The sequence below is a fragment of the Phyllobates terribilis genome, unplaced genomic scaffold (genome assembly GCF_046119375.1).
Source record: "Phyllobates terribilis strain yellow unplaced genomic scaffold, ASM4611937v1 Scaffold_7__3_contigs__length_470593459, whole genome shotgun sequence".
Lineage (NCBI taxonomy): Eukaryota > Metazoa > Chordata > Amphibia > Anura > Dendrobatidae > Phyllobates > Phyllobates terribilis.
The window spans coordinates 192,870,768-193,014,946 of record NW_027362767.1 but is presented as its reverse complement, the minus strand read 5'-3'; the positions used below and the strand labels follow the sequence as shown (position 1 = coordinate 193,014,946).

Here is a 144,179-nt window from a genome sequence, read left to right as displayed (position 1 = left end):
CTGCAATGCCCCCGGAACGTTCCAGAGATTGATGGAGTGCTGCCTGGGACACTGCAACTTCGAGACTGTACTGCTATACTTGGATGACGTGATAGTATACTCCAAAACGTATGAGGACCATTTGAAGCACCTGGCAGAGGTATTTGAGTCGCTGTCCTGGTATGGGATGAAGCTGAAGCCCTCCAAGTGCCACCTGCTCAAGCGAAAGGTACAGTACCTGGGGCACATCGTCAGTCCAGAAGGAGTAGCACCGGACCCGGAGAAGGTCACTGCCATCCAGAAGTGGCCGGAGCCGAAGAGCCTCAAGGAGGTAAGTCAGTTCCTGTGACTAGTCGGGTATTACCAGAGGTTTGTGAAGGACTATACCAAGAAATCGGCACCTTTGCAAGATCTCATGGTAGGACAGTCCAGGAGAGGCAGAAACCCCCCGTTCCAGTGGGGTAAGGAGCAAGCTGAATCCTTTGAGGTGATGAAGGAGATCCTGACCGGCGAAGACATCCTAGCCTACCCTGACTACAGCCAACCGTTCCTGCTGTACACTGATGCCAGCAACGAGAGATTAGGAGCTGTGTTAAGTAAGAAGCAGAATGGCCGAGAGAAGGTGATCGCCTATGCAAGCAGGAAGCTCCGCCCGACCGAGAGGAACCCAGAGAACTATAGCAGCTTCAAGTTGGAGTTCCTGGCCTGGTCTGGGCCATCACCGAGCGGTTCAAGCACTACCTAGCCTCCAGTAAGTTCACTGCCTACACTGATAATAACCCCTTGACTCATCTGGAAACAGCCAAGTTTGGAGCCATGGAACAACGATGGATGGCTCGGCTGTCAAACTACCAGTTCACCATTAAGTGCCGGGCAGGCCGCAAGAATGTCAACGCCGATGCCCTGTCCAGGATGCCTCACCAGTCGGACACTGAAGAAGAAGTGGATGACTTGGAGGAGATTGAGCTACCTGCCTTCCACCGCAATGGAATGGTCCACGAGCAACGAGCCTCCAGGAGGTATCGTGGTAAGACACTAAACCCTCTACCTCACCACAGCTGGAAGGAGACCCAGGACAGTGACCCGGTTGTCAGCTGTATCAAGGAGCTGATAACCCAGGAAGGTTCCTCCCTGGAGAAGGACACATCTCCACAAGCCAAGCAGCTGTGGAATGAGAGATGCCGGCTGTTCATCTATAGAGAGAAGCTGTGCCGAAAGTACGTTAACCCCAGGACTCATGAGATGGTATGGCAGATCGTAGTGCCCAGGACGGACATCCAGATGGTGTTGGAGGCCTACCATGATCAAGCAGGACACTTTGGCTGGAAGAAGCTAGAAACCCTGCTGAAAGGTCGGTTTTATTGGGTTGGAATGCACAGTTCCATAGAGAGATGGTGCCGGGATTGTGGACCCTGCAGCCTCAGAAGAAAAGACTACAGCAGCCAGAAGGCACCCCTGCAACCCATCAAGACAACTTGACCCTTGGAGATCGTGGCCCTGGATCATGTCAAGCTGTCACGCAGCAGGTCAGGATATTCCTTTGCCCTGACCATGGGGAATTACTACTCCCGGTTCCTGGTGGTCGCCCCCATCAAGGATCTGATGAAAGAAACTGCGGCAAAGATGTTTCAGGCATACCTCTGCAGGCCCCATGGATACCCGGAGCAGGTGCTGACAGATCAAGGCACTGCCTTCGAAGCCGAATTGTTCAAGGAGTTTTGCCATCTGTACGGGTGTAAGAAGATCCGGACTACACCGTGCCACCCCCAAACCAATGGGTTATGTTAAAAGATGAATAACATCGTCATCAACCTGTTGAAGACCTTACCGCTAGAAGAAAGAAACCAGTGGCCAGACAAGCTACCTGACCTGGTAGATCTGTACAACCACATACCAGGGAGTTCCACCAATTTTACTCCAGCATATCTCATGCGAGAAAGACCTGGAAAGTTGCCCATGGACCTGGAGCTTGGTGTAGTAGAACCCGAAGCAGATATGTCCACTGAAGACTGGGACACGACTCGACAGGAACAGTACAGGAGAGTACAAGCCTGTGTCGAAGACAGTCTGAATAGGGTGAAAGATAAGCAGGAAGCACAGTACAACAAGAGTGCACCAGCTGAACACTTTCACCTGGAGAAGTTGTGCAAAAGAGAAAAAGAAGAAACAACAAACTTGATGACCAGTGGGAGAGGGAACCCTACACTGTGTTAAATTCAAGATTTGATAACAGGAAGACCTGTTTAATTACCAAGGGCCGAGGAAGAATGACTGCAACGGTATCTAGAGACCATCTGAAGTTGTGTCCAGGACCGCTAAAGCCCCAGGAAGAAGTGCCTCCCATCGTATCGGAGGAGCCTAAAGAAGCAGTAATACATACTGAATTAAGAGATTTCCCGGCAGATTGGCCCCAACTAGGAGGAGCAGTGATAATACCTGTGCTACACTTCTACCAACAGCCAGAAGACCCTCCACAGTAAGTAGAACCTGTAGGTGCCCCAGAAGAGCCTGCTCAGGAAGAATCCCTGGAAGAAGGATCCCAGGTTGGAGCAGAGCAAGAAGGCCCAGCCAATGGTACACTTGCCAGTCCCGTAGGGAGGTCAAGTCAGTCTTGCATTCCTTCCCCACTTAGAACTGACAGAATGGGAGGTAGTACAAACACCAGTACCACATGCATCCCAGTCCTACGTAGGTCAACACATAGCACGCAAGGTCAGACCCCTGTCAGATACAGAGAGTAGAAAGAGAAACTCTGATAGTATAAATAGTTGCCCATTGGGGTGTGATTGTTCTTCGGTAATTTTCATGTATGTATTGATGTATTTTTGCCTTACAATGGACAATTAAGGTGACATGGACACTTTTCTTGTTGCATTTGGTTACCCGTAAGGGTATATATAAAGGACTCGGTGGCTGAGGACTGTGAGCAGCCCAAAAACTGTCATGTACATAGTTGCACTCCCTGGAGTGCCCCTTTTAGGTAACCACTGAACAAAAACCTGTCTGGCGTGGCGGAAGACGTGGTTCAACTCCGGATCACCTATGCCCTGCAGCCACGCCCAGGGCCTACGTGGAGGGTTTACGGACAGGTCCCTCAAACTCCCTTGTACTTTGCAGTGAAATGGACACCCTGTTAAGGGACTCACTGACAATTGCAAAAAAACTCTAACTATTTTACATATATTTAGTATTTATTACATTTTTGTGACCTGTAACGTTCAAGCAAAGTGCCTCCCATAAAGAGAAGAAAAGTTGTTATTGTTAACCTGTTTTTGAAAAATGCTTCAGTCCAGGAGTATTGAGCTTTACTAACTGGGAATGTGGCGCTCCCTGCTATGCACTGGTGCCACAGAACCTAGAAGGGTGCATGGATGGACTTCTCCACAAGAGGCCCTCACACATTCACACACCTCCACCCTACCACCTCAGGCCAGCAGAGGGAGCTCTGATAGGGATACATAAAGGGAGGGTGGAGGCAGGCAGCTCAGTTGAGTTGGAGATTAGTGTTCAGAGACAGAGAGGAACACAGCTCTGAGTGAGCAGAGAGCGTGCTGACGCTCAGAGAGAACTGAAGAGGCAGCGAGATGGCTGCTTTGCTTAGGTGAGCCAAGGCCTACAACACGTGTGAAAGCCTAGTGAGGGCCTTGAGTGGGCCGAAGGCAAGAGGAAAAGGAAGAAGTAGTCAGGGGGCAGAGGAGCATACCAGGCTCACCCCGATATATATACCGGACCCCGGGTCTGCGCCTACAGGAACTCCTTATACCCAGTAGGAACCACCGGAACCCCTGGAGGACTACAAGTCCCAGGTTCACCAAACGCTGAATACAGTATCAGGGCTAAGAGTCTCGGAGGTCCCAGCGTCCAGGGAGAGTGATCTCCAAAGAGAAGGCCCTACCACCAGGTCAGCAGGTGCTAAGAGAGACAGTAACCAAGCTAGGCCTAGCTCCAGGCAGGTCAGAAGCTTAGAGAAGAAAGCAACGGATCAGGAGGCCCTATACCCTCTCACTGGGGAGATCCAAAAGTGCGCCCTTCGCCTGGAGTACCCTGGACCGTGCCTGCAACATCACCAGTAAAGGTACTGAAGCTTACCCCCGTGTGAGTGTCCGTCTTTCCTCCGGGACCGTCCTGCCATCTCTCCCCTGAACCACCATCCATTACACCCCCACGCTGCCCTGGAGCTAGCTCTACCTGTGGAGAGCCACACCATCCCTGCTGCCGTAACATCAGCTCCAGAGGACTGCTCCGCAGTGGCGGCACCCCTTAGCCGCATTCCACAGGTGGCGTCACGAACTGTCCAAATCCCCCATATCTATCCCCCCTTTTCACTGACCGCCCTGGGTCACGGACCGGGCCAGCCACCGTGATATCTCCCAGCAACCAGAGGCCCGGCTGCCGAGTACCCCACGGCCCAGGGGGCGCATCAGATATCCAATAATTATAAGGCACAGAGGAATCACGAAGGACGTTGGTATGGTCGTCAAGGTACTCCCTCACCATCTTCTGAAGCTTTGCACTCTTGTGAAAGTACCCCGCGCCTCAGGGCCTGTGCGATGGGAGGGGCTGATAAAATTCTCCCAGAACTTTGACAGTGTTCCCCAGCCTCTGCTGGATTGAAGTTGTGTCTCTCTCGAATGTAGTTTATTTTTTGTCCAACGAACTGTGACCTCTGCCGCCAGTGTTTTCAGATGGGAATTTTTTTAATAGTTCCGCAACAAGGTTCTAATGGTACTGCCCCATTTTTGTAGACCTGTCCACCTCAAGAATAAGAGATATAAAGTTCTCCTTGTAGCGTGGGTCTAGAAGTGTCACCAACCAGTAATGATTGTCACCCAAAATTTTGAGAACACGAGGGTCATGGGAAAGGCAGCGTAACATAAACTCAGCCTTGCATGCCAGACTGCTAATAGGCAAGACTTCCATGTCCTCACCAAGAGGATGACTGACCATGCTCTCCTCCTCTCTGTCTTCAGGCCATCCACGCTGAATAGACGGTATGACAGTTGTGCAGATAGCACTGTCTATAGCACAGGAAACTAGCTCCAGTTCTTCCTCCTCCTCTTCCTCATTGTGACCCAATCCACGTTGGGATGAGATGAGGCTGGGCTGTTTGTAATCACCCTGTATGGCTCCTTGCTCCATCTCATCGTATTCCACCTGCAATGCATCCTCTTTGATTGTGAGCAGAGAGAGTTTCAGAAGACAAAGAAGAGGGATGGTGACGCTAATTATGGCATCATCACCGCTCATCATCTTGATGGAGTCCTCAAAGTTTTGGAGGATGGTACATATGTCTGACATCCATGTCCACTCCTGAGGTCTTATGTGTGGAGCCTGAACTGAATACCGACGGCCTTGTTGATGCTGGTACTCAACAACTGCCCTCTTCTGCTCATAAATCCTTCCCAACCTCTGCAGTGTAGAGTTCCAATGCGCGGGGACATCACACATCAGTCTGTGAACCGGAAACTGCAAATGCTGCTGAAATATGGCAAGGGCGGCGGAAGCTGTAGGAGACTTTCTAAAATGGGCACACAGGCGGCGTACTTTAACAAGCAGATCCAGCTGCTCCCGGTAGGATTTGAGAAACTGCTGAACCACGAGGTTAAGCACATGGGATAGAAGAGAAAGGGAGAAAAAGCGCACTATGTGAAGGACCTGATAAGTAGATGTGACGGAAACAGCCAAAAGGCCACTCACCTATTGGAGTTGTGCACCCCTGCACAACTCCGGTGTTAGTGTGAGGATGGAAGGAGCAGGCACATTTCACCGCAAGGTACAGGTAGCTTGGCACACCACGTGCCGTGTGCTGCAGACCGCGGCTCGTGCTCACCGCTTCCAGGTTCCAAAATTGCAGGCCACGTGTCCGCCCACAGATCACGTGACTCAGGATCAGATGTGCATCACCACAGGTCCTGAAAGTTAGGAGAGTGCAGCCCCCAACCGCAGGTCCTGAGTTGAGCAGCCATAGGGGAATTTTATAGTGGGGGATTTAAGAATGATTAACTAGAAGCTGCTCCTGCCGCTAACCCCCAAAGGGCAACTGAAAGTGGTCCAAATTAAATTAAAAAAAGCGGTCTATAGGGCGCTAAAAGAATGAACACTAGAGGTGAAAAAATTTTTAGGGCTAAAAAATAAATTTAATGAGCCCTTTCCACAACATGTTTCGATAGTGAACTATCTTCCTCAGGTGGTACAAGGGTATGAGCACAAACATAAAATATATATAGACAAAGATTCACAGTGATTGGTTGATACTAATTAGCTAACCTGGATCCAAACAAAGGAAACCCTTCATGTGCTGGTGCGAAGTGTGCACATTGGTTTCTCATAAGCCACCTTCACATGAATACAAAGTATCAAAAACACATTGGATAAGGTATAGAATATGGCAATACATGTTGGTAAAGAGTTAGACGAAAATACATCTGTAGTGCCTACATCAATTTCATAAAAATCACCTACACATAAATACAAAAAATCAAAACATATTAAGTGAGATATAGAATGAAATAATACATGTTAAAAAACAGTTCTTCAAAACTGCATCATAAAAAAAAAACACATTTAAAACATAGCAATAATAAGCACATGGGATAGGCAAATAGGCATTGTACGTGTGTGAGCTCGCCTCGCCTCAGAGCCGCCACCAGGTTCCGGCCATTGTCACACACAACCATGCTTGGCTGTAGGTTCAGCAGTGTGAGCCACAGATCTGCCTGCTCTTTCAGAGCTGCCCACAACTCTTCAGCATTGTGCGGTTTTTCACCTAAGCATATTAGCTTCAGCACAGCCTGTTGCCGCTTGGCCGAGGCAGTGCTGCAGTGCTTACAGTTTGTGACTGATGTGGTCATTTTAGAGATGGAGGCTGAAGAGGAGGAGGCTGAGGAGGATGAGGTGCAGGAGCTGTAGACTGTGGGGCAACCCAGATTTACCTCGGGCCTGCAATCCTTGGCATCAGGAGGATGTGTTCCGTCCCAAGGTCCGACTGGGTCCCGGCATCCACTATGTTAACCCAGTGTGCCATCAGCAATCAAGGTGTACTGTTCCTGCCCACAAGCACTTGTCCATGTGTCCGTGGTTTGGTGGACATTTCCGGTAACTGCATTGTTGAGGGCACGGCTAATGTTTTGGGACACGTGCTTGTGTAATTCAGGGATGGCACACCAGGAGAAATAGTGATGGCTGGGGACCGAGTACCGAGGGACGGCCGCCGCCATCAGGTTGTGGAATGCTTCCGTCTCCAGGAGTCTTAAAGGCAACATTCTGAGCGCAAGCTGTCGTGAAATGTGGGAATTTAGTAGTGTGGCCTGTGGGGCATTGGCTACGTATTTCCACTTGTGTTCCAAGGACTGGGGTATGGACAACTGAATGCTGCACTGGGACAAGGACGTGGACGTGCTTACTGATGCTGCTACTGTAGAGTGTGCAACGACAGGTGCAGGGCAGGAGGCATCTTCGCATACACCATGATCAGGGGATTGGCTTGCTTGCACAACAGCGGAAAAAGCAGTGGTGCCACCCGCAGACACTGTTTCTGGACCCTGGGGTTTGGCCCACAAAGTTGGGTGCTTTGCTGCCATGTGCCTGATCATGCTGGTGATGGTCAGGCTGGTCGTTTTGCCACCCCTGCTGATGCTGGCCTGGCAGGTGGTGCAAATGGCCTTTTTGGGGTTATCGGCAGAGTCTTTAAAATACAACCAGACTCGGGAAGACCTAACAGTTGTACTGGTAACTTCCTTCGTGTTAGTGGTACAAGGAACAGTTGCCTGCCTTGTGTCTGCTGCCATCACACTGCTTCTTCCTGCCTATTGGGGTGCTCTGCCTCCCTCCCCCTGTGTGCTGCTGTCCTCACTCTGCATGTCCTCCTGCCAGGTTGGGTCAGTTACTATATTATCTCTTCCACTTCCGCACCCTGGTACTCCTGACTTTCTGGCAATTGTGTCTCTTCATCGTCCACCACTTGTGACACTTTCCCATCGTCATGTAACCGTGGCTGCTCAAATATTTGGGCATCGCTACATACGATCTCCTCTTGCTCCGCTTCAAGTGGACCGGGTGAGAGGCCAGAATCTATAAATGGAAAAGTGAACAGCTCCTCGGAGTGTCCAAGTGTGGGATCAGTTGTCTCCGGGCACTCGACATGGTGGGAGGATCAGGGTGAGGAATATGCAATCCAGACTCACGGCTACTGAGACTTGACCATGTGGAAGACAGGGTGGTGGTTGTGGTGACAAAGTGACTGGAAGCATTATCCATTATCCAACCAACAACCTTTTGACACTGCTCTGGGTTCAATAGTGGTGTGCTGTGGTCCCCTAGGAATTGGGACAGGAAGGTCGGGCGAGAAGATGTTGGTGTTTGTTGTGGCACAATTTCAGTTTGCCCACGGCCTCGGCCTCTGCATGCACGATCACCATCACGTCCAGTTCCCCGTCCCTTGCCACGCGTCTTGCCCATTTTAAATGGAGGGCAATATCTTCCACGCTCACTACAAATGACTGGATTTGGAGCGAAGTTATATGTGATCCATGTGACGGAGAAAACTGAGTTTTAAATAGCTGGATTTCTAGCGCTGTAATATGGAAAGGACCTGGCTGTATTCTGCAGTGCCAGCAAGCAAATGGCGCAGAAAAATGGTGTTCTCTGGATTGCTTTTTAAGCAAATAATGAGGATTAAGATAAAAAAAAAAATTACTCCTGGCCCCTGAGATCTGGGGCTATGTCTAGAAATGTCTAACAGCGGCAGCAGCAGACAGAATTGGAATGGAGCCTCTTATGCTATATGCACTGCATTCTGCTATATACACTGCCTGCCTGCCTATATACACTGCCTAGCACTGATATCTCTGCAGATGGATTAGTCCTCAGAAGGACTGTTTGCTGAGATGGATATGTGTAATATACTTCTGTTCTACCTACACTAACTAGAAACAAGCAAATCTCTCCCTGACGCAGCAGCCCCACTCTCTACACTGTGTGATTCCGGAGTTACTGTGACGAGCATGGCGGTGCCAGGTCTGATATAGACCAGCCAATCACTGTAATGCCACAACCAACATGGCTACAGCATTACAGTGCATGGCTGGCAATCCTTGCATGTTCATTGCCTCTGTAAAGAGTGCCAAACATGCAGGACGGGACCCGAGCTCCCGTCCGAGCATCTCGCAAGTACTCGGCGAGCTCCGAGCATCTCGAGTACTGAGATGCTTGGGCGAGTACCGAGTACTTGCAAGTATGCTCACTCATCACTATGTGAGACACAGGAGCGGTGGCAGATTTGTGGCTGTGGACCCAGGAACGGTGTGTAAAGAACAGTTTGTATTTTTTAATTCAAATTGCGCTCAGGGCTTTTCTGAAAATTAAAACCCTTTAAAGTAATTGTAATATGTGAGTGACTCTTTCAGTACTGCATAGAGAATCTACAATTAAATTGATAATAGTTTTGTGGCTCTTTCTCTCTGGCAGAGTGGTAAATTAAACTGTCTAAAGCCTTCGACCACTTTTCAATAAAAACTGCTCATAACACCTATTACACATATTCTGGCTCAATGTTATGTGAACAGGAGAGCAAGATGCATTATATAGATCTGAGTGACTGCATCAGATGAACAGACCGACTGTGACAAGGTGTATCATTCTTTAATGTCAAAATAGGTCACAAAGAGTATCTGTTCTGGTTCTTCATTGAACGGACATAAAAATAAAAGTATATCAAAATAGACTACAGAAATTAAATGTAAGATTTAATTTGTTACCTAAAATTTTATTCTGGGTTACTTTATCCACTTAATGACCGCCGATACGCCTTTTCACTGCGGCTATTAAGGAGCCTTAATCCTCAGCTTCGCTTTTTCACGGAGCTGAAGATTAACTGTATAGTGTCCCCCCAGTGGGTAAAAACCTGTGGCTGACAATTAAACATGACAGCTGACACCCTGTGGCATTGGCCCCAACCGGTTTTGGAATCAATTGGGGCTGATTAACCTTCTAAATGTTGCAGCAGCTGCTGTAAGTGGTTTAAAAGGTGTTAATACTCCTTTAACATTATCAGCCCCCCTGTAATCATCATCGCAGGTGCCAGGAGTTACCATCGCACCCCGAGGTCATCTGAAGAAACCAGGGTACAGTGGACTGTTAGGCCCTGCTATAAGTAGATTCTACAGGTTCGCTAACATCTGAATATAAAATCAGCGAGTGCAATGTGAAAAAAAATTGCATTACACTCGCAACAATGTTATTCTGCAAGTTTTTCCACACCTGGAATTGGGGTGAATAAAAAATTGTAGCATGCTGCGTATGGCCGTGTAAAACGGTCGAGACTCACTACTGCAAGTCAATGGATGCGAAAAGAAATCGCATGGCATACAGATCATGCGTGTGCCATGTGATTTTTACACACCCATCTCATAGGAAACCCGACACTTCATCAGCCGAGTACAGTAAATTGAAAGCGTCAACCGTTGGAATAGAATAGATAGAATAGATATATAGATAGAATAGATAGAATGATGTCATTGAGATATATAATTAGCGCAGTGCGTGTCTAGCTTAATGTACATGTGGTACGGGTCCGGATGGTGGAACCACTGTGCCGTGGGAGGTGCCCACCTGGACCGACCCTGGCTACACGGCAGCTTAGTCAACTCCGTGAACCAAGGAGGGACCGGGAGGGTGGACCAGGTGCCACTCTGGGACTGTCCTCGTGCGAGAGCAGGCGACTCCCATGGAGCTGACTGCCGAAGCTGACAGGCATGGCAGTGGACTGGCAACGCAGGAAGACAGACAGGCAGTAACAGCTGGTAGTCCAGCAGGCGGGCACGGCTGGTAGTTAGACTGTCGGGCACAGCTGGTAGACAGGCTGGTGGGCAGCATGGGGACCTAAGAACTGGAGAGGCAGTTTAATGCAAGCAAACAACACCATTGCGCAGGCACCTCCATTTTGGAGAAGGTGCCTTAAATATCAGCTGTCCTCTGGCCATTGGCCAGGGACATATTAGGATGGCGCATGGCCCCTTTAAGAAGTAGGGAGTGTACGTCCATGCCCTAAACACAGTGCCTGTGGATCTACGCGTGATGCAATGCCGTCGTAGTGTTCTCCCAAATCATCGAAAAGTCTCTGATGAAGGACTCCGCAGCACGATTGTCAACAGAAGCAGAAACAGAAAACGGAATATTGGGATGCTGACCGTACACCACAAAGAATGGGGATTTGGCTGAGGATTCACTCACATGGTTATTGTAGGAAAATTCGGCCCAAGGTAGGAGCTCCACCCAGTCGCTATGATGAGCGTTGATGAAATGCCAAAGGAAACTAGTGAGGATCTGATTGATATGCTCAACTTGACCATTGGACTGAGGAAGATAGGCCAAAGAGAAGTCCAAAGCGACATTCAGCAGCTTACATGTGGCTCTCCAGAAGCATGAAGTAAACTAAACCCCTCTATCCGAGACAATATGGAGAGGTAGGCAGTGGAGACGGAAGATGTGAAGGATGAAGTCTTTGGCTAGAACTGGCGCATAAGGAAGACTAGGCAAGAAAATGAAGTGAGCCATCTTGGAGAAGCAGTCAGCGACCACGCAAATGACAGTACAACCGGCCCATACAGGAATATCCGTGTTGAAATCCATCGCGATATGTTGCCACGGAGCAGAAGGCACGGGAAGAGGAAGAAGTCGACCAGTCGGAAGTTGTCTAGGCATCTTGTTACGGGCGCAGGAAGAGCAAGCAGAGACAAAATCCGCAACGTCCTTGCGCAGAGTCGGCCACCAATAATTATAATAATAATAATACAATATAATAATAGGAGGGTGAGAACTGCTCCAGCCCCAGAGGAAGAAGCGTCAACCTCCAGGAAGAACTGCTTGTTACAGTCAGAACGATGAAGCACTGGGGCAGAGAAGAAGGCTTGTTTCAAGGATACAAAGGCGTTTTCCGCCTCGGGAGTCCATTCCTTGGGGTTAACCCCTTTGCAGGTCAGAGCAGCGATGCGAGCTGTCCGGGAAAAGAAAAGAGGAATGAACAGGCGGTAATAATTAGCGAACCCCAGAAACCGCTGAGTAGCCTTCAGCCCCTCCGATCAGGGCCACTTAAGAATGGCAGACACCTTTTCGGGATCCATCTTAAGCCCGGTCTCAGAGATTATGTACCCCAGGAAGGGAAGAGAAGTCTGTTCAAAGGCGCATTTCTCAAATTTGGCATACAGATGATTCTTCCTGAGCCTCTGCAGCACCTGTCGAACGTCTCTTCGATGCGAAGGCAGATTAGAAGAGAACACCAGGATGTCGTCCAGATACACTGCCATGCACGAGTACAGAAGATCTCGGAAGATATCATTCACCAGTTCTTCGAAGACTGCCGGTGCGTTGCAGAGTCCGAAGGGCATCACACGGTACTCGTAGTGGCCATCCCGGGTGTTGAATGCTGTATTCCACTCGTCACCCTGGCCAATCCGGATAAGATTGTATGCACCACGGAGATCGAGCTTAGTAAAGACCTTGGCGCCCTTGAGAGGTGGATTTATGGATAAATCCCCTAGTAAGATTCTCTTCGATGTACTCGGACATGGCTCGGGTGTCGACCACTTACAGGGGGTAAATTCGACCTCGGGAAGGTGAAGCACCAGGGATGAGGTCAATAAGACAGTCATACGGCCTATGTGGTGGTAGTGTCTCAGTCTCCTTCTTGTCAAAGACTTCAGCGTAAGACAAGTAGGGTGAGGGAAGCCGGGCAAATTAGCAGGAGTGGACGGAGGGCGAGCAGGATGGACAGGAACCAAGCAGGTCTTGTGACACTCCTGACCCCAACAAAGCACCTCTTCCGAACTCCAATTCAGAACCGGCTCATGTGTTTGAAGCCAGGGTAGACCAAGCAGTAAAGAGGCCGGACAGCACATAGAAGGAGATTTTCTCAGAGTGTAGCATTCCTACCTGAAGAACTACAGGCTCCGTGATGAGCAAGATGGATTCTGAAAGAAGCTTCCCATCCATGAAAGAGACCGCTAACGGATCCGCAAAACGTTGAAAATGTGGCGCCCCTGAGGGTTCGACCGCCACAGAAATGCTGCACTTCTCTAATGGAGTGTAGTGTTCCTCCTCTGAGGTAAGAACAGTGTGATGATCAGTACCCTATCTCCACATCCAACACCACATTTCTCCCACCAGAGGGGGCTAGAATGCACTAGGTGCTGCCCTTCTGGTCACCGGGAGACTGGGGACACAAAAGTGATAGGAACCAGTTAGTGGGTGAGGGTGGAGGACTCACATTATAGTGACACCTTAAATTTCATATTTAATACACTGCCATCTTGGCTCTTGGTTCTTGACTGCTCTCTGACAGTTTTTGGCTGTACTATGACTGGTGTCAGATCGTGATCTCCCTCCCTGAGCGTGGATCCTGTGTGGACCTGCAGAGGATGGGGACACGGCCCTCATTCCCTGGCCTTGGGACGATGCGTAGGCAGGAGATAAGGAATATCTCAGCCTGGTCGAGGACCATGACCAAGAAGGCCCGGAGCTTTAGAGTGTAGCTCCACCGCAAATGGGTCCCGGGGAGGATGCAGACGGAGCGGTGTACGCCACCTGTCCTCGCCTACATGATCTATTCAGAGGGATCCCGGCTGCAAGAGGGGACCGGCCCCCGACACCTGACCCTGCTACTCTACGTCCCGGTCAGGAAAGCCCGGTAGGCCCTGAGGATCCCACCGGGAACGGGAAGAATGGCACAGCCACCCGTACCCTTGTTCTGAGAGAAGCTCAGAGGGAGACCCGGCCTATTCACACACACATACGGACAGGAAAGAACTAGGTCCATTGTCTAGGAACACTTTGGTGCAGGGCCCTGATGAAACACTGGACTTACTCAGAGGTTTTCAGGCCCCCTCGTCTCTGGTGACCGCAGGACTCCGAAGGAGCAGGGAGTCGCCTTCCTACTGCCATCTCCATCATGAGTAAAGCCTTGGAAGTTCACCCCTATGGCCTCCAGACTTGTTATTCTGCACCACACCGTTATAAGTAGCATCAGACCTCCTGGACATATACCCCTTCCTCCCTGCTCCGCTGCCCCGAGGCCTTGCTCCGCCTGTGGGGAGTAGTAAGAACTAAGCCACCATAACACCATGCCTCGATGGACTGCAGCGGCGCTGGTGGCTCGTCACCAGGTTCCACAGTTGGCGTAGTCGGAATTAGCCACTCAACCCGGATAAGCCCACAACATCATTTTTAATGTGACGGCCCTGGGCACGGAGCGGGTCCGGGCCATGGCTGCACCCCCATCTCTACAACATCTGGACCCGTCTCCGAGTCCCCATCTCCCAGGGCGAGGGCTTTGAGGCGTCACATCACTGGCGTAGTCGGCAGGATCGCGTGCCCGCAGAAAAGAAAGGAATTACCCATTGCTACCGGGTACTGTGTGCCTTACACCTTGAACTGTTGTTTTCCACTTAAAATGGCGCCCGCCCAAGAAGAACAGGCACCATAGTGCTGTGAAAAGACGGTCTCCTAACACCTCCCATCGTGGGCCAGGCTCCCAAATGGTGGCAAAAATGTGGACCGCCCCTTCCATCAGAGACTATCCGTGGGGTAATGCCCGTCAAACTGGATGGGCTGAACGAGGGCGGGCCTGTCAGCATACCGCCCTGGAGCCGCCCCAAAGAGACGAGGGAATGGAAAGCAACAAGGTGCGGCCATTGCAGTCGGAGGTCGGCAATCTTCGGGAGCAGACATGGACGCTTCTGGAGCGCAGCCAACGGCTCCTTCTAACCCTAGCCCAGGCTCTTCACTTGGCAGGGAGCATAGTGGCACAAGGCTCACAGCGGGAGATATCGAGTTCCTCCATCAGGAAGCCCCAGGTCTTGTACGGAGACTGGATGAGGCCCAGAAGGCGGCGTCTGCTGCGCGGCGGGAGGAAATGCTGCTGCGCATCCGGACCCGCTGCCCAAGAGCTGGAGCTCAGGACGGACCGGTGACAGAGGTCGCGAGCGGCCCAGCGGTGGGTGAGTGTACTGCCCCTGCCCCGGCTGCTGAACCTACCGTGCCCATGCTGGACCTCATGACCGAGTACCTCCTGCCCGGCGCGGTCACCTGGGAGCAGGTCTTTGCTCCGGAGCTACAAGCTTCGGCTATGGGTGAAGAACTGCAGTGCCGCCCAACTCCCGTATCTGAAGTGCCTGAGGCTGCTGGGGTATCCGCTGACCCCAACCCGGACTGGTTCGCATTTCTAGAGGACCCGCAGAAACCTCTGCTGACACCGTTGCCCGCACCGACAGTTACCTGGCCAGCGGCTGAGGAGTGGGCCTGGGACAACCAGGGGGGGACCTGATGGGCTTCCCCCGGGAGACCCGGGCTGAAGCGCAGAGGAGGAGTGAACTGTGCCGCGAACAAATTCTCCAGCTCACTCGGGAGCAGCGACAGAGGGAGGTCCGCTGAAAGCACCTTGAGGTGCGGGAAAAAGCTGACAAGTCCCAGGCCCGACAGGAAGAAGCAACCCGTCCGAGTCCCCATGTGGAAGGGCAAGTCGTCTACTTCCACCATGAGGCAGGGTGGGGGTTCATAAGAAGTCCCCATCACCAGGACGACGTCTTTGTCAGCAGGCGGGACGTCGAGCCGTGGCTGAAGAAGAGACATCCTGGCCGGAACCTTTTCCCGGGTGACATAGTCACGTACACCCGCCACCAAGGGGTGCAGGGGTGGTACGCCCTGGATGTCCACAAGGTGTCTGGGAGCGATGCCCCCTGGCGCTCAGCATCAGAGGACCGGTCAGCCTCCGTCGGGAGGAACGAGCCTTTTCCCAGGAGGGACCCCGAGATCTAAGCAGCCCCGGCGGTTGTAACTAGAGATGAGCGGTGTTCGACTAGAACTGTTCGCCAATCTCAAATTCGAGCTGTTTTGGGCGGTGTTCGAGTTGTTCGACGAACCCGAACGATTTGCAAAAAATTCGGCTGTTCGAGGTTATGTTCGATAACTGTTAGTGCACCAAAAGCGTGTCCTGCATGTCTGGCGCTATTTAGAGCACCAATCATGCAGGGATTGTCTGCCACTCACTGTAATGCCACAGCTATGGTGGTTGTGGCATTACAGTGATTGCCCAAATCGATGGGAACAGTGCCAACAGTGAAACATGAAAAGCCGGCAATTCAGCAGCGGCATACACCTGTACCCGACAATTTAGAACCGAAAGAATAGAGCTTCACACATAGATTAGATAGATATAAACATGTCAGCCACATATATACGAAGTACAGTGAAAGTGCTGCTTACTGTACTTGTCATTTAGTGTAAAGGATTTATCAAAAAAAATAATAGTGTTTTCGTGCACCGTCTCTTTAAAAAAGCCGGCCTGCAATTCAGCAGCGGTACCCGACAATTTATAACAGACAGAATAGAGCTTCACACATAGATTAGATAGATAGAAACATGTCAGTCACATATATATGAAGTACAGTGATAGTGTTGGTTACTGTACTTGTCATTTAGTATTAAAATAAAGGATTTATTATTAAAAAAATTGGCGTGGGGTTCCCCTTAATTTTAGGCTCTAGCGGAGGTTAAGCAGACGGCTGGGGCAGATGTTTGAAGCCTGGGAAGGGGGTAATACCCACGGAGCTTCCCAGGCTACTAATATCAGCCCCCAGCTGAATACATAGCCTTTACTAGCTATTAAAATGGGGGACCCCCCCAAAAAAAATGACGTGGGGTCCCCCTAATTTAATAGCTAGCAAAGGCTAGGCAGACAGCTGGGGGCTGATATTAATAGCCCAGGAAGGGAGCCATGAATATTGGCCCCCTCCCAGGCTAGAAACACCAGCCGTCAGCCGCCCCAGAAATGGCGCATTCATAGGATGCGCCAATTCTGGCACTTAGCCTCGCTCTTCCACGCTGCCCTGGTGCGGTGGCAGGGGGTAATAGGGTTGGGGTTGATGTCAGCTTATAATGCCAGCTGACATCAAGCCCAGGTTAGTAATGGAGAGGCGTCTATAAGACACCCCCATTACTAACCCCATAGTCAAAGTTAAAAAAAAACACAAACACCCAGAATAAAGTCCTTTAATTGAAATAAAGACACAATCCTTTATTGTTCTAAATTAAACCATACTTACCGTCACGCCCATTCCAGCTGAAGCCAACGATCTCCTGCAATAAAAGAAAAATAATAAAGCAACCTCATCCTTACCTTTCCATGGTTCCCACGACAGCTTCAGCTCTGCTACATCGAGATGACAGGCTGGACCGCAGCAGAACGCTGCCATCCAGCCTCTCATCCCGCAGACACTGAGAAGCGCAGGCTTGCTTGCGCTGCTCAGCGTCTCTCTGTGACGACATCCAGATGAGCCGAGTTCATGTCCAATGAACTCGGCTCACCTCATGCACGTCACTGACAGCGTGGGAAAATTCTCACGCTGAAGCGGTGAGTGCAGGAGAATTCTCCCACGCTGTCAGTGACGTGCATAAGGTGAGCTCATGTCCAATGAACTCAGCTCACCTCCTGCACGTCACTGACAGCGTGGGAGAATTCTCCTGCACTCAGCGCTTCAGCGTGAGAATTCTCCCACGCTGAAGCGCTGAGTGCAGGAGAATTTTCCCACGCTGTCAGTGACGTGCATAAGGTGAGCTCATGTCCAATGAACTCAGCTCACCTCCTGCACGTCACTGACAGCGTGGGAGAATTCTCCTGCACTCAGCGCTTCAGTGTGAGAATTCTCCCACGCTGAAGCGCTGAGTGCAGGAGAATTTTCCCACGCTGTCAGTGACGTGCATGAGGTGAGCCGAGTTCATTGGACATTAACTCGGCTCATCTGGATGCCCTCACAGAGAGACACTGTGGAGCGCAAGCAAGCCTGCGCTTCTCAGTGTCTGCGGGATGACAGGCTGGATGGCAGCGTTCTGCTGCGGTCCAGCCTGTCATCTCGATGTAGCAGAGCTGAAGCTGTCATGGGAACCATGGAAAGGTAAGGATGATGTTGCTTTATTATTTTTCTTTTATTTCAGGAGATCGTTGGCTTCAGCTGGAATGGGCGTGATGGTAAGTATGGTTTAATTTAGAACAATAAAGAATTGTGTGTTTATTTCAATTAAAGGACTTTTTTCTGGGTGTTGTGTTTTTTTTAAATACTTTACTAGAAATTCATGGTGGTCATGTCTAATATTGGCGTGACCCCATGAATTTCGGGCTTAGGGCCAACTGATAATGCCAAGCTGGCCCTAACCCCTTTATTACCCAGTGAGCCACCGCATCAGGGCCCTGGATGAGTTGGGTACAGCGCCAGAAGATGGCGCTTCTATGAACGCGCCATTTTCCGGGGTGGCTGCGGACTGCAATTTGCAGCGGGGGTGGCCCAGAAAGCTTGGGCCTCCCTGCGCTGCGGATTCCAGCCCCCAGCTGCCTAGTTGTACCTGGCTGGACACAAAAACAGGGCGAAGCCCCACGTCAATTTTCTTTAAATTATTTCATGAAATAATTAAGAAAAAAAGGGCTTCCCTATATTGTTGTGTCCGGCCAGGTACAAATAGGCAGCTGGTGGTTGGGGGCAGCCTGTTCCTGCTTGCTGTACCTGGCAGGACACAAATATAGTGCGAAGCCCCACGTCAATTTTTTTTAAATTATTTCATGAATTTCAGGAGGTGAGCTCATGTCCAATGAACTCAGCTCACCTCCTGCACGTCACTGACAGCGTGGGAAAATTCTCCTGCAATCAGCGCTTCAGCGTGAGAATTTTCCCACGCTGTCAGTGACGTGCATGAGGTGAGCCGAGTTCATTGGACATGAACTCGGCTCATCTGGATGTCGTCACAGAGAGACGCTGAGCAGCGCAAGCATGCCTGCGCTTCTCAGTGTCTGCGGGATGACAGGCTGGATGGCAGCGTTCTGCTGCGGTCCAGCCTGTCATCTCGATGTAGCAGAGCTGAAGCTGTCGTGGGAACCATGGGAAGGTAAGGATGATGTTGCTTTATTATTTTTCTTTTATTGCAGGAGATCGTTGGCTTCAGCTGGAATGGGCGTGATGGTAAGTATGGTTTAATTTAGAACAATAAAGGATTGTGTCTTTATTTCAATTAAAGGACTTTATTCTGGGTGTTTGTGTTTTTTTTAACTTTGACTATGGGGTTAGTAATGGGGGTGTCTTATAGACGCCTCTCCATTACTAACCTGGGCTTGATGTCAGCTGGCATTATAAGCTGACATCAACCCCAACCCTATTACCCCCTGCCACCGCACCAGGGCAGCGTGGAAGAGCGAGGCTAAGTGCCAGAATTGGCGCATCCTATGAATGCGCCATTTCTGGGGCGGCTGACGGCTGGTGTTTCTAGCCTGGGAGGGGGCCAATATTCATGGCTCCCTTCCTGGGCTATTAATATCAGCCCCCAGCTGTCTGCCTAGCCTTTGCTAGCTATTAAATTAGGGGGACCCCACGTCATTTTTTTTGGGGGGGTCCCCCATTTTAATAGCTAGTAAAGGCTATGTATTCAGCTGGGGGCTGATATTAGTAGCCTGGGAAGCTCCGTGGGTATTACCCCCTTCCCAGGCTTCAAACATCTGCCCCAGCCGTCTGCTTAACCTCCGCTAGAGCCTAAAATTAAGGGGAACCCCACGCCAATTTTTTTAATAATAAATCCTTTATTTTAATACTAAATGACAAGTACAGTAACCAACACTATCACTGTACTTCATATATATGTGACTGACATGTTTCTATCTATCTAATCTATGTGTGATGCTCTATCTTTCTGTTCTAAATTGTCGGGTACCGCTGCTGAATTGCCGGCCGGCTTTTTTAAAGAGACAGTGCATGAAAACACTATTATTTTTTTAAATAAATCCTTTACACTAAATGACAAGTACAGTAAGCAACACTATCACTGTACTTATTATATATGTGACTGACATGTTTCTATCTATCTAATCTATGTGTGAAGCTCTATTCTTTCTGTTCTAAATTGTCGGGTACAGATGCTGAATTGCCGGCCGGCTTTTTTAAAGAGACGGTGCATGAAAACACTAATATTTTTTTTAATAAATCCTTTACACTAAATGACAAGTGCAGTAACCAACACTGTCACTGTGCTTCTTATATGTGTGACTGACATGTTTCTATCTATCTAATCTATGTGTGATGCTCTATTCCTTCTTGTCTAAATTGTCGGGTACCGGTGTATGCCGCTGCTGAATTTGCCGGCCGGCTTTTTTAAAGAGAGTGTCTTCTGAGCAGTTTGTCAGCTTTTGGACACCTTTGCAGGTGTTTTCTATGTGTTTCTATGTGTTTTTGTTTGCCTGCCATTGGTTTTAACCGTGTTCGACGGTGTTCTAAGGTGTTCGACGAACAGTTCGACGAACAGTTCCTCGAACATCCCGGTGTTCGACGAACCGAACCGAACCCGAACACTACGGGGGTGGCTCAACACTAGTTGTAACTTGTTCTAAGTTATGTTGACGTTTATGTTTTGATTTATTCCCCCGGTTTCTAGAGACATTCGTCCCTGCGGACTTGCAGCAGACAGACTCTACCTTGTAAATAGTTATGCATCTCTTTAGGTGCTCCTTATTGGTTTTATGTAAAACTGCATATATATCTGACGCGCCCCTGGGCCTGTGTCGCGCTGCGTTGCGCACGCGGGAGCTTACCCGGAGCCGGATCTCTTGAGGGTTGTAGTCTCGTGGCGGTGACCCGGTCCGTGCCCAGGGAGTCAAACTGAGCGGCAATGTAACAGCGGTAGATGTAGGACGACTACGCCACCCGTTGAATGCAGCTATGGAGCTGCCGCTGCAAGACAGTCCGCTGAGGCCGGTGGATGGATGGTGCAGCGTAGATGGTATAACCCCCAACGGGAGGGGTATGGCCTCAGGGCAGCAGATGTGGATGATGGGGGTAGCAGGAACCACTCAGAGACGGTGCGGTGTAATTCAGGGTCTTTACTGGTAACAACGATAGACCCTCCCGGAGTACTTGCTAGTGAACGGGGCCTGGTCAGTCCTTGAGCAGATGGGATCTCCCCTGGCCAGGCGGAGCTGTAGGCCTCCCAAACTGACTGTACTCTTCTGGCTACCTTGCTAGAAGCGGATATAAGTAGCCCACGTCCCTGAGTGTACCGTGTGGTGCTCACCCGTATGGCCGGTGACTCGGGGCCTTCTAATGGCTTCCGCTCCACGATGGCGGTGCTGGTCCCACGCGTGTGACCGTGCCTTCGGGTTTCTGGGCCAGAGGACCTGAAATCCCCTGCCGGTCGGCTTCTGCTGCTGGGTAAGAGTTAGTCCCCACAGCCTCGGACGCCGGGTCCGGTAAGAAAGCTTCTCAGTCAGGGCGAGCTCTGCAGCTGCCAGCCCCTGACTTGTAGTAGTATTGCTCCCACTGAGCTTCTGCTGTTTCTTCCTGTGACTGTCTCTTGTCTCTACTCTCCTTGACTGACTAACCCTGCCTCAGCCCAGGGTTTATACAGGGGAAGTTCTTCCCCTCCCAAGACTGGGCAGGAGGTGTGGCATGCACAGGATCCCTGACCAAAGGACCTCCCACCTGCTCTCAGACATAACATTACATTACTGTGGAAAACCAGACCCCTGGGGTGCCACATTCCCCCCTAGTGAAATTTAGTACTCCGGGACTAAACATATTTTTGTAACATAACAAAGTATAAACAATAACATTACAATAAGGAAACACATAAAGCTGGTCACGGCGTGTCCGTAACCGGGTGCAGTCTTTGAAGAAAGCAAGGTGTCCATTTCACCAAAACAGGGAGACGTAACCAGGTAGGGGTCTGTCCTACCCCGAGTCCTTAACAGTCTCTAGTCCATCCTGGGTTACGCTCCAACTATGTACAAGGATTCCCGGTAAATCCACCAAGGATTCCTAAAAATAACTGGAAACACAAAATTATACACAAGCAACAATACACAGATAAACATAAATAAAACAATTTATACACTTCAAATCCTCCAGCGTGCGGGTAACTGGCCTCTAGTGGCCCTAGTGGACCTACGGAGCTGACTGTCTAGCCCTGAACTACAGGGTGTAGGAGCTGTCAAGGGCAAACTGGGCAGCTGTCTACCGGCTCTTTGTCTCACTAGGGGTACGGCAGGCTCACTATAAGCAGAGGGTTGATCCTCCTGTTCTGCTTGTGTGGAGTCTTCTGCCTCCTGGACCGGCTGTTCTTCCAGCTCTACCTGTTGCTCCGTAGGTGCTTGGGATGCTGGTTGGAGGAAGGTGAGTACGGGTACCACAACTGCACCATTGACTTGAGTCCAAGACCGAGGGAAGTCCCCGAGCACAGTACTAACCATATCTTCCCTTTCCTCTACGGGTCGATGGTCTTCTTGTTCCTCTTCAGGGTTCCTCAGTTGTTCGGGACACTTCTTCAGGTGGTCCCGGGATACAATGGCTGTGGTTTCCCCTCCGTCTTTACTGATGGTACAAACCTTCGGGTTCTCGTGGCTTGAGGGCAGTACGGTGTACGGGTCCTTCTCCCACTGGTCATCCAACTTGTGGAGCCGTCTCTTCCTCTTCAAGACCTGCTCTCCGGGTACCAGGGGAACAGCGGGAGCATACTGGTTGTAAGTTTTCTCTTGTCTTTCCCTAGCCTGACAGAGACTTCGCTCCACGCTCTCCTGTACTCTCCGGTACTGCTGCTGCCTCTCTGTGTCCCAGTCTGTTTCTGGTGAAGTGTCCTCGGGTGTCAGGACTCCCATTTCCAGGTCAACAGGTAACTTACCAGGTCTTGCCCTCATTAGGTAAGCCGGGGTACAGTTGGTGGAACCTACCGGGATGTGGTTGTATAGGTCCACCAGATCGGGCAACTTCTCAGGCCACAGACTGCGTTCTTCCAGGGGCAACGTTTTTAGAAGATCCATTACCACCTGGTTCATTTTCTCACAAAGTCCATTAGTTTGCGGATGGTAGGGTGTCGTCCTTATCTTCCGGCAGCCATACAGATTGCAGAATTCCTGGAAGACCTCCGCTTCAAAGGCAGGTCCCTGGTCCGTCAGCACTTGGTCCGGGTACCCGTGTGGACGGCAAAAGTGCTGCTGGAAGGCTCTAGCTGCTGTTTGAGCCGTTAAGTCCTTGACGGGGACGACAACCAGAAACCGGGAGTAATGATCCACGATGGTTAACGCGTAGACGTAGCCACTTCTGCTTGGGGTCAGTTTTACATGATCCAAGGCTACCAGTTCCAACGGTTGCCGGGTGACGATGGACTGCAGGGGAGTCTTCTGGCTGGCACGGTCCTTCCTTCTCAGGTTGCACGGGCCACAGTCTCTGCACCACTTCTCGATGGTTCCCCTCATGCCTACCCAGTGGAACCGCTCGCGCAGCAGGAACTCCAGCTTCTTCCACCCGAAGTGTCCAGCTCCGTCGTGGTATGCCTCCATCACCATGGCTGCGTCTCTTCGTGGCACCACTACTTGCCAGAGTAATTCATGGGTCCGGGAGTTAACCATTCTGCGGCACAACTTCCCTTTGTAAAGGAACAGTCGACTCTTCTCTGCCCATAGTTGTTTGGCTTCCTCCGGAGCGTCTGGTTCAAGGCGAGCCTCCGGCCGAGTCAGCATCTCCTTCACCAGTCGGACGGCAGGGTCGCTGTCTTGCGTTTCCGCCCAGTTGTAGTGGGGTAAGGGGTTCAACATGGCAGCCTGCTTACTCCTTACCCGGTGGGAATACTGGATAGTCCCATGACGGTGGAACGCAGGGAGTTCAACTTCTTCCAGTCCCTCCGGATCTTCTCCTCCGTCCGGCAGGTTGGGCATCCTGGACAGGGCGTCCGCGTTGGTATTGGAGCGTCCTGCCCGGTATTTGATTGTGAACTCGTAGTTGGACAGACGGGCCATCCACCTCTGCTCCAGGGCACCGAGTCTTGCCGTGTCCAGGTGTGTCAACGGGTTGTTATCCGTGTACACGGTGAACCGGGAAGAAGCGAGGTAATGCTTAAAGCGCTCGGTGACTGCCCATACTACGGCCAGGAACTCTAACTTAAATGAGCTGTAATTCTCGGGGTTCCTTTCGGTGGGTCGCAGTTTTCGGCTGGCGTAGGCGATTACTCGTTCCTTCCCCTCCTGGATCTGGGACAGTACGGCTCCTAGCCCGATGTTACTGGCGTCGGTGTAGAGGATAAAGGGCTGGCTATAATCCGGGTACGCCAGGATTTCGTCCCCCGTGAGGGCCATCTTCAGCTGGCGGAAGGACTCTTCTTCCAGCTCCTCCCATTTGAAGGGCGGCTTCTGGTTCTTGGCCTTCCGAGACTGGCCTATCAGGAGGTCCTGCATAGGTGCTGCCTTTTTGGTGAAACCGGGAATAAACCTTCGGTAGTAGCCTACCAACCCGAGGAACTGCCGCACTTCTTTTACGCTGGAGGGGCTTGGCCATTCCTTAATTGCGGTGATCTTATCAGGGTCGGGAGCCACTCCGTCAGCGCTCACCACGTGTCCCAGGTACTGCACCTTTGGTTTCAGGAGGTGACACTTGGAGGGTTTCACCTTTAGGCCGTAACTTGCCAGAGCTTCGAACACTTCCGCCAGGTGTTTCAGGTGGTCCTCATACGTCTTGGAATATACGATGACATCGTCCAGGTACAACAGGACCGTCTCGAAGTTTCTGTGGCCCAGACAACACTCCATTAGTCGTTGGAAGGTTCCCGGTGCGTTGCAGAGTCCGAACGGCATGCAGGTGAACTCGCTAAGTCCCATCGGGGTGGTGAATGCGGTCTTCTCCCGGTCCGCCTCTGCTACAGGAACCTGCCAGTACCCGCTAGTGAGATCCAAGGTAGAGAAGAAGTTAGCAGATCTTAAAGCAGCCAATGACTCCTCTATCCTTGGTAAGGGGTACGCATCCTTGTGTGTGATACGATTGATTTTCCGGTAATCTACACACATCCTCATGGTGTTGTCTTTCTTTCGGACTAAGACTAGTGGAGCTGCCCAGGGGCTACAGCTATCCCTGATCACCCCAGCCTCCTTCATGTCTCTAAGCATCCCCTTGGCGTGTTGGTAGTGGGCAGGGGGTACGGGTCGATACCTCTCTTTTATAGGAGGATGGTCTCCCGTGGGGATGTGGTGTTCTACCCCCTTGACTCGCCCGAAGTCTAACGGGTGTTTACTGAACACTCTCTCGTACTCCTGAACCACCCGATAGACTCCTTGTTTCTGGTGTGCGGGAGTGGAGTCAGTACCCAGATGTAGTTGCTGACACCAGTCTTCCATGTTTTTCTTAGAGCCGTTACCTTCCTCCGGGTGAGATGGAGGCAAGGGTTCCACAGATTGTATAGAATTTTGGTTAATGGTATATAATTTGGCTAGCGTGGCATACCGGGGCAGGTACACTTCCCTCTCCCCGATATTTATTATGCGAACGGGCACCCTCCCATGGCGTACATCAACCACCCCCCGTGCTGTCAAAATGGTGGGCCTACTGTCCGAGTAAACTGGTTCTACCATTGCCTGGTAATCTCTACCTCTCAGACCAATAGCTGCCCGGCACCAAATCATCATTTCACTTTTTGGGGGCATGGCAATAGGAAAAGGGTCACACATTCTTACGCTACCAATCTCACCGCCGGAGAGTTCCACCTGTTGCCGTCGCATCAGTGCCCGGATCTCTTTCTGGAGCACCCGCTGCTCGCCGGAGCTGGCGTTCTTGGCAACCTGCTGTAAAAGGAAAATCACCTCTGCAAGACAATTTTCAATTACATTAGTTCCTAGAGTTATTTTTGGGTGACTCTCATGCTTGTCAATATCTACAATGATCAGTCCCTGTGCTGCCAGTTCGACTCTACCGATTTTGATGGTCACCTCTTTAAATCCGATCTGTGGCACGGGCTGGCCATTGCTGGCGATGATACTCAAGTCGTCGTCAGGGTAGCGGGTAATATCCGAGTCATTCCAGTACTGCTTAAAGAGCACGTACGGGATGGTGGTGACCTGTGACCCGGTGTCCAGTAGGGCACTCATGGGAATGCCATCCAGTACCACAGGCAAGACTGGACGTCCTCCCACATATCTGTCGCGCCAGTTCGATGGGCCTGGTGATCTTTTTCCTGGGGGTTGGCCCTCTACCCCAGGTTGTGCCCGTTTAAAGAACAGTACCTTGCCATATGTCCAGGTTGATTGCAGCGGCGGCAGATGGGTCGTCCGTCCTCGCTGTATCGGTCACTGGGTCTTCCTCTGGCCGTTGGGGTCCTCCTTGGTCGACGCCACGGGATGTCCTCCGGTCCGGATGCCAGCTGGATCTTCCCTGGGGTGGAAACCTGTAAAGACTGCACAGTTCGGGTTAGCGCAGCAACGCTCTTAGCTAGCTCTTGGACCTGCTGGTGTAGGTCTGGAGCCGGGTCATTGTCCAAAGCCTGCGCATCAGCTCCCACAGGCCCTGCCGACAAGGGCGCCGCCTCCTGGTGGTAAGTGCTAGCTGGGCGCCTGTGGGTCACAACGCCACCCGGTGCCGGTTCTCGGAGCACCCGGATGGCTCTGTCCTTGAACTGTGCAAAGCCCAGATGGGGATCCTGTAAGGCCATTGCCCGCAACTGGGTTCGGTGGGTATTACAATACAGTCCCTCTATAAACTGTTCGGTCAACAGCCTGTCCTCGTTTCCCACTCCATCAGGGTCGGTCTGCTTAATGACCCTCAGGGCCTCTTGTAGGTTTAGTGCATAGTCCCTTATACTCTCATGCGCTCGCTGCTTGCACCCGTAGAATCTAAGCTTAATCTCGGCTGAGGTGCGCGTATCAAAGGTGTCCTTCAGCCGGGTTAGTATCCCTGCGACAGTCTTCCTCCCAGGTGGCCAGGATTTTACTTCCCTTTTGGCTGCCCCGGTTAGTTGGGCCACCAGGATGCTCACTTTTTGCTCTTCTGTGAGGGGGTACACCTGGAAGAGGCTATCCAGCTTTTCTCTAAAGTCATGCAGGGTATGTGACTCCCCTGAGTACTGGGGTAGCCAAGCTGCTCCCGGGATATAGGGCATGGTGAAGGGCATAACTGCAGCAGCGGTAGCGCTGGCGGGGGTTGAGGCAGTGAAGCTCTCCTCCGTATCCGACATCTTCCTCCCCCCTAGTGGACCGTGGCCTACCTTGCGATGATCCTGTTCCGTAGGCCGCGGCTCCGCAGTGGATCGTCAGGGTTGAGGACCTTCCGTCGCGCTCCTGTGACGTCGGCGTCTGCTGGGCTCCTTCCAGGACCTTACGCAACGTCCGGACGTGAGGCGGGGCTTCAGTTCTCGCGCGCTTTCGGAGTCCACGCCCCTCTTCTTCCCGCGCGGCGTCCTCAAGATGGCGTCCAACGGCGGGAACACTCCACGGATGGCGGGAAGAAGGCTGAAGATGGCGCCAGATGGCGGGAATCTTCACAGATGGCGGGAAGAAGGCTGAAAATGGCGCCGGATGGCGGGAATCTTCACCGATGGCGGGAAAACTTCACGGATGGTAAGTTTTAAAAGTCTCTTTTTCAGGCACGCAGCACCCGGTGGTTGCGGGCACGAAATCCTGCCGACTACGCCAAAGTTGACGCGCCCCTGGGCCTGTGTCGCGCTGCGTTGCGCACGCGGGAGCTTACCCGGAGCCGGATCTCTTGAGGGTTGTAGTCTCGTGGCGGTGACCCGGTCCGTGCCCAGGGAGTCAAACTGAGCGGCGATGTAACAGCGGTTGATGTAGGACCACTACGCCACCCGTTGAATGCAGCTATGGAGCTGCCGCTGCAAGACAGTCCGCTGAGGCCGGTGGATGGATGGTGCAGCGTAGATGGTATAACCCCCAACGGGAGGGGTATGGCCTCAGGGCAGCAGATGTGGATGATGGGGGTAGCAGGAACCACTCAGAGACGGTGCGGTGTAATTCAGGGTCTTTACTGGTAACAACGATAGACCCTCCCGGAGTACTTGCTAGTGAACGGGGCCTGGTCAGTCCTTGAGCAGATGGGATCTCCCCTGGCCAGGCGGAGCTGTAGGCCTCCCAAACTGACTGTACTCTTCTGGCTACCTTGCTAGAAGCGGATATAAGTAGCCCACGTCCCTGAGTGTACCGTGTGGTGCTCACCCGTATGGCCGGTGACTCGGGGCCTTCTAATGGCTTCCGCTCCACGATGGCGGTGCTGGTCCCACGCGTGTGACCGTGCCTTCGGGTTTCTGGGCCAGAGGACCTGAAATCCCCTGCCGGTCGGCTTCTGCTGCTGGGTAAGAGTTAGTCCCCACAGCCTCGGACGCCGGGTCCGGTAAGAAAGCTTCTCAGTCAGGGCGAGCTCTGCAGCTGCCAGCCCCTGACTTGTAGTAGTATTGCTCCCACTGAGCTTCTGCTGTTTCTTCCTGTGACTGTCTCTTGTCTCTACTCTCCTTGACTGACTAACCCTGCCTCAGCCCAGGGTTTATACAGGGGAAGTTCTTCCCCTCCCAAGACTGGGCAGGAGGTGTGGCATGCACAGGATCCCTGACCAAAGGACCTCCCACCTGCTCTCAGACATAACATTACATTACTGTGGAAAACCAGACCCCTGGGGTGCCACATATCTCTACCTCAGACCTCAGAAGAAAAACCTGTAAGGGTGGCTCTCCTGGAGGTCCAATTCGGGATCTTCATGCCCTGTAGCCACCCCAGGGCCCACGTTGGGGGTTTGGGACAGGTCCCTCGTGCTTCTGAAGAAGATGTGCCTCCCATAAAGGGAAGATGGTTTACTGTTTGCATAAAAGAAAAACTTTCCTGGGTGTTACTCTTTTGCAGCCCGCGGACGTGCTATGTTTCACCAGGGGGAAATGTGGCACCCCTGAGGGTTCGACCGCCACAGGAATGCTGCACTTCTCTAATGGAGTGTAGTGTTCCTCCTCTGAGGTAAGAACAGTGTGATGATCAGTACCCTACCTCCACATCCAACACCACATTTCTCCCACCAGAGGGGGCTAGAATGCACTAGGTGCTGCCCTCCTGGTTACTGGGAGAATGGGGACACAAAAGTGATAGGAACCAGTTAGTGGGTGAGGGTGGAGGACTCACATTATAGTGACACCTTAAATTTCATATTTAATACACTGCCATCTTGGCTCTTGGCTCTTGACTGCTCTCTGACAGTTCTCGGCTGTACTATGACTGGTGTCAGATCGTGATCTCCCTCCCTGAGCGTGGATCCTGTGTGGACCTGCAGAGGATGGGGACATGGCCCTCATTCCCTGGCCTTGGGACGATGGGTAGGTGGGAGATAAGGAATATCTCAGCCCAGTCGAGGACCATGACCAAGAAGGCCCGGAGCTTTAGAGTGTAGCTCCACCGCAAGTGGGTCCCGGGGAAGATGCAGACGAAGCGGTGTACGCCACCTGTCCTCGCCTACCTGATCTATTCAGAGGGATCCCGGCTGCAAGAGGGGACCGCCCCCGACACCTGACCCTGCTACTCTACGTCCCGGTCAGGAAAGCCCGGTAGGCCCTGAGGATCCCACCGGGAATGGGAAGAATGGCGCTGCCACCCGTACCCTTGTTCTGAGAGAAGCTCAGAGAGAGACCCGGCCTATTCACACACATACGGACAAGAAAGGACTAGGTCCATTGTCTAGGAACACTCTGGTGCAGGGTCCTGATGAAACACTGGACTTACTCAGAGGTTTTCGGACCCCCTTGTCTCTGGTGACCGCAGGACTCCGCAGGAGCAGGGAGTCGCCTTCCTACTGCCATCTCCATCGTGAGTAAAGCCTTGGAAGTTCACCCCTATGGCCTCCGGACTCGTTATTCTGCACCACACCGTTATACGTAGCATCAGACCTCCTGGACTTATACCCCTTCCTCCCTGCTCCGCTGCCTCGAGGCCTTGCTCCACCTGTGGGGAGTAGTAAGAACTAACCCACCATAACACCATGCCTCGGTGGACTGCAGCGGCGCTGGTGGCTCATCACCAGGTGCCACAGGTGGCGTAGTCGGAATCAGCCACTCAACCTGGATAAGCCCACAACATAATTTTTAATGTGACGGCCCTGGGCACGGAGCGGGTCCGGGCCACAGCTGCACCCCCATCTCTACAACATCTGGACCCGTCTCCGAGTCCCCATCTCCCAGGGCGAGGGCTTTGAGGCGTCACAAATAGGGATTTGATACTGTTCCACAATGGCCTATTGGATGAGATTCCCAGTGGCACCGGAATCCAGGCAGTCTCGAAAAAGTGTGTCTTACCGCAGGTGTTCGATACAGACAAAGTCAGAGATGGAGAGGAAGAATTTTTGCCCAGGACAACCTCTCCAAGCGATCCTAGGCACTGGAGTTTCCCAGTCTCTCTGGACAAGAGCGGATAAGATGTTCCGGGCTTCCACAATAAAAGCATCTTCCCTAAGCCTCCTGGCGAGACTTGCCCATATTAACCTGGTCTACCTGCTTAGCTTTAGGGGTGGAAGCCGAGGTGGAGGCCTGTAGAGAGACTTGCCTTGCAAGGTTAGTGCAAGGTGCAGAGATTTTCTCTCACGAATCACTTCCTTAGAACACTCCTGGAACAGGAAGTCGATCCGAGTGGCCAAAGACACCTGGTCGTCCAAAAAGGTGGGTATGTCACGACCGGCAAGTTCATCCTTGATCCATCCAGAAAGGCCCTCCCAAAAGGTAGACACCAGGGCTTCGTTGTTCCAGGCCAGTTCAGATAGAGACCTAGTTTTCTTTCTCTCTCGAGACAATTTCCATATAAACGAAAACACCAATTCATCCGGCAAAAAGAAAGCCCTAATATGGCTCATTTGGCAAAAAAAGTTAAAAAGTTACAGCTCTCAAGATATGAAAACGCAAAAACAAATTCATTTTTGTAAAATACCGTATGGTTTTTAGTCCGTAAAAGTAGCAAATCATACAAAAAAACTACTTCCATGTAGTTTTACATGTCACTGTAAGTGACAATATGGCTTTATTCTTCAGGTCGGAGCGATTACAGTGATATCAGATTTGTATTTTTTTTATGTTTTGCTGCAGTCACACACTAAAAAACGCTTTTTTATAAAAAAAATAAAAAAAAATGTTTTTTCGTTGGCATATTATGAGTGCAGTAACTTTTTTATTTTTTGGTGAACAGAGCTCTACGAGGGTTTATGTTTGGTGCTACTAGTTCACAATTTTTTTTGTACCATTTTGGGGAATATAACATTTTTTCTCGTTTTTAGTAAGATTTTTCAGTCGCAGAATGAACAAAAACCAGCAATTCAGTTATTGTTTTTCTATACATATTTTTATGCGGTTGACCATGCGGTAAAAGTGATAAGACCAATTTATTCGTCAGCTCAGTATGATTACAGTGATACCAGATTTATATCAGGTTTTTGTGATTGGCAGCTGTCACACACTAAAAGATGTTTTTTATAGTAAAAACAGTTTTGCATCACCATATTTTGAGAGCTATAATTTTTCCATATTTCTGCTGACAAATTAATGTGACGGCTTTTTTTTTGCGGGACGAGTTAATGATTTTTATTGGTGCCATTTTTGGGCAAAAAAAACAGCAATTCAGGAATTTTTGGGGTTTTTCTTTTTATGCCGTTTCGCGTGTGGTAAAATTGATAAGGTAGCTTTATTCTTTGGGTCAGTACAATTACAGTGATACTACATATAGTTTTTTAAGTTTCGGCGCTTTTATACAATAAAACTATTTTATAGAAAAAATTATTATTTTTGCATCACTTTATTCTGAGAGCTGTAACATTTTTATTTTTCCACTGACGGAGCTGTATGGCAATTGTTTTTTGCGGGACAACATGAAGTTTTCAGCGACACCATTTTTATTTACATTCATCTTTTTAATTGCGTTTTACTCCACTTTTTGTTCGGCGGTATAATGATAAAGCATCGTTTTTGACTTGATTGCATCGCGCTGTGCTGATAGGAGCAGAGAGGGAGCTCACTCCCTCTGCGATGCCCTGTGATGTCACTATTGACAGCGGCATCACAGGGGTTATACGCCCACTATCGGTGCTAGCACCTATCATGGGCGTTGCTGTAGGGTGTCAGCTCTCACATAGAGCTGACACCCGCACTTGAGCACGACGGTGCTCAGCGTGAGCCTGTGTGATCATGGCGCCATATATATAAAGCGTATGTCGAGAAGGGGTTAAAAATTACAAAAAGGAAAATGGGCGGATGCAAAACTTTGGGCACCCTGCATCGTTAGTACCTAGAAGCGCCCCCTTTTGCAAGTATCACAGCTTGTAAAAGCTTTTTGTACCCTGACTAGAGTATTTCAATTCTTCTTTGAGGGATTTTCATCCATTCTTACATGGAAAATTCTTCCAGTTCTGTGAAATTCCTGGCTCATCTTGCATGCACTTGAGGTCTTGCCACAGATTTGTAATAATGTTCAGATCAGGAGACTGTGAGGAACATTGTAAAACCTTCAGCTTGCGTCTCTTGAGGTTGTCTACTGTGGATTTTGACGTTAGTTTAGGATCTTTATCCATTTGAACAAGCCATCGTTTTTCAACTTCAGCTTTTTTACAGATGGTGTTATGTTTCCCTCAAGAATTTGTTGAAATTTCATTGAATCCATTCTTCCCTCTACCCATGAAATGTTCCTCATGCCATTGGCTGCAACACAATTACAAAGCATGATTGATCCACCACCATGCTTAATGGTTGACGAGATATTCTTTTCCTGAAATTCTGTACCATTTTTTCTCCACACATACCATTATGGCCAAAGAGTTCTATTTTAATCTCATCAGTCCACAGGACTTGTTTCTAAAATGCATCAGGATTGTTTAGATGTTCTTTTCCATACTTCTGAAGCTGAATTATATAGTGAGGACGCAGGAGAAGTTTTCTTCTAATGACTTTTCCATGAAGGCCATATTTGTGTAGGTGTCTCTGAACAGTAAAACAATATACCACAACTACAGAGTCTGCTAAATATTTCTGAAGGTGTTTTGCAGTCAAGCGGGGGTTCTGATTTTCCTCTCTAGCATTCCTATGAGCAGCTCTCACTGAAGTTTTGCTTGGCCTTCCAGACCTTATCTTGACCTCCACTGTTCCTGGTATCTGCCGTTTCTTAATTACATTTCGAACTGAGGAAAGAACAACTTGGAAATGCTTTGCTATCTTCTTATAGCTTTATCCTGCTTTGTGGGCCTCCACCATTTTCATTGTCAGAGTGCTCGGCCGCTGCTTAGAAGAACCCATGGCTGCTGTTTTTGGCACAAGGTTAGAGGAGCTGGGAAATTTGCATCAACAGCCTTTCTTAATGATGATAGTGAGCAAGCCATAACCCTAATGGGCTAATTAAGGTCTGAAATCTTGGTCAAAGTTATCTGAGCACACAAATCTCCAAGGGTACCCAAACTTTTGCATCGGCCCACTTTCCTTTTTGCAATTTTAAAATGTAAAAAATGAAAATACATATATACTTTTTGCCTACAATACAAAGGAAATGCGTCATCTTTAACTTTAGGCCTTTTAGAGATTATTTCATCTTCAACTTGCTTAAAATTTCACAATACCGGTATTTTTGGCCAGGGGTGCCCAAACTTTTACATGCCATTATGTACCACACTGAAAATGGCATAAAAATAAAAACTTTTTCTGTACTGATGTCTATTTGTTCATTCTGCCTCCCAAAAACCAGAATAAGGCTCAGTTCATATTTATCCTGCACTCTCTGCTGAGCACTTACGTCAACGTTTGCATATAAATCCTCAAAAACATGACAAAACCTTCTACGGAACCACTCACTATAATGAGGCAGATGGAGTCACTCTGTCTGGTCTCTGTTCCAACTGTGTCCTATCATTTACGTCTTTTTAATGCCGAAGTGGAGGTGAGTGGTGAGATTAGCTCTTTTTTTTTTACTTAACTAATCAGACCTCAGAGCACAAAAAAGAGTGTTCAATTTGCAGAGAATGAATTTGTTGCAAATCGAATTTTCATGTTAAATCTGTGCGATTGGGCAACTTTGAATATCATCAGAACTTTTTATCTCTACAAATGACATATTTCTATATACTTCATGGTATTGCAAAGTATAACATATAACAGTTCTGGAATACATAGATTTATGCTAAACAGTCAACTAATATATTTTGTAGTTGAAATAGTCATGTCTGAGTAAATTCTACTTTTTTGTGCCTTATATTATTTCTGCATCAGAGATACATATCCCACAGAGGCATAATAATAATAACAGGCTTCCTGCCCTTTAATAAATGTCATTGAACAAGCAGATATTGTTTACTTCTTTTGTGTAACAAAATTTCAAGCAAAACACATTATTTTCAAAGAGCGAACTGTCAGCATTGCTTAAGAGAACAACGTCTGAAAGTCTGAGGATTGAGCCTGTAGGGAGACTTACCTGCACATCAGAAGGAATTAATGACTAAGGTGTACAGTGAGGTGGACTCAGTTGTGTAATATTTATTTCCCATAAAGAAAATAGGGGCACATTATTAAATCTGGAACTTCTAAATAGAGACTTCAGATCAATTCAATGTATAAATCTCAATTGTTGGAAGAAAAAAAAACCTGTGGCTTAGGGTCAGTGTGCACAAATGAGTAATAACATTACTTCCTAAACTCCTAATTTATCATTTATGTAAAATGCTTAAAACCTGAAATAGTTTTAGTTAACCTGAATCAATAAGTTACTTTTGATCTTTGCATTTCTCTCTCGTTAAAGTGTTTTATAATTTGTTTTAAATTAATACCAAACGTAAGTCACAATTCTAACACAAAAACCTAAGAATGGAAAAAAAAACTTATTTATATTATAAACTTATTTTACAATGCGTTATGCTTACTTATACATGTTATCCTTATCTTTAGGCTGGATTACTACCTAGTGCGTGCATCCAGATCTCATTACATGTTTTGTGTGAATCCAGCCTCTATGGTAAAAACTTTGAGGGGATTTTATTGAGATTGGTGTTTTATATGACAATACTCAACCTTTAGCCCAATGGAGTAGGGTGCACTAACTTTATCAAGACGTGCACGTTTCTTATTTGCACTTTTGGGCCGTCTGGTGAGCCAGAAATTGAAATCTGAGACAGTCATGAGCTTGTATACATTTCAGCTACAATATATCCCAGCTTCTGGAATACTTTATAGTAATCTTGAAACTTCAGAAAAGCACTAGTTTTGGAATAAAACAGCCATAGAGACTAAATTTTGTGAAAATAACATTTGTGATATTGTTGCCACTTGATGGGCTCGATGCATGTTGTTCACGCCAGTCTTGATGCGGGGGGGTATGCTGGAGTCAGACGTTCCTGATTCATAAAGGTATACGCCTCTTCATGAATCAGAAGCATCAGACCAGTAGAGTGCACATCTGTGTGCGCTTCAGAACAAGTCCTATTGGAGCAAGATTTGTGGCATAGAGAAGGGCGTGAAAGCTTTGATGTATGGGGCCCTAGGATGCTACAAAAATGGAATCTTGGCAGAGCTGGGGCGTCACGCAGCGTAGCAGGAGCATGATGCCACAGCTTACCTAATTTATGGTGCCCGTCGCTCGTCCGACGTTCCTGATTCATGAAGAGGTGTGCAAATAATGTCCCTCTATGTGGCCCCCACTCATCAATAATATCAGCCTATGTGTATCATAATACTTCCCCCTTGATGGCCCCCATCTAGAAGTAATGCCCCCACAATGCTATTTTAAAAGCAACAATTACCTGCCCCTGCCCATGCTCCGAGTGGCAATGTCTCCTTCCTCCTCTTGGCTGGCTCCCGGCACGGCACTTACTCTACAGTGCCTCACGTCGCAGGTGGCACAATGATGACACACCAGTTTCGTATGACATGCCCCCCCTGTGATGTCAGTGTGCTGTGCAGCCCAGTAATCTGAAAGACCATGTGTGGAGCAGGGACCTAGTGGCTTTCTCCTCCACAATCGTTTTCAATTGTCCTAGAATGCCGCACACAAATAATACAGGCACCAATGGGCCCATCTTCCCTATGGGCATGGTCCCGGCTGCACCCTCTGTGACCGTGATTGCTGTGCCCTTGGTAGATTCCATATGCTTTGATTCGTGACTGGACTCCGGTGAGAATGGCCAGTTCTTCAGGCTGTCTTCATTCAGAAACAAGTACAACCTGAGGATTCATTAAAAAGGTCAAGGTTAGTTTTTTGGTCCAAAGATTAATATCTCGCAACTGATTTTTGATTGGTGAAAGCAGCAAATAGTTTAAGATAAGAGAAATGAATCATTGAAACCAACAGTTAGGTGGCATGTTATATAAATATATGCTAAACAGTATAAAATAAAACATTGTACAAATAGAGTAATATACAAGCCGTCCATAATTACAAGATAATGATGAATTAAATAAAATGAAACCCTTGGCATTATTTAATGTACAATGAGTAGTGTTGAGCCACCCCCCGTAGTGTTCGAGTTCGGTTCGGTTCGTCGAACACCCGTATGTTCGCCGAACTGTTCGTCGAACACCTTCGAACACTGTTAAAACCAATGGCAGGCAAACAAAAACACATAGAAACACATAGAAAACAACTTCAAAGGTGTCCAAAACCTGACAAACTGCTCAGAAGACACAACTAACACATCGAAAAGTGACAAGTACATATAGTCATGCGAAAAGAAAAGAGGTGGAGGAGTAAAAGGAGGGGGAGACACAGATATAGGCATGTCATGCCCTTCTAAAACCAAAAAAGTGTGAAGCCGAAACGGCCAGTCCGTTCCTGCCCGTGCGACCTCCGTGTCGCCGGGTTTGTGCCAGAGCTGCGGTGGACCCTGACGGCCAGCCCCCCTCTCCCAATACTGGTGCCTGTCAGCTGGTGGGTCGAGCGAGCCCCCCTGTGGTGGAGGCAGGTCTAAGCTTTTTAATTTAAATTGTCTCTCTAATTTGAATGAATACACTTTAAATCCATTTACAAGGATCTATTGGAGGGCAAGTCTCATGCCAGCAGCCTCGTAATTCCAGCTCTAGTAGCGTCCACTAAAGCTGCTGCAGTTAAAAAGGTTTTATAAGGATCGAGCTTGGCGGTCCACCGCAAGGTGTCCTACCGACAGTCCCAGCCCCTATGCCTTGGGGTGCCTCCTGATGCTCTTCACTGAGTATCCCGGGGTCCCGAAGCATTTCCTTTGAAAATATTAAGTGTCCAAACTACAGGTAGCTTGCTTAACAGCTTGCTTAACAGCTGGGATAATCCGCTGACTAGCAGACACTGCTACTAGGCACAAAGTATTTCCTGGGCTAGATGCAGTTAAAAATTTGTAATTAGATACTCTCGTTGGATGCTGAGAAAGCATTCCATAGAGTCTCCTGGCACGCCATATATTATTCTCTTAAAAAGCTTGGGGTAGGGGTCTAGGGGACCCTTTTATAGCCAAAATCACGGCCCTGTATCGCAATACGTCACCTAGGCTGAAGATAAATGGAACTGTAGCACCCCGAGGGCTCGGTTGCTACAGAGGTATTGCACCTCACCCAGAGGTGTGATATCTCACTCTCAGGTAAGGATGGAGTGTGGATCAGGACCCCGACACCTGCATGCATTACACCACATTGCCGTGAGGCAGGGCGACCAATATTCCCCTGAGATGGGCACGACAGTCCCTGTCCCTGGCTGGAGTGGGGGGAGGGAACACCGAGGAAGGGGAACCCTGTAGTGCAGGAGCAGGGAGGAAGCAGTTCCTGGGTGCATTGAGAAGGGAGTATAAAAGGTGGGCACCATCTTAGTTCAGTGCAGAGAAGTCTGAGCAGAAGTGACAGGGAGCAGGGGCTCTGCATGAGGTCTGCTCTGGAGGCGGGTCTAGTAACAGAGGCCCAGGCATGGAAGAGGGAGAAGGAAGGAAGAGGAGCGGAGAAGGCTCCAGGAACCAGGAATGAAGGGATCCCAGGGGTGCGGACGGGCGAGTTGCCACCGCACACCCGAATCCACCTGCGTGGAGGGGTCAGGCCAAAGGGGGAGACCGGTCCACGAAACTAGTGGAGGCGGGAAATGACCCTCAGCTAGAAACCAGAGGCTGTGACATTTTTTGTGGCGTAGCCCCTCGCTACACCCGCTAGGAAGGCACCACATAGGGTCAGGGAAACTGGCGCCAAGTTTACCAAGAGGAGGCCCGAGGCAGCCGGACAGAAGCGTTGGTAAGAAAGGCCAGACAAAGGACACACAAAGGGGGTCCTGTGAAGCGCTCCAAAGTTATCTGAGAGTTGTCTGAGCCCCTCATCTGGTGAGCACAGTACGACGTGGGCAGCCGTTACCTGCAGAAGTGGTCTGGATAATAAGAACTGTGAGTAAAGGCCCTGGACTGCATCACTGACTCCGTGTCGTTACTGCTGCTGCCCTGCACCATCACCCCCATCCTCCGCGTACACTGCCCTGAGGCTATACTCCTCCCGTGGGGGAGTTATACTACGCTCTGCTGCACCCACAACACCAGCCTCAGCGGTCTGCCCTGCTGCGGCGGTTCACTCTGACCGCAATCCACGGGTGGCGTAGTCGGACATTTAAACATCAAAACCACATAAATAGTTCCGCGACTGGTTTGACCGCCCTGAGCCACGGAACCGGGTCGCCGCCACGGAGACTACAACCACCAGCATCCACCAAAAAGGGTCCGGCTACGGGTGTCCCAAGGCCCAGGGGGCGCGTCAGAACATTTTCATCACCTTTCATAATCACCAATGGGACAAGACAGGGATGTCCTCTGTCCCCTCTCTTATACATCCTAGTGACGGAGCACCTGCTCTCATCAATTCGCCATAACCCCAATATTAGGTGGATTGAGGTGGGAGGCACCGAGTACAAGTGCTCTGCATTTTCTGATGATGTCCTAGTATATATCACTCAATCACATATATCCATCCCTGCTGTTATGGCTGAAATAGATCACTTTGTTACATGGTCAAATTTTAAAATCAATGCAGCGAAGTCTGAGGCCCTCGATGTTTCCCTCCCCAAATCCATACAGGATTCCATCCAGTTCAACTTTCCCTTTGCCTGGCCCTCACAGGGTATCAAATACTTAGGAATTCCTATTCATAGAGACCTCTCCCGTCTATGTTATCTTAATTTTGGGGCCTTTATTGAACAACTCCATACAGACCACGGTTGGCAAGTTAGAACTGTAAGATTCACTACGTGAACCACTGATGTTTTGTGGAAAAGCACATGTACACTGTGTTCCAAATTATTATGCAAAAAGTGTTTAGGAGTGATAAGCGAAGAATTTGTTTGTTTGTCAGTTAAACTCATTGATGGTGATGTGTGTCAGGGCTCTTTATATCACTGTAAGCAATTGCAGACACCTGTGCTAATTAGTCTGGCAGGTGTGTCCAATGAAAGACAAGACTACTTAAGAAGGCTGTCCCACATTATTAAGCAGCCTACATTTTCTGCCAAAATGGGAAAGAAAAAGGATGTGTCGGCTGCTGAGAAGCAACAAATTGTGGAGTGTTTAGGTCAAGGCATGACTACAATCAACATTGCCAAGACATTTCATCCTGATCATCGCACAAATAAAGAAGTATGTAGCTGATTCACAGTACACACGTGTGCGTGCTGATAAGGGAAAATTGAAGACTCTTTCCTACAGGCAATTACGTCAGGTTAAAAGAGCAGCGGCAAAAAAGCCTTGTCATAGCAGCAGACAAGTTTTGGAAGCTGCTGGTGCCTCCAACGTCCCCCGAACAACAAGATGCAGAGTCCTTTAGAGGTCAGTATTTCAGAGCCAAACGCATTTGTTCTACCGATATGGCGTTTGAGGCTCAGTCTCGGGACCTGCGCCAGAGATTTCAGGAACGGGGCTACAGTGCACGTAGTATTAAGAGAGGCTACAGACGTGCCAAGGGGACCCCACGTGATCTCCTTCTGACAAATGTTGGTAGACTACACGAAAGAGATCCTCCATTAAGATTTATATCGACGTACAACAGCCACTGGCAGACTATTCGGGAGATTCTTGGAAGCATTGGTCTATCCTAAAAACGGAACCGGTGCTTAGCAGGATCTTGCCTGACAGACCATTAATGACAGCTCGAAGGGGGAAAAGTTTGAAGGACTCATTAGTCAGGAGCTATTATGTCGCCCCTACGTCCACCCCATTTGGGATAACCAAATCGCGATGGGGATGTTATCCCTGTGGATCATGCATGGCCTGTCGCAACATTGTTAGGGCTAAATCTTTCTCTGCCAATCAGGGCAGGGAATTTAAAATCACTCATCACATCTCCTGCAGTTCCACACATGTTATCTATATGGCCACCTGCCCATGCAATTTGAATTACGTGGGACTCACGTCCCGTGAATTCCGGGTTCGTGTTAGGGAACACGTTAGGGATGTGGTGGCAACAAGGGATGTGCTGGACGTATCAACACTTAAGACTGTCCCGCGGCATTTCAGACTGCGCCATAATTGCGATCCCTCCCTCCTCAAGTTCATTGGTATTGATATGGTACATTTGGGCACTAGGGGAGGCAATCATAAACACATTTTGGCGCAGCTGGAATGCCGCTGGATTGCGGTACTGGACACAGTGACCCCTGGTGGTCTTAACGAATATAATAGTTTTTCTTCATTTTTGTAGGTTCTCTTCTCCTTTGTTTTTAAATGTGGATTTTTATTTTAGTATTATTTTTTCTATTTTCTTAATTTTTCTTTGTCTCCTCTATTATCTCTCCATATCCAGGCACCATCATCTATACCTCCATATTATCTAGGATGTCTTTTGGACGCATATGGGATGGGCACTTATAGTGTTCATGAATATTCAAAGCTATAAATAATTCCTAGGAGTCGACTCATTACTATTTACTATGTACCCTGCCCCTTGATAAAACGATTCCTTTGAATGGTGGCAATTGTGCAATTATTGGACTTCTATATACTATGTATGTGTCTTGAATTTGGCAATGTATATATTGTTCTACACATTTGAACTTGCCTGTCTCCGTTTTTCTGTCTAAATATTGTAGCTACTATTGTGCTATGTATGGGTAATATTGTCCCTGTTCCATTTATAATAATGCATATTCATTTGTACCCATCATTTAATATATATCTATGGTGATATTATTGTATTCTTGTAGCACGAATGGGGTACTTATTTTATCTGCACCTCGTTTGGTGACAGTTATTATCCAACTTGCATTAGTGGGATTTTGCCCTTACTCTTGCCCCCATCCGTTATGGCCGCCGCTGAGCCGCGCATGCGCAGTGCCGTCTTCCTTTGGCCGCGTCCCGTCGGACTTCCGAACGTGGGAGTTGTGGGTAGTGACATCACCGCGGTACGTTGCTGCCCGCGCTCCCCCGGGAAACTGGCCGGACGTGACGCGGTGCGGGGGGACGATGTCACTCCGCATGCGCTGCACTCATCAGCGATGCATCCAGGAGGATATTTAAAGGTGCCCACCCTATCCACAACCACAGCCCCCCGAGGAAGCCACGCGAAATGCGCATTGGGGGCTGCAGTACGACGACGTGGTTACTTTAGTCCCCATGGGTGAGTTTCATACTTTGAACTGTTTTTCTATTTTGGACATTTTTTCTCTCACTTAAGCAGTGGCCACCTTTCCCTTGCCTTTAGATTTTGAGCTTGCACAAATGCCCTACAATGGTATACATTGTGTATATATTATTCCAACTGCTCCATGAATTACTTATCTTTTGATGGGATTATTGTACCTTGCTCCCGGGGGACCCACATATAGATTGCCGTATCTGCTGTTTGTGTATTTCCTAGTGTGTATGACCTTTTCTATTATTGTTACACATATATACCATTTTTTTAATCTTTCTACTCAATAAAAGTGTTTTTAAATATAACATTTTTTCGCTTCATATTTTGATTTGTTGGGTGTCCCACTCCATTTTCTCTAGGCTCTATCCTTTAGAGGTTTGCAGCTGTGCGTAAGCCATCCTGTCGACCTCCTCTATCCACTGCACACAAGCAGAAACGGCTCCAGTGGGCCAAACAATACATGAAGACTGACTTCAAAACTGTTTTGTTCACCGATGAGTGCCGTGCAACGCTCGATGGTCCAGATGGATGGAGTGGAGGATGGCTGGTTGATGGACACCCCACGCAAACACGGCTACAGCGCCAACAAGGAGGAGATGGAGTAATGTTTTGGGCTGGAATCATGGGGAGAGAGATTGTCAGCCCCTTTAGGATCCCTGAAGGGGTAAAGATGAACTCCATAATGTATGTGGAGTTTCTCAAACAGTACTTCCTGGCATGGTTCAAGAAGAAGAACCGTGTATTCCACAGCAAGATCATTTTCATGCATGATAATGCACCGTCTCATGCTGCACATAACACATCTGCATCTCTGGCTGATATGGGCATAAAAGGGGACAAACTTATGGTGTGACCCCCATGCTCCCCTGACCTCAACCCCATTGAGAACCTCTGGAGCATCATCAAAAGGAGTGTCTATGATGGCTGGAGGCAGTTCACATCTAAGCAACAGCTCTGGGAGGGTATTCTGTCCTCATGCAAAACAATTGAAGCAGAAACCATCCAAAACCTGACAAATTCAATGGACGAGAGAGTTCAGAAACTCCTTTCGAACAAGGGGTCCTATGTGCAAATGTAACATAACCTAGAATAAAGTTTTGAGTTGAAAACTGTTTGATTTCAGTTTCTAATAACCTGCTAATGCTTATAATTTCAAAAATGACCATTTTTTTGTTCTTTATTAAAATGAAAAGGTTGATCGAAGAGTGTGGGGGATCTAAGAGTGTGGCAACCCAGTAGTCAAGATTACTTTGAATTCTGACAATCTGAGGGTCATGTTGCAGGTAGTACAGCAAGAAGGCACTCATGTGTCTTGCGCATCTCGGAGCCCCAAAATTATTTTCCAGGCTGGATGCAGCTAAAAATTATTATTAATTTGAAAGCTGGTGGAGCTTAGTATAGATGGCCTAATAGAATCAGTACTGCACACTGCTGCAAAGCCCAAATTATTTTCCAGCCAAGATACAGATAAACATGATTAGTAATTTTAAATCTGGTGGAGCTTAGTATAGATGGCCTAATAGAATCAGTACTGCACACTGCTACAAAGCCCATATTATTTTCCAGCCAAGATACAGATAAACATGATTAGTAATTTGAAAGCTTAAAACGGTTGGTGAGGTGATTTTAACAAATCATCAAGCTTTTACTCTCCCCAGGATGACACAGGGGTAGAAAAGTCATTTCGGATCTGTAACGGGTCTGGGAGGCGGAACCTCTGAGCTACTATACAAGGGGGCGGTCCTTGTAAGGGAGCGGGTGGCAACCAGGCAGGCAGTCACAGCAGGTGACCGGGACAGTCTCTGGAAGAACGGGCAGGAGGTCACGGCAAGTGACCGGGGCAGTCTCTGGATGAAGGGTTGGTACGACCTGTGGCGGCTGATGATAGACGTGAGCTCCCAGGTGAGCAGGCGAGAGTCTCTGGATAAATGGGTGGTCACAGCATGTGACGGCGGAGCCTCCAGGAAGACCAACAGACAGGCAGCAGATGAGCGCTTCCAGGTGAGCGGGCAGAAGTCTCTGGACAGGCGGGTGGTCACAGCACGTGACGGCAGAGCCTCCAGGTAGGCTAGCAGACAGGCAGCAGATGAGCGCTCCCAGGTGAGCGGGCAGGAGTCTCTGGACAGGCAGGTGGTCACAGCACGTGACAGCGGAGCCTCCAGGTAGGCTAGCAGGCAGGTAGCAGATGTGCGCTCCCAGGTGAGCGGGCAAGCTGGTCCATAGACAGACTGACAGGAGTTGGAAGGCAGACCGTCGGACCTCAGGCAAGCAGGCAGGTAGCTGATGTGCGCTCCCAGGTGAGCGGGCAAGCTGGTCCTTAGACAGACTGACAGGAGTTGGAAGGCAGACCGTCGGACCTCAGGCTAGCAGGCAGGTAGCAAAATATCAGGCAGGCATAAGACAGCAAGCTGGCAGGAATCTGGCAGGTAACTGGCAACGGGACCTGAGGGCTGAAGCAGAGTAGTGAACACTGCTACAACATTGCTTGGGCACCTCCATTTTGGAGGAGGTGCCTTAAATATGGGAGGTCCTCCGGCAATTGGCCGGGGACTCCTTAGGACGGCGCGCGCGGTCCCTTTAAGAGAGGGGAAGCACGCGCGCGCCCTAAGCACACTGCCGGGGAAGGAGCGCGTGCCGGAAGCAGCGGGGGAAGAAGCGCTGGAGGAGGCCGCGCCAGGAGCGGGGAGGTGAGAGGGACGGCGTCTCTGCCTAGTACGGAGCAGAGACGCCGATGCTACAGTACCCCCTCCTTTAGGCCCCCTCTTTTTTGGGCCAGAAAGAAATTTTTCAGGGAGAAGCGGGGCGTTGATGTTCTCCCTGGGTTCCCAAGTTCTCTCCTCAGGACCAAACCCCTTCCAATCTACCAGAAAAAAGGTCTTTCCTCTTACCCTCTTGGAGGCCAGAATACTCTCTACCTCAAAGACGTCATCAGCGGAAACCGGAGCAGGAGGAGCACCTGGATTTTTGGAAAAAGAGTTAAAGACAACGGGTTTGAGGAGAGATACGTGGAAGGAGTTGGGGATCCGTAGGGTGGCCGGGAGTTTTAATTTGTAGGCCACAGGGTTAATTTGCCTGAGGACTTCGAAGGGACCGATGAAACGAGGACCCAACTTGAAGGAGGGTACTTTGAGCCGCACATGTTTGGATGAGAGCCAAACCTTGTCTCCCGGACGGAATTGAGGCGGATCCAGACGTCTCTTATCAGCATATCTCTTCATCCGCTCAGAGGACAGGAGAAGAGCGGACCTGGTACTCTCCCAAATAGTAGAAAATTTGCTGACAAGAGACTCCGCAGCAGGGTTGTCCACAGAAACGGAGACAGGAAGTGGAATCCGGGGATGCTGGCCACTGACTATAAAGAACGGGGATTTGGAAGAGGATTCGCTCTCATGGTTGTTGTAAGAGAACTCGGCCCATGGTAGGAGATCCACCCAGTCCGAGTGGTGAGCATCAACGAAGTGCCGGAGGTAACTGGTCAGGATCTGATTAATCCGCTCCACTTGACCATTTGACTGTGGGTGATAAGCGGAGGAGAAGTCCAGGGTAATGTCTAGCAGCTTACATGTGGCTCTCCAGAAGCGTGAGGTGAACTGAACCCCACGATCCGACACGATGTGGCGGGGCAGGCCATGGAGACGGAAGATGTGGCGGATAAAGTCTTTAGCCAGCTCGGGTGCAGACGGAAGACCAGGCAGGGCAATGAAGTGGGCCATCTTAGAAAAGCGGTCTGCGACAACCCAAATGACAGTACAACCGGCAGAAATAGGAAGATCGGTGATGAAGTCCATAGCGATGTGTTGCCAAGGAGCAGCAGGTACGGGAAGGGGCAGGAGATGGCCGGCTGGTAGATGTCTGGGAACTTTATTACGAGCACAGGAAGAGCAGGCCGCGACGAAGTCTACCACATCCTTACGCAGGGTAGGCCACCAGTAATGCCGGGTAATGATTTGGAAGGTCTTCTTTTGGCCAGCATGGCCAGCAAGTTTAGAAGAATGACCCCAGCGAAGAACCCTCTCCCGATCTGGTACAGCTACAAACGTCTTACCGGGTGGGAGATGAGTCAGATCCAAGGGGGCCACATTCATCACTTTGGAGGAGTCGATGATGTGCGTAGGCTCCTCCTCCTGATCGGAGGACAGGAAGGACCGGGACAAGGCATCAGCTTTGACGTTCTTGTCCGCCGGACGGAAATGAAGAATGAAGTCGAAACGGGCAAAAAACAACGACCACCGGACCTGGCGAGGATTGAGTCTCTGGGCATTTTGGAGATATGCCAGGTTTTTGTGATCCGTGTAGATAATTACCGGGTAGAGTGCCCCTTCAAGCAGATAGCGCCACTCCCCCAGTGCCAATTTGATGGCTAGCAATTCACGGTCTCCAATGGAGTAGTTGCGCTCAGACGAGGAGAAGATCTTGGAGAAGAAACCGCAGGTTACCATTCTCCCGGTAGAAGATTTTTGGGTGAGCACCGCTCCGGCTCCGGAGGAGGAGGCATCAACCTCCAGGAAGAATTGTTTATTACTGTCCGGACGGTGCAGGACGGGAGCAGAGGAGAAGGCTTTCTTTAGGGAAAGGAAGGCCTCCTCGGCTTCAGGCGACCATGTCCTGGGATTAGCCCCCTTACGGGTAAGTGCAGATATGGGAGCAGTCCGAGACGAGAAGTCTGGAATGAAAAGACGATAGTAATTAGCGAAGCCCAGGAATCGCTGTATCGCCTTCAAACCTTCAGGACGAGGCCATTTTAGAACGGAAGAGAGCTTCTCGGGATCCATCTGCAGGCCTGTCTGGGAGATGACATAGCCCAAGAACGGTAGGGAGGTCTGATCGAAGAGGCACTTCTCGTATTTGGCATAGAGATGGTTCTGCCGAAGCCTAAGCAGGACCTGACGAACATCCCTTCGGTGTGTGGAGAGATCCGGAGAGAAAACCAAGATATCGTCCAGGTATACCACTACGCAGGAGTACAGGAGGTCACGGAAGATGTCGTTAACTAGTTCCTGAAAGACAGCGGGAGCATTACAAAGACCGAAGGGCATCACAAGGTACTCATAGTGACCGTCCCGGGTATTGAATGCCGTCTTCCACTCGTCTCCTTGTCGGATACGGACCAGGTTATATGCTCCTCGAAGATCCAGCTTGGAGAAGATCCTGGCGCCCTTGAGACGATCAAACAATTCGGAGATGAGCGGCAGGGGGTATTTGTTTTTTACAGTGATGAGATTAAGTCCTCTGTAGTCAATACAGGGGCGTAGCGAGCCGTCTTTCTTTTTGACAAAGAAGAATCCGGCTCCAGCCGGGGAGGTAGATTTTCGGATAAATCCCCTAGCCAGATTCTCCTCGATGTACTCAGACATGGCCCGGGTCTCGGCTGCAGACAACGGGTAGATACACCCACGGGGCGGAGTGGTACCAGGTACCAGGTCGATCGGGCAGTCATATGGCCTATGGGGTGGCAACGTCTCTGCTTCCTTCTTACCGAAGACGTCCGCATAGGGCCAGTAGGGAGCCGAGAGACCAGGTAAATTAGCAGGAGTAGGCGGAGGACGAAGTGGGCGGACCGGGACCAGGCAGGTCCTATGGCAGTCTGGACCCCATCGGAGTACTTCTCCGGATCGCCAGTTCAATACGGGTTCGTGTGTCTGGAGCCAAGGTAGACCTAGCAACAGGGAGTGAGAAAGTCCGGACAGCACATGGAATGAGATCTCCTCATAGTGCAGCATTCCCACCTGCAGGATTATGGGTTCAGTGACGAACAGGATGGTCTCCGAGAGAAGTCTTCCATCCACGGAGGCGACTGACAATGGTTCAGCCAGGGACTTGGTGGGAATTCGGTATCTCTCTACCAGAGACTGGGAGATGAGGTTTCCAGCAGCTCCGGAATCCAGGTGGGCGAGTTCGAAGTGGCGGTTCTTTCCCCAAGCAATAGAGACCGGTAGAGTCAGAGACGGAGAGGGCTTACTTTTGTCTAGGACGACCTCTCCGAGCGGTCCTAGACACTGGCGTTTCCCGGCTTTTCCGGGCAGGAACGAATGAAGTGCTCCATACTGCCACAGTAGAAGCAACTCCCCTCGGCACGGCGTAAGTCCTGACGGGTTTTGACCATCTTGGTCTGGTCGACCTGCATAGGCTCAGGAGAGTGTACTTGGGGAGAGACGGAGGGAATGACGGGTTTCTGAAAAGTAGGAGCTAGACGTGGGAACCTCCTCTCACGGGTGACCTCCTTGGCACGCTCCTGGAACCGTAGGTCAATCCGGGTGGCAAGAGTTATTAGGTCATCGAGAGTGGTAGGAATGTCCCGACCGGCGAGTTCATCTTTAATACGGCCGGACAGACCCTCCCAGAAGACAGATACCAGAGCGTCGTTATCCCAGGCCAGCTCCGAGGCAAGGGTACGGAACCGTATGGCATATTGGCCCACAGTGAGACTTCCCTGACGGAGGCGTAGCAGGGATGATGCGGATGAGGTCTTCCGTCCGGGTTCGTCGAAGACTTTCAGGAAAGCCGTGAGAAAGGCAGGCAGGTCGGACACCAGGGGGTCTCCTCTCTCCCAAAGAGGATTTAGCCAGGCCAGGGCCTCCCCGGTGAGATGGGACATGATGAAGGCAATTTTGGCCCGGTCGGAGTTAAACTGATGGGACAGGAGTTCAAAGTGCAGGGTGCACTGATTAATGAAGCCCCGAGCCTGAGCGGGGTCGCCTCCAAAGCGAGGAGGTGCAGAAAGCCGGGGTCCGGGGAAGGATACCATGGAATTGGTGGGCAGCGGAGCTGCCGGATTGCGAGTCATGGCACTGGCGGAGGTTGCTGGCGGAGCAGTCAGAGTGTCCAGGCGAGAATTGACATTCCGCAGGTGACCCAGGATGGACTCCTGTTGGGACCTCTGACGGGACAGTTCATGACACAGGTCCGAGAGCGAGGGAGCTTGGGTGCCACCGGGTTCCTTGGCCCGAGCAAACTGTAACGGGTCTGGGAGGCGGAACCTCTGAGCTACTATACAAGGGGGCGGTCCTTGTAAGGGAGCGGGTGGCAACCAGGCAGGCAGTCACAGCAGGTGACCGGGACAGTCTCTGGAAGAACGGGCAGGAGGTCACGGCAAGTGACCGGGGCAGTCTCTGGATGAAGGGTTGGTACGACCTGTGGCGGCTGATGATAGACGTGAGCTCCCAGGTGAGCAGGCGAGAGTCTCTGGATAAACGGGTGGTCACAGCATGTGACGGCGGAGCCTCCAGGAAGACCAACAGACAGGCAGCAGATGAGCGCTTCCAGGTGAGCGGGCAGAAGTCTCTGGACAGGCGGGTGGTCACAGCACGTGACGGCAGAGCCTCCAGGTAGGCTAGCAGACAGGCAGCAGATGAGCTCTCCCAGGTGAGCGGGCAGGAGTCTCTGGACAGGCAGGTGGTCACAGCACGTGACGGCGGAGCCTCCAGGTAGGCTAGCAGGCAGGTAGCAGATGTGCGCTCCCAGGTGAGCGGGCAAGCTGGTCCATAGACAGACTGACAGGAGTTGGAAGGCAGACCGTCGGACCTCAGGCAAGCAAGCAGGTAGCTGATGTGCGCTCCCAGGTGAGCGGGCAAGCTGGTCCTTAGACAGACTGACAGGAGTTGGAAGGCAGACCGTCGGACCTCAGGCTAGCAGGCAGGTAGCAAAATATCAGGCAGGCATAAGACAGCAAGCTGGCAGGAATCTGGCAGGTAACTGGCAACGGGACCTGAGGGCTGAAGCAGAGTAGTGAACAGTGCTACAACATTGCTCGGGCACCTCTATTTTGGAGGAGGTGCCTTAAATATGGGAGGTCCTCCGGCAATTGGCCGGGGACTCCTTAGGACGGCGCGCGCGGTCCCTTTAAGAGAGGGGAAGCGCGCGCACGCCCTAAGCACACTGCCGGGGAAGGAGCGCGTGCCAGAAGCAGCGGGGGAAGAAGCGCTGGAGGAGGCCGCGCCAGGAGCTGGGAGGTGAGAGGGACGGCGTCTCTGCCTAGTACGGAGCAGAGACGCCGATGCTACAGGATCCATGATTTGTTCATCTTTATGAACGTGAGTCTGTCTACATTATCAGTGGAGAGCCGCGTGCGCTTATCTGTCAGCACACCACTAGCAGCGCTGAACACACGTTCAGACAGAACGCTGGCTGCAGGGCATGACAAGATCTTCAAGGCGTAAAGTGGCTAGCTCTGGCCATTTATCCAGATTGGAAGCCCAAAAAGAGCAAGGGTCCAGTGACACAGTCATGGCTTCAATGTTTACTTTGAGATACTCCTGTACCATCGTCTCTAGGCGTTGACTATGTGTCAGACTACTTGTCTCCTGTGGCCTTGCAAAGGATGGGCTAAAAAAGTGGTGAAATGATTCCGCAAAATTGCTGTTACCAGCAGATACTGTGTTTCTGTTACGGTTTGAGTGCTGAACACTCGACGGTCCCACAGTTGGCAAGTTGGAACTGTGAGATTCACTACGTGCACCACTGGTGTTTTGTGGAAAAGCACATGTAAGATTCTGCAACAGTCTCTGCTGATACTCCTGCATGCATGCATCCCTTTCTATGGCAGGAATAATTTCTGCAAATTTACTTTTGTACCGGGGATCTAACAGTGTGGCAACCCAGTAGTCAGGATTATTTCTAATTCTCACAATTCGAGGGTCATGCTGCAGGTAGTGCAGCAAGAAGGCACTCATGTGTCTTGCGCATCCAGGAGCACCAAGTCCCTGTTGTGTTGGTGGCGAGGTAACAATCCTGCTTCCTTCCTCTGTCCTCTCCCCCCAACCTCGCACAACAGAAATGTGATCAAGGTCTCCCTCATCTGATGAGTCTTCCATTATTTCGTCCTCCACTTCTTCCTGGGCTCCTGCACCTTCCTCACTAGTTTGGCTGCTACCATGCGCCCTGGTAAAACCATCTCCCCCACCCTCACATGCCTGCCGCCGTGGTGCTGCCGACCATCTGGACCTTGCAGATGTTAGCCCTTCCGCATACAACTCCTCCTCCTCTACTTCCTCCACCTCCTCTTGTGCCACCACCTGACTCCGAATTCTGTTTAACATGTGCTCTAGCATGTAAATCACCGGAATAGTCATGCTGATAATGGCATCGTCAGCACTAAACATCTTCGTCGCCATTTCAAAACTGTGCAGAAGGATGCATAGGTCCCTGATCTGAGACCACTCCTCCAGCGTGATTTGCCCCACCTCTGGATCTCGTTGGCCCAGGCTATACGTCAGAACGTACTGCACCAGGGCTTGTCGGTGCTGCCACAGTCGCTGCAACATGTGCAGAGTTAAATTCCACCGGGTAGGCACATCGCATTTTAGCCGGTGAAGTGGCAGGCCCAACGACTTCTGTAGAGATATAAGTCGCTGAGCTGCGGGATGCGAACGGCGGAAGTGAGCACACAGCGACCGTGCCCTCTGCAGAAGGCCATCTAGTCCGCGACAGTGGGCTAAAAATTGCTGGACAACCAGGTTCAACACGTGAGCCATACAAGGCACGTGTGTGACATTGCCCCGGCGAAGGGCCGCACCCAGGTTTGCAGCATTGTCGCAAACGGCCTTCCCTGGTTTCAGGTCCAGTGGAGAAAACCATTCATGAAACTGGTTCTCCAGAGCTGACCACAACTCCTCAGCTGTGTGACTCACATTTCACAGACATTTCAAAGTAAAAACCGCCTGATGACGTTGAGCCCTGCTGCCAGCATAGTAAGGAGGTGTGCCTGTCACCATAGTTACCCAGTGCCCAGTCAGCGACATGTAACGCCCATGTCCATGCCTACTCGTCCAAGTGTCTGTGGTGAAATGCACCCTGTCACACACAGAGTTTCTCAAAGAAGCGGTGATGTTGTGTGCGACATGCTGGTGGAGCGCAGGCACACCTTTCTTTGAGAAGTAGTGCCGACTGGGCATCGGGTACTGGGGCACTGCGACGGACATAAGGTCTTGAAAATCCTCTGTGTCCACCAGGTGGAAAGGAAGCATTTCTGTAGCCAAGAGCTTGCAGATGGTGAAATTCAACCTCTTAGCTTTCTCATGGCTAGGAGGAAATGGTCTTTTACTTGTCCACATCTGAGGGACCGAGGGCTGGCTGTTGTGCTTAGACGGGGTTGAGAAGGGTGTCCCCGGCAAACTGCCGATCTGTGAGGAAGATGCAGGCGGACATGTTAGGTTGCCTTGATCCAAAGGTGGTGCTATCGATGTCGGACAGCGCTGAACACCAGCTGGTGTTACCACCTCCAAAGAAAATGATGACCTGCCAATCACGCTGGCTGTTGCGGGTAAAGAGGTGGCAGGTCTGCATCCCAAAACAGGTGTGACTGCTGTCCCCCCAGTCACAGAGGATGAAGAGGCCGCGGATGCACAAGATGTGGCAGACGGTGGTTGGCCCGGCCGGCTAGGCCGCATTGTAGCACAGTGAGCTTCCCACTGCAACTTATGCTTCATGTCCATGTGCCGGTTCATGCATGAAGTACTCAAACTATGTATTTTTTGGCCTCTACTTAGCTTTTGCTGACAAATGTTACAGATAACATGAGTTGGGTCATCTTTATTTATCTGAAAAAATGCCCAGGCTATGCAAGGCTTAGCACCCATGCGACCTGAAGAGTCACCACGACTTGTGGTCAGAGGCAGAGTTGTGTTTGAGGATGCAGTTGTTGACGTGCTTCCAGTACTACGTCTCTGTCCAGGAAGGTGCAACCTGACCTCGTCGTCACTAGCATCCTCCTCCACCTCCTCTGCTGACCTCATCTCTTGGCTGACTGTGGGTTGACAGTAAGTGGGATCTCCAACCTCATCATCATCACCCTGTGTGTTATCACACCCGTCGTCCTCAGAGCCAACCTGTTCCTGCCCTGACAAAAAACTAAAGTTGTCGCTCCAATCAGGTATTTGAGTCTCATCATCGTCTTCCTCATTGTCTCCACCAACAGGAGTTACAGTTTGGGAACGAGGGTCTACATTATGGTCAGAACCTTCTGCGTCTGGTCCTGGATCCGACTCATAAAGATTCTGGGCATCAGTGCAGATCATTTCCTCGTCTGGATTCACAGAAGCTCTGGAGCCGACCTCTGATTCCCAGGCTATAGTATGAGTAAACAGCTCTGCAGACTCAACCATCTGTTCTACCCCATACTCAGACGGGCAGCTGGAGACTTGGGACCTGTGAGGAAGCAAGTGCGATTGGGGTGACACCTCTGAGGACTGGAGTATTTGTGATGTTGAAGTTGAGGTGGAGGAGAGCCCACTTAAAGGAGCACTTGATATCCGTTGAAGCACCTGCTGTTTTTGTGCCTCATCTGGAATTTGTAGCGATTGGCGTGGCCGTAAGAAAGGGATCTTATCACATTGTCCGCTAAAAGAAGTAGACATTTTAGTTTGGCTGGAAGATGGTCTTTCTTCTGCAGATGTTACTGTTGCTTTAACACCTACACCACGGACACAACCTTTTGTCAGTATAGATGGACTAATAGAACAAGTCCCACACACTGCTAGAAGCTGAAATATTTTTTCAGAGCAAGATGCAGAAAAACATTATATTGAATTTGCAACCTGATGGAGGTCAGTATAGATGGACTAATAGAACAAGTCCCACACACTGCTAGAAGCCTAAATATTTTTTCAGAGCTCGATGCAGAAAAAAATTATATTGAATTTGCAACCTGATGGAGGTCAGTATAGATGGACTAATAGACCAAGTTCCACACACTGCTACAAGCTGAAATATTTTTTCAGAGCTACATGCAGAAAAAAATTATATTGAATTTGCAACCTGATGGAGGTTAGTATAGATGGACTAATAGAACAAGTCCCCCACACTGCTAGAAGCCTAAATATTTTTTCAGAGCTCGATGCAGAAAAAAATTATATTGAATTTGCAACCTGGTGGAGGTTAGTATAGATGGACTAATATAACGATGCTATGCCCAAAAGGTTTTACTTCACTAGGTGCAGTAAAAAAATTGGTATTCTATACACAGGTGGTGTAGCTTGCAGCACAGATAGGCTACTCCACTGACTAACACACTCTGCAATAGGGCAAAAAGGATTAGCTTTGCTAGATTTAGCCAAATGCTGTGAAAAAAACTTGCACAGCACTGGCACAGACCTGCCTGGCAAAAACTGATAGGAACTGATGTAACCTAGCCCTGAAAAGGACTGCAATTACAATTAGTCTTTTCTCCCACAACCTATCAATTTAAGAGCACAGACCTGCCTGATAAAAGTCGTAGGAAATGATGTAACCTTGTCCTTAAAAGGACTGCAATCACAACTCTTCCCTACTCCCAAGCTATCTGTAGATTTGTGCGAAAATTGGCTTGAAATTAACAAAGTATAGCGCACACAGCAACAGCGGTGCCGTCTAACACGCAGCTGCAGCAGTGAAAAAATGGTGGCGACGGGAAAAATGGCTTGGTCTTATAGGGCAAGGACATGTGACATACACTGCCAATGACACATGCCCTTGCTTGTGTGAAAAAAGCACTTCGCTCCGTGTGTGCGCTGCTGATAGGCTGACAGATTGCACCTCCCCACTGTAAATGCGGGAAAGAGAAAAAAAAATGGAGATCTTCATTATTTCTGCAGAGATCCATCCCCTGCCCCTCCCCCCGCCCCGCTGTACACTCAAACTGCGTATTAACATTAATTTTCAGCATTACTGAGAAAAAATCCAGTTATGATTTTGGTGCATGAACAGTTATCGAACATAACCTCGAACAGCCGAATTTTTTTCAAATCATTCGTGTTCGCCGAACGGCTCGAACACCGCCCAAAACAGCTCGGATTTGAGATTGGCGAACAGTTCGAGTCAAACACCGCTCATCTCTAACAATGAGTGCAGAATTATTAGGCTGTGAGTATTTTCACCATATCATCATTTTTAGGCAGATTTTTCACTTCCAATGTGTAAAACTTGGAAGCTGATTGATAGTTTGGGTCCGAACATTGGAAACCGCACAAAATAGAAGAATTGGGAAGTTTTATCCCTATCAGGACACTTATCCCCATTTTAAAATGGAGCTTCAGGTGGGATGTCTGACTGCAGCCTCATTCATTCTCTTGGGGGTTTCCAAAAAAGAGCAGCGCTCACAGTCAGCGAGGGAATGAATGGGTCAATGGTTGAGTCGCACATGAGCTCCAGTCTAATGGGGAGAAAAGCTCCACATTCTACTGTGGCGCCATGCAGCGCACTGGTGCAATAGATCCCAGAGGGGTGCATGGATGGATTTCTCACCAGTGGCCTCAATACATACAGACACCTCCACCCAAGTCCACTAGATGGAGCCCTGTCAGGTATATAAATACTGGGGGGTGGAGTTCAGGAAGTCAGTCAGTGAGAAGCAGACAGTGTGACACCATGCTGCAGCTCCAGACAAGCTGAAGTCTGTGTGGCTGAAGGCCAGACTAGGCCCAAGCTTCGGGCTAGTCTGGCCAGTGAGAGCCTGGAGCAGGCTAGAAGGCAAGTGAGAGTTCCTGTCAGGCACAGACAGGGACAGAACTCAGAGAGTCTGCTCAGGGAGTCTGCATGAGAGAGTCTGCAGACTGAGGAAAAGAATGAGAAACGAATAGGGGGCAGAGGAGCATAACAGGCTCACCCTGAACCATATACCGGACACCGGGTCCGCGTCTACAGGGATCTTTATGACCAGTAGGAACAACCAGAATCCCTGGAGAACTACAAGTCCCAGGTTAACCAACCGCTGACCACAGCAACAGGGTTAGGTACCACTAAGGCTTCAGTGACCAGGAATAGTGGGAACCAGGAGAAAACCCTACCGCCAGGTCAGTAGGTACAAGAAGGAAGCAGTAAAAAAGCCAGGCCTAGCTCCAGGCAGGCCCGAAGCTTAGAGAGTAAAAGACACAGATCAGGAGGCCTTACACCCGCTCACTGGGGAAAGTCCAGAAATGTACCCTTCGCCCTGAGTGCCCTGGACCGTACCTGCATCACCACCAGTAAAGGTATTGAAGTTTGCCTTTATGTGTGTGCCTGTACTTCCTCTGTGACCGTCCTGCCATCTCTCTCCTGCTTCCACCATCTTTCTACACCTCTACACTGCCCTGAGGCCTGCTCCACCTGTGGGGAGCCATCCCATCATAGCTGCCCCTAACATCAGCCTCAGTGGACTGCCGCAGCGCTGGTAACCTCTTACCAGAATCCACAGGTGGCGTCACAAACTTTCCCAAAATCCCCATATAAAAGCATTCCCCCCTTTCACTGACCGCCCTGGGTCACGGACCGGGCCAGCCACCGTGATATCCCCTGCAAGCAGCCAGAGGCCTGGCTGCCGAGTACCCCACGGCCCTGGGGCGAGTCACTACCAATCGGTGCGGGTCCCAGCAGTCAGACCCCCACCAATCAATAACTTATCACTTATCCTGTGGAGAGGTGATTACTTGTTTTCACCGGAGAACCCCTGTAAGTGCATCTCTGTTGCTCTGGTCCAAGTATTTAATCTCTAAGGCCATGGCCCCACTATCAGTATTTGGTCAGTATTCAGTCAGTATGTTTTCTCAAGAATGGGAGCCAAAACCAGATGAGGAACAATCAGAGAAAAGGTAAAATAGAAACAAGTCACCAATTCTGCATTTATTACCCACTCCTGGTTTTGGCTCCCACTCGTGAGAAAAAATACTGACCGAAAACTGACCAAATACTGAAGTAGGGCTGTGGCCTAATGGAAATAACCTTCTCCTAATTAATATAAACGAGAACAAATGACCGCCATACACAAAACAATCCACTATACCAACACCAATAATGCCACATACAAAAGGGACAAATACCGCCACTTCATGACCAGATCACATATTACCACCACACAATAACCGAATAATACCACATAGAAGGGACAAAAACCGCTACACCATGACCAGACCAAATATTACCATAACATAGTGACCAAATACTACAATACTGATCATGAATATAAACCTTAATACTAACAACACTGTTATTACCACTAGAGATGAGCGAACATTTCAATGTTCGATTCGGAAATGTTCGCCGAATATTTAAACATTCGCTGAATTTATTCGTCGAATGTTCGGCGAACATTTCCGAACACCATAGGATTCAAAGGGGGGGACAAAAACAAATGCATATACAACACCTTAAAAGGACCTGAAAGCTGCCAAAACACATAAAATTAGGAGTAGACACCTGGAAAGTGCCATCAATTCACACAGAGTACAAGCGCTATAACTATTATTACTATTACAGCGACATTTATTCCGTGGCGCTTTACATGTAAAAAGGGGTCACTGTCGGTGACTCACTAACTGGTACAAGAGGAGAGAGGGCCCTGCCCGCGAAGGCGCATAAACAATCTAAAAGGGATGGGTGAGGATACTGTAGGTCAGGGTACAGCTAGTCGTGCAGCAGTATGCTGGAGCGAGTGTTACCGCAGATTGTACGCTTGTCAGAAGAAGTGGATCTTCAGCTTCCTTTTCAAGGTTTCCACGGTAGGCGAGAGTCTGATGTGTTGGGGTACAATGTTATCACAGTAGGGGAGGTGCACAGGAAAAATCTAAAGAGAGCCCAAATCACGGTAAGCTTCCAGGAGCTCACAACTGAGCAGCTTAATCCCTGCACCAATTAATATGAAGACAAAAGACTTTTAATGAGGGCAGGAGTGGGAGAAATCTGACTCTGCGGTCTTTTGGCTCCTCTCTGTCACGGTAAACCAATGACACTTTGCAAGCTTCAACACAATGTTCACAAGGTAGACAGCATCATTAGTTTGTCTCCTAGACAACGAGCTAACTCCTTGATTATGATAGAGGACAATATCTGCAAGTAGTCTGTATGCTCTCCCAGTGTTTGCGAGTGTTTCCCCCAGGTTCTCCGGTTACCTCCTCGGTAAAAAAGCAGCCATACAGGAGTGTTCACAGTTCAAAAAATTAGGGCCTGACACCACCATTTCCTTGGCCAACAGATTGGAGATGGCGTTAGCAACACGTTAGCAACAGCAAAAAATTGATTTTTTTTTACTCTGCATACAGCTGAATTTCACTGCCACTAAAGGACTAGATGGCTTAACATGTTTGCGACAGAAAAAAATATTTTTGGGCTCTGCCTAGCAACAGAAAAAAAATATTTTTTTTTACTTTGAAAACAACTGAAGTTCACTGCCATTAACGTAGTAGCTAATTTATAGCAGAGTGTATCACGTTTGCGACACAAAACAATCTTAGGTGGATTGTGGCTAGCAACAGAAAAAAAATATTTTTTTAACTCTGAAAACACCTGAAGTTCACCGGCACTAATGTAGTAGCTGGCTTATAGCAGAGTGTGTCACGTTTGCAACATAAAACAATCTTTAGTGGACTGTGGCTAGCAAGAGGAAAATTTTTTTTTTTTTACTGTGCATACGGCTGAATTTCACCCACCAAAAAATGACAAAGTGGGCTACTATAGCTTGCTCTATCTGTCAGGCAAAATGTATTTTTGGTCCCAGTTTTAAAAAATTAAAGCTGTCTTAAATTTCCACCCCTGTCCATTTGTAAGACATAGAACTGCATTGCTGGCCCCCACCCTAAGAATTTTTATTACCGTCGTAAACCCTCAGCGCAGAGCAGCGTCTAGTTTAAACTGGTCTCTCCCTCCAATTCTATTGCTTAGCTGGACAAATGTTTAATGTCAACTTTAATAACGCACAGGCCTGTCACAAACACAGGGACCACATTTTTGGAATGCTCACCTTTTTCCCATTATAATAGTATATCTTGCATAACTGAGAAACGACCGGGAACTGGGATAATGGATTCTGAGCTTCTGAGCGTCATAGCGATTTCATATTTGATATCAATCTTCATGAATAGTGGTGACGGTCAAGATGATGTCTCCCTCTTGGATGTGGGACCCCCCCACACCAAGATATGAAATCTGAAGGATTTTTAGGTCTTCTGCAGCTGGGTGGGCTCGCAAAGCCGAGCCCCCCTTGTGAGGTAAATAATGGGTGTCTCCCAGAGTTTTGGCTGCTTTGCTAAAAACCATATCGGCCATTTTCCAAGTCATTCTTCTCAGGGACGTCAGACGCACGCACATCACGCTGCGTGGAAGAATCACCTCTAATTCCCGGGGAGCCGTCCCCCCCACAGAATCTGAGACCATCACCTTGTGAAGCAGGTTTTGCTATTACTTATCCCTTTTATTTTAATAACTGTTTATGCATATATGTAAATTGTCTCTTTTATAATATCTTGTATATATTTTGTAAACACTGCCCCCCTTTCGGGAGTAAATCATTATTATTTACCAGTTTCGTTCTTCTTGTCCTATGTTGAGCAAACACGTTCCTCACCCGCTAATTCACGTTACCTACCAGGTACCCGATCCACCTGTTAAGCGATCGGTGGTGGCAGTATACCAGTATTTATGTGATATTGTGGTTTGAGGGTGGCTGGTCGGAGGTATATATACGTTTCTGGAAGGAACTGGTGGTATATATACGTCCTGCCACATCACGTGCCGCAATAGTCAACATAAATTAGAGCAGCTGCACCCGTGCTTATCCTCGGTCAATACTGTGTGTGACCAGCAGGATAAGGGGGCGCCAGAGAGCTGCAAGGTCTGACCCAAAAGTGGGTGTTGTTTTCGTAACAAATTGGTGGCAAGCGGTGGGATCATAGGACATTAGTGATCGGGTATGAGCAATCATTCCTCTCACTAAAAAACTTGCACGGTTCTTACCTGGACCCTGCACAAAAGTTTTGAAGATCGAACTCAGTGTTTATTAGATCTGAGACAATACTGTATGTGTAGCAGTTACCCCTACCCTTCTTCGTTTTTTCTTTTCTATTTTTATGATCATGGTCATCGTTGGGGAGCACTGGTACAGCCAGCAGAAAAAGGACACTCTTATTGGAATATGTATAACCAAAGGCATTGACCCCCTCGGCAAAACCAAAGAACAAATGGCTGCTGCAAGCCCTTCTCCAGACCTCAGCAGGGCCAGGGGTCAGCCGAGATATGGACAGTACTACTGCAGGGGTCCCACCTGTAGACGCACGCCGCGTCAGCGACCAGGGCAGCGTGGACCCCTATCTGCAGATGACTCTACAGCAACTGCCTGCCGAGGATCATGAAGGACGGCTGAAAGTAATTCAGCAGCACCAGGAGGCTGCTGAGCAGCGAGCAGAGGCTGAAGCCCAGCGAGAGGCCGAGAGAGCCCAGCGAGAGGCCGAGCGAGCCGAGCGAGAGGCCGAGAGAGCCGAGCGAGAAGCTGAGAGAGCCCAGCGAGAGGCCCAAGCTTAGAAGGCCCATGAACTGCAGATGGCCCAACTCGGGATCCCAGCTTCCACCTCACGGAACGGTGTGACCAGCAATGCGACCCTGTTTAAGCCCCATCCAGAGCATTTCCCTGTGATGGAAAAGGACGGCGACCTCGACACCTTTCTGAGGGGTTTGGAAAAGACTTGCAGACAGTACAAGCTGCCTGAGGAACAGTGGGTGCGATACTTAACTGCAGGGCTGCGAGGCAAAGCTCTGGATGTGTTTGTTGCTCTTACTCCGAGCCTCGATGGGAACTATGATGCCATTAAGCAGGCCCTAATCCAGAGGTTCCAACTGACTCCTGAGGTGTACCGTAAAAAGTTCCGGAACCTCCAACGTGGACCGCGCGACAGTTACAGCGATGTGGTGCATGGGCTCTGAACCAACTTTGAGCAGTGGATCCAAGGACTGTCAGCGACCACCTTTGAGCAGCTAAAGGACCTGATGGTGAAAGACCAGTTCCTGCATCTGTGTCCGACTGAGGTACGGCAGTTTGTGATGGATCGGGAGCCACCATATTCCAATAAAGCAGCGCAGATCGCAGACACCTACGAGGCCAACCGGAGACCAGAGGTGCGGAAGCCGGTCGTCGCCAGCTGGAAAGGGGGTAAGCCATCAACCACCATCCCTGCCCCTGCCAGTCGACCTTCCGGAGGCCTTTTTCCCGTTACCAATGCCCGCCCTGCATCTGATGCCCGCAGGTGTTGTTTCTGCAACCAGACTGGTCATCTCAGCGCCACTTGCCCAGAGAAGCAGAGGAAGAACCCCCCATCCAAGGCCCCAGGGCCTAAGGCATCAGTTCTTTTGGTGGGTGGGCCGGTTGGGAGGGCCTGTGAAAACTTGCAGTCTGTCAAGGTGGGGGACACTCTCACTGTAGGCCTCAAGGACACTGGGGCCGAATCAACCCTCATCCGACCCGAACTGGTGTCCACTGAAGAGCTTATTCCGGGAAAGACCCTGACTGTCACCGGGATTGGGTGCGTCCGATGCCCCTTGCCCATGGCCCGGGTTTTTATTGATTGGGGTGCGGGGAGTGGGGTGAAGGAAGTGGGAATATCTGCAAACCTACCTGCAAATGTTTTGTTGGGAACTGATTTGGGGAGGATGTTTGCTTATTATGCCCCTGACCCCCCTTCCAGATCTAATACGGTTGGTAAGGTTAATGCTAATAATGGGAATGTCAATGCTTTACCTGATGATGATGATGATGATGTTGTTGTATTGGAAGGTGCAGGAGAACTCAGCCATGTCACTCTGCGGGGTGATGTTGCTGAGAATCCCCTAGCAGCAGCAAAGGTCAGTGCCAAGGGTAATGGGGAGAGGCACGAGGACCATGAAGCAGGTGGTGCTGTGCCAGTGACCAGTGTCACAACAGATGGTGACCTGGCTGATAGTCGCTGTCACATACATAGCACTGTACCTGAGGTAATGGAGGATGATGGAGAAGTAGTTCTCATGGCCTCGCAGGCTAATGAGACGGTGTTATTCCCCGGGGAGACGGCCTATATAGCCGCTGTTACCCGCAGTCAGAGTGCCCAGAACGCAAGTAGCGCCCTGCCTTCTGGACCCTCCTCGGACAGAGGAATAACAGGATCAGGTATGGACCCAGAGCCGGTCCCAGAGGGTCCCAGTGAGGACGTGGCCTTAACCTCACTTCTGGCTTCCTCCAGCCAGGAGTTTCAGGCAGCTCTGCACTCAGATGCTAGCCTAGAGACGTTAAGGAGCCTCGCTGAGAAGCCCACCTCCGAGTCGAATAAGGAGAGAGTATTCTGGGACCAAGGGAGGTTGTACCAGGAGACAGTTCCCTGTACACCCCAACAGGAGTGGCTGAGGGAAAGACAGCTGGTCATCCCCTACCAATTCAGGGATGAGTTGTTGCGGATCGCCCATGAAATTCCACTCGCTGGACACTTGGGGGTCAGCAAAACCAAGGCCCGGCTGTCTCATCACTTTTATTGGCCCAAAATGAGGACAGATGTGGTGAACTACTGTCGCTCCTGTACCACATGTCAAAGAGTGGGAAAGTCAGGGCCGGCCCCCAAAGCCCCCCTGATCTCTTTGCCAGTGATAGATGAGCCTTTCCAGAGGATTGCTGTGGACATTGTGGGACCACTGGCCATACCCAGCAGCTCTGGAAAACATTTCATCCTTACCGTGGTAGACTATGCTACCCGGTATCCGGAGGCAGTAGCCCTGTCCTTAATTAGGGCGGATAAGGTGGCGGACGCCCTCTTGGCCATCTTTTCGCGAGTAGGATTTCCCAGGGAGATGCTTACCGACCAGGGGACCTAGTTCATGTCATGCTTAATGAAGGCCCTATGTAAGAAAATGCAGGTGCAGCATTTGGTATCGAGCGCGTATCACCCACAGACCAATGGTTTGTGTGAGCGATTCAACGGTACCCTCAAACAGATGTTAAAAATGCTGGTTGAAACCCAGGGTCGCGACTGGGAGCGTTACCTCCCACACCTGCTATTTGCTTACAGAGAGGTTCCACAGGCCTCGACGGGGTTCTCCCCCTTTGAGCTCTTGTATGGCAGGCGTGTCCGAGGACCCCTTGGGTTGATAAGGGAATTCTGGGAAGAAGAGCCGAGCTCCCCAGGAGTGTCCATCGTGGAGTATGTCATGCGCTTCCGTGACAAGATGCAGACCTTGACGCAGTTGGTGCATGACAACATGGTGCAAGCCCAGGCTGACCAGAAGCATTGGTACGACCAGAACGCCCAAGAACAGACCTACCAGGTGGGTCAGAAGGTGTGGGTGCTGGTCCCCGTACCAAAGGACAAGCTTCAGGCGGCCTGGGAAGGCCCGTACGTCATTCACCAACAGCTCAACCCGGTCACCTACGTGATCACACTTGACCACGAGCGGGGTAGGCGGAAGGCGTTTCACGTTAATATGATGAAGGCTCATCAAGAACGTGGAACCTGCGTCCTACGGTCTGCAACCTGCCCAAGGATGGGGAGGATGACCCCCTCTTGGACATGCTCGCCCAAGCGAAGGCCAGCGGGTCCCTAGAGGATGTAGAGATAAGCGCCTTGCTATCCGCAGACCAGAGGTCTCAACTGCGAGCAGTGCTGAAACCCTTCCAAGCAGTGTTCACCAACATGCCTGGCAGGACTGAGGCGGCGGTCCATGAAGTGGACACCGGAAATCATGCCCCACTCCGATGGACAGCCTATCGAATCTCTGACGAGGTTCAGCATGTCATGTGCCAGGAGGTCGAGGAGATGCTGAAGCTGGGGGTGATTAAGCGGTCCAAGAGCGCATGGGCCTCACCTGTAGTCCTGGTGCCAAAAAAGGACCCGACCACCCGGTTCTGTGTGGACTACAGGGGGCTCAACGCTATCACAGCCTCTGATGCACAACCAATGCCACGCATTGAGGAGCTGTTGGAGCGGTTAGCCAGTGCGGGCTATCTCTCCATTATGGATTTGAGTCGGGGATATTGGCAGATTCCCTTGAGCCCCGGGGCCCAAGAGAAGTCCGCCTTTTTGACCCCCTTCAGATTGTATGAATCCACGGTCATGCCTTTTGGCATGAAAAATGCCCCTGACACTTTCCAGCAAATGGTCAACCACCTGCTCCAGGGACTGGAGAGGTATGCAGTGGCATACCTGGATGACATTGCCATCTTCAGTCCCACCTGGGAGGATCAGCTCGAGCATCTGCAGCAGGTGCTCAGGCGCATTCACCAGGCGGGCTTGACCATCAAGCTGGGAAAGTGCCAGATGGGCATGAACGAGGTCCACTACCTGGGGCACCAGGTAGGTGGGGGTACTCTGGAGCCAGAGCCTGGAAAGGTGGACGCTATCGTGTCCTGGCCCACCCCCAGGACCAAGAAGCAGATGCAGTCCTTCTTGGGCACCGCAGGGTACTATAGACGCTTTGTACAAAACTATATTAGCCTTGCGAAGCCCTTGACAGATCTCACCAGGAGGAGCCTACCCCATTCAGTCCAGTGGACAGATGAATGCGAGGTTGCCTTCCGGGCTTTGAAGACTGCCCTGAGCAGCTCTCCTGTACTAAAGGCGGTCGACGGCACACGACCACTCTTAGTACAGACCGACGCCAGTGAATTTGGCCTCGGTGCTGTACTCAGCCAGGTCAACTCGGGGAACCAAGAACACCCCGTGTTGTACCTAAGCTGGAAGCTGCTGCCGAGGGAAGTGGCCTATTCCACAATAGAGAAGGAATGCCTGGCCATTGTATGGGCCCTCAACCGCTTACAGCCTTACTTGTACGGGCGCCCCTTCACTGTCGTGACTGACCACAACCCCCTGAGTTGGCTGCACACCATGTCAGGTGCCAACGGAAGGTTGTTACGCTGGAGCCTCACCCTCCAGCAGTACGACTTTACCGTTCAACACCACAAAGGCAGCGAGCATGGCAATGCCTATGGGTTGTCCCGGTGAGGGGAGCCTCCAGACATACGCTTGGAGGAGTACTAGAAGGTCCTACCTCCATAGTGCAGTCTAAAAGGGGGAGGTGTCAGGCAAAATGTATTTTTGGTCCCAGTTTTAAAAAATGAAAGCTGTCTTAAATTTCCACCCCTGTCCATTTGTAAGACATAGAACTGCAGTGCTGGCCCCCACCCTAAGAATTTTTATTACCATCGTAAACCCTCAGCGCAGAGCAGCGTCTAGTTTAAACTGGTCTCTCCCTCCAATTCTATTGTTTAGCTGGACAAACGTTTAATGTCAACTTTAATAACGCACAGGCCTGTCACAAACACAGGGACCACATTTTTGGAATGCTCACCTTTTCCCCATTATAATAGTATATCTTGCATAACTGAGAAACGACCGGGAACTGGGATAATGGATTCTGAGCTTCTGAGCGTCATAGCGATTTCATATTTGATATCAATCTTCATGAATAGTAGTGACGGTCAAGATGATGTCTCCCTCTTGGATGTGGGACCCCCCCACACCAAGATATGAAATCTGAAGGATTTTTAGGTCTTCTGCAGCTGGGTGGGCTCGCAAAGCCGAGCCCCCCTTGTGAGGTAAATAATGGGTGTCTCCCAGAGTTTTGGCTGCATTGCTAAAAACCATATCGGTCATTTTCCAAGTCATTCTTCTCAGGGACGTCAGACGCGCGCACACCACGCTGCGTGGAAGAATCACCTCTAATTCCCGGGGAGCTGTCCCCCCCACAGAATCTGAGACCATCACCTTGTGAAGCAGGTTTTGCTATTACTTATCCCTTTTATTTTAATAACTGTTTATGCATATATGTAAATTGTCTCTTTATAATATCTTGTATATATTTTGTAAACACTGCCCCCCTTTCGGGAGTAAATCATTATTATTTACCAGTTTCGTTCTTCTTGTCCTATGTTGAGCAAACACGTTCCTCCCCCGCTAATTCACGTTACCTACCAGGTACCCGATCCACCTGTTAAGCGATCGGTGGTGGCAGTATACCAGTATTTATGTGATATTGTGGTTTGAGGGTGGCTGGTCGGAGGTATATATACATTCCTGGAAGGAACTGGTGGTATATATACAGTACAGACCAAAAGTTTGGACACACCTTCTCATTTAAAGATTTTTCTGTATTTTCATGACTATGAAAATTGTACATTCACACTGAAGGCATCAAAACTATGAATTAACACATGTGGAATTATATACTTAACAAAAAATTATGAAACAACTGAAAATATGTCTTATATTCTAGGTTCTTCACAGTAGCCGCCTTCTGCTTTGATGACTGCTTTGTACACTCTTGGCATTCTCTTGATGAGCTTCAAGAGGTAGTCACCGGAAATGGTTTTCACTTCACAGGTGTGCCCTGTCAGGGTTAATAAGTGGGATTTCTTGCCTTATAAATGGGGTTGGGACCATCAGTTGTGTTGTGCAGAAGTCTGGTGGATACACAGCTGATAGTCCTACTGAATAGATTGTTAGAATTTGTATTATGGCAAGAAAAAAGCAGCTAAGTAAAGAAAAATGAGTGGCCATCATTACTTTAAGAAATGAAGGTCAGTCAGTCCGAAAAATTGGGAAAACTTTGAAAGTGTCCCCAAGTGCAGTTGCAAAAACCATCAAGCACTACAAAGAAACTGGCTCACATGAGGACTGCCCCAGGAAAGGAAGACCAAGAGTCACCTCTGCTTCTGAGGATAAGTTTATCCGAGTCACCAGCCTCAGAAATCGCAGGTTAACAGCAGCTCAGATTAGAGACCAGATCAATGCCACACAGAGTTCTAGCAGCAGACACATCTCTACAACAACTGTTAAGAGGAGACTTTGTGCAGCAGGCCTTCATGGTAAAATAACTGCTAGGAAACAACTGCTAAGGACAGGCAACAAGCAGAAGAGACTGGTTTGGGCTAAAGCACACAAGGAATGGACATTAGACCAGTGGAAATCAGTGCTTTGGTCTGATGAGTCCAAATTTGAGATGTTTAGTTCCAACCACTGTGTCTTTGTGCGACGTAGAAAAGGTGAACGGATGGACTCTACATGCCTGGTTCCCACCGTGAAACATGGAGGAGGAGGTGTGATGGTGTGGGGGTGCTTTGCTGTTGACACTGTTGGGAATTTATTCAAAATTGAAGGCATACTGAATCAGCATGGCTACCACAGCATCTTGCAGCGACATGCTATTCCATCCGGTTTGCGTTTAGTTGGACCATCATTTATTTTTCAACAGGACAATGACCCCAAACACACCTCCAGGCTGTGTAAGGGCTATTTGACCAAGAAGGAGAGTGTTGGGGTGCTACGCCAGATGACCTGGCCTTCACAGTCACCAGACCTGAACCCAATCGAAATGGTTTGGCATGAGCTGGACCGCAGAGTGAAGGCAAAAGGGCCAACAAGTGCTAAGCATCTCTGGGAACTCCTTCAAGATTGTTGGAAGACCATTTCTAGTGACTACTTCTTGAAGCTCATCAAGAGAATGCCAAAAGTGTGCAAAGCAGTCATCAAAGCAAAAGCTGGCTACTTTGAAGAACCTAGAATATAAGACATATTTTCAGTTGTTCCACACTTTTTTGTTAAGTATATAATTCCACACGTGTTAATTCATAGTTTTGATGCCTTCAGTGTGAATGTACAATTTTGATAGTCAAGAAAATACAGAAAAATCTTTTAATGAGAAGGTGTGTCCAAACTTTTGGTCTGTACTGTACGTCCTGTCACATCACGTGCCGCAATAGTCGACATAAATTAGAGCAGCTGCACCAGAGCTTATCCTCGGTCAATACCGTGTGTGACCAGCAGGATAAGGGGACGCCAGAGAGCTGCAAGGTCTGACCCAAAAGTGGGTGTTGTTTTCGTGACACTATCACATTAGCAAATTAAAAAAAAAGGTTTTTGTGCTCTGCACTAAGAAGCTCTTAAGAGTTTGCATACAGCTCAGTTTCAACCCCACAAAATCAAAAGGTGGGCTATAATGGCTTGCTTACTTGGTTTATCACATTAGCAAGTGAAAAAATAGATTTAAGTCATACTCGTGCATTGAGCACAATACAACCGGTGCAAAACACACTTCTATGGCATGGGCCCTGCTGATTCTGTCAGAATCTCAGTAATTACACAAGAAAAAAAAAAAAAGCTGCAGCATCAATTTCACAGGTACACAGCACAGGACTTATCTACACTGACTACCACACAAGCGCCCATCTACAGCGGGTATGGAAAATTTTTCACTCTTTGTTTCATTGCAGTCATTTGGTAAATTCTAAAAAGATCATTTTTTTTCTCATTACAGTACACTCTGCACCCCATCTTCACTGAAAAAAAACAGAAATGTAGACATTTTTGCAAATTTATTAAAAAAGAAATGTGACATTATACACAGGAGCTCTGTATATAGTGCATAGGTAATACAGTTGTCACCAGTGACATACACAGGAGATCTGTATATACTATACTAGCTATTGAACCCGTTCTACGCCCGCGTGGTGAGCATTTTTATTGGTATATGGTCTCCCATGCTAGTATGTGCTGCCCCCCTCCTGGTATTTGTGCTGCCCCCATCCTGTCCCCACCATCCTATCCTGGTATGCATGGCACCCCTCATCCCCATCCTGGTATGCATGGCACCCCTCATCCTTATCCTGGTATGCATGGCTCCCCTCACCCCCAATCCTGGTATGCATGGCACCCAATCCCTCATCCTAGTATGCATGGTACCCCTCACCCCCAATCATGGTATGCATGGCACCCCTCACCCCCAATCCTGATATGCATGGCACCCTTCACCCCCAATCCTGGTATGCATGGCACCCCTCATCCCCAATCCTGCTATGCATGGCACCCCTCATCCCCAATCCTGGTATGCATAGCACCCCTCATCCCCAATCCTGGTATGCATGGCACCCCTCATGCCCAATCCTGGTATGCATGGCACCCCTCATGCCCAATTCTGGTATGCATGGCACCCCTCATCCCCAATCCCAGTATGCATGGCACCCCTCATCCCCAATCCCAGTATGCATGGCACCCCTCATCCCCAATCCCGGTATGCATGGTACCCCTCATCCCCAATCCTGGTATGCATGGCACCCCTCATCCCAATCCTGGTAGGCATTGCTCCCTCACCCCCATCCTGCTATGCATGACACTCCTCACCCCAATCCTGGTATACATGGTACCCCTCATCTCTATCCTGGCATACATGGTATCCCTCATCCCTATACTGGTATGTATGGTACCCCTCATCCTGGTATGCATGGCACCCCTCATCCCTATACTGGTATGTATGGTACCCCTCATCCTGGTATGCATGGCACCCCTCATCCCTATTCTGGTATGTATGGTACCCCTCATCCTGGTATGCATGGCACCCCTCATCCTAATTCTGGTATGTATGGTACCCCTCATCCCAGAAACCTGGTATGCATGGCACCCAATCCCTCATCATAGCATGTATGCACCCAATCCCTCATCCTAGTATGCATGGCACCCCTCATCCTTATCCTGGTATGCATGGCAACCCTCATCCCTATCCTGGTATGTATGGTACCCCTCATCCTGGTATGCATGGCACCCCTCATCCCAATTCTGGTATGTATGGCCTCCTCAACCCAGAAACCTGGTATGCATGGCACCCAGTCCCTCATCCTAGTATGCTTGGCACCCAATCCCTCATCCTAGTATGCATGGCACCCCTCATCCCTATTCTAGTATGTATGGTACCCCTCATCCTGGTATGCATGGCACCCCTCATCCCAATTCTGGTATGTATGGCCTCCTCATCCCAGAAACCTGGTATGCATGGGACTCAATCCCTCATACTAGTATGCATGGCACCCCTCATCTTTATCCTGGTATGCATGGTACCCCTCATCCCTATTCTGGTATGCATGATACCCTTCATCATGGTAGGCATGGCACCCCATCCCTCATCCTGGTATGCATGGTACCCCGCTTTCCTATCCTGGTATGTATGGTACCTTCATCCCTATTCTGATATGCATGGCACCCCTCACCCCCTAATCCTGGTATGCATGGTCCCCCCACATGTCAAGCTTTGCCTCCTCACCCATATATCGATCCTGCCCCCCCCAGCATATATCCATCCTGCCACCACCCTCCGCATATATCCATTCTGCCACCACCCCCCGCATATATCCATTCTGCCACCCCCCACCCCCCATACAGTACAGACCAAAAGTTTGGACACAACTTCTCATTTAAAGATTTTTCTGTATTTTCTTGACTATGAAAATTGTACATTCACTCTGACGGCATCAAAACTATGAATTAACACATGTGGAATTATATACTTAACAAAAAAGTGTGAAACAACTGAAAATATGTCTTATATTCTTGGTTCTTCAAAGTAGCCACCTTTTGCTTTGATGACTGCTTTGCACACTCTTGACATTCTCTTGATGAGCTTCAAGAGGTAGTCACCGGAAATGGTCTTCCAACAATCTTGAAGGAGTTCCCAGAGATGCTTAGCACTTGTTGGCCCTTTTGCCTTCACTCTGCGGTCCAGCTCACCCCAAACCATCTCGATTGGGTTCAGGTCTGGTGACTGTGGATGCCAGGTCATCTGGCGTAGCACCCCATCACTCTCCTCCTTGGTCAAATTGCCTTACACAACCTGGAGGTGTGTTTGGGGTCATTGTCCTGTTGAAAAATAAATTATGGTCCAACTAAACGTAAACCGGATGGAATAGCATGCCGCTGCAAGATGCTGTGGTAGCCATGCTGGTTCAGTATGCCTTCAATTTTTAATAAATCCCTAACAGTGTCACCAGCAAAGCACCCCCACACCAACACACCTCCTCCTCCACGCTTCACAGTGGGAACCAGGCATGTAGAGTCCATCCGTTCACCTTTTCTGCGACGCACAAAGACACGGTGGTTGGAACCAAAGATCTCAAATTTGGACTCATCAAATCAAATCACAGATTTCCACTGGTCTAATGTCCATTCCTTGTGTTCTTTAGCCCAAACAAGTCTCTTCTGCTTGTTTCCTGTCCTTAGCAGTGGCTTCCTAGCAGCTATTTTACCATGAAGGCCTGCTGCACAAAGTCTCCTCTTAACAGTTGTTGTAGAGATGTGTCTGCTGCTAGAACTCTGTGTGGCATTGACCTGATCTCTAATCTGAGCTGCTGTTAACCTGCGATTTCTGAGGCTGGTGACTCAGATAAACTTATCCTCAGAAGCAGAGGTGACTCTTGGTCTTCCTTTCCTGGGGCGGTCCTCATGTGAGCCAGGTTCTTTGTAGCGCTTGATGGTTTTTGCAACTGCACTTGGGGACACTTTCAAAGTTTGCCCAATTTTTCGGACTGACTGACCTTCATTTCTTAAAGTAATGGTGGCCACTCGTTTTTCTTTACTTAGCTGCTTTTTTCTTGCCATAATGCAAATTCTAACAGTCTATTCAGTAGGACTATCAGCTATGTATCCACCTGTCTTCTGCACAACACAACTGATGGTCCCAACCCCATTTATGAGACAAGAAATCCCACTTATTAAACCTGACAGGACACACCTGTGAAGTGAAAACCATTTCCGGTGATTACCTCTTGAAGCTCATCAAGAGAATGCCAAGAGTGTGCAAAGCAGTCATCAAAGCAAAAGGTGGCTACTTTGAAGAACCTAGAATATAAGACATATTTTCAGTTGTTTCACACTTTTTTGTTAAGTATATAATTCCACATGTGTTAATTCATAGTTTTGATGCCTTCAGTGTGAATGTACAATTTTCATAGTCATGAAAATACAGAAAAATCTTTAAATGAGAAGGTGTGTCCAAACTTTTGGTCTGTACTGTATATACCTTCTGGCCCCATATGTCCCTTGTCCTGGCCAACATATGTCCAGTCTGGCCCCTCCATATATTTGTCCTGGCCCCATATGTCCAGTCTGGCCCGTCCATATATTCATCCTAGCCCACATATATCCAGCCTGCCCCCATATATCCATCCTGGCCCCCATGTGCCCAGCCTGCCTCCCAAATATATCCATCCTATCCCCCATGAGTCCAACCTGCCCTCCCCAATATATCCATCCTGGTCCCCATGTGTCCAACCTGCCCCCCCAATATATCCATCCTGAACCCATGTGTCCAACCTGCCCCCCCCCCCCAATATATTCATCCTGGCCTCCATGTGTCCAACCTGCCCTCCCAATATATCAATCCTGGCCCCCATGTGTCCAACTTGCCTCCCCAATATATCCATCCTGGCCCCCATATGTCCATCCTGGCCCCCATGTGTCCATGATCCAGGCCCCCCATGTGTCCATGATCCAGGCCCCCCATGTTTCCATGATCCAGGCCCTCCCATTTGTCCATGATCCAGGCCCTCCCATGTGTCCATGATCCAAGCCCCCCCAAAAAAGATTCCTCTCACCTTCCTGCACTCCCGGCGTTGTGTGGTGTCCTCCTCTGCTTAGATCTGGTGCGCTCGTAGCAGAGGCCGGTGGCTGATTTGTGTGTGCCCTTCACTGCAAGCGCATGATGATGACGTCATAAGCCAGCAACATCGGACGCTCAGCTTCAGCGGGACGTGCACCCGGGCAGTTCAGGTAATGAACGCCTTGTGCGCACGTCCCAGCATATAATCTGCTTGTGTTTTAAAAGGGCCCGTTCCCCTTAAAACCGCAGGCTTTTTTTTTCTTCTTTTTTTTGTTTTACTCCTATTCTTCCAACTCTCCTCTGCAGCAAGGGCCACCGGAGATTTCCCCGGTAACCCGTCAGGCCAGTCTGACCCCGAGTGCAAGGTGTTCAGAGACATTGTCGAGGTGAGGAGGCTGAGCCTGGCCACCACTGAGCAAGACACAGAAGTGCAAGGTGTTCAGAGACATTTCCGAGGTGAGGAGGCTGAGCCCGGCCACCACTGAACAAGACACAGAAGTACAAGGTGTTTAGTGCTCAGAGACACAGCCGAGGTGAGGAGGCTGAGCCCGACCACCACTGAGCAAGACACAGAAGTACAAGGTGTTCAGTGTTCAGAGACATGGCCAAGGTGAGGAGGCTGAGCCCGGCCACCACTGAACAAGACACAAAAGTACAAGATGTTCAGAGACATTGCTGAGGTGAGGAGGCTGAGCCCGGCCACCACTGAGAAAGACACAGAAGTACAAGGTGCTCAGTGCTCAAAGGCACGGCCGAGGTGAGGAGGCTGAGCCAACCACCACTAAGCAAGACACAGAAGTACAAGGTTTTCAGTGCTCAGAGACATGGCCAAGGTGAGGAGGCTGAGCCTGACTATCACTGAGCAAGACACAGAAGAACAAGATGTTCAGTGCTCAGAGACTCAGCCAAGGTGGGGAGGCTGAGCCCGACCACCACTGAGCAAGACACAGAAGAACAAGATGTTCAGTACTCAGAGACTCAGCCAAGGTGGGGAGGCAAAGACCGACCATCACTGAGCAAGACATAGAAGTGCAAGGTGTTCAGTGCTCAGAGACACAGCCGAGGTGAGGAGGCTGAGCCCGACCACCACTGAGCAAGATGAAGGGGAGCACAGGGCCTGTGCTGTGGGCCGGTTATGACTTCTCTTCACCCTAAACCATCACTCTTCAGATTAATCCAGTGATCTGATCACGCTGCTGACATCACTTTTCAGCGATGCACAGACAGTGAACGTCAGTACGGGAAACACTCCCATGGAGCTGAAGAAACAAAAGACTTAGTTTAATGAGAAATCTTATAAGGGGACATTGTAGGGGAGGATAAACGTGAGGACACTTGAGGTTTAAATGTGTGAGGAAATAGTATAAGGAGAGGAGTAATGGGGATGTGTTTTGAGATGGAATGAGTAGGGGAAATGTGTGAGGAGACAGTATGGGGAGCATGAGTGGAATGTGTGAGGAGACAGTATGAGGACAAATCTATGGTGGGTGTAAAGTGCGAGGAATCAATATTGAGGGAATAGTATGAGGTGGAAAGAAAGTTCAAAGAGGTATATTATAGATACTGGACAGTACAGGTGGACACCGTATGGGAGGACAGTGTGAAGAGGGGGGACCCAGTATGGAAACAAGAGAACAGTGTATAGTGTGGAATGCATGTACTGCAAAAGGGACCGTCTGGGAGTCCTATTTGTGCAGGGATCGGAGTAAGGGCAATTATTCAAGGGCACAGCATATGGCAGATATTTTTATTCAGGATCATTATAATCGCGCTGCTATTTTAAAGGCACCTTGTTGGGATGTGCTGCTGAAGACTAGAGAAGATGAAAGTCTACAAAGATGTGCTGCGGATATGAAAAGTCCTCATGGTGTCTAGAAAAGATGGAAAAAAAAGAAAAAATGACTCCAATCAGAGAAGATGTCACTTTTAAGGTGCCTGAATGTAAATGTTTAGTTGTGATATTGATTGTGTGGTTTTTAACAGGGAAAAATGTAAAGTACTACATCTGGGCAATAAAAATGAAAAAAGCATATACAGAATGGGAGGAATAGAGCTAAGCAACAGTACATGTGAAAAAGACTTAGGTATACTAATAGATCATAGACTGAACATGAGTCAACAGTGTGATGCAGCAGCAAAAAAGGCAAATACAATTCTGGGATGTATTAACAGAAGCATACAGTCTAGATCACGTGAAGTCATTATCGCACTTTACTCCTCTTTGGTCAGACCTCATCTGGAATACTGCGTCCAGTTTTGGGCACCGTATTTTAAAAAAGACATCGACAAACTGGAGCAAGTTCAGAGAAGAGCGACCAGAATGGTGACCGGTCTGCAAACCATGTCCTATGTGGAACGGTTACAGGATTTGAAAATGTTTAGCTTGCAAAAAAGAAGACTGAGAGGAGACTTAATAGCCGTCTACAAATATCTCAAGGGCTGTCACATTGTAGAAGGATCATCTTTATTCTCATTTGCACAAGGAAAGACTAGAAGCAATGGGATGAAACTGAATGGGAGGAGACACAGATTAGATATTAGAAAAAACTTTTTGACAGTTAGAGTGATCAATGAGTGGAACAGGCGGCCACGAGAGGTGGTGAGTTCCCCTTCAATGGACTTCTTCAAACAGAGGATGGACAGACATCTGTCTGAGATGATTTAGTGAATCCTGCTTTGAGCAGGGGGTTGGACCAGATGACCCAGGAGGTCCCCTCCAACTCTACCATTCTATGATTCTATGATTCATCAGTACTGTAGTTCCTGTATGGTCTGCAGTCTGATAATGCCTGGTAACAACAACTCTCAGCATCTCCTTACCATTGGTAAGGCAATACTGGGAATTGTAGGTTCATGCAATTCAATTATATATGGAGCTGACCTGACAAGGCAGTAGATTGCTGTACTAAGCTTGGTGATGTATTTATGTACTAATGATGCTTCTGGTGATGTATTTCTGAACTGATAATGATTCTAGTGATGTCTTCCTGTACTGATGATGGTTCTGGTGATGTATTCATGCACTGTTAGTGGCTACGATGATGTATACATGTACTGATAATGGTTTTAGTGATGTATTTCTGTACTGATGGTGGTCCTGGTGATGTATTTTCTGTACTGATGGTGATTATGGTGCTGTATTTCTGTACTGATGGTAGTTATAGTGATATATTAATGTACTGATTGTGGTTATGGGGATGTATTCATGTACACTCACGGTTCTGGTGATGTATTTCTGTACTGATGGTGGTTATGGTGATGTATTTCTGTACTATACTCCTGTACTGTTATTGATCTTTAGCCTATACACATGTAACAATTCATAACTTTTAAGATTATGTGAACATGGCTATGTTAATAAAGTATTGGGCCATCTAACAAGTTAAAGGTTACTACATTTGTATCTATGTTAGGAGCATTAAAGACGTTGTCCAGATTTGAGATGAAAAACTGAATCCTCACAGTGTGCTCTCTGGTGCCGACGGTGAGAGCAGAGGGTCATGTACCTGCAAGAATGAGATTTGCATACATGCGGTAATCTGCAGACTAAACTTGTGTTGCCTTTCTCAATTCACTTGTATTGAGCGAGACACACGTGTTATATGATCACTCACTCAAGGGAAATGCTGGACCCTGTACAGATTAGAGAGGTCCTAGCCACACAACTAAAACACTACCTAGGACCTAACTCCCTAAAAGGCCATTGATGGGTTTCTCGTACCTCCTGAGGAACTAGAGGAGAGGCCACAACATACTGCCAACAAGGGGATAGGAAAATGTGAAGTAAACTCAGAGTGAGAAACTAAAACACATTCCTATAAGGGAGGGAGGGAAAGCTAAGGAGAACCAAAAATAAAAGGAACAAGTATAACCTCACAGAAACCTGCCAAACTTCTGCTAGAAGAAACACAACACAAGGAGAGAAGGGAGGGAAGAGGAGCTCTGTCAATAGGGAAAGATTAAAGGAGTGCACCCCTGACACTTGCCCTGCACAACCCTAAGCTCCCTAGCATCACTAGACAGGTTCTTTCACTCCGTGCGATGACGGTCACTTTCCTATTCCTGTCTTACCCTGAGACTGACCCTGACTAGTGCGTAGAGCAGCAGGAACTTTAGTCCTACTCTAACATAAAGACACAAAGGGAAAGAGACAAGGATAAAAGAAACTGCAATCACTCAACGCACTCCCAGACTGCTAAAAGGGAAAATGGGAAGGAAAAGGTGAGGCACACCAAATAGCAGATAAGGAAAAGGAAGACATGCAAACACACTTCCAAATTACACTTCCCCCTAAAATGATTTTTTTTTATAGATTCATTTTTTTTGTGCAAATTGCAACTTACTAAAACATGCAAAACACTATAAAATTGTGATTGTCATTATACTGAGGAACACAATTATCGTTCAGTTAGACCTGACACTTGTTTCTGACTAACTTTTGGCTTCTGAATCCCAAAGTGACCCCACATTCATTTGAGTTAAAGTTTGGAATTCCCAATTGAAAGGAAATAGTGCCCAAATGGAAAAATAAATTGAAAGGAAATAAGTATATAAATTAAAAAATAAATTCTGTTATCCCCTTGTACACAGACTTTCAGAATATGTTTCACTATATATTGCAGCACACAACTTCTCCCCACACTGTCTCATGTGCAACTGAAAAGCCTAGACAAATAAGGCTTGGGTCATCCTCCACCCCACCCCACTCGCAGGTGGTTTGCTCTTGGCCAATGGGAGACTGAGAAATCCCACGCCCTGTTAAAGGGGTATTCCGCTACTTGGACAACTCCTTCTTGAACTAAATGTTTGGCCCCGATAAAATAAAAAAGTTTATACTCACCTCTCGTGCTGGCACCATTCCAGCAGTGTCAGCACTCAAATACCCGGGGCTGCCGTGTGGTTGTTGTGACATGTGACCTTCGTCACCCTATCAGCACTGATTGGACGCCAGCGTCACAACAACTGCATGGGAGCCCCTGGGAGAGCGAGCGCCAACACCGCGGGAACTACGCCAGTTCGGGAGGTGAGTATAAGCTTTTTTATTTTATTGGGGCCAAGTGTGGGGGATGACAAGGAGTTGTCCAAGTAGTGGACAATTTCTTTAAGCTTCACTACTAAAAAACACAACTTTTTTTTTACCTTTTCTGGTATTTTTTGGTGAAAAAGGTAACAATTACAGTGGAAGTAGTGAACAGAACTTGTTTTCTGATTGTTGCCTAAATCATCTGGGGGAGGATGATGTGTTAGGAATGTATGCAAAACCAACGCATTTCGACCAGAAAGTGGTAATCATGGTTGATCAAACATTAAGACACTGTGGTTGAAACACATTGTTTTTTCAGACTAAGCTGCTCTGAGCCACGGGTGAGGCGCCAGATGTTGCAGAGGGCCTAGCAGATTTTAATGTCATGGTAGCTGAAGTGGGTCGCCGGAACCCCTAAACACTTCCCTCATGTCCACAACAATTGTCAATAGCGGTAGGTGGCACTTCTGGAAATTGTATAAGACCCACCTCCTGTAGAGGTGGTTTCTGGGTGCAGGTGTTGGAGCGTCGGTAATGTTTGTGCAATTTTAAGCAGCCAGACATGTGTCAACCTGTAAATGTAATATTTTACTGAAGGAGGAAGCAGAGAAGTCTCTCTCTCACTTAAAGGCAAAGTGGTAATATTTCATAGTTTTGGTTGCACTGTATATTGAGCGTATTAAAGAAGGTGTCTTCTCCTTATGAAACAAGCAAGTTTATGGCCTCTCAGGGCAGCAGGAGCACAGTTCTTTTCATTTGCTATTGGAGGAAATATTATGTACAATCCGCAGTAATGCTGCACTGATGGAGGGACCTTCACGGGTTGGTTCCTCGTGGCAACACACTAGTGGTATGCAAGTATTCAGGGTTTTTGCCGCACTGTTCCCTATTGCAGGAGGTAGATCAGACAAAGTTCATGGCTTGGGAGAAACTATGAGCTCGTTTGGGCTAGAAGCACACAGGAAAACCAATAGGTAGGAAAGCACTTGTTCAGTCTTCTCTCTCCTGACTTAGGCTTTACTCCTTTGTGGATGCGACTATGTAGATAATGTTGTCCCCTCAGCATGGACTGGAATGGATTGAGGGAGTGTGATGCCCAGCTGCGCTTGGTATCACAGATCCTAGAAGAGTGCATTGATGGATTTCTCCACAAGAGGCCCCCATAAACATTCACACATCTCCACCTTCCACCTCAGACCAGCAGAGGGAGCCCGTTAGGGATATAAATAGGGAAGGTTGAGCTAGGCAGTTCAGTCTAGCCAGAACAGAGTTCGTGCTCACAGCCAAAGAGGGACAGAGTTCTCAGTTCGGTTCCTGCAGAAGTCTATCTGCAGAGGTAGGCCAAGCTAGACTCAAGCAGCTCAAGTAAATGAGCCCAAGGTGTGCCGACGCCTGTAAGAGTGGTGAAGAGCGGCAAGCTGCCGTTAGTGTGAGTAGCCTAGTGAGGTCCCGAGCGTGGCCGAAGGCGAGTGGAAAATGAGTAGCAGTGGGGGCAGAGGAGCTTACCCAGCTCACCCCGAAACATATACCGGACATCGGGTCCGAGCTTACCGGGATCTCTACGACCCAGTAAGGCATAACCGGAATCCCTGGAGAACTACAGGTCCCAGGTACACCAGAGAGTTGATATGTTATTGAGCCAGGAGACACATAGGCCCCGTAAGCTGGGAGCGTGGACTCCAAGATAAGGCCCTACCACAACGTCAGCCGGTGCAGGACAGAGATAAAGTTAGGCCTAGCTTCAGGCAGGTCAGAAACTTACTACGCAGAGGCAAGAAACAGGAGGCCCTACACCCGCTTATTGGAGAGGATCCTGATATGCACTCTTCACCCTACAGTCCTCCGGGATGTGCCTGAATTACCACCAGTAAAATGCACTGAAGTGACTACTGTGTCCGTCCCCGTTCTTCCTCTGACCCGGCTGGGTCTCGCCTGCCCTGCACCCCCCTCTCCGTACGCTGCCCTGAGACCTAGCTCCACCTGTGAGGAGCTATACCATCGAGCTGCCTTATCACCGGCCTCAGTGGACTGCCGCAGCGCTGGTGATTCTCACCAGACACCACAGGTGGCGTCACGAACTTTCATAAAATTAACAAACAAATCCCCTTTTTAAAAGCTGACCCCAGGGTACAGGCCCGGGAGCCGACCACCGCGACATCCCCAAAGGCCAGGCAAAGGCCCGGGTACCGAGTCACCCCCACCCCCCTTGGGCTTGTCATCTTTCCTGGCGTCACGAACAGGATTGCGTGCCCACCGCAACGACGGAGTGATATGCCTGTTGCCACCGGGTGCTGTGCGCCTTTAATTAAAAACTGTGTTTTGACTGTGGTGAAGATTGCCACCATTGTTGGGCCGCCGAGCGAGAAGAAGGGCGTAACTGCGGGAAACTGCGGGGCGTACCTGCAAAAGCGTGCGAAGCCCCGGACACCCCCACGCTTCGACGTCAAACCAGGAAGCGCCAGGTCCTGAAAGGAACGTCGCTGAACGCTTTGACGCAGGACGCAAGCGACGCAAGGTCCTGAAGACGACCGTCACCTGCGGAGCTGCGGCCTACCGGAAGAAAAGAAAATAAGGTAGGCCACGGTTCGCTAGGGGGGCGCCAGAATGTCCGAGGAACAGCACGACGCCGGAATACTGGTTAATGGCCCTGATGTTCAACCCGCGCCCGACGCCGAGCAGGCAGAGGCGGCCGCTCCACCAGCAGCGCCTGTAACTCCTGTCATCCCCATAACTCTACCATACATTCCTGGAGCAAAGTGGCTCCCCCAATACAACGGCAAACCAGATACCCTGTCTGGATTCAAATGGAAGATATGCGGTATCTTTGACATGTACTCTATGACAGTTTAGCAGAGGGCTGCTGTTGTATTAGGACAACTGACTGGTTCTGCGGAGCGGGAAGTAGAAACAATGGTCGGCCACAGACCAGGAGTCAGTGTCCGCAATCTTTAAAAAGCTACAGACTGTTTTTGAGGATCATACTGAGGTGGACCTCCAGATGAGGTGCTACAACTGTTCCCAACAGCCGGAGGACAATGTTCGGGACTATGCCTGGGGTCTACAAGGGGCCCTGCGGGCTCTGAAACAGGTTAGTCCGACCAGCATCGAAAATGAAAACAAAATGCTGAAGGAACAGTTTGTCCGGGGACTGAGGTCTCCAGAGGAGAGCAGGACTGGGCGTTGGTGGTCCTTAGATCATCCAGATGCTACCTTTGACAACCTTAAGGACATGGCTATAAAAGGACTGCAGCCCCTGGAAACAAATGCCATCCAATGTTACCAAGGTGGGGCTACCCCAGTGCCTGCTACACCCACCTTTTCCCCAGTGGCTGCTGAAGCCAAGGTTCCAGCAACGTCCCCTAGAAAGCTGGACAGTCTGCGCTCTGAAGTGCGTCGGTTGAGCAAAACCCTGACCACTGTGCTGAGTAGAGATGAGCGGTGTTCGACTAGAACTGTTCGCCAATCTCAAATTCGAGCTGTTTTGGGCGGTGTTCGAGTTGTTCGACGAACCCGAACGATTTGCAAAAAATTCGGCTGTTCGAGGTTATGTTCGATAACTGTTCGTGCACCAAAAGCGTGTCCTGCATGTCTGGCGCTATTTAGAGCACCAATCATGCAGGGATTGTCTGCCACTCACTGTAATGCCACAGCCATGGTGGTTGTGGCATTACAGTGATTGCCCAAATCGATGGGAACAGTGCCAACAGTGAAACATGAAAAGCCGGCAATTCAGCAGCGGCATACACCTGTACCCGACAATTTAGAACCGAAAGAATAGAGCATCACACATAGATTAGATAGATAGAAACATGTCAGCCACATATATACGAAGTACAGTGAAAGTGCTGCTTACTGTACTTGTCATTTAGCGTAAAGGATTTATCAAAAAAAATAATAGTGTTTTCATGCACCGTCTCTTTAAAAAAGCCGGCCGGCAATTCAGCAGCGGTACCCGACAATTTAGAATAGAAAGAATAGAGAATCACACATAGATTAGATAGATAGAAACATGTCAGTCACATATATATGAAGTACAGTGACAGTGCTGCTTACTGTACTTGTCATTTAGCGTAAAGGATTTATCAAAAAAAATAATAGTGTTTTCATGCACCGTCTCTTTAAAAAAGCCGGCCGGCAATTCAGCAGCGGTACCCGACAATTTATAACAGACAGAATAGAGCTTCACACATAGATTAGATAGATAGAAACATGTCAGTCACATATATATGAAGTACAGTGATAGTGTTGGTTACTGTACTTGTCATTTAGTATTAAAATAAAGGATTTATTATTAAAAAAATTGGCGTGGGGTTCCCCTTAATTTTAGGCTCTAGCGGAGGTTAAGCAGACGGCTGGGGCAGATGTTTGAAGCCTGGGAAGGGGGTAATACCCACGGAGCTTCCCAGGCTACTAATATCAGCAACCAGCTGAATACATAGCCTTTACTAGCTATTAAAATGGGGGACCCCCCAAAAAAAATGACGTGGGGTCCCCCCTAATTTAATAGCTAGCAAAGGCTAGGCAGACAGCTGGGGGCTGATATTAATAGCCCAGGAAGGGAGCCATGAATATTGGCCCCCTCCCAGGCTAGAAACACCAGCCGTCAGCCGCCCCAGAAATGGCGCATTCATAGGATGCGCCAATTCTGGCACTTAGCCTCGCTCTTCCACGCTGCCCTGGTGCGGTGGCAGGGGGTAATAGGGTTGGGGTTGATGTCAGCTTATAATGCCAGCTGACATCAAGCCCAGGTTAGTAATGGAGAGGCGTCTATAAGACACCCCCATTACTAACCCCATAGTCAAAGTTAAAAAAAACACAAACACCCAGAATAAAGTCCTTTAATTGAAATAAAGACACAATCCTTTATTGTTCTAAATTAAACCATACTTACCGTCACGCCCATGCCAGCTGAAGCCAACGATCTCCTGCAATAAAAGAAAAATAATAAAGCAACCTCATCCTTACCTTTCCATGGTTCCCACGACAGCTTCAGCTCTGCTACATCGAGATGACAGGCTGGACCGCAGCAGAATGCTGCCATCCAGCCTCTCATCCCGCAGACACTGAGAAGCGCAGGCTTGCTTGCGCTGCTCAGCGTCTCTCTGTGACGACATCCAGATGAGCCGAGTTCATGTCCAATGAACTCGGCTCACCTCATGCACGTCACTGACAGCGTGGGAAAATTCTCACGCTGAAGCGGTGAGTGCAGGAGAATTCTCCCACGCTGTCAGTGACGTGCATAAGGTGAGCTCATGTCCAATGAACTCAGCTCACCTCCTGCACGTCACTGACAGCGTGGGAGAATTCTCCTGCACTCAGCGCTTCAGCGTGAGAATTCTCCCACGCTGAAGCGCTGAGTGCAGGAGAATTTTCCCACGCTGTCAGTGACGTGCATAAGGTGAGCTCATGTCCAATGAACTCAGCTCACCTCCTGCACGTCACTGACAGCGTGGGAGAATTCTCCTGCACTCAGCGCTTCAGTGTGAGAATTCTCCCACGCTGAAGCGCTGAGTGCAGGAGAATTTTCCCACGCTGTCAGTGACGTGCATGAGGTGAGCCGAGTTCATTGGACATTAACTCGGCTCATCTGGATGCCCTCACAGAGAGACACTGTGGAGCGCAAGCAAGCCTGCGCTTCTCAGTGTCTGCGGGATGACAGGCTGGATGGCAGCGTTCTGCTGCGGTCCAGCCTGTCATCTCGATGTAGCAGAGCTGAAGCTGTCATGGGAACCATGGAAAGGTAAGGATGATGTTGCTTTATTATTTTTCTTTTATTTCAGGAGATCGTTGGCTTCAGCTGGAATGGGCGTGATGGTAAGTATGGTTTAATTTAGAACAATAAAGAATTGTGTGTTTATTTCAATTAAAGGACTTTTTTCTGGGTGTTGTGTTTTTTTTAAATACTTTACTAGAAATTCATGGTGGTCATGTCTAATACTGGCGTGACCCCATGAATTTCGGGCTTAGGGCCAGCTGATAATGCCAAGCTGGCCCTAACCCCTTTATTACCCAGTGAGCCACCGCATCAGGGCCCTGGATGAGTTGGGTACAGCGCCAGAAGATGGCGCTTCTATGAACGCGCCATTTTCCGGGGTGGCTGCGGACTGCAATTTGCAGCGGGGGTGGCCCAGAAAGCTTGGGCCTCCCTGCGCTGCGGATTCCAGCCCCCAGCTGCCTAGTTGTACCTGGCTGGACACAAAAACAGGGCGAAGCCCCACGTCAATTTTCTTTAAATTATTTCATGAAATAATTAAGAAAAAAAGGGCTTCCCTATATTGTTGTGTCCGGCCAGGTACAAATAGGCAGCTGGTGGTTGGGGGCAGCCCGTTCCTGCCTGCTGTACCTGGCTGGACACAAATATAGTGCGAAGCCCCACGTCAATTTTTTTTAAATTATTTCATGAATTTCCTGAAATAATTTAAAAAAATTGAAGTGGGGCTTCGCACTATATTTGTGTCCAGCCAGGTACAGCAGGCAGGAACGGGCTGCCCCCAACCACCAGCTGCCTATTTGTACCTGGCCGGACACAACAATATAGGGAAGGCCTTTTTTTCTTAATTATTTCATGAATTTCATGAAATAATTAAAAAAAAAGTACGTGGGGCTTCGCCCTATTTTTGTGTCCAGCCAGGTACAACTAGGCAGCTGGGGGCTGGAATCCGCAGCGCAGGGAGGCCCAAGCTTTCTGGGGCCCCCCCCGCTACAAATTGCAGTCCGCAGCCACCCCGGAAAATGGCGCGTTCATAGAAGCGCCATCTTCTGGCGCTGTACCCAACTCATCCAGGGCCCTGGTGCGGTGGCTCACTGGGTAATAAAGGGGTTAGGGCCAGCTTGGTATTATCAGCTGGCCCCAAGCCCAAAATTCATGGGGTCACGCCAGTATTAGACATGACCGCCATGAATTTCTAGTAAAGTATTTAAAAAAAACACAACACCCAGAATAAAGTCCTTTAATTGAAATAAAGACACAATTCTTTATTGTTCTAAATTAAACCATACTTACCATCACACCCATTCCAGCTGAAGCCAACGATCTCCTGCAATAAAAGAAAAATAATAAACCAACCTCACCCTTACCTTTCCATGGTTCCCACGACAGCTTCAGCTCTGCTACATCGAGATGACTGGCTGGACCGCAGCAGAACGCTGCCATCCAGTCTGTCATCCCGCAGACACTGAGAAGCGCAGGCATGCTTGCGCTCCTCACTGTCTCGCTGTGACGGCATCCAGATGAGCCGAGGTCATGTCCAATGAACTCGGCTCACCTCATGCACGTCACTGACAGCGTGGGAAAATTCTCACGCTGAACTACTGAGTGCAGGAGAATTCTCCCACGCTGTCAGTGATGTGCATGAGGTGAGCTCATGTCCAATGAACTCAGCTCACCTCCTGCACGTCACTGACAGCGTGGGAAAATTCTCCTGCAATCAGCGCTTCAGCGTGAGAATTTTCCCACGCTGTCAGTGACGTGCATGAGGTGAGCCGAGTTCATTGGACATGAACTCGGCTCATCTGGATGTCGTCACAGAGAGACGATGAGCAGCGCAAGCAAGCCTGCGCTTCTCAGTGTCTGCGGGATGACAGGCTGGATGGCAGCGTTCTGCTGCGGTCCAGCCTGTCATCTCGATGTAGCAGAGCTGAAGCTGTCGTGGGAACCATGGAAAGGTAAGGATGAGGTTGCTTTATTATTTTTCTTTTATTGCAGGAGATCGTTGGCTTCAGCTGGAATGGGCGTGATGGTAAGTATGGTTTAATTTAGAACAATAAAGGATTGTGTCTTTATTTCAATTAAAGGACTCTATTCTGGGTGTTTGTGTTTTTTTTAACTTTGACTATGGGGTTAGTAATGGGGGTGTCTTATAGACGCCTCTCCATTACTAACCTGGGCTTGATGTCAGCTGGCATTATAAGCTGACATCAACCCCAACCCTATTACCCCCTGCCACCGCACCAGGGCAGCGTGGAAGAGCGAGGCTAAGTGCCAGAATTGGCGCATCCTATGAATGCGCCATTTCTGGGGCGGCTGACGGCTGGTGTTTCTAGCCTGGGAGGGGGCCAATATTCATGGCTCCCTTCCTGGGCTATTAATATCAGCCCCCAGCTGTCTGCCTAGCCTTTGCTAGCTATTAAATTAGGGGGGACCCCACGTCATTTTTTTTGGGGGGTCCCCCATTTTAATAGCTAGTAAAGGCTATGTATTCAGCTGGGGGCTGATATTAGTAGCCTGGGAAGCTCCGTGGGTATTACCCCCTTCCCAGGCTTCAAACATCTGCCCCAGCCGTCTGCTTAACCTCCGCTAGAGCCTAAAATTAAGGGGAACCCCACGCCAATTTTTTTTAATAATAAATCCTTTATTTTAATACTAAATGACAAGTACAGTAAGCAACACTATCACTGTACTTCATATATATGTGACTGACATGTTTCTATCTATCTAATCTATGTGTGATGCTCTATCTTTCTGTTCTAAATTGTCGGGTACCGCTGCTGAATTGCCGGCCGGCTTTTTTAAAGAGACAGTGCATGAAAACACTATTATTTTTTTAAATAAATCCTTTACACTAAATGACAAGTACAGTAAGCAACACTATCACTGTACTTATTATATATGTGACTGACATGTTTCTATCTATCTAATCTATGTGTGATGCTCTATTCCTTCTTGTCTAAATTGTCGGGTACCGGTGTATGCCGCTGCTGAATTTGCCGGCCGGCTTTTTTAAAGAGAGTGTCTTCTGAGCAGTTTGTCAGCTTTTGGACACCTTTGCAGGTGTTTTCTATGTGTTTCTATGTGTTTTTGTTTGCCTGCCATTGGTTTTAACGGTGTTCGACGGTGTTCTAAGGTGTTCGACGAACAGTTCGACGAACAGTTCCTCGAACATCCCGGTGTTCGACAAACCGAACCGAACCCGAACACTACGGGGGTGGCTCAACACTAGTGCTGAGTGCTCTGCAGCTGTGGACGGAGCCCGAGGAAGGAGGGAAAATCCTGTTAGCTGATAACCCTGAGGATGTGCCATGGACGCGAAGGAGGAGGAGGACAACACCACCCTCTACGCGGATCAGTGACCAGCGCCGTCCACAGAAGGACCCTACCTGCTACCGCTGCCGCAAGACCGGACACACCACCCAGAATTGTCCTTTAAATGAGAAAACCCTGGGGCCGAGGGCCGACACCCAGGAGTAAACTCCCCAGGCCCATCAGACTGGTACAACAGGTTTTTCGGAGGAAGACCTTTCCTGTCCATTGTGCTGGACGGCATCCCGACGCACGCTCTGCTGGACACAGGATCTCAGGTAACCATAATGCCTGATGTCGTCTACAAGAGGTTCTGGTCTATGGATGACCTAAGCCTGCCAGCTCCAAATCTTTCTGTTTATGCCTCAAATGGATTCCCCCATAACCTAATCGGGGTTAAGAATGTGACAGTAAAAGTGGGGAGAGTAGAGCTGAAGGACCAGGGACTAATTGTGGTAGAGACTAATCCTGATGACACCAATCCGTATATGGTACTTGGCACTAACATTGTTGGTAACTGTTTGGGAGAAGTTGTGTTCTTGCCTCAACAGATAGCTGACACTGCCAGACGAGGACAGAGGAGGGCACTGCAGAAGGAGATCCGAGTCCTGATGTGCCAACAGCCAGTAAGGTTAACAGATGGTGAAATCGGTAATGTGCGGGTGTGATCCCCCCAATAAGTGAAATGCTTATCTGGTGTAGAGCCGCCATAGGTCTTAGAGGACAGAGCTACCAGGCGATAGTAGAACCCCTTTGCTCCGAGCACAGACCCACGCTCTTAACCGCCAGAGGAATGGTAGATGTACGCAATGGGAGGGTGCCCGTCCGTCTTCTCAACTGTGGGGAAGATGAGGTCAGATTGCCACGTTATGCCACTGTCGCCAAATTACATGCTGTAAATAACAACTGCATTCACAAGGCGGAGTCATTAACCTCACCAGATGAAGTGGAGGATGATGACCCTGCAACCCAGGTGGAGGATTGGTGTCAACAGCTCCAAGTTGGGACAGACACCACTCCTGCCCATCAGAAACAGGGTGTACACCGGGTGGTTCAAGAACACGCGCAGGTGTTCAGTAAACATCCACTTGACTTCGGGAGGATTAAGGGGGTTCAACATCATATCCCCACAGGCGACCATCCCCCAATCAAAGAACGTTTCAGGCCTATACCACCAGCATACTACCAGAAGGCTAAGGAAATGTTGCACGACATAAGAAAGGCGGGAGTAGTAAGGGATAGTTGTAGTCCCTAGGCAGCTCCCCTAGTGCTAGTTAGGAAAAAGGACGGGAGCATGAGAATGTGTGTAGATTACCGACAAGTAAATCGCATTACACATAAAGATGCATACCCTTTACCACGCATAGAGGAGTCCCTAGCTGCCTTAAAGTCTGCAATTTACTTTTCCACCCTTGACCTCACTAGTGGGTACTGGCAAGTAGCTGTGATTGAGGAGGATCGGGAGAAGACGGCCTTCACAACCCCGATGGGACTCTGCGAGTTCAACAGTATTCCGTTTGGACTCTGCAATGCCTCTGGAACGTTCCAGAGATTGATGGAGTGCTGCCTGGGACACCGCAACTTCGAGACTGTGTTACTATACCTGGATGACGTGATAGTGTACTCAAAAATGCACGAGGACCACTTGAAGCACCTGGCAGAGGTATTTGAGTCACTGTCCCGGTACGGGATGAAGTTGAAGCCCTCAAAGTGCCACCTGCTCAAGAGAAAGGTACAGTACCTGGGGCACATTGTCAGTCCAGACGGGGTAGCACCAGACCCGGAGAAGATCACTGCCATCCAGAAGTGGCCGGAGCCGAAGAACCTCAAAGAGGTGCGTCAGTTCCTGGGACTAGTAGGATACTACCGGAGGTTTGTAAAAGACTACACGAAGAAAGCAGCTCCTCTGCAAGACCTCCTGGTAGGGCAGTCCCCGAAAGGCAGAAATCTCCCATTCCACTGAGGTAAGGAGCAAGCCGAGTCGTTTCAGGAGATGAAGGAGATCCTGACAGGCGATGAGATCCTAGCTAACCCTGACTACAGCCAACCGTTCCTGCTGTATACAGATGCCAGCAAAGAAGGGCGCTTCACGTTGGAGTTCCTGGCCTTGGTCTGGGCCATCACTGAAAGGTTCAAGCACTATCTAGCCTCCAGTAAGTTCACTGCCTTACTGATAACAACCCCTTGACCCACCTTGAAACAGCTAAGTTGGGGGCACTGGAACAACGATGGATGGCTCAGCTGTTAAACTACTAATTTACAATCAAACACCGGGCGGGCCGGTGCCTTGTCTAGGATGCCTCACCAGTCAGACACAGAAGAAGAAGTGGATGACCTGGAAGAGATAGAGCTACCTGCCTTTCATCGGAGTGGGATGATCCACGAGCAATGAGCCTCCAGGAAGCAGCGTGGAAAGACATTAAACCCCCTGCCTCACCACAGCTGGACAGTGACCCGGATGTCAGCCGCATCAAGGAGCTGATAACCCAAGAAGGTGCCTCCCTGGAGAAGGAAGCATCTCTGCAAGCAAAGCAGCTGTGGAACGAGAGAAGCCGACTGTTTATCTATCGTGAGAAGCTGTGCCGGAGGTACGTCAATCCAAAAACCCATGAGATGGTATGGCAGATAGTGGTCCCCAAGACAGACATCCAGATGGTATTAGAAGCTTACCACGATCAGGTGGGGCACTTTGGCTGGAAAAAGCTAGAGACCCTGCTGAAGTGTCGATTCTACTGGGTAGGAATGCGCAGCTCCATTGAGAAGTGGTGCAGGGACTGTGGACCCTGTGGCCTAAGAAGAAAAGACTTCAGCAGCCAGAAGGCACCCCTGCAACCCATCAAGACGACTCGACCCCTGGATCGTGGCCCTGGACCATGTCAAGCTGTCCCCCAGCAGGTCAGGGTACTCTTATGCTCTGACCATGGTGGATCACTACTCACGTTTCCTGGTGGTCGCCCCTGTCAAAGACCTGACAGCAGAGACAGCAGCAAAGACGTTCCAAGCGTATTTCTGCAGACCCCATGGTTACCCTGAGCAAGTGCTGACAGACCAAGGCCCGGCCTTTGAGGCTGAGCTGTTCAAGGAGTTCTGCCATTTGTACGGGTGTAAAAAGATAAGAACTACACCGTACCACCCACAAACCAACGGTCTCTGCGAAAAGATGAACAACATCATCATCGACCTGCTAAAGACCATACCACTTGAGGAGAGAAACCAGTGGCCAGACCTACTACCAGACCTAGTGGATCTGTATAATCATATACCAGTGAGTTCCACCAACTGCACTCCGGCATATCTCATGCGGGCAAGGCCAGGAAAGCTGCCCATGGATCTGGAGCTTGGTGTTGTTGAGCCTGAAGCTGATATGACCACTGAGGACTGGGACACCACCAGACAAGAGCAGTACAGAAGGGTACAAGCTTGTGTCAAGGACAGCCTTACTCGGGTGAGAGAAAAGCAGGAAACAAAATACAACAAAAACGCACCTGCAGAACCTTTCATACCTGGCGAAACAGTATTAAAAGGAAAAAGACGAAACCATAAACTTGATGATCAGTGGGAAAAAGAACCCTACACTGTGTTACCGTCAAGATTTGACAATAAGAAGACATGCATAATCAGTCGAGATGGAGGAAAAACGTCTACAACAGTGTCCAGGGACCACCTAAAGTTGTGTCCAAACCTACTGAAAACCCAAGAAGAAGTGCCTCTCACCAAACTGGAAGAATCTAAAGAAGCAGTGATCCACACTGACTTAGGAGACTTCTCAGCAGATTGGCCTCAAATAGGAGGTGCAGTAATCATCCCAGTGCTCTACGAACAGCCACAGCAAGTTGAACCTGCAAGTGCTGCAGAAAAGCCAGCTCAAGTCGAATCCCCGGATGAAGGATCCCCAGTAGGAGCAGAGCAAGAAGGCCCAGCCAATGGTATGCTTGCTAGTCCAGTAGTGAGGTCAATGCAGTTATGTAGCCCCTCCACACCTAGTGCTGACTAGTGTTGAGCCACCCCCGTAGTGTTCGAGTTCGGTTCGGTTCGTCGAACACCCGTGTGTTCGCCGAACTGTTCGTCGAACTGTTCGTCGAACACCTTCGAACACCATTAAAACCAATGGCAGGCAAACAAAAACACATAGAAACACATAGAAAACACCTTCAAAAGTGTCCAAAAGCTGACAAACTGCTCAGAAGACACAACTAACACATGGAAAAGTGACAAGTACATATAGTCATGCGAAAAGAAAAGAGGTGGAGGAGTAAAAGGAGGGGGAGACACAGATATAGGCATGTCATGCCCTTCTAAAATCCAAAAAGTGAGAAGCCGACACGGCCAGTCCGTTCCTGCCTGTGCCACCTCTGTGTCGCCGGGTTTGTGCCAGAGCCGCGGTGGACCCTGATGGCCAGCCCCCCTATCCCAATACTGGTGCCTGTCCGCCGGTGGGTCGAGGCCCCCCACGGTGGGGGGGGGGGAGTAACATCTGCAGAAGAAAGACCATCTTCCAGCCAAACTAAGATGTCGACTTCTTTTCGTGGACAATGTGATACGATCCCATTCTTACGGACACGCCCATCGCTACAAATTCTAGATGAGGCACAAAAACAGCAGGTGCTTCAACGGATATCAAGTGCTCCTTCAAGTGGGCTCTCCATCACCTCAATTTCAACATCACAAATACTCCAGTCCTCAGAGGTGTCACCCCAATCGCACTTGCTTCCTCACAGCTCCCAAGTCTCCAGCTGCCCGTCTGAGTATGGGGTAACACAGATGGCTGAGTCTGCCCAGCTGTTTACTCATACTATAGCCTGGGAAACGGAGGTCTGCTCCAGAGCTTCTGTTAATCCAGATGAGGAAATGATCTGATCCGATGCCCAGAATCTTTATAAGTTGGATCCAGGACCAGATGAAGAAGGTTCTGAGCATAATGTAGACCCTTGTTCCCAAACTGTAACTCCTGTTGGTGGAGACAATGATGAAGACGATGATGAGACTCAAATACCTGATTGGAGCGACAACTTGACTTTTCGGTCAGGGCAGGAAGAGGTTGGTTCTCAGGGCGACGGGTGTGATAACACACAGGGTGATGATAACGAGGTTGGAGATCCCACTTACTGTCAACCCACAGTCAGACAGTCGATGAGGTCAGCAGAGGAGGTGGAGGAGGATGTGACTAGCCCTGGGGATGGGGATGACTCGGTACCCGAGCATTTGCCTGGCCTTGGGGATGTCGCGGTGGTCGGCTCCCTGGCCCGTACCCTGGGGTCTCTCTTTAAAAGGGTGGATAATTGTTAATTTTATAAGGGTTCATGACGCCACCTGTGGTATCTGGTGACAAGCACCAGCGCTGTAGCAGTCCACTGAGGCCGGTGATAAGGCAGCTCGATGGTATAGCTCCCCACAGGTGGAGCTAGGTCTCAGGGCAGCGTATGCAGGGGGAATGCAGGACAGGCGAGACCCAGCTGGGTCAGAGCAAGAACGGGAACGGACACGGTAGTCACTTCAGTACCTTTTACTGGTGGAAATTCAGGCACATCCCGGAGCACTGTAGGGTGATGGGTGCATATCAGGATCCTCCCCAATGAGCGGGTGTAGGGCCTCCTGTTTCTTGCCTCTGCGTAGTAAGTTTCTGACCTGCCTGGAGCTAGGCCTAACTTTGTCTCTGTCCTGCGCTGCCTGACCTTGTGGTAGGGCCTTCTCTTGGAGTTCATGCTCCCAGTATGCGGGGCCTAAGCGTCTCCTGGCTCTGTTACATATCAGCACCTTAGCGATCCTGGGACTTGTAGTTCTCCAGGGATTCCGGTTATGCCTTACTGGGTCATAGAGATACCGGTAAGCTCGGATCCTGTGTCCGGTAAATGCTTCGGGGTGAGCTGGTTAAGCTCCTCTGCCCCTTATGTACTAACTCGCCACTCGCCTTCGGCCTACTCGGGCCCTCACTAGGCTATACACACTAACGGCAGCTTGCCGCGCTTCACTGATCTTACGGCACCGGCACACCTTAAGCTCTATCTGGGCTCCCTGAATCTAGCAAGCAGGAGCCTCGTGCTCCACTGCTGAACTATTAACTGCGTTCTCTAGACTAGACTGAGCTCCACTGCAGACTGACCTCTCTTAGGCTTCTCTACTGCAGGAACTCTTCAGAGGAACTGAACTGCCTAGCTCCACCTTCCCAATTTATATCCCTAACGGGCTCCCTCTGCTGGTCTGAGGTGGAAGGTGGAGATGTGTGAATGTTTATGGGGGCCTCTTGTGGAGGATTCCATCAATGCACTCTTGTAGGATCTGTGATACCAAGCGCAGCGGGGCATCACAGATGCTATTGACGACGAGGTTAGGTTGCGCCTTCCTGAACAGAGACGGAGTACTGGAAGCACGTCAACAACTGAATCCTCAACCACAACTCTGCCTCTGACCACAAGTCGTAGTGGCTCTTCAGGTCACATGGGCTCTAAGCCTTGCATAGCCTGGGCATTTATTCAGATCGATAAGGATGACCCAACTCGTGTTATCTGTAATATTTGTCAGCAAAAGCTAAGTAGAGGCCAAAAAATACATAGTTTGAGTACTTCATGCATGTACCGTCACATGGATATGAAGCATAAGTTGCAGTGGGAAGCTCACTGTGCTACAATGCGGCCTAGCCGGCTGGGCCAACCACCGTCTACCCCATCTTGTGCATCCGCAGCCTCTTCATCCTCTGTGACTGGGGGGACAGCAGTCACACATGTTTTTGGACGCAGACCTGCCACCTCTTTACCCGCAACAGCCAGTGTGATTGGCAGGTCGTCAGTTCATTGGGAAGTGGAAACACCTGCTAGTGTTGAGCGCTCTATGACATCGAGAGCACCACCTTTGGATCAAGGCAACCTAACATGTCCGCCTGCATCTTCCTCACAGACCGGCAGTTGCCAGGGACACCCTACTCAACACCGTCTAAGCACAACAGCCAGCCCTCGGTCCCTCAGATGTGGAAAAGTAAAAGACCATTTCCTCCTAGCCATGAGAAAGCTAAGAGGTTGAATTTCACCATCTGCAAGCTGTTGGCTACAGAAATGCTGCCTTTCCACCTGGAGGACACAGAGGATTTTCAAGACCTTATGTCCGTCACAGTGCCCCAGTACCAGATGCCCAGTCGGCACTACTTCTCAAAGAAAGGTGTGCCTGCGCTCCACTAGCATGTCGCACACAACATCACCACTTCTTTGAGAAACTCTGTGTGTGACAGGGTGCACTTCACCACAGACACTTGGACGAGAAGGCATGGACAGGGGCGTTACATGTCGCTGACTGGGCACTGGGTAACTATGGTGACAGCAGGACAAGGGGCTGCTGTCCAAGTCTTACCGTCCCCACGAGATGTGTGTTAATCCTCTTTATCTCGAACTTCCTCCACTGCTTCTGCCTCCTCAACCTCCTCTCGGTCCTCCACCTGCACCCAAAGCCTGTCTGGTAATGCCACCTGCTTTCTAACTGCGCAGAAGGAATCCTGCACACCTCCTTACTATGCTGGCAGCAGGGCTCAACGCATCAGTGTTTACTTTGAAATGTCTGATGAAATGTGAGTCACACAGCTGAGGAGTTTTGGTCAGCTCTGGAGACCCAGTTTCATGAAAGGTTGTCTCCACTGGACCTGCAACCAGGGAAGGCCATGTGCGACAATGCTGCAAACCTGGGTGCGGCACTTCGCCGGGGCAATGTCACACACGTGCCTTGTATGACTCACGTGTTGAACCTGGTTGTCCAGCAATTTTTAGCCCACTATCCCGGACTAGATGGCCTTCTGCAGAGTGCACGGTCGCTGTGTGCTCACTTCCGCCGTTCGCATCCCGCAGTTCAACGACTTACATCTCTACAGAAGTCGTTGGGCCTGCTAGTTCACCGGCTGAAATTCGATGTGCCGACACGGTGGAATTCAACTCTGCACATGTTGCAGCGACTGTGGCAGCACCGACAAGCCCTGGTGCAATACGTTCTGACGTATAGCCTGGGCCAACGAGATCCAGAGGTGGGGCAAATCACGCTGGAGGAGTGGTCTCAGATCAGGGACCTATGCACCCTTCTGCACAGTCTTGAAATGGCGACGAAGATGTTTAGTGCTGACGATGCCATTATCAGCATGACTATTACGGTGATTTACATGCTGGAGCACATGTTAAACAGAATTCGGAGTCAGGTGGTGGGACAAGAGGAGGTGAAGGAAGTAGAGGAGGAGTCGTATGCGGAAGGGATAACATCTCCAAGGTCCAGACGGTTGGCAGCACCAAGGCGGCAGGCATTTGAGGGTGGGGGAGAGGGATTAACCAGGGCGCATGGTAGCAGCCAAACTGTTGAGGAAGGTGCAGGAGCCGAGGAAGAAGTGGAGGACGAACTGGCAATGGGCATGGAAGACTCATCAGATGAGGGAGACCTTGATCACATTTCTGTTGTGCGAGGTTGGAGGGAGAGGGCAGAGGAAGGAAGCATGATTCTTACCTCGCTACCAACACAACAAGGACTTGGTCCTTCTGGATGCGCAAGACACTTGAGTGCCTTCTTGCTGCACTACCTGCAACATGACCCCCGGATTGTCAGAATTCGAAGTAATCCCGACTACTGGGTTGCCACACTCTTAGATCCCCGGTACAAAAGTATATTTGCCGAAATAATTCCTGCCATAAAAAGGTATTGACGAATGCAGGAGTATCTGTTGCAGAATCTTACATGTGCTTTTCCACAAAACACCAGTGGTGCACGTAGTGAATCTCACAGTTCTAACTTGCCAACGGTGGGACTGTCGAGTCTTCATCACTCAAACAGTAACAGTAACACAGTATCTGCTGGTAACAGCAATTTTGTGGAATCGTTTCACCACTTTTTTAGACCATCCTTTGCAAGGCCACAGGAGACAAGAAGTCTGACACATAGTCAATGCCTAGAGAGGATGGTACAGGAGAATCTCCAAGTGAACATCGAAGCCATGACTGTGTCACTGGACCCTTGCTCATTTTGGTATTCCAATCTTGAAAAATCGCCGGAGCTCGCCACTCACGCCTTGGAGATCTTGTCATGCCATGCAGCCAGCGTTCTCTCTGAACGTGTGTTCAGCGCTGCTGGTGGTGTGCTGACAGATAAGCGCACGCGGCTGTCCACTGAGAATGTAGACAGACTCACGTTCATAAAGATGATCAAATCATGGATTCGCAAGGACATTTCTACCCCTGTGTCATCCTTGGGAGACTAAAAGCTTGGGGATTTGGTAAAATCACCTCACCAACCATTTTAAGCAACAGTGGGGCAATTGATGCCACTTAACCCTAGAACGCATGACCATAAAAATCTACACTTTCACATACCTGGGGCCCTTTAGGCCCGTGTGCAAATAACATGGAATAACTCAAACTCAAATGACAAACAACTATATACATGAAGAATACCTAGAGATTCAAAATTCTAACTAAAGCAATCTTGCAGAAAATAGAAAACAATTAACTGGGCGGGCCTGCAAGGCCACAGGTATGCGTTCTAGGGTTAAGCGGTGTCTGTGCCACAATTTTGGGAGTCCCCTTGCTGTGTCTTACGTGACGTTGGCATCGTCAATTCCAGGTGGGTTGGGTCGCACCCCCCCCTTTTAACTGTAAGAAACTACATACACTATGGCTTGGGGTAACACAGATGGTTGAGTCTGAAGAGCTGTTTACTCAGAGGTCTGCTCCAAATCTTCAGTGTCTGCTAGTCAGCGTAGAATTTTTAACTGCATCTAGCCTAGGCAATACTTTGGGCGTAGTAGCCCAGCTGCGAAGCAAGCTGCACCGACTGTGTATCTAATAAGAATTTTTAAATTAATCTAGCCTAGGCAGACTGTGGGGACCCCCAACCAAACCCAGATGCTCAGCCCCCCTACCGCCCCCCTTTCATGGACAACCCAATAATGTAACTCTTACAACTGGATGGGTGAGGATCGGTCACAGCTTTATTAACTCTTTATACTCATTCCATTAGAAAGGCATTTTATTTCTAAAATAATTCAGCTTGTTGCAGCATGCCCTGGGTCCCCACTCCGGCAAGTTGGCCAACAAGTGTAACTCTCCAACATGTCCTTTCTATTTCCAGGCCACGGAGGATCCAGCGTACTCTTAACGCTTGTTCCACTCCGTCCTGGAGTCCTGACAGGAATATGTCCAGTCCAATATCTATTAAGTGAACACCGTCGGGCCGTATGAGGCCTGCTTTATCTCCTTCCAGTTGTCGGTGTCGTATCACTACACCGCCTCTGTCTCTTCTAAATTTTGCCATCCGAATATTTATTACCCGCCTTGTCCATTCGATGGCCATGATGTCTCGCGCACCTTGCCATACCGCTATTGGCACAATCTCTGACCATACTATAGCTAATTTTGTGAAAAATTCTCTGAAGCGCTCAGTGTCTAGTTTCATTATTGCCATTAGTTATGCGCTCTTGTGATGACCTAGGTTGTTTCCCCCGGTCTGTATAACTAAGATGACCGGACCTCTTGCCTCTCTCCCTACCTTGATTACCTCCATTAGTACCTGTGGCCATAGCAGGCCTCTAATACCTCTCCAGTTGAAATATGTGTTATGAAACTCTAATTTCCTCCCGCCTGGGCGGACTTTCGCCCTTTTTTGTGCCCAATATATATACGAGTGGCCTATCACTCACACTGTTGGCTTAGCGTCACCTGTAAAAGAAACAAACCACGTTAGGATAACAAGTCCGGTCTTATGTATCTCGCCAAACACGTGGATCGCCATCTCCCTATCCTCTGAACTTCCGTTTCTGACAGTCCTGCTCTTGCTGCTTCCGTGGCCGCACCTATGCGGAATGAGTGTGTCCCGTAATCTTTGGGGTGGTTCCCTGCCGATGTTATGCATTTATTAAATATAGCTTGGAACAGGTATCTTGATAATGGCGTTCCATCAATGTGTGATACGAAGAAATTACTTAGTGATCTGATGGTTACATATGTTTTTACTATTGTTACCCGACTCAGTGTACCGTTTGTGGGTTGTAGAAGTACCCAAGTACCCATGCCCGCTGGAACCATTTTCGATTGGTGTATGCGTACACGTATTGCATTATTGGCTATGACTACTTCCTGGTGTAATAAGCGTCCACTGGTGGTAATTTTGGATTGAGGGACTAATTCGCTTATACATAGCGCCCCGAAGAAGGCGATCACAAATGCAGTAGACATTAGTGTTGCTTCAAATTGTGAGTGTCATGTTAATGGTGTTAGGGATAAGATGTGAGAAATCAGTTTTAGTGACACGGGACGGGACGTCTACATTCCTGACTTGGCTGACCCCTTTTCCACCCTTTTATGGATTGTCTGATGATGAATCTTTGTCACATCTCCCCAATTCAGTAGTTGTAAGTGAAATGCTACTCCGGTCAGACACCGCTGCGCTGACGCCCCTGATATACCCCTCATCATTAGCTGGTGGAGAAATTCTATGGTGACTTGTGATCTGGCTTGTTCACATTGGTCAACCCGTCTGCCTGCTACTAGTCGTGTCCACTCTTCCCATGCCTTACCGTATGCTTGCCACGTTGACGGGGCAACTGACGCTCTGATTAATGGCATCAACTATTCGCCACTAGATCCCATAGGGAGGGTGGGCAACTGTTGCCCGATGGGTGGGCGTTGTGGAAGAGCTCTGTGAAAATCTGCCAATTGAATTGTTATAAAGCGTTAGCAGCAGCTTTATACCCCTCAGCATAGTGGCTAGCGCGGACACATACATTGTGTTTTAGGCACAGGAATACTAGCCTGCGTAGTAGGCCTAGCACTGGGAGAGACGATGATGCCATCTTATTAATGCAGTGCGCTAGGCTGGTGTTTTGTGTTATGAAGCGTATATTTTTGTTAGCCAGGCGCGCGCCCCATATTTCTATTGCTACCACTATTGGGAAAAATTATTTTCAGGGCTAGATGCAGCTAAAAATTATTATTAATTTCAAAGCTGGTGGAGCTTGGTATAGATGGCCTAATACAATGAGTCCCACACACTGCTAGAAGCCCAAATATTTTTTCAGAGGTAGATGCAGATAAAAATTATTTTTAATTTGCAACCTGATGGAGGTCAGTATAGATGGACTAATAGAGAAAGTCCCACACACTGCTAGAAGGCCAAATATTTTTTCAGAGCTAGATGCAGATAAAAATTATATTCAATTTGCAACCTGATGGAGGTCAGTATAGATGGACTAATAGAGAAAGTCCCACACACTGCTAGAAGGCCAAATATTTTTTCAGAGCTAGATGCAGATAAAAATTATATTCAATTTGCAACCTGATGGAGGTCAGTATAGATGGACTAATAGAACAAGTCCCACACACAGCTAGAAGCCCAAATATTTTTTCAGAGGTACTGTAGATGCAGATAAAAATTATTTTTAATTTGCAACCTGATGGAGGTCAGTATAGATGAACTAATACAACAAGTCCCACACACAGCTAGAAGCCCAATATTTTTTCAGAGTTAGATGCAGACAAAAAATTATTTTGAATTTGCAACCTGATGGAGGTCAGTATAGATGGACTAATAGAGAAAGTCCCACACACTGCTAGAAGGCCCAATATTTTTTCAGAGGTAGATGCAAAAAAATATATATTCAGTTTGCAACCTGATGGAGGTCAGTATAGATGGACTAATACAACAAGTCCCACACACAGCTAGAAGCCCAATATTTTTTCAGAGGTAGATGCAGAAAAAAATATATTCAGTTTGCTACCTGATGGAGGTCTGTATAGATGGATTAATAGAACAAGTCCCACACACAGCTAGAAGCCCAATATTTTTTCAGAGGTAGATGCAGAAAAAAATATATTCAGTTTGCAACCTGATGGAGGTCTGTATAGATGGATTAATAGAACAAGTCCCACACACAGCTAGAAGCCCAATATTTTTTCAGAGGTAGATGCAGAAAAAAATATATTCAGTTTGCAACCTGATGGAGGTCAGTATAGATGGACTAATACAACAAGTCCCACACACAGCTAGAAGCCCAATATTTTTTCAGAGCTAGATGCAGACAAAAAATTATTTTGAATTTGCAACCTGATGGAGGTCAGTATAGATGGACTAATAGAGAAAGTCCCACACACAGCTAGAAGGCCAAATATTTTTTCAGAGGTAGATGCAGAAAAAAATATATTCAGTTTACAACCTGATGGAGGTCTGTATAGATGGATTAATAGAACAAGTCCCACACACAGCTAGAAGCCCAAATATTTTTTCAGAGGTAGATGCAGATAAAAATTATTTTTAATTTGCAACCTGATGGAGGTCAGTATGGATGGACTAATAGAGAAAGTCCCACACACTGCTAGAAGGCCAAATATTTTTTCAGAGCTAGATGCAGATAAAAAATATATTCAATTTGCAACCTGATGGAGGTCAGTATAGATGGACTAATAGAACAAGTTCCACACACAGCTAGAAGCCCAAATATTTTTTCAGAGGTACTGTAGATGCAGATAAAAATTATTTTTAATTTGCAACCTGATGGAGGTCAGTATAGATGGACTAATACAACAAGTCCCACACACAGCTAGAAGCCCAATATTTTTTCAGAGGTAGATGCAGAAAAAAATATATTCAGTTTGCAACCTGATGGAGGTCAGTATAGATGGACTAATACAACAAGTCCCACACACAGCTAGAAGCCCAATATTTTTTCAGAGCTAGATGCAGACAAAAAATTATTTTGAATTTGCAACCTGATGGAGGTCAGTATAGATGGACTAATAGAGAAAGTCCCACACACTGCTAGAAGGCCACATATTTTTTCAGAGGTAGATGCAGAAAAAAATATATTCAGTTTGCAACCTGATGGAGGTCTGTGTAGATGGATTAATAGAACATGTCCCACACACAGATAGAAGCCCAATATTTTTTCAGAGGTAGATGCAGAAAAAAATATATTCAGTTTGCAACCTGATGGAGGTCAGTATAGATGGACTAATACAACAAGTCCCACACACAGCTAGAAGCCCAATATTTTTTCAGAGGTAGATGCAGAAAAAAATATATTCAGTTTGCAACCTGATGGAGGTCTGTATAGATGGATTAATAGAACAAGTCCCACACACAGCTAGAAGCCCAATATTTTTTCAGAGCTAGATGCAAAAAAATATATATTCAGTTTGCAACCTGATGGAGGTCAGTATAGATGGACTAATACAACAAGTCCCACACACAGCTAGAAGCCCAATATTTTTTCAGAGGTAGATGCAGAAAAAAATATATTCAGTTTGCTACCTGATGGAGGTCTGTATAGATGGATTAATAGAACAAGTCCCACACACAGCTAGAAGCCCAATATTTTTTCAGAGGTAGATGCAGAAAAAAATATATTCAGTTTGCAACCTGATGGAGGTCTGTATAGATGGATTAATAGAACAAGTCCCACACACAGCTAGAAGCCCAATATTTTTTCAGAGGTAGATGCAGAAAAAAATATATTCAGTTTGCAACCTGATGGAGGTCAGTATAGATGGACTAATACAACAAGTCCCACACACAGCTAGAAGCCCAATATTTTTTCAGAGCTAGATGCAGACAAAAAATTATTTTGAATTTGCAACCTGATGGAGGTCAGTATAGATGGACTAATAGAGAAAGTCCCACACACAGCTAGAAGGCCAAATATTTTTTCAGAGGTAGATGCAGAAAAAAATATATTCAGTTTACAACCTGATGGAGGTCTGTATAGATGGATTAATAGAACAAGTCCCACACACAGCTAGAAGCCCAAATATTTTTTCAGAGGTAGATGCAGATAAAAATTATTTTTAATTTGCAACCTGATGGAGGTCAGTATGGATGGACTAATAGAGAAAGTCCCACACACTGCTAGAAGGCCAAATATTTTTTCAGAGCTAGATGCAGATAAAAAATATATTCAATTTGCAACCTGATGGAGGTCAGTATAGATGGACTAATAGAACAAGTTCCACACACAGCTAGAAGCCCAAATATTTTTTCAGAGGTACTGTAGATGCAGATAAAAATTATTTTTAATTTGCAACCTGATGGAGGTCAGTATAGATGGACTAATACAACAAGTCCCACACACAGCTAGAAGCCCAATATTTTTTCAGAGGTAGATGCAGAAAAAAATATATTCAGTTTGCAACCTGATGGAGGTCAGTATAGATGGACTAATACAACAAGTCCCACACACAGCTAGAAGCCCAATATTTTTTCAGAGCTAGATGCAGACAAAAAATTATTTTGAATTTGCAACCTGATGGAGGTCAGTATAGATGGACTAATAGAGAAAGTCCCACACACTGCTAGAAGGCCACATATTTTTTCAGAGGTAGATGCAGAAAAAAATATATTCAGTTTGCAACCTGATGGAGGTCTGTATAGATGGATTAATAGAACATGTCCCACACACAGCTAGAAGCCCAATATTTTTTCAGAGGTAGATGCAGAAAAAAATATATTCAGTTTGCAACCTGATGGAGGTCAGTATAGATGGACTAATACAACAAGTCCCACACACAGCTAGAAGCCCAATATTTTTTCAGAGGTAGATGCAGAAAAAAATATATTCAGTTTGCAACCTGATGGAGGTCTGTATAGATGGATTAATAGAACAAGTCCCACACACAGCTAGAAGCCCAAATATTTTTTCAGAGCTAGATGCAGATAAAAATTATATTCAATTTGCAACCTGATGGAGGTCAGTATAGATGGACTAATAGAACAAGTCCCACACACAGCTAGAAGCCCAAATATTTTTTCAGAGGTACTGTAGATGCAGATAAAAATGATTTTTAATTTGCAACCTGATGGAGGTCAGTATAGATGGACTAATACAACAAGTCCCACACACAGCTAGAAGCCCAATATTTTTTCAGAGGTAGATGCAGAAAAAAATATATTCAGTTTGCAACCTGATGGAGGTCTGTATAGATGGATTAATAGAACACGTCCCACACACAGCTAGAAGCCCAATATTTTTTCAGAGGTAGATGCAGAAAAAAATATATTCACTTTGCAACCTGATGGAAGTCAGTATAGATGGACTAATAGAACAAGTCCCACACACAGCTAGAAGCCCAATATTTTTTCAGAGCTAGATGCAGAAAAAAATTATATTCAGTTTGCAACCTGATGGAGGTCAGTATAGATGGACTAATAGAATGATGCTATGCCCAAAAGATTTTACTTCACTAGGTGCAGTAAAAAAATTGGTATTCTATACACAGGTGGTATATCTTGCAACACAGATAGGCTACTCCACTGACTAACACACTCTGCAATAGGCCAAAAAGGATTAGCTTTGCTAGATTCAGCCAAATGCTGTGAAAAAAACTTGCACAGCACTGGCACAGACCTGCCTGGCAAAAACTGATAGGAACTGATGTAACCTAGTCCTGAAAAGGACTCCAATTACAATTAGTCTTTACTCCCACAACCTATCTATTTAAGAGCACAGACCTGCCTGATAAAAGTCATAGGAAATGCTGTAACCTAGTCCTTAAAAGGACTGCAATCACAACTATTCCCTACTCCCAAGCTATCTGTAGATTTGTGCGAAAATTGGCTTGAAATTAACAAGGTATAGCGCACACAGCAACAGCGGTGCCGTCTAACACGCAGCTGCAGCAGTGAGAAAATAGTGGCGACGGGGAAAATGGCTTGGTCTTATAGGGCAAGGACATGTGACATACACTGCCAATGACACATGCACTTGCTTGTGTGAAAAAAATCACTTCGCTCCGTGTGTGCGCTGCTGATAGGCTGACAGATTGCACCTCCCCACTGTAAATGCGGGAAAGAGAAAAAAAAATGGTGATCTTCATTGTTCCTGCAGAGATCCATCCCCTGCCCCTCCCCCCACCCCGATGTACACTCAAACTGCGTATTAACATTAATTTTCATCATTACTGAGAAAAAATCCAGTTATGATTTTGGTGCACGAACAGTTATCGAACATAACCTCTAACAGCCGAATTTTTCTCAAATTGTTCGTGTTCGCCGAACGGCTCGAACACCGCCCAAAACAGCTCGAATTTGAGATTGGCGAACAGTTCGAGTAGAACAACGCTCATCTCTAGTGCTGACACATTGGGAAGTAGTGCACCTACTAGTACTTCACGCATACCGGTACTGCGCAGATCAGCACGTAACATTAGAGGTAAAACCCCTGTCAGGTACACTGAATAAAATAGTTAAACTTCTGACAAGTGTAGATAGTTACCCCTGGGGTAATGTGTTTTAAAAATTGAAATGTATTGTATAATTGTGTATTTTCAATGCATATGTATGCCTTCATTAATTTGTGCTTTACCTTCCTTACTAATTTCTTTGCTATATACCTAAGAACTTCGTGGCTGAGCACTGTGTGCAGCCCAAAAACTGCTTTTGTATATAATTGCACTCCCTGGAGTGCCCCTCTAGGTGACCTCAGAAGGAAAACCTGCCTGGAGCGGATCTATTGGAGGTCCAACTTGGGATCTTCATGCCCTGCAGCCACCCCAGGGCCTACGTTGAGGGTTTGGGATTGACGTGCCCCCTGGGCCTGTGCTGTGCAGGGGGATACCCGGAGCCGGATCGCTTGGGGTTGTAGTTCTCCGTGGCGGTGACCCGGTCCGCGCCCAGGGCGGTCAAACCAGTGGCGGTCTTAAGTAATAACAATGTCCGACTACGCCACCCGTGGATTGCGGTCAGTGGGGACCGCCGCTGCGCTGCCGACCGCTGAGGCTGATGTTGTTTGCGCAGCCGAGTATGGGATAACTCCCCACGGGAGAAGTATTGCCTCAGGGCAGCTAAGGTGGATGATGGGAGTGATGGTGTGAGCGTCCCAGTAGTAATGGTGCTGGTGCGGCAAGGAATCACAGAGACGTGTGGTGCAGTTCAGAGTCTTTACTGATGGTATAAAGCAGACCCTCCCGGGAGTACTGGTTAGCAGTAGGGGCCTGGTCAGTCTGTGAGCAAGCAGGATCTCCCCTGGCCAGGTGGAGTTGTAGGCCCCGACTATCTGCACTCTTTCCTGGCTACCTTGCTCTATGCGGGTAGAAGTAGCCCACGTCCCTGAGTATACCGTGTGGTGCTCACCCGTATGGCCGGTGACTTGGGGCCTTCCGTCAGCCTTTGCTTCACGATGGCGGTGCTGGTCCCTTGCTTGTGACCGTGCCTTCGGGTTTCTAAGGCCAGAGGACATGGAATCCCCTGCCGGTTGGATTCTGCTGCTGGACCTGGATGTCCCCACAGCCTCGGACTCCGTGTCCGGGTTAGTGTCTTCAGCCAAGGCGAGCTTTCTAGCTTCCAGCCTCTGGCACTCGCTCCTGCTCCTACAGAGCTCCTAGTTCTTCCTTTCCCTGTGTCTGGAACTGAACTGTCTTAATCCCGCCCCAGACCCAGTTTATAAGGGCAGATTCCTCCCCTCCCAGGTCTGGGTGGGCCGTGTTGCATGCTTAGGGCCCATGACCAGAGAAACCTCCCACTTGCTCTCAGACATAATATCTCTATTACTGTGGTAACCAGACCCCTGGGGTGCCACAGGATAGGTCCCTCAAAACCACCAAGTACTCTGCCCTGTGAGATGGACATCCTGTATGGGAACCTCACCACAAGAGACTTGAGTTCTGAGGACACTTCGTATTTGTTATTGTTATACAACGTTTAAGATTGGTGCCTCACATAAAGGGAAGATTGTTCTTGTATTGCTTATGATTCCTATTGTTATTGTTTTATAAAATGTACTTCAGCCCGGGAGTGCTGAGCTTAACTAGGGGGGAATGTGACGCCCAGCTGTGCTTGGTATCACAGATCCTGGAAGAGTGCATTGATGGATTCCTCCACAAGAGGCCCCCATAACCATTCACACATCTCCACCTTCCACCTCAGACCACCAGAGGGAGCCCGTTAGGGATAGAAAAATAGGGAAGGTGGAGCCAAGCAGTTTAGTCTAGTTTCAGTTGGCAGTCTAGCCAGAACAGAGTTCCTGCTCACAGTCAGAGAGGGACAGAGTTCTCGGTTTGTTTCCTGCAGAAGTCTGTCTGCAGAGGTAAGCCAGTCTAGACTCAGTTGTAGCTCAGAGTAGTGAGCTTTAGGTGTGCCGGCGCCATAAGATCGGTGAAGCGCGGCAAGCTGCCGTTAGTGTGTATAGCCTAGTGAGGGCCCGAGTAGGCCGAAGGCAAGTGGAAAGTTAATACATAGAGGGCAGAGGAGCTTAACTGGCTCACCCTGAAGAAGTAGATACCAGACACCGGGCCCGAAGCTTACCGGGATCTCTATGACCCAGTAAGGCACAACCGGAATCCCTGGAGAACTACAAGTCCCAGGATCGCTAAAGTGCTGATACATAACAGAGCCAGGAGACACATAGGCCCCGTAAGCCGGGAGCGTGAACTCCAACAGAAGGCCCAACCACAACGTCAGCCAGCGCAGGACAGAGACAAAGTTAGGCCTAGCTCCAGGCTGGTCAGAAACTTACTACGCAGAGGCAAGAAACAGGAGGCCCTACACCCACTCATTGGGGAGGATCCTGATATGCACCCTTCACCCTACAGTGCTCCGGGACGTGTCTGAATTTCCATCAGTAAAAGGTACTGAAGTAACTATCGTGTCTGTCCCTGTTCTTGCTCTGACCCGGTTGGGTCTCGCCTGTCCTGCATCCCCCTTCATACTCTGCCCTGAGGCCTAGCTCCACCTGTGGGGAGCTATACCATCAAGCTGCCTTATCAACGGCCTCAGTGGACTGAGCAGCGCTGGTGACTCTCACCAGAAGCCATAGGTGGCGTCACAAACTTTTCTTAAAAATTAATAAACATCCACCCTTTTAAAGAGGGACCCCAGAGTACGGGCCCGGGAGCCGACCACCGCGATATCCCTAAGGGTAAAGGCCCGGGTACCGAGTCACCCCTTCCCCCTGGGCGAGTCAATAGTGCATGCAGAGGTCGAGGCCAAGGCCGTGGGCAAGCTGAAATTGTGCCACAACAAGCACCCAGATCTTGTCACTCAACCTTCCTGTCCCAATTACTAGGTGACGGCAGAACACCACTATGGAACCCAGAGCAGTGTCAAAAGGTTGTTGTTTGGATATTTGATAATGCTTCCAGTCACTTTGCCACCACCACCACCACCACCACCACCCTGTCTTCTTCAGTATCCGTGAGTCTGGACCGAATATACCTCACCCTGATCCTCCTTCCTCCAACCATGCTGAGTGCCCAGAGACAACTGATCCCACACTTGGACACTCAGAAGACCTGTTCACTTTTCCATTTATGGATTCGGACCTCTCGCCCGGCCAGCTTCAAGCGACTCAAGAGGAGAACGGCGAATGTAGCGATGCCCAAATATTTGAGCAGCCACGGTCACACGAAGGAAACTGTGGGAAAGTGCAATTACTGTCGCAAGAGGTGGACGATGATGCAGGGGCGGAACTACCGCCCGTGCAGCCGGTTCATTGAACGGGGGCCCCTCCAGCAGGGCTGCCATCAGGGCATGACTGCCCTGACTCCAGTATGGGGCCCAGCCGGTAGGGGCCCCCTTGGGGGCCCCCCTCTTGTGCGTCTCTCTCCTCATCGGGCCCCCGGCCTCATGCTAAGAGCCGGGTCCGGGACATCTCAGCGCTGCGCTGCTGCGGCAGCGCTTTCATGATTCCCCTGACTTCCGGTCATGTAACGGCGCCGTCACATGACCGGAAGTCAGGAGAACCTGGTGTCAGCGATTTGGACGAGCGCCAGGATTCTGCAGGGATCGCATGGGGGTAAGTATAACAAGTTTTTTTTTTTTTTTAAATACAATTTACTAGGAGTGGGGGGAATGGGAGATGCACATGTGGTGGAGAGGGATGAGAGAGGTGCACATGTGGGGGAGGGGGATGAGAGAGGTGCACATGTGGGGAAGGGGGATGAGAGATGCACATGGGGGGGATGAGAGAGGGGCACATGGGGGGGATGAGAGAGGGGCACATGTGGTGGAGGGGGATGAGAGAGGTGCACATGTGGGGGAGGGGGATGAGAGAGGTGCACATGTGGGGAAGGGGGATGAGAGAGGGGCACATGGGGGGGATGAGAGAGGGTCACATGTGGTGGAGGGGGATGAGAGAGGTGCACATGTGGTGGAGGGGGATGAGAGAGGTGCACATGTGGTGGAGGGGGATGAGAGAGGTGCACATGTGGTGGAGGGGGATGAGAGAGGTGCACATGTGGGGGAGGGGAATGGGAGATGCACATGTGGTGGAGGGGGATGAGAGAGGTGCACATGTGGTGGAGGGGGATGAGAGAGGTGCACATGTGGGGGAGGGGAATGGGAGATGCACATGTGGTGGAGGGGGATGAGAGAGGTGCACATGTGGGGGAGGGGGATGAGAGAGGTGCACATGTGGGGGAGGGGGATGAGAGAGGTGCACATGTGGGGGAGGGGGATGAGAGAGGTGCACATGTGGGGAGGGGGATGAGAGATGTGCACATGTGGGGGAGGGGGATGAGAGATGTGCACATGGGGGGGATGAGAGAGTGGCACATGTGGGGGAGGGGGATGAGAGATGTGCACATGGAGGGGTGAGTGCTGCACATGGGGGGATGAGAGCTGCACATGGGGGAATTGGGAGAAAATGAGCTGCACATGGGGGAATTGGGAGTAGGGGGATAACGAGCTGCACATAATGAATGTGGGGTGGGGGACAGTAAATGATAAATGATGATGGGGTGGGGAGAGCACGGACATGATATAATGAATTGGGGCAGGGGGTGCATGTAAATAATGAATGCGGGGAGCAGGAAGTATAGAGTAGGGGGCGTTGCGGATGCAGGAGTGTAACTGGTAACAAATTGGCGGAAAGAGTAGAGGTTCTAATTAAATTATATATTAAGTGCCTATTTACAGTTAATGGGGGCACCGTGGTGGATTACAATTTATATTTGGAATGGTAGGTTGCATAATAACTAACCATATATTGATGGTGGATGCACGTCTGTATTCAGCTGTGTAATGTAGAAGTTGGGGAATGTGCTCTAGATAACTGTGTTATTTTATGCAGAGACGAGTCCTGGCTGGAAGACGTGATGGCGGTCTGTGCTGGATGAAGGAGAAAAGCGTAGCTGAAGGACTTCACCTAGAGACGTCACCAGTGAGTCAGTGTATTACATGTACACTTACACTATATACTATGTACCGGGCTCCTGTGTATAATGTCACTGGTGATCACTGTATTACCTGTACACTGACACTATATACAGAGCTCCTGTGTATAATGTCACTGGTGATCACTAGATTACCTGGACACTTACATTATACATACCATGTATAGAGCTCCCGTGTATAATGACACTTATGGTAATATTAGTAATGTGGTGGTAATATTAGTAATGTGGTGGTAATATGTGGTCTGGTCATGGTGTGGCAGTTTTTCCCCCTTCTGTGTGGTATTATTCGGTCACTATGTTGTGGTAATATGTGGTCTGGTCATGGTGTGGCGGTATTCCCTGTATGTGGTATTATTGGTCATTTTAAAAAAAAAATGTATATGACACATTCCCTTAGAGAAAACTAAATAAAAATATATCTAAAAAGAGTATAGGATATTTTAAGAAAATTTTAATAGGTTAGAGTAGGGCCCGGCCAGAAGAGTCTACCTTATCGTGGTGGCGGCTTTAAAAATCTTTTGGCCAAAACAAAAGCTGATGGCTATGTATGTGGCACCGTCACATGGCCGAACGTCAGGAGAGCCTGGTGACAGCGACGTGGACGAGCGCCAGGATTCTGCAGGGATCGCATGGGGGTAAGTATAACAAGTTTTATTTGTTTTAAATACAATTAATTAACTAGGAGTGGGGGGGATGAGAGATGCACATGGGGGGGTGAGAGATGCACATGGGGGGGTGAGAGATGCACAGGGGGGGTGAGAGATGCACATGGGGGGGTGAGAGATGCACATGGGGGGGATGAGAGATGCACATGGGGGGGATGAGAGATGCACGGGGGGGATGGGAGATGCACGGGGGGGTGAGCTGCACATGGGGGGGCGAGAGATCCACATGGGGGGGTTATGTTTACATAACTTTGTTGCCTTATGAAGCGCAGGGGGGGCCCCAAAAATTTCTTGCACAGGGGCCCACTACAGTCTGTGTCCGCCCCTGCGATGATGAGACACAATTGCCAGAAAGTCAGGAGGAGGACCAGGGTGCGGAAGTGGAAGACGAGGTGGTGGATGATATGGTAACTGACCCAACCTGGCAGGGGTACATGCAGAGCGAGGACAGCAGCACACAGGGGGAGGGAAGCATAGCACCACAACAGGCAGGAAGAAGCAGTGTGGTGACCGCAGACACAAGGCAGGAAAGCATTCACCGTAATGCCAACACGACGGAAGTTGCAAATACAACTGTTAGGTCTTCCCGAGTCTGGTTGTTTTTTAAAGACTCTGCAGATAACCCCAAAAAGGCCATTTGCACCACCTGCCAGGCCAGCATCAGCAGGGGTAGCAAAACTAGCAGCCTGACCACCACCAACATGATCAGGCACATGACAGCAAAGCACCCGTCTAAGTGGGCTGAACCCCATGGTCCAGAAACAGTGTCTGCGGGTGACACCACTGCTTCTTCCGCTGTTGTGCGTGCACGCCAATCCCCTGTCCATGGCAATGCAAAGATGCCTCTGTCGTTGCACACTCTCAACCAACACGTCCATGTCCTTGTACCAGCGCAGCGTTCAGTTGTCCCTACCCCAGTCCTGGGAACACAAGCGCAAATACTCAGCCAACGCCCCACAGTCCACACTACTAAATTCACACATTTCGCGAATGCTTGCACTTTTAGGCTCGTGGAGATTAAAGCTTTCCGCAACCTGAAGGCGGCGGCCGTCCCTTGGTCCTCGGTCCCAGCCGCCACTATTTCTCCCAGTGTTCTGTCCCCGCATTACACGAGCACGTGTCCCACAACATTAGCCGTGCCCTCAACAACGCAGTTACTGGGAAAATCCACCTAACCACGAACACATGGACAAGTGCTTGTGGGCAGGGATGGTACATCTCACTGATGACGCTGGGTTAATATAGTGGAAGCCAGGACCCAGTTGGACCTTGGGAGGGAACACGTCCTTCCGAAGCCGAGGATTGCGGGCCCTAGGTCAATCAAGGTTGCCCCCATATTCTACAGCCCCTGCACCTCCTCCTCCTCTTCAGCCTCCATCTCCAAGATGACCACATCAGTCACAAACTGGAAGCACTATTGAACTGCCTCGGCCAAGTGGCAACAGGCTGTGCTGAAGCTAATATGCTTAGGTGACAAACTGCACAATGCTGAAGAGTTGTGGACAGCTCAAAAAGAGCAGGCCGATCTGTGGCTCACACCGCTGAACCTACAGCCAGGCATGGTTGTGTGTGACAATGGCCAGAACCTGGTGACGGCTCTGAAGTGAGGTGAGCTCACACACGTTTCATGTCTGGCCCATGTGCTTAACCTCATGGTTCAGCGGTTTCTCAAAACCTAATCGAATCTGCTTGTCAAAGTACACAGCGTGTGTGCCTATTTTAGAAACTCAGCTACAGCTTCCGCAGCCCTTGCCAAACTTCAGCAGCATTTGCAGATTGCAGCTCACCGACTGGTGTGCGATGTCCTCACGCATTGGAACTCTACATTGCAGATGTTGGGAAGGATTTGTGAGCAGAAGAGGGCAGTTGTTGAGTACCAGCATCAACAAGGCTGTCGGTATTCTGGTCAGACTGCACACATAAGACCTCGGGAGTGGACATGGATGTCAGACAAATGTACCATCCTCCAAAACTTTGAGGACTCCACCAAGATGGTGAGCGGCCATGATGCCATAATTAGCATCACCATCCCGCCTCTCTGTCTTCTGAAATGCTCTCTGCTCATAATTAAAGAGGAGGTATTGCAGGCGGATCACGATGAGATGGAGCAAGGAACCATACAGGGTGAATCCACAAACCCCAGCCTCATCTCATCCCAAAGTGGATCGGGTGACAATGAGGAAGATGAGAACGAAGGAAGAACAGGAGCTAGTTTCCTGCGATATAGACGGTACTACCTGCACAACTGTCATACCGTCTGTTCAGTGTGGATGGCTTGAGGACAGAGAGGATGAGGAGGAGAGCATGATCAGTCATCCTCTTGGTGAGGACACGTAAGTCTTGCCTGTTAGCAGTCTGACACACATGACTGAGTTTATGTTACACTGCCTTTCCCGTGACCCTCACGTTGTCCAAATTTTGGGTGACAGTCATTACTGGATATTGACACTTCTAGACCCAGGCTACAAGGAGAACTTTCTGTCTCTTATTCCCGAGATGGACAGGCCTAATAAAATAGGGCAGTACAAGAAGGCCCTTGTTGCAGAATTATTAAAAATATTCCCATTTGAAAACGCTGGCGTCAGAGGTCACAGTTTGTTGGACAACCAACGAGTACAGGTGAGAGAGACACAAATCGAATCTAGCAGAGGCAGGGGAGCACTGTCAAAGTTCTGGGACAGTATTCTCCGACCCTCAAATCGCACAAGCCCTGATGAGCGGGGTACTCTCACAAGGAGGGAAAAGTTTCGGAAGATGTTGAGGTAATACCTTGCCGACCGTACCAATGTTTTCCGTGATTCCCCTGTGCCTTATAATTGTTGGGTATCCAAGCTGGACATGTGGCATTAACTGGCTCTCAATGCTTTGGAGGTCCTGGCCTGCCCTACTGCTAGCATTTTGTCAGAGCGGGTTTTTAGCGCCGCTGGTGGAATTATAACCGGTAGGCGCATTCGCCTGTCAACTGAAAAATGCTGACAGGCTGACTCTTATAAAAATGAACAAGGGCTGGATTGGGCCAGACTTCTCAACACCACCGAATCACAGAAGCATATCAAAAACTCAAATATAGTGTCTTTTTTTGGGGAGGTCTAACTCTATTCCCATGCACCTCTGTCTTCACACCCAGACATGGGTATACGCTTTCTGATTTTATCTATTTGTTCTTGTCCTCCTCCTTCTCCTCATCCTCATCCTCCTCCACCATATCTACCATATCTACCATATCTACGTGTCTTGTAAGGGGCATTGGAGTGCCTCCAAATTTTTGGCTGCCATTGCATTCACTGCATAGGCAAACAGTATGGGAGACTCACTTCCTAATAATGAGAAAAAAAAATTCAGAAGGCCCTCTTCTACATTTCTTGCAAGGGGCATCGAAGTGCCTCCAAATTTTTGGTAGCCATTGCATTCACTGCATAGGCAAACAGTATGGGAGACCCACTTCCTAACAATGGGAACATTTATTTCAGTAGGCCCTCCACTACATCTCTTGCAAAGGGCATTGGAGTGCCTCCAAATTTTTAGCAGCCATTGCATTCACTGCATAGGCAAACAGTATGTCAGACCCACTTCCTAATAATGGGAACATTTTTTTCAGGAGGCCCTCCAACTTCAACATCTTGCAAGGGGCATTGGAGTGCCTCCAATTTTTTGGCAGCCGTTGCAGTCACTATATAGGCTGACAGTATGGGAGACCCACTTCCTATTAATGGGAACATTTTTTTCAGGAGGCCCTCCTCTACGTCTCTTGCAAGGGGCATTGGAGTGCCTCCAAATTTTTGTCAGCCATTGCCATCACTGCATACGCAAGAACAGTATGGGAGACCCACTCCTTTCTAATGGGAACATGTCATTATTGTGGCCCACCTCTATGTGTCTTTAAATTGTTATTGGGGTTTTTCCTAAATTTTGGCAGCCGTTGTACTCACTGCATATCCTATAACTGGATAGCAGACCCACTCCTTTCTAATGGGAACATGTCATACTCGTTACTGAGGCCCACCTCTATGTGTCTTTAAATTGTTATTGGGTTTTTCTCAAATTTTGCCAGCCGTTGTACTCACTACATACCCTATAACTGCATAGCAGACCCGCTCCTTTCTAATAGGAACATGTCATACTCGTTACTGAGACCCACCTCTATGTGTCTTTGAATTGTTACTGGGGTTTTTCCTAAATTTTGGCAGCCCTTGTACTCACTAGATACCCTATAACTGGGTAGCAGACCTGCTCCTTTCTAATGTGAACATGTCGTTACTGTAGCCCACCTCTATGTGTCTTTAAATTATTATTGGGATTTTTCCTAATTTGTGGCAGCCGTTCTACTCACTAGATACCCTATAACTGGATAGCAGACCCACTCCTTTGTAATGAGAACATGTCGTACTCGTTACTGAGACCCACCTCTATGTGTCTTTAAATTGTTATTGGAGTTTTTCCCAAATTTTGCCAGCCATTGTACTCACTGCATACCCTATAACTGGATAGCAGACCCGCTCCTTTCTAGGAACATGTCGTTCCTGAGGCCCATATCTATGTGTCTTTAAATTGTTATTGGGGTTTTTCCCAAATTTTGGCAGCCGTTGTACTCACTGCATACCCTATAACTGGATAGCAGAACCACTCCTTTCTAGGAACATGTCGTTACTGAGGCCCACCTCTATGTGTCTTTAATTTGTTATTGGGGTTTTTCCCAAATTTTGGCAGCCGTTGTACTCACTGCATACCCTATAACTGGATAGCAGACCTGCTCCTTTCTAGGAACATGTCGTTACTGAGGCCCACCTCTATGTGTCTTTAAATTGTTATTGGGTTTTTTCTCAAATTTTGGCAGCCGTTGTATTAACTGCATACCCAATAACTTGATAGCAGACCGGCTCCTTTCTAATGGGAACATGTCGTTACTGTGGCCCACCTGTATGTGTCTTTAAATTGTTATTGGGTTTTTTCCCAAATTTTGGCAGCCATTGTACTCACTGCATACTCTATAACTTGATAGCAGACCCGCTCCTTTCTAATGGGAACATGTCGTTATTTTGGCAGCCCTTGCAGTCACAGCATGGGCATTACCACTATAGGAGACCCACTCCTTTAAAATGGAAATTTTTTTTTTACTGAGACCCTCCTCTATGTCTCTTCAAAGGGGTATTGGGGTGCGCCCTTGCAGTCACTGCATGCACAATAACAGTATAAGAGACCCACTCTTTAATAATGTGAACAACAAAGCATAGCCAGCTGTTGGCCCTTTAAGAATAGTAAGGCCTATAAAAATAGTCTTTTTAACTTTCAGAGTCCCTCCTTCATAAATGAAACAGAATGTGCCTGATCATGTCTCACACACCACATGGGAACATAAGGTAGTAAAATGTTAAAATGACATTTACCGGTAAATGTATTTTTCACAATTGAAAGCAATGTAAAAGTGCAAAAATGCATCAAAAACGCTACGTGTGAACATAGCACAGGGTATGGAGGAGCATTTTTTGGGGGGTTATATATTTTGCCTTATATACAAGCCATTACCCTGGAAAGAATGTTCCTTAACATATTTCCCAGGAAAATCCATTTTGGTTTCATTTTTGTATGTTTTATTGTGAGTCCGTAAAAGTCACGTAATACTCTGACAACATTGTTGACAGCAGTGACCTGGGAGTCAGAAATGCTTCCAGGGGTCTTCCCCATCCTGATCCCATGTCATTTGAGCACTGTTCCCATCGATTTGGGCAATTTTTAGGTCCTTTGCAGAGCACCGGAGGGGGCCACCGGAAAAATATTTGAGTTTCCCATAGACTTACACTGGGCTTGTTGCTCGGGTCAAGCACCCGAGTATTTCAATGTGCTCGGCCCAAGCAACGAGTACCCGAGCATTTTAGTGCTTGATCATCACTAATAGTAAATTTACAGATTTCTAAGACCAACGCAGTCCTAAGAAAAAAATCGGACTTGTGCATGGCCCCATAGACTAACATTGGTGCAAGTGCGATTCAATGTTTGGTCATCTGCACCTGCCATTACAGTCATCATCTGTCAGCAATGTTACAGGCTCAATTCCGGCTGGGCTCAGCATCAAAGTCATACAGCCATTCCGGTACGTCATATGTCGGTAAGGGGCTGAAAATACTATAGGTGATATATTTCCTTCAATTAATCCAAAAAGGAATAATTATAGCAATTCTGAAATTCTTTAAATTCCATGCCTTATATAACTTTTTTAAAAAAAATTTCATGTAGCATTAGCTCATTATTTCATATAAAAAAATAAATAGAAAACATCTAAGAAAAAGTCATGAAAAAGCTAGGAAAACAAACAGTAAAACTGTTTTAGGTTGGGGCCACAGGAGCGTAGATTCTTTCATGTGAGACAATCGGATCGATTAGGTTAATGATACTCCGAGTTTGATCAAAGTGTCAGCTTAGTGTGATCCAATTATCTTGGATGAGAGAATTGTAACACAGGTGAGAAGATGGAGAGCAAATTTTTCCATCTTCTCCATTGTGTGAGTCTGTGGAAATCACAATGCACTCAGATGTCCTCTGAGCGCAGTCCGATGTTTTCCACGTACCCATAGTCTTGAATGGGGGCATGATATCTGACTTGGCACCAAATAACAACATGCTGCAATTTTTTTTTCTTATGCCAAATTGGCATGAGAAAAAAAAACAATCAGCACTGCTCCACAATATAACATTGATCTGAGTGCTATCTGATAATACATCACATAGTACTCAGCCGATCTATACGCTTGTGTGAGCGAGCCTGCAGTCTTCCTCAAAATGTCATGTATGGGACCATCAATATACAGTACTTGTTTTGACTCTTTATGTGTAATTATTTACTAAACTCAGACAATGCTTTCTGTACCTGGTACCCAGAAGTCATCATACCATAGGTTGAACTTTGTGTTGCCCCAATGTTACCATTTTTCTATTAGTCACATCAGAGGCGTAGCTAGGGTTTTGGTTCGGGGGGGGGCAAAACTTCTGAGTGGGCCCCTAACCAGGTAACTCTGATTACAACTACGGTGGCGCACCCAGATAGTGGATGTAGGAGAACCTCAGCAGATGACCGCGCTGTTACTAAAAATAAGCTCTATACAAAGACCAGCACTGATACTACCGCCATATGGTGACATATGATCACAGCACGGTGACATGAGATCACAGCACGGTTATATATTGTAACTTACAGCTGATGTTCTTTCTGATTAAATTGTTCATTTTTCCCGTCTTTTCCATCTGGCCCAGACCGACACAGCAACTTCTCCATCCAGGACTCAGTCTCTGGTCTGCAGAGATCACAACAAAGACACATTTGACTCCTTACATTTCAGGCCGCGCTCACATCTGTTCCCAACCTACACAAAAGCCTCATCCTGCTGATACCCCAATACTGAGCCGCTGCTGCCGTGTCCCTATTACTGCACCAGCTGTGTGGTACTGTGCGCCCTCTAGATGGTAAAACAACCTCTAGACTATAGAAATACCGTGTGCAAGTGTCCTAGAAAACAGTGCCTACATTTTGCCCCCTAGAAAGTAGTAATGCCCTCTGTGTGCCCCTTTGACAGTCATAATAACCTGAGTTCCCGTATAACAATAACTGCCCACTTAACATTAAAAAATGTCTTGAGTCTCCCCCCATGTACAGCTCTCCTATACACAGTATGATGCTCCCTCACTGTATAGTACCCCACACAGTATACTGACCTCTTAGTAGCCTCCAAACTGATGTCTCCAACACTATATGATGGCCCCCACACTGTACAAAGACCCCACATTATCTCCCACACTGTATGATGGTCCCCACACTGTGCAAAGACCTCACATTATTTCCAACACTGTATGATGGCCCCCACACTGTACAAAGACCCCACATTATCTCCCACACTGTATGATGGTCCCCACACTGTGCAAAGACCCCACATTATTTCCAACACTGTATGATGGCCCCCACACTGTACAAAGACCCCACATTATCTCCCACACTGTATGATGGCCCCCACACTGTGCAAAGACCCCACATTATCTCCCACACTGTATGATGGTCCCCACACTGTACAAAGACCCCACATTATCTCCCACACTGTATGATGGCCCCCACACTGTGCAAAGACCCCACATTATCTCCCACACTGTATGATGGCCCCCACACTGTGCAAAGACCCCACATTATCTCCCACACTGTATGATGGCCCCCACACTGTGCAAAGACCCCACATTATCTCCCACATTGTATGATGGCGCCCACACTGTACAAAGACCCCACATTATCTCCCACACTGTATGATGGTCCCCACACTGTGCAAAGACCTCACATTATTTCCAACACTGTATGATGGCCCCCACACTGTACAAAGACCCCACATTATCTCCCACACTGTATGATGGTCCCCACACTGTGCAAAGACCCCACATTATTTCCAACACTGTATGATGGCCCCCACACTGTACAAAGACCCCACATTATCTCCCACACTGTATGATGGTCCCCACACTGTACAAAGACCCCACATTATCTCCCACACTGTATGATGGCCCCCACACTGTGCAAAGACCCCACATTATCTCCCACACTGTATGATGGCCCCCACACTGTGCAAAGACCCCACATTATCTCCCACACTGTATGATGGCCCCCACATTATACAAAGACCCTATATTATCTCCCACACTGTATGATGGCCCCCATATTATACAAAGACCCCACATTATCTCCCACATTGTACGATGGCCCCCACACTGTGAAAAGACCCCACATTATCTCCCACACTGTATGACCCTAACTGTAATCCTCACACTATATAAATAGCCTACATATAGTATAATCCCCCCATAGACAGCCTGTATCATAATCCCCCTCATAGGCAGTCTGTAGCATAATTCCCCCCATAGGCAGTCTGTAGCATAACCCCCCATAGGCAGTCTGTCGCATAATCCGCCCCCCATAGGCAGTCTGTAGTATAATCTCCTCCCTCATAGGCAGTCTGTAGCATAATCTCCCCCCCATAGGCAGTCCATAGCATAATCCCCCCCTTAGTCACTTTGTAGCATAATCCCCCCCCCATAGGTAGTCTGTAGCATAATTCGCCCCATAGGCAGTTTGTAGCATAATCCCCCCCATAGGCAGTCTGTAGCATAATCTCCCCCCTCATAGGCAGTCTGTAGCATAATCTCCCCCCATAGGCAGTCTGTAGTATAATCCCCCCCATAGGCAGTCTGTAGCATAATCTCCTCCCCCCATAGGCAGTCTGTAGTATAATCTTCCCCCCATAGGCAGTCTGTAGCATAATCTCCCCCCCATAGGCAGTCTGTAGTATAATCTCCCCCCCATAGGCAGTCTGTAGCATAATCTCCCCTCCATAGGCAGTCTGTAGTATAATCTTCCCCCCATAGGCAGTCTGTAGCATAATCTCCCCCCCCCCATAGGCAGTCTGTAGTATAATCTCCTCCCCCACATAGGCAGTCTGTAGCATAATCCCCCCCCATAGGCAGTCTGTAGCATAATCTCCCCCCCCATAGGCAGTCTGTAGTATAATCTCCTTCCCCCCATAGGCAGTCTGTAGCATAATCTCCCCCACCATAGGCAGTTTGTAGTATAATAGTATAATCTTCTCCCCCCCATAGGCAGTCTGTAGCATAATCTCCTCCCCCCATAGGCAGTCTGTAGTATAATCTCCCCCCATAGGCAGTCTGTAGCATAATCTCCCCCCCATAGGCAGTCTGTAGTATAATCTCCCCCCATAGGCAGTCTGTAGTATAATCTCCCCCCATAGGCAGTCTGTAGCATAATCTCCTCCCCATAGGCAGTCTGTAGTATAATCCCCCCCCCATAGGTAGTCTGTAGTATAATATCCCCCCCCCCATAGGCAGTCTGTAGTATAATCTCCTCCCCCACATAGGCAGTCTGCAGCATAATCTCCCCCCATAGGCAGTCTGTAGCATAATCTCCCCCCCATAGGCAGTCTGTAGTATAATCTCCCCCCCATAGGCAGTCTGTAGTATAATCTCCCCCACATAGGCAGTCTGTAGCATAATCCCCCCCCATAGGCAGTCTGTAGCATAATCCCCCCCCCATAGGCAGTCTGTAGTATAATCTCCTTCCCCCCATAGGCAGCCTGTAGCATAATCTCCCCCACCATAGGCAGTTTGTAGTATAATAGTATAATCTTCTCCCCCCATAGGCAGTCTGTAGTATAATCTCCCCCTCATATGCAGCCTGTAGTATAATCCCCCCCCCCAATAGGAAGTTTGTAGTATAATCCCCCCCATAGGCAGTCTGTAGTATAATCTCCTCCCCCCCATAAGCAAAGTATGTAGCATAATATCCCCCCCAATAGGAAAAATAAATAAATAAACACAGTACTAATCTCTCCTCCTCGTTCCCTCGCTGCTCTGGGCGCCCGGCCCGCACACATTTTCAGCACAGCAGGCCAGGCGCCAGGTGATTGACGTCAGAGGCAGAGGGGGGACTGATGGGAGAGAGGGAGCGTCGCGCTCCTTCTCTCATCAGTTAACTTACAACGGTGATGGGCGGGGGAGTCCAATGCTGGCTCCGGGGCCCCCCTCCTGCTGCATATCCGCCGCCGGGCAGTGCAGGGACATCCAGTCTTCCTGCTCGTCCTGGAGTGTAACTGTAAAGGCTGCTGCTCACGCTGATACATCTACAGTAGCGTAGGTCCGGGTGGGCCCCCTTAGAGCGCAGGGCCCGGGGCGACCGCCCCCTCTGCCCCCCTGGTAGCTATGCTACTGAGTCACATGGCTCATGAAAATGGGTGATGACAATGAAGCTTGTCACAAGACAAAACCTACTAAATGCTTTCTGTAAGCTCAAATATTTACCTAATTGATCTTTCATCCTTTTTCATGTCCACAAAGATCATTATGCTACCCCTAGCAGTCCTTCTGTGTGAACTATACCCTAGCGGGTTATAATCCCCAAGATTGATCATTTTTGTTCTTATTGTTTAGAGAACCTAAATGAAATAATCTATCATTTACAGCATTACGTGAATTGCATTTTACACATCCATAAATCTATTTTATATTTACACTTTAGCAGTGCTAACACTTTTTATTTGCATTCTTGCAGAATGACTATTTACACACGGAACTTCTTCTCGGAGGCATACGGAGCCCTCGAGTCAACCTCTGCGCCTCATAATAAGTCTAATAATAAGATTCTATTTGCAATTCTTCGGGCTACAGAATAATTGGATCCAAAATTCCAGCAAGGCCTGAAATCCCTCTCTCTTTATCTCCCCGCTAATTAGGCAGCTCGTTAGTATCACAGCCTTGCTCCTGCAGCCCAGCAGATCTGATCTCCTATGGGAGACTGAGCAATGTCTTTTAAGTTTCTCCTTAGCGGAGATGGAGAATGCCGAGCACAGCAGGATATACAGAAGAAAATCTCAGCTCAAGAAGTATTTTTCTCTTCCTTCTTTGAAACCACAGTGCGGCTACAACCTCTTTTTTTCACATTTTCAAAGAATAAATGCCGGTCATGCACTAGTTTGTTCACATCCATTCCTGATTACATTTGGTAAATCTCTTTTAGAAATAAAGCAGATTAGCAAAAATGTCATGTTTACGTCTTACCCACTACAGAATATTTTGCTAAGTGGCCCACTGTTCTTTAACCTTGGGGTCATGTGTGAAATGTCTTATTAAAATAAAAATAAGGAGTATTATGAGGGTGCAGGGTACACTGTTTATCATAAATGTTTGACCGGTTATTTTATTGCGGAGGGATCAGTATCGCGTAATAAATGTGAAGTAGCTGCTGATTCCTCATGCAGAGATTTGTCAGTATGAAGTCTTGAACATAATATTTTTAAGGCTTCAGGGATAAAAATATGTAATATGAAAATAGCTTCCGGGCTTTCTTTTCTTTTACGTTTTTAACCGCGTGCATGTAGAAATAAGTAATATTTGTCAGTGGATCCATCATGATCAAGTAGATCCTATTCACTTTTATGAGACTGAATTTGTTACCATTGTGTATCAGTTTGTATCTGTCCTTCACAGTTCATTCCTCCGGACAGAATATTTTAGGAATGTTGAGTCAAAAGAGGTAATAGTGAATCCAGTGTTTGGCAGAAGAGGTCATGTAAATCGGCAATGTCATACAGTAACAGCTGAGTGAATGAGACTCAGCAATTATTTTCTTATGGACCAATTCCAGGACAAGGTGGAAAGGGACATTAAAAATTGGGCTAACACCAATTCCCCGCCTGTTAATCTGTCCAGACTTGATCAAGATGCTTTAGACAGATTATGTTCCCGTTCAGACATTACTATCACAATGTCTGATAAAGGGGGTTTAGTGGTAGTAATGAATGAGGGAGATAATGCCTCTTCCATTAATCAAATGCTTTCTGATACTAATACATACATTCCACTCAAATGTGATCCTACCACTTCTTTTTCATCATCATGTCAAGCTATTATTGGTGAGGGTTTGCCTTTAGGAATTTTTAAAAAAAAAACAAATGGACTACCTCATTGTTGACAATCCTACAATTCCAATATTACATGCTCTTCCCAAAACTCATAAAAATACCTCCTCCCCTGCCCCGATGTGTTCCATCATAAATGGCAGAGGTTCCTTAGGGACAATAATTGGACTTATAATAATAATAATAATTTTTATTTATATAGCGCCAACATATTCCGCAGCACTTTACAATTAAGCGGGGACATGTACAGACAATAAATTCAATACAAGGTGAGACAGTTTAAACAGTTACATTAGGAGTGAGGGTCCGGCTGCTCACAAGCTACATTCTACAAGGAAATGGGGGGACACAATAGGTGAGAAGTCCTTGTTATTTCAGGTCTGACAATTATAATAAATAGGGATTTTCATATAAGACTGCATGATCCGGTCATCAGCCTGTATATATAAGTGCAATAATCAAGTACCGAGTGCAGTTATCGTGTGCATGGAGGGTGTGGAGACAGATGAATAGTCGGGAGCAGATTCAGAATAATATTTAGAAGGAGGGAACAGTGGAAAGTTAGTTTACTGAGTAGTTGAGGTGGTAGGCTTGTTGAAATAGATGGGTTTTTAAAGTGCGCTTAAAGACGTGGGGGCTAGGCATCAGTCGGATTGTCTGGGGTAGAGCATTGCAGAGAACTGGCGCTGCACGAGAGAAGTCTTGGAGACGGAGGTGCGAGGTTCGGATTATGGGGGATGTTAATCTTAGGTCATTTGTAGAACGGAGGGCACATGTAGGGCGATAGACAGAGATGAGAGAGGAGAGATAAGGTGGTGCAGAACTGTGGAGAGATTTGTGGGTGAGAGCAATGAGTTTATATTGGACCCTATAGCAAATGGGTAACCAGTGTAATGACTGGCACATGATGGAGGCATCGGTGAAGCGCCTGGACAGAAATACGATCCTTGCTGCCTCATTCAAGACGGATTGGAGAGGAGAAAGTTTATATCTATAATATGAATAACTTTCTATAAATCAGTAAAATGGTGTATAAGATATACAGATGATATTCTTATAGTGTGGAAGGTCCAGGTTTATAATATAGCCCATTTTTTAAAATTATTTGAACACCAACAATTCTAATCTTCGATTCACAAATTTTTTTCATCATGAGTCCATTATGTTCTTGGACATGGTAAACATGGTTTCAAAATCACTAGATGCAACTATAGGAAGAAAACGGCAGGAAACACCATATTGCACACTCATAGTTACCATCCTCCATACACAATAAACTACAGTCCAGTTGGGGAGCTCATTAGAGCCAAAAGAAATTGTAGTGATTCAGGGATTTTCCATGGAAAATCTCATGCTATCCAACAGCAGTTAAAAAAAATAGAAACTGCCCCATGTGGTCCTTAAGACAAGCAAAAAACATAGTAAAGTCTAAAACCCAACAAGAGCCGATGGCTTCCAATTCCATAAGTCCCACTAGTTCATCTCCACAAAACCCTACTTTGATTCTCATGTTTCACGCTCATTTTAAAGCTGTTTCTGATATAGTTAATCGTAATTTACATATTCTTAGGGATGATATTACCATGGATTCTGTCTTGAAAGATGGCATAAGAATTGTCTTCAGACGTGCACCAACTATTGAGAAGCTCTGTCACCGGGCCTATATTGTCCAGATACACAACACCGTCCTCAGCATTGGCTTTCTATCACTGGTTATTTCAAATGTGGTCAATCTCCTAAATCTCTAAAACATGTACACACTCAAATAAGACCCAAAATTAAAAATTTTCTTAATTGCAATTCAGACTAAATAATTTATATCATAGAATGTCGTGCTTGTAATCTTAAATATGTTGGGTTCACTACTAGAGAATTAAAATGAAGGATAAGAGAGCATCTTTGTGATGTTAACCAATACACTAACCGTAATGTATCTAATGTACCCAACCATTCTATTTCAGTACATAACAGGCAAGTATCAGATTGTGTTGTTTATACCCATAGGCTGATTATAATGAGGGCAATCTGGGCTATCACCCAGGGCACAAGGATCCAGGGGTCATGAGGCTCCGGAGGGCCCATCGACATTAAAATGTTTTGTGCAGCCATCTGCAGCGCTCATATTCCGGCAGGGAGCTCCCCAGGCTCTGCACTGCCTCTGTGAAGTACCAGCACAATGACGGTATTGCACATCTGCATGTACAGTACGGACCAAAAGTTTGGACACACCTTCTCATTTAAAGATTTTTCTGTATTTTCATGACTTTGAAAATTGTACATTCACACTGAAGACATCAAAACTATGAATTAACACATGTGGAATTATATACTTAACAAAAAAGTGTGAAACAACTGAAAATATGTCTTACATTCCAGGTTCTTCAAAGTAGCCACCTTTTGCTTTGATGACTGCTTTGCACACTCTTGGCATTCTCTTGATGAGCTTCAAGAGGTAGTCACCGGAAATGGTTTTCACTTCACTGGTGTGCCCTGTCAGGTTTAATAAGTGGGATTTCTTTCCTTATAAATGGGGTTGGGACCATCAGTTGTCTTGTGCAGAAGTCTGGTGGATACACAGCTGATAGTCCTACTGAATAGACTGTTAGAATTTGTATTATGGCAAGAAAAAAGCAGCTAAGTAAAGAAAAACGAGTGGCCATCATTACTTTAAGAAATTAAGGTCAGTCAGTCCGAAAAATTGGGAAAACTTTGAAAGTGTCCCCAAGTGCAGTTGCAAAAACCATCAAGCGCTACAAAGAAACTGGCTCACATGAGGACCGCCCCAGGAAAGGAAGACCAAGAGTCACCTCTGCTTCTGAGGATAAGTTTATCCGAGTCACCAGCCTCAGAAATCACAGGTTAACAGCAGCTCAGACTAGAGACCAGGTCAATGCCACACAGAGTTCTAGCAGCAGACACATCTCTTCAACAACTGTTAAGAGGAGACTTTGTGCAGCAGGCCTTCATGGTAAAATAGCTGCTAGGAAACCACTGCTAAGGACAGGCAACAAGCAGAAGAGACTTGATTGGGCTATAGAACACAAGGAATGGACATTAGACCAGTGGAAATATGTGCTTTGGTCTGATGAGTCCAAATTTGAGATCTTTGGTTCCAACCACCATGTCTTTGTGCGATGCAGAAAAGGTGAACGGATGGACTCTACGTGCCTTGTTCTCACCGTGAGGAGGTGTGATGGTGTGGGGGTGCTTTGCTGGTGACACTTTTGGGGATTTATTCAAAACTGAAGGCATACTGATCCAGCATGGCTACCACAGCATCTTGCAGCGGCATGCTATTCCATCTGGTTTGCGTTTAGTTGGATCATCATTTATTTTTCAACAGGACAATGACCCCAAACACACCTCCAGGCTGTGTAAAGGCTATTTGACCAAGAAGAAGAGTGATGGGGTGCTACGCCAGATGACCTGACCTCCACAGTCACCAGACCTGAACCCAATCAAGATGGTTTGGCGTGAGCTGGACTGCAAAATGAAGGCAAAAGGGCCAACAAGTGCTAAGCATCTCTGGGAACTCCTTCAAGATTGTTGGAAGACCATTTCCGGTGACTACCTCTTGAAGCTCATCAAGAGAATGCCAAGACTGTGCAAAGCAGTCATCAAAGCAAAAGGTAACTACTTTGAAGAACCTAGAATATAAGACATATTTTCAGTTGTTTCACACTTTTTTGTTAAGTATATAATTCCACATGTGTTAATTCATAGTTTTGATGCCTTCAGTGTGAATGTACAATTTTCATAGTCACGAAAATACAGAAAAATCTTTAAATGAGAAGGTGTGTCCAAACTTTTGGTCTGTACTGTACACGCTGACCAGACTGGAAGTGGAGCCTCAGTACTGGAACAGGGATTGAGGCGAGTATGTTTGTATATACGTCTTTTCTTGGACTTTGTTAGCTTTTTTTTCTGTTCAGATTGTTGAAATATATTGATGATATACAGTATGTATAACCCTGAGCCCACTTGTATCTATACTGTATATATTTATATATGTGCAATACATATTATCTGATCACCTATTGAGGATGCCTGGTCAGTTAGAGCAGTTGTAGGGCTACAAAGGGGCAGTCAATGAGGAGCAGGGGCGCCATACCGTTTCAAGTTAGGGTGCCAACCTCCGCTGTCAGGAAGGGAATTGTGAAGGGCAAAACTCGTCCCCGTCTCCCCTCATTTCTGCTCTTATTTTTGAAAAAATCACTGTTTTTCTGTGCAATGTGTGTGCATTTATGTCTGTGAGTATGGGATTTTTAAACTAACTAGATAAAGAGAGAGTTATTTTTTGTTATAGCTTACATGTATAAAGGCCCCATAGGTTGATTGATTTGGTTGTTGATTGTGGGAGCTATGTGGGGCTCATGTGTATGTAGGGGGCTATTTGGCGGCTCATACTGTATATAGGGGATGTCAGTATACTTAATTCTGCTCAATATTAAGTCAAACAATTATTAATAATTAATTTTTTATACTATGGTAATATTGAGCATAATTAATTTCAGCCTATTGGTTCGGCCTCCACAACAGTCACCGACTTTCATGTGGCTCCTTGGGAAAATGAACCTACCGCTCCTGCTCTATTATGTATAGAGCTCTTATGTATGGTACTGTACACAAGGGAGAAATTGGCTTGGCACGCAGAGCTATCTCTGTCATTTTTCGTGTATGGATGTGCACCAAAGCACCTGAGTAGTGATGAGCGAGCACTAAAATGCTCGGGTGCTTGAAACTCGGGTCAAGCACATTGTAATACTCGGGTGCTCGGTCCGAGCACTGAGCCCAATGTAAGTCTATGGGAAACTCGAGCATTTTTCAGGCGGCTCCCCCCAGCGGTCTGCAAAGGGCCAAAAAATTGCCAAAATGTTGGCATATGCAACAGATTAGGACTTATTATAAGTGAAAGGAGGACTTTATACTAACCAGACAGCAGATGGCGATAGTGTGTAAAGTTATATGCTTGCTGTAATGAGGGGAGAAAAGCTCTCAATTGTTGGTTGTTTTTACTTCCTGTGTTTGTTTTTTTTCTTGAATGTGTTATGTAAGCAGCACACGGACTGTGTGACACTGAATTGTATCTCATGTTTAACCAGTATGAAGTAAATACTGTTTACTCAAGATATCTTGCTGATTGAAGCTCTCCTAAGTACAGTGGTGACTGTAAGAAGATGCACTCTGTGACAGGTTATGGGCCCAGGCCGGAACCCAGATACTACAGGCCTGCACTACAAGAGGATCCTGGTTTATAAACCCAGATAATGGAGCACACAGATAAGCTCTGTAAACAGAAGGAAATTAATCCAGATACAGAGTGACAGAGGAATTCATGATCCCAGGAGCTGGATATAATTACAGAGAATTCAACACAGGTAGCACAGGTAGGACATACAGGAACTATCATCAAGAAAAAACAGGAGAATATCTTCAGTACAACTCTCTAAACAAGTAAGACTATATAAAGATGATGAGTAACACAGAACTGAAATTCACAGTAGCTAAACTGAATAGTGAAAATTATCAGTTATGGAAATTCAAAGTAGAGATGTTGTTATCTAAGGATGATTTATGAGAAGTAATTGTTACAGAAAGACCAGATCAAGATAATCAGACATGGGATCAGAAGAATAGACAAGCGAGAGCCACCATTAGTTTATTAGTGGATGATGCTCAATTAATACATATAAGAAATGAAGAAACAGCTAAAGGAATGTGGGAAGAATTAAGAAAACTGTATGAAAGACCTAGCTTGAATCACAAGTTATTTTTATTAAGAAAGCTTTACAATATGAGATTGAGTGCAAATGACGACATGCAGAAGCACATATCCTCAATGATGGAAGTGATATCACAGCTAAGATCTTTTGGTGAAGACATTAAAGCTAGTCATGTAGCAGCTATATTATTGTGCAGTTTACCAGATTTGTATACAGCCTTGATAAATGCCCTTGAGACAAGACCAGAAACTGACATTACATTAGATTTTGTGAAAACAAGACTAATAAATGAATATCAGAGAAGAAAGGAGCAAAGAAATGATTCTTCTACTGAAAAGGACAGTGAAAACGCTCTTAAAGCTACAGAATTTAAAAAACCCTATAATAAAGAGACAAGAGAATGCTTCAGATGTAAGAAAAAAGGTCATTTAAAGAAAGACTGTACCATATGGAAAGCAGAACAACAAAAATTACAACATAAAAAGCATACACAGAAAGTAAAAAACACAATTTCCGATTCATGTGAGAATAATTGGAATGGCACATTTAAAGTAACAGACAAGGCTGAACCAGAATGGGAAACCACAGAATCCACTGATAATTCAGAACCCATTTCTGATCCAACAAGTGCCTGGCGCCTAACAGTATCAAAACCAAATAAAGCTGATTGGAATGCTGTGAAGAGAGTAATGCGTTATTTGAAAGGAACTAGCAATGTTAAGCTGAAATTACCCACAAGTGATGATTGCATTTTAACAGGATATGGTGATGCAGATTGGGCTGGAGATCCAACTGACAGAAGATCTACCATTGGACATATTTTTTTTCTCTCAGGTGGACCAATAAATTGGACAAGTAAGAAACAGTCAATTGTGACACTGTCTTCAACAGAAGCAGAATATGTTGCTGCAGCACATGCGAGTCAAGAAGTACTGTGGTTAAGACAATTGTTGACAGAATTAGGACAACCACAGTTGGAACCAACAAAACTGAAAGAGGACAATCAAGGATGTCTTGTTCTTGCTCAGATGGAAAGAGTAAATCCAAGAACCAAGCATATTGATGTGAAATATGATTTCTTGGGAGATCATCAGGAACAAGGAGTCTTGAAGTTAGAGTATTGTCCTACTGAAGAAATGACAGCAGACATCTTCACAAAGGCGTTGAATGCTGATAAACACCAGAGACTAATAAAAAAGTTGGGTTTGATTGAATAAGTCCTTACTGTTGAGAAAGGGTGTTGACATATGCAACAGATAAGAACTTATTATAAGTGAAAGGAGGACTTTATACTAACCAGACAGCAGATGGCGATAGTGTGTAAAGTTATATGCTTGCTGTAATGAGGGGAGAAAAGCTCTCAATTGTTGGTTGTTTTAACTTCCTGTTTTTTTCTTGAATGTGTTATGTAAGCAGCACACGGACTGTGTGACACTGAATTGTATCTCATGTTTAACCAGTATATTTACTCAAGATATCTTGCTGATTGAAGCTCTCGTAAGTACAGTGGTGACTGTAAGAAGATGCACTCTGCGACACAAAATCGATGGGAACAGTGCTCAAATGACATGGGAACAGCATGAGGAAGACCCCTGGAAGCATTTCTGACTCCCAGGTCACTGCTGTCAACAACGTTGTCAGAGTATTATGCCACTTTTACGGACTCACAATAAAACATACAAAAACGAAACCAAAATGGATTTTCCTGGGAAATATGTTAAGGAACATCCTTTCCAGTGTAATGACTTGTATATAAGGCAAAATAAATAACCAAAAACAAAAATACTCCTCCACACCTTGGGCTATGTTCATACGTAGCGTTTTTGATGCATTTTTGCACTTTTGCATTGCTTTCAACCAAGACAAATGCATTCACTGGGAAATGTCATTTTAACATTTTACAACCTTATCTGGCCATGTGCTGTGTGACACATCAACATACACATGCATACAGTGCTGAAAAGACATGGGAACAGCAAGGGGAAGACCTCTGGAAGCATCTCTGACTCACAGGTCACTGCCTAAAAGTGTGCCCATCATAAGTGATCCTTGGCGCTTGTCGTTGCAGACTTGCAACAATCACTGTCCACGTCCTTGTCCCAGTGCAGCATTCAGTTGTCCCTATCCCATTCCTTGGAATGCAAGTGCAAGTATGCAGCCAGTCACCCACCCACCCACAGGCTGCAATACTATACTGCCAAATTTTTGACAGCTGCTTGCAGTTGAAATGTGGCCTTTCTGGCTCGTGGAGGCGGAAGCTTTTCATAACCTCATGCCGGCGGCGGCCGGGTGTCCATACTCGGTCCCCAGCCGCCACTGTTTCTCCCGGTGTCTTCTCCGCCTTCCACACGCACGGGTCCCACTACATTACCCGTGCCCTCCCCACTGCACTTACTGGGAATGACAGCCTAACCACAAACACGTGGACAGGTGAATGTGGCCAGGGATGGTACAGAGCCAGTCCACAGCTTTTTTTGCTGAGTTGTATTTCACCACAGCCATATTCTTTAGCTTGGTGAAAGGACTTGGGAAACCATATCTACTCCAGCTGTGATTTTTCCCAGGAAGTCCTCTATAGCTGCTTTCACTTGAAATGTGGCCTTTTAGGCTCGTGGAGGCAGAAGCTTTTCACAACCTCATGCCTCGTGTCCATACTCGGTCCCCAGCCGCCACTATTTCTCCCGGTGTAGTCTCTGCCTTCTACAAGCGCGGATCCCTGAACATTACTGCTGGTACTTTTCTGTGGGAATCTGCTTGCCTCTTACCAGCCTGGAATATTTCCAGTAAACTATGGTACGACGCCATGGTATTAGCACTGCCCCCAGAACCAGTAGCGAAGCCTTCCCCAATTTTCTTCTCAGGAATTTTATTTGGTAGACTAAGTAGCTGCCCAAATACATTAGTTTCTCACAAAGGAGCTGAAGATAGAATGGCAGTAGGTGCAAGTTTCTCCAGCCTGTTAGATATCAGAGGGTGAACGGCAGCACATTGGATCAGTGGTTAGCACTAAAGCCTTGCAGCGCTGGGATCCTGGGTTCAAATCACAGCAAGGACAACATCTGCAAGGATTTTGTATGTTCTCGCCGTGTTTGCGTGGGTTTCCACCTCAGTAAAAAAGCAGCCATAGAGTGTCCGGGAACCTTCCCACACACTTTTCTTAGCCAGGACTACTTCTCAGAAGGGTTGGACGGTCCCACCAGAGAATCCTCTGGTGTGCCCTGGGTTCTACATCAGGAGAGTTCATGATAGCGCTAACTTTGCAGCTGTTATGGGGCTCTTGAGTGGGGCAGAAAGGTGAGCCCTCAGAATCAAATCCTCTGGTGGGCCTAATGTTTTTCAATCTGAAACAGCATCTCAGTGGGAGTTGTATTTCACCACAGCCATATTCTTTAGCTCGGTGAAAGGACTGGCATAGAGGGAAACCGTATCTACCCCGGCTGTCATTTCTCCGTCACCAGGTTCCGCCCATTGTCACACATGACCATGCCTGGCTGTATGTTCAGTGCTGTGAGCCACAGATCAGGCTGCTGTGTTACAGCTTTCAACAACTCTGCAGCGCTGGGCGGTTTGTCACCTAAGCATTAAGCATGTTATCTTCAGCACAGCCTGTTGCCGCTTGGCCAAGGCAGTGCTGCAGTGCTTTCAGCTTGTGACTGATGTGGTCATTTCGGAGATGGAGGAGGAGGTGCAGGAGCTGAACAATGCGATTACATTGAGGTTACATTGGCGACTCTGTTTTTATACTAAAGAAAGATACTACTGGTTTTTTTACCTTATTTTTTAAGGCAAATGCATTCATGGGAGATGTAATTTTAACATTTTACAACCTTATCTGGCAATGTGGTGTGTGACATATCATCAGACATATCCTGTTTCATTGATGATGGAGGGACTCTGAAAGACACATAGTCCAGGGCCACAGTAACGAGTACGACATGTTTCCATTAGAAAGGAGAGAATCTGCTATACAGTTATAGAGTATGCAGTGAGTCCAACGGCTGACCAAATTTAGGAAAAACCCCACTAAGAAATTAAAGACACATAGAGCAGGGCCACAGTAACGACAAATTCACATTAGAAAGGAGAGAGTCTGCTACACAGTTATAGGGTATGCAGTGAGTCCAACGGCTGACCAAATTTAGGAAAAAACCCACTAAGAATTTAAAGACACTAAGAATTTGGAAGTGCATTGAGCTGTAGGGTGCATTGCTGGAAAAGGGGAAAAAAAAAACTCTTTAAATCTCTTTGTTTGCGAGTGTGAATGAGCTGAGTGTGACCGGAGTGTAAGTGCAAACGAAAGTAAGTGTGTGACTTGTTTTTCAGTGAAGAGGTATTTGGGAATCCTGCAGAAAATACCTGTGTGAATTTCGGTGAGTTGCTGCATTGTGACCTGCTGAGTGCTTTTCTACCTGTTTAGTTTTATTGGGCTTTTTAAGACCTCTTTTTTCACTACAGTTTTACAGTTTCTTAGTTTACTACCTGTGTATTTAAGGGTTAACTACATTGCACTAAAATCCTGAGGTGTAGTTATACTCACAAGGGGTTAATTAAGGGGGAGGGGTCATAATTAAGGGTTTATAAGGGGCAGCTAGTTGGGCATCCAGTCCTTTGGAAGTGCATTGAGCTGTAGGGTGCATTGCTGGAAAAGGGGAAAAAAAAAAACTCTTTAAATCTCTTAGTTTGCGAGTGTGAACGAGCTGCGTGTGTCCGGAGTGTAAGTGCGAACGAAAGTAAGTGTGTGACTTGTTTTTCAGTGACTTTGGATTCAGGGAGTTTGGAAGGGAGGACTTTGGACTGAATTGCTGTCTGTATTTTATTAATTCTTTACTTTTCTTTTTACTTAACATTCTGTCTATTGCAATCCCCATTAGGAAATGAGATCCATTATTGACAATGCTATCCAGTGTACATCTTGCCACATGTATGCATTCCTAGAACAGCCGGTCGGGGTTGCTTACTGCTGTGCGAGATGTGTGCACGTTGTGCGTTTGGAAGCCCAGGTACTGGATCTAAATGAGCAGCTGGCAACACTGAGATCCATTGATAATATGGAAAGGAGTCTGCTGCTCACTGAGGGTGGTAGTCGGGAGCTGCAGGACAGTGAGGCCGTTAGTTGGGTGACAGTTAGAAGGGGGGGGGTAAAGGGAAGAGTGCCAGGGAGGCTAGTCCTGATCTGGCACACCCCAATAAGTTTGCAAAGTTGGCAGACAGATGAGAGGAGTGACGGTCCAGGGGTAGCACTGCTGCAGCAAGGCATGTCCCCTGAAAGCCGGAGGAGTGTCAGCTCCAGTTTAGAGGGAAATAGGAGAGCAGGGCAGGCCAGGCAGGTGCTGGTAGTGGGGGACTCAATTATTAGGGGAACAGATAGGGCAATCTGTCACAAAGACAGAGATCGTCGAACAGTGTGCTGCAACCTGGCACTCGAGTCCGGCACATCGCTGATCGGGTTGACAGATTACTGGGAGGGGCTGGTGAGGACCCAGCGGTCATGGTGCACATTGGCACAAATGACAAAGTTAGAGGTAGGTGGAAGGTCCTTAAAGATGATTTCAGGCTGATTAGGCTGCAAGCTGAAAGCAAGGACCTCCAAGGTGGTATTCTCTGAAATACTACCGGTACCACGTGCCACGCCAGAGAGGCAACGGGAGATTAGGGAGATAAATAAGTGGCTCAAGAACTGGTATAGGAAGGAGGGATTTGGGTTCCTGGAGAACTGGGCCGAATTATCAGTTGGCTACAGACTCTACGCCAGGGGCCGGCTGCACCTCAATGGGGAGGGTGCAGCTGTGCTGGGGGAGAAAATGGCTAGAAGGTTGGAGGAGTGTTTAAACTAGGGATTGGGGGGAGGGTATTCATTTTATAGGTGGGGAAGATAGTGCAGATAGTGACCTGGGTACAAATAAAGAAATTGGGGGTGGGGTTAGAACAGTCAATAAAGTAAGAAGGAATAGAGGTACAGAGAGATACATAAAATGTATGTACACTAATGCCAGAAGCCTCACCAACAAAATGGAGGAATTAGAATTAATTTTGTTGGAAAATAATTATGACATGGTAGGGATATCTGAGACGTGGCTGGACAAGATCCATGACTGGGCAGTTAATTTACAGGGCTATAGTCTGTTCAGAAATTACCGTACAAACAAGCGAGGGGGGGGTGTTTATATGTAAAATCATCCTTAAAACCTGTCTAGAGGAAGGATATAGATGAATCTAATGAAAATGTAGAGTCCCTGTGGGTGGAGATAAGGGGAGGGGGAAAAAATAATAAATTACTGATAGGGGTTTGTTATAAGTCTCCAAAAATAATGGAAGCAGCGGAGAATATCCTCGTAAAGCAAATAGATGAAGCAGCGACTCAAGGAGAAGTCATTATTATGGGAGACTTCAATTACCCTGAAATACATTGGGGGACAGAAACATGTAGTTCAAGGAAAGGTAATAGGTTTTTGACAACTATGAGAGACAATTACCTTTCACAACTGGTTCAGGACCCAACAAGAAGGGGGCACTGCTAGACCTAATATTAACCAATAGGCCAGACAGCATATCAAATATACGAGTTGGGGGTCACTTGGGTAATAGTGATCACAAAATAATACGTTTTCATGTAACCTTTAATAAGATGTGTAGTAGAGGGGTTACAAGGACACTAAACTTCAGGAAGGCAAATTTCCAACGGTTGAGAGATGATCTTAGTGCAATAAACTGGGACGATATCCTCAGACATAAAACTACACAAAGCAAATGGGAGACATTTATTAACATCCTGAATAGGACCTGTGCACAATATATACCCTATGGGAATAAACATGCTAGAAATAGGAGGAAACCACTATGGCTAAATAGAGCTGTAAGGGGCGCAATAAGTGACAAAAAGAAAGCATTTAGAGAGCTAAAGCAAGTAGGTAGTGATGAGGCATTAAATAAATCTAGGAAATTAAATAAATTATGTAAAAAACAAATCAAGGCAACAAAGATTGAGGCAGAGAGAATCATTGCCAGAGAAAGTAAAAATAACTCCAAAATATTCTTTACTACATAAATAGTAAAAAACTAAAAAATGATAGTGTTGGCCCCCTTAAAAATAGTCTGGATGAAATGGTGGATGAGGATGAGGAAAAAGCCAATATGCTAAATGATTTTTTTTCAACCATATTTACCCAAGAAAATCGCATGACAGAAAACATGATTAGTGATAACAAAAATTCTCCATTAAATGTCACTTGCTTAACCCAGCAGGAAGTACGGCGGCGTCTAAAAACCACTAAAGTTGACAAATCCCCAGGCCCGGATGGGATACACCCGCAAGTACTGCAGGAATTAAGTAACATCATAGATAGACCATTATTTTTAATCTTTAACCCCTTTACAACCCAAGGTGGTTTGCACGTTAATGACCAGGCCAATTTTTACAATTCTGACCACTGTCACTTTATGAGGTAATTACTCTGGAACGCTTCAACGGATCCCCTTGATTCTGAGATGTTTTTTCGTGACATATTGTACTTCATGATTGTGGTAAAATTTCTTCGATATCACTTGCCTTTATTTGTGAAAAAACGGAAATTTGGCAAAAATTTAGAAAATTTTGCAATTTTCAAAATTTGAATTTTTATGCCCTTAAATCAGAGAGATATGTCACACAAAATAGTTAATAAATAACATTTCCCACATGTTTACTTTACATCAGCACAATTTTGGAACCAAAATTTTTTTTGTTATGGAGCTATAAGGGTTAAAAGTTGACCAGTGATTTCTAATTTTTCCAACAAAATTTACAAAACCATTTTTCTAGGGACCGCATCACATTTGAAGTCACTTTGAGAGGTCTTTATGACAGAAAATACCCCAAAGTGACACCATTCTAAAAACTGCACCCCTCAAGGTGCTCAAAACCGCATTCAAGAAGTATATTAACCCTTCAGGTGCTTCACAGGAATTTTTGGAATGTGGAAGAAAAAAATGAACATTTAACTTTTTTCTCAAAAATGTTAATTTAGACCCAATTTTTTTTATTTTCGTAGGGGTAACAGGAAAAAATGGACACCAAAATTTGTTGTGCTATTTCCCCTGGGCACGCAGATACCCCATATGTGGGGAAAAACCACTGTTTGGGCGCACGGCAGGGCTCAGAAGGGAAGGAGCGCCATTTGAATTTTCGATTGTAAAATTTGCTTGAATAATTAGCGGACACCATGTTGCATTTGGAGAGCCCCTGATGTGCCTAAACAGTGGAAATCCCCCACAAGTGACCCCATTTTGGAAATAGACCCCCCTGGGAACTAATCTAGGTAGGTGGTGAGCATTTTGAACCCCCAGGTGCTTCACAAATTAATCCATAAAAATGAAAAAGTATTGTTTTTCCAATTTTTCATTTTTGTGAGCTCCCCCACAAGTGACCCCATTTTGGAAACTAGACCCCCCCAAGGCACCTATCTAGATGCATAGTGAGCACTTGGAACCCCCAGGTGCTTCACAAATTGATTTGTAAAAATGAAAAAGTGGAAAAAAAATACTTTTTCATTTTTACGAATCAATTTGTGAAGCACCTGGGGGTTCCAAGGGCTCACTATGCATCTAGATAGGTGCCTTGGGGGGTCTAGTTTCCAAAATGGGGTCACTTGTGGGGGAGCTCCAATGTTTAGGCACACAGGGGCTCTCCAAATGCAACATGGTGTCCGCTAACAATTTGAGCCGATTTTCCATTCAATTTGTTAGCAGACACCATGTCGCGTTTGGAGAGCCCCTGTGTGCCTAAACAGTGGAAACCCCCCACAAGTGACCCCATTTTGGAAATTAGACCCCTCAAGGATTTTATCAAGGGGCATAGTGAACATTTTGAACCCAGAGGTATGACACAGAATTTGATAACATTAGGTCATCATATTGAATAAGTTGTCATTAGTCTTGAGCGCAAGTGCTCGCTACTTGAGTTTGCATCGGGTACTCAGGTATGCATCATGTACTGCGTGTGCTCGAGTGACATGCTCGAGTCCCTGCCCCGCATGTTTCACGGTTATTAGACACCCAAAAAAAAAACATGCGGGGATCGCTCGTGCATGGCAGGCAATCCCCGCAAATTTTCTTGGTCGCGAAGCATATGGGGCGGAGACTCGAGCATGTCACTCAAATACCCATGATATTCAAAGCATACCAGAGCACCCGATGCAAACTCAAGTAGCGAGCACTTGCGCTCAACACTAGTCGCCATATCGTCATCTTTTTTTCTTACTTTTGAAAAAAATCCCAACCCCATCACAACCCTAACCCCAACCCCAGCCCTAACCCTAGCCCAACCCTAACCCTAGCACAACTCTAACCCTAGCACAACCCTAACCCTAACCCGAGAGTTTATTTTTTATGCCGTTCCTCGTGCGGTATAAGTGATTAGACGACTTTATTCTTCGGGTCGGTGCGATTACAGCGATACCAGAATCATATGGGGTTTTTATGATTGACAGCTGTCGCACACTAAAAGACGCATTTTTTTTAAAATCTAGTTTTTGCATCGCCATATTTTGAGAGCTATAATTTTTCCAGATTTTGGCAGACAGAGTCATGTAATGGCTTGTTTTTTGCGGGACAAGTTGACGTTTTTATTGGTGCAATTTTCAGGCACGTGACTTTTTCTGATCGCTTTCTATTCAGATTTTTGGGAGGCAGAATAAACAAAAACCACCAATTCAGGAATTGTTTTTTTATTTATTTATTTTTTTTATTCTGCTCTGCGTGTGGTAAAATTGATAAGGCAGCTATATTCTTTGGGTTAGTACGTTTACAGCGGTACCACACTTATATCGTTTTTCTATGTTTTGGCGCTTTTACACAATAAAAGATATTTTATATAAAAAAATATTTTTTTCCATCACTTTATTCTGAGAGCTATAACTTTTTGATTTTTCGGATGATGGAGGTGTTGGCAGCTTGTTTTTTGTGGGACAAGATTACGTTTTCAGCAGTACCATTTTTATTTATATTCGTCTTTTTGATTGCGTGTTATTCCATTTTTTGTTTGGCAGTATGATGATAAAGCATTGTTTTTTGCTTAGTTTTTTATTTATTTTTTTTACCGTGTTCATTGAAGGGGTTAACTAGTGGGACAGTTTTATAGGATAGGTCGTTTTGGACGCTATGATACCAAATATGTGTACTTTTATTGTTTGTTTGCTATTTTTTCATAATAATATTTATTGATGGGTGCATTATATTTTTATTTTTGGTGGATTATTTTTTTATTTTTTTAAAATATTTTTACAATTTTTTTTGTTTATTTTTTTCACTTTCTGGGAGTTTTACACTTTTTTACTTTGTCCCACTCTGGGACTTTCACTTTTTTTATTCTGATCGCCTGCATAGCATAGGGATGGAGCACCATCCCTGTGCTATGCAGGCAGTCAGCACTGCACAGTGAGAACATTGTGTGGTCATGCACTGTGCATGACCAAACAATATTCCTGCTGCCTGGTGACCCGGATGACATTGGGTCGTCATGGCAACACCCGGGAAGCCGTGGCAGACAGCGCTGGAGGCCGGAAGAGGAGGTGAGTATTGCGATCACCTCCCCTTGCCTCCGCAATGCTGCGATCGACTTCGATCGCATCATTGTAGGGGTTAATGTGCCGGGAGCGGTGCGGGACCACTCCCTGCACATAGTACCGGGTGTCAGCTGTGACAATCAGCAGACACAAGGCGGCGATCGCGCCCCCACAGCCTGTGTGCTCGCGCGATCGTGATGATGTACTAATACGGGTCAGGCTCTTAAGTCCCAGGGCACAGACGCGTATTAATACGTCATGGGCTGTAAAGGGGTTAAAGACTCCATAATAACAGGGTCTGTACTCCAGGACTGGCATATAGCAAATGTGGTGCCAATATTCAAAAAGGGGACAAAAACTGAACTTGGAAATTACTTTTCAAAAGCTTTTGATACGGTTCCACACAAAAGGTTGATACATAAAATGAGAACAATGGGGATAGGGGAAAATATATGTATGTGGGTTAAGAATTGGCTCAGTGATAGGAAACAAAGGGTGGTTATTAATGGAAAACACTCAGACTGGGTCTCAGTTAACAGTGGGGTACCACAGGGGTCAGTATTGGGCCCCCTTCTTTTTAACATATTTATTAATGACCTTGTAGGGGGCATACAGAGTAGGATTTCTATATTTGCAGATGACACTAAACTCTGCAGGGTAATCAATACAGAGGAGGACATTTTTATATTACAGGAGGATCTATGTAAACTAGAAGCTTGGGCTGATAAATGGCAAATGAGCTTTAATGGGGATAAATGTAAGGTAATGCACTTGGGCAGAGGAAATAAAATGTATAATTATATGCTTAATTGTAAAACACTGGGCAAAACTGTCACTGAAAAAGACCTGGATGTATTGGTGGACGACAAGCTCACGTTTAGTGGCCAGTGTCAGGCAGCAGCTGCAAAGGCAAATAAAATAATGGGATGCATTAAAAGAGGCAGAGATGCTCATGAGGAGAAGATAATTTTACCTCTATACAAGTCACTAGTGCGACCACACTTAGAATACTGTGTACAGTTCTGGTCTCTGGTGTATAAGAAAGACATAGCTGAACTAGAGCGGGTGCAGAGAAGAGTGACCAAGGTTATTAGAGGACTGGGGGGTCTGCAATGCCAAGACAGGTTATTACACTTGGGGTTATTTACTGTGGAAAAAAGAAGGCTTAGGGGTGATCTTATTACTATGTATAAGTATATGAGGGGACAGTACAAAGACCTTTCTACTGATCTTTTTACTCTGAGGCCAGAGACGGGGACAAGGGGGCATCTTCTACGTCTGGAGGAAAGAAGGTTTAATCATAATCACAGACGGGGATTCTTTAATGTAAGAGCAGTGAGACTATGGAACTCTCTGCCGCATGATGTTGTAAAGAGGGATTCACTATTAAAATTTAAGAAAGGCATGGATGCCTTTCTTGAAAAGTATAATATTACAGGTTATATATACTAGATTCCTTGATAGGGCGTTGATCCAGGGAACTAGTCGGATTGTCATATGGAGTCGGGAAGGAATTTTTTTCCCCAATGTGGAGCTTAGTGTTTGCCACATGTTTTTTTTTTGCCGTCCTCTGGATCAACATGTTAGGTTATGGGGTGAACTAGATGGACTTAGTCTTCCTTCAACCTTAAAAACTATGTTACTATGTTACATAAAGCAGGGCCACAGTAACAAGTACGACATGTTCCCATTAGAAAGGAGAGGGTCTGCTATACAGTTATAGGCTATGAAGTGAGTCCAATGGCTGACCAATTTTAGGAAAAACCCCACTAAGAGTTTAAAGACACATAGAGCAGGGCCACAATAATGACAAATTCCCATTAGAAAGGAGAGGGTCTCCCATAGTGCTGGCCTATGCAGTGAATGCAAGGGCTGCCAAAAATTGGGAGGCACTCCAATGCCCCATGGAAGATACTTAGAGGGCCTCATAAAAAAATGTTCCCATTAGAAAGGAGCGGGTCTGCTATACAGTTATAGGGTATGCAGCGAGTCCAACGGCTGACCAAATTTAGGAAAAACCCCACTAAAACTAAAGACACATAAAGCAGGGCCACAGTAATAAGTATGACATGTTCCCATTAGAAAGGAGAGGATCTGCTGTACAGTTATAGGGTATGCAGTGAGTCCAACGGCTGACCAAATTTAGGAAAAACCCCACTAAGAATTTAAAGACACATAGAGCAGGGCCACAGTAATGAAAAATTCCCATTAGAAAGGAGAGAGTCTCCCATAGTGTTGGCCTATGCAGTGAATGCAAGGGCTGCCAAAAATTTGGAGGCACTTCAAAGCCCCTTGGAAGAGACGTGGAGGAGGGCCTCATAAAAAAATGTTTCCATTAGAAAGGAGCGGGCCTCCTATATTTGTAATGCCCATGCACTAAGTGTATGGGCTGACCAACATTTACTCCTGGGGGTATACATGAACATACTGTATAAAAAAATTTTTTTTACGGGCATGATAAACACTCTTTAAAAAAATATGTGGGTGTTGCATCACGGACCACGGTCACCCTGGTGATATGGTTGTGGAGGATGAGGAGAAGGAGGAGGACAAGAGCAAATAGCCAAAATCAGGAAGCGTATACCCATGTGTGGGTGTGAAAAGGTGCATGGGAATACACCTCCCAAAAGAGACACTGGATTGGAGTTAGTTACGCTGCTATCGTTCGGTGGTGTTGAGAAGTCTGGCCCAATCCAGCCCTTGTTCATTTTTATAAGAGTCAGCCTGTCAGCATTTTCAGTTGACAGGCTGATGCGCTTATCAGTTATAATTCCACCAGCGGCACTAAAAACCCGCTCTGATAAAACGCTAGTGGCAGGGCAGGCCAGGACCTCCAAGGTGTAGAGATCCAGTTCATTCCACGTATCCAGCTTGGATACCCATTAATTATAAGGCACAGCGGAATCACGGAGGACATTGGTACGGTCGGCAAGGTACTCCCTCAGCATCTTCCCAAACTTTGCACTCCTTTTGAGAGTACCCTGCGCCTCAGGGCCTGTGCGATGGGAGGGTCTGAGAAAACTTTCCCAGAACTTTGACAGTGTTCCCCTGCCTCTGCTGGATTGAAGTTGTGTGTCTCTCGCCTGTACTCCTTGGTTGTCCAACGAAGTGTGCCCTCTGCCATCAGGGTTTTCAGATGGGAATTTTTTTAATAGTTCCGCAACAAGGGCCTTCAGGTACAGCCCATTTTTGCAGACCTATCCGCCTCAGGAATAAGAGATATAAAGTTCTCCTTGTAGCGTGGGTCTAGAAGTGTCACTAACCAGTAATGACTGTCACCCAAAATTTTGAGAACGCGAGGGTAATGGGAAAGGCAGCATAACAAAAACTCAGCCAGGCGTGGCAGACTACTAACAGGCAAGACTTCCGTGTCCTCACCAAGAGGATGACTGACCATGCTCTCCTCCTCCTCCTCCTCTCTGTCCTCTGGCCATCCACGCTGAACAGACGGTATGACAGCTGTGCAGGTAGTACCGTCTATAGTGCATGAAACTAGCTCCTGTCCTTCCTCCTCCTCCTCTTCCTCATTATCACCCAATCCACGTTGGGATGAGATGAGGCTTGGCTCACCCTGTATAGTTTCTTGCTCCATCTCATCTTGCTCCGCCTGCAATGCATCCTCTTTGATTGTGAGCAGAGAGCATTTCAGAAGACAGAGAAGCGGGATGGTGACGCTATTTATGGCGTCATTGCCGCTCACCATCTTGGTGGAGTCCTCAAAGTTTTGGAGGATGGTACATATGACTGACATCCATGTCCACTCCTGAGTAGTGTTGAGCCACCCCCGTAGTGTTCGAGTTCGGTTCGGTTCGGTTCGTCGAACACCCGTGTGTTCGCCGAACTGTTCGTCGAACTGTTCGTCGAACACCTTCGAACACCGTTAAAAACAATGGCAGGCAAACAAAAACACATAGAAACACATAGAAAACACCTTCAAAGGTGTCCAAAAGCTGACAAACTGCTCAGAAGACATAACTAACACATGGAAAAGTGACAAGTACATATAGTCATGCGAAAATAAAAGAGGTGGAGGAGTAAAAGGAGGGGGAGACACAGATATAGGCATGTCATGCCCTTCTAAAATCCAAAAAGTGAGAAGCCGACACGGCCAGTCCGCTCCTGCCCGTGCCACCTCCGTGTCGCCGGGTTTGTGCCAGAGCCGCGGTGAACCCTGACGGCCAGCCCCCCTCTCCCAATACTGGTGCCTGTCCGCTGGTGGGTCGAGCGAGCCCCCCTGTGGTGGAGGCAGCTCTAAGCTTTTTAATTTAAATTGTCTCTCTAATTTGAATGAATACACTTTAAATCCATTTACAAGGATCTATTGGAGGGCAAGTCTCATGCCAGCAGCCACGTAATTCCAGCTCCAGTAGCGTACACTAAAGCTGCTGCAGTTAAAAAGCTTTTATAAGGATCGAGCTCGGCTGTCCACCGCAAGGCATCCTACTGCCAGTCCCAGCCCCTATGCCTTGGGGTGCCTCCTGATGCTCTTCACTAAGTATCCCATGGTCCCGAATCATTTCCTTTGAAAAAATTAAGTGTCTAAACTACAGGTGGTGTAGCTTGCTTAACAGCCGGGATAATCCGCTGACTAGCAGACACTGCTACTAGGCACAAAGTATTTCCTGGGCTAGATGCAGTTAAAAATTTGTAATTAGATACTCTCATTGGATGCTGAGAAAGCATTCCATAGAGTCTCCTGGCACGCCATATATGATTCTCTTAAAAAGCTTGGGGTAGGGGTCTAGGGGACCCTTTTATAGCCAAAATCACGGCCCTGTATCGCAATACATCACCTAGGCTGAAGATAAATGGAACTGTAGCACCCTGAGGGCTCGGTTGCTACAGAGGTATTGCACCTCACCCAGAGGTGTGATATCTCACTCTCAGGTAAGGATGGAGTGTGGATCAGGACCCGACACCTGCATGCATTACACCACATTGCCGTGGGGCAGGGCGACCAATATGCCCCTGAGATGGGCACGACAGTCCCTGTCCCTGGCTGGAGTGGGGGGAGGGAACACTGAGGAAGGGGAACCCTGTAGTGCAGGAGCAGGGAGGAAGCAGTTCCTGGGTGCATTGAGAAGGGAGTATAAAAGGTGGGCACCATCTTAGTTCAGTGCAGAGAAGTCTGAGCAGAAGTGGCAGGGAGCAGGGGCTCTGCATGAGCTCTGCTCCGGAGGCGGGCCTAGTAACAGAGGCCCAGGCCTGGAAGAGGGAGAAGGAAGGAAGAGGAGCGGAGAAGGCTCCAGGAACGAGGAATGAAGGGATCCCAGGGGTGCGGACGGGCGAGTCGCCACCGCACGCCCGAATCCACCTGCGTGGAGGGGTCAGGCCAAAGGGGGAGACCGGTCCCCGAACTAGTGGAGGCAGGAAACGACCCTCAGCTAGAAACCGGAGGCTCTGACATTTTATGTGGTGCAGCCCCTCGCTACACCCGCTAGGAAGGCACCACATAGGGTCAGGGAAACTGGCGCCAAGTTTACCAAGAGGAGGCCCGAGGCAGCCGGACAGAAGTGTTGGTAAGAAAGGCCAGACAAAGGACACACAAAGGGGGTCCTGTGAAGTGCTCCAAAGTTATCTGGGAGTTGTCTGAGCCCCTCACCTGGTGAGCACAGTACGACGTGGGCAGCCGTTACCTGCAGACGTGGTCTGGATAATAAGAACTGTGAGTAAAGGCCCTGGACTGCATCACTGACTCCGTGTCGTTACTGCTGCTGCCCTGCACCATCACCCCCATCCTCCGCATACACTGCCCTGAGGCTATACTCCTCCCGTGGGGAGTTATGCTACGCTCTGCTGCACCCACAACACCAGCCTCAGCGGTCTGCCCTGTAGCAGCGGTTCACTCTGACCGCAATCCACGGGTGGCGTAGTCGGACATTTAAACATCAAAACCACATAAATAGTTCCGCCACTGGTTTGACCGCCCTGAGCCACGGAACCGGGTCGCCGCCACGAAGACTACAACCACCAGCATCCACCAAAAAGGGTCCGGCTCCGGGTGTCCCAAGGCCCAGGGGGTGCGTCAGAACATTTTCATCACCTTTCACAATCACCAATGGGACAAGGCAGGGATGTCCTCTGTCCCCTCTCTTATACATCCTAGTGACGGAGCACCTGCTCTCATCAATTCGCCATAACCCCAATATTAGGTGGATTGAGGTGGGAGGCACCGAGTACAAGTGCTCTCTATTTGCTGATGATGTCCTAGTATATATCACTCAATCACATATATCCATCCCTGCTGTTATGGCTGAAATAGATCACTTTGTTACATGGTAAAATTTTAAAATCAATGCAGCGAAGTCTGAGGCCCTCGATGTCTCCCTCCCTAAATCCATATAGGATTCCATCCAGTCCAACTTTCCCTTTGCCTGGCCCTCACAGGGTATCAAATACTTAGGAATTCCTATTCATAGAGACCTCTCCCATCTATGTTATCTTAATTTTGGGCCCTTTATTGAACAATTCCATACAGACCACGGTTGGCAAGTTAGAACTGTAAGATTCACTACGTGAACCACTGGTGTTTTGTGGAAAAGCACATGTACACCGCGTTCCAAATTATTATGCAAAAAGTGTTTAGGAGTTATAAGGGAAGAATTTGTTTGTTTGTCAGTTAAACTCATTGATGGTGATGTGTGTCAGGGCTCTTTATATCACTGTAAGCAATTGCAGACACCTGTGCTAATTAGTTTGGCAGGTGTGTCCAATGAAAGGCAAGACTACTTAAGAAGGCTCTCTCACATTATTAAGCAGCCTACATTTTCTGCCAAAATGGGAAAGAAAAAGGATGTGTCGGCTGCTGGCGAAGCAACAAATTGTGGAGTGTTTAGGTCAAGGCATGACTACAATCAACATTGTGCGATGATCAGGATGAAGTGTCTTGGCAATCAAGAAGTATGTAGCTGATTCACAGTACACACGTGTGCGTGCTGATAAGGGCAAATTGAGGACTCTTTCCTACAGGCAATTACGTCAGGTTGAAAGAGCAGCGGCAAAAAAGCCTTGTCATAGCAGCAGACAAGTTTTTGAAGCTGCTTGTGCCTCCAACGTCCCCCGAACAACAAGATGCAGGGTCCTTCAGAGGTTTGCAGCTGTGCATACGCCATCCTGTCGACCTCCTCTATCCACTTCACACAAGCAGAAACGGCTCCAGTGGGCCAAACATTACATGAAGACTGATTTCAAAACTGTTTTGTTCA

The 144,179-nt window shown here is 47.8% G+C and overlaps 1 long non-coding RNA gene across 1 annotated transcript; it reads right to left on the bottom strand.

The window, feature by feature from the left end:
- Positions 1-31,689: 31,689 nt before the first annotated feature.
- Positions 31,690-118,741, bottom strand: LOC141153064 (uncharacterized). The gene is made up of 3 exons (XR_012247232.1): positions 118,622-118,741; positions 115,449-115,547; positions 31,690-35,967 (listed from the first exon to the last, which is right to left on the bottom strand). It is a non-coding gene; the product is annotated as an uncharacterized lncRNA (long non-coding RNA).
- Between the last annotated feature and the right edge of the window lie 25,438 nt (positions 118,742-144,179).